Source organism: Peromyscus californicus, unplaced genomic scaffold (genome assembly GCF_007827085.1).
Source record: "Peromyscus californicus insignis strain IS unplaced genomic scaffold, ASM782708v3 Scaffold_4__1_contigs__length_199733344, whole genome shotgun sequence".
In the NCBI taxonomy this organism is placed as follows: Eukaryota; Metazoa; Chordata; class Mammalia; order Rodentia; family Cricetidae; genus Peromyscus; species Peromyscus californicus.
Genome location: NW_026294562.1, coordinates 154693829 through 154836288, shown reverse-complemented (window position 1 = coordinate 154836288; position 142460 = coordinate 154693829). Strand labels below are relative to the sequence as shown.

Below are 142460 nucleotides of genomic sequence, written 5' to 3'. Positions count from 1 at the left end.
TGGGCCTGGCAGGTAGTGGTCTGCGGACACTTTTTTATTTTGCGAGGCTGTTGAAGTTTTTTGGCACCTGTGAAACAGCAATCCTAGTGTAGGAAAATCCACGGATATGAAAACCACCAACACACAAGAATACGTGTACAATATTTATTGCAGACTTATGTGTTTTGGCAAAAGCCTGGAAATAACGTGGGTATTTTCAGGAGGAGGACAGGAGTGCTCATAAGGATGCACTCAACCTGTGGTATTATAACAGGGGAGTTTAATGGGAAAGAATTATGGAGTATGGGCTTTGAGTAATGAGGGACTGGTTAGCAAGAAGTAAAGTGAATTTCTTAAAATTCACTTTTGCGTGTGTATGGGTGTGCCCCTTAGGTGTCCTTCCTGAAGTGCTACCAGCTTGGGTTTTGAGGCAGGGTCTCATTGGAACCTGCGGCTCCTTGGTTAGGGTAGGCTGTTTGGTTAGAAAGCCCCATAGATATCCCCATCTACTGGCCCAACGCTTGAATTGAAGGCATTCTCCAACATGTCCACCTTTTTACCCGAAGGCTGGGGACGACTCTGGGGAACTTGTGCTGGCACAGTAAGCAGCTTAGGGCTGAACTACTGCCCCCAGGTGAAGTAAGGAGAGTCCTCTAAGGGCTACAAAATGTCATCAACCATCTGAAACACCATCTGAGAAAGAATTCCCTGTCCCCACAACTGAGATCCAGACCTTGTTGGAGGTGATGGGACTATGGGTTGCTGCTGAGTAACCGAGGAATTGATGGAACTCGCTGGAAATCTGCCTGGTGGAATTTGACATCTGTCTGCTTAGGGTGCTGGGGTAGTCGCTCTGTGGTCCCTGCTGCAGAGCTGCCTGAGGATGCAGGAGGAGGCTGCGGAGGGTGCTGCTGGTTCTGCTGACTGCCCCACGCTGCGGGCGCCAGGGCCCCAGAGGCCGTGCTGACAGTGGAGTTTATAAGCCGGCGGGGGCCACGCAGGATCTAGGACGTCAAATACGGGTTCGTTCCAGTTTTTCTGGCGCCCTCTAATGACAGAACTTCATTACTGCAAAGGATAATATTTAAAAGGCTCAGACTGTTTTCCATTGAGCAGTCAAAAGGGGTAAATTTGGAACTGAGGAAATCGATAACGGAACCGGTAAGGTTCTACTTACAAGGAAACACCACAGAATTAATTGTAATGGCTAAGAAGTAGAAATGATCTGGATGGTCTTAAAATGATAATGACCAATCAAGACCACGGAGCACTCATTCCATGAGACGCATTGGCAGATACTTTGTTGTTGTTGTTGATTGATGTTTTGTTGGGGGTGTTGTTGGGTTTTCTTGTTCAGAGTCTCGTACTGTAACCCAGGCTGGCCTGAACCAGGCTTTTTTCAGAGTCTCACACTGTAACCCAGGCTGGCCTGAACCAGGCTAGCCTCAACTCATAGAGATCCCCCTGCCTCGTAGTGCTGGGATTACAGGTGTGAGCTGCTGATTGATCAACAACAACAAAGTGGCCGATCTATATCCGTTGTTCTGGAGGGAGTTTTAGGGTGGTTGACTCCCCCCCCCCCCACCCCCCACCCCCGCCTCGAGACAGAGTTTCTCAGTGTAGCTTTTGGAGCCTGTCCTGGAACTCACTTTGTAGTCCAGGCTGGCCTCGAATTTACAGAGGTTCATCTGCCTCTGCTTCCCGAGTGCTGGGATTAAAGGCGTGCGCCACCATCGCCCGAATTTTTTTTTTTTTTTTTTTTTTTTTTTCCGAGACAGGGTTTCTCTGTGTAGCGCCTTTCCTGGAACTCACTTGGTAGCCCAGGCTGGCCTCGAACTCACAGAGATACGCCGGCCTCTTTTTTTTAAGATAGTGTCTTATGTAGACCACTCTGGCCTTTGACTCACTGTGTAACAAAGGTCGACTTGCATAATCTTGAACTCCTGATCCTCCTGCTTCCACCTCCCTAGTTCTGGCTTACAGGCATGTACCATCCACACCTGGCTTGTGAAGCTTTTTAGAGAAAAGCTCATGACTGTTTTTGTGAAGTGGAAAAGGACAGAAGAAAAGAAAAGAAAGGGTGGGGTTAAAAAATGCCTCCAAGTGGGGCTGGAGAGACAGTTTAGTGATTGCCGCACTTGCTGCTCTTGATGAAGACCCGGGCTCAGGTTCCAGGTCCCACATGGAAGCTTATAACCATCTGTAACTACAGTTCCAGGGATCTGGTGCCCTCTTCTGGCCTCTGAGGGCACCAGGCATACACAGCACACTTACATGCAGGCAAAAGACTCAGACACCTAAAATAAAAATAAAGTCTTTAAAACAGTATCTCCAACAGAGGCTGGGAAAAGAGCTCCAAGGTCTAGCACTTGCCCAGCATTCACCAGGCCCTAGGTTTAACAAATGTACTGCACAAGCCACCACTGACAAAAATACAGGGGGAATGGAAAAGTAAGACAAAAAAATTTAAATTTATTTGTTCCTTCTTCTCCTACTCTCTTTCCCAGAAGGAGTCTTGCAGGCCTTGAATTTTTTTTTTTTTTTTTGGTTTTTCGAGACAGGGTTTTTCTGTAGTTTTGCACCTTTCCTGGAACTCTCTCTGTAGACCAGGCTGGCCTCGAACTCACAGAGATCCACCTGGCTCTGCCTCCCGAGTGCTGGGATTAAAGGCGTGCGCCACCACCGCCCGGCGAATTTTTTTTTTTTAATCTCTGTGCCTCAATCCCCCTGAGGTTGAGATTACCTGGGTGAGCCACCATGCCCACCTGCCTTGTGTTTTTTGTTTGCTTATTTATTTTGTGGTGATGTGGATTGAACCCAGGGTCTTCCACATGCTAGGCAAGTGCTCTACGACTGAGCTACACTCCCAGTCCACTGGTACCTGTTTTTTTTTTCAGAGCTGAGGACCGAACCCAAGGCCTTGCACTTGCTAGGCAAGTGCTCTACCACTGAGCTAAATCCCCAACCCCTCACTGGTACTTTTTATACTGGCAAAAATGGAGCGATAACTTACATGTTTAGTTGTTGCAAGCTGATTCGATTAATTAAGGTATGCATATGTAATGGACATGCTTAGAACACTAAAATAAAAATGTACACTGGTAGGTGGGGAAAGGTGAAAAAAAAAAGGACATGAGTTCATTGTTTAAATGTTCATGTATGTGTAGAAGTTTACCCAGATGGATCTACCTCAAAATGATAATGGTAGCTGTTTTTGTGATAGATTTTTATTTTTTTATACGCATGGATGTTTTGCATTCGTATACATCTGTGTACCACTGCGTGCCTGGTGCCTGTGGAGGCCAGAACAGATCATCAGATCCCCTAGAATTGGAGTTACAGATGGTTGTGAGCCACCATGTGGGTGCTGGAGATTGAACCCAGGGCTTCATGAATGCTAAGCAACTGAGTTATACCCCCAACCTCATGGCAGCTATTTCTTGTGGTAAGATTATGGATGATAATCCTTTCTATTTTTGACATTTAAGCAATTAAAAATTATTTTTATTTTGAAGCAGGATCTCACTCTGTAAGTCCTGGCTGACCTGGAACTGATTATGTAGAACACGATGGCCTTGAACTCACAGAGATCTGCCTGCCTCTGCCTCCCAAGTGCTGGACCTACAGGTGTGCATCACCATGCCCACATATTTTCATTATTTTTAGTAGGTGTGTGCATCTCTGTATAGGTATGTGCATGTGAGTGCAGGTGTTCTTAGAACCTAGAGGATGCTGGATCCTCTGGAGCTTAATTCAAGCAGATACCAGCTGCCCAGCTGTTTTGGGAATCTTTCTGGAATAAGCACTCTGATACCGGTGAGAGTAGAAGAGAGATGTTACGGTAGACTGAAGCCAGGACAGCTCCTGAAAGCCTTCCATCTGGGTCCAGTTCTCATTCTCATTTTATACTCTAAAACCACAAGGTATGACAGGCAAGCAAGCAAGATCTTACAGAAGCGTAAGTGGCAGTCAGCAGGTTGTTAAGGGCAACCACCCATTGTTTCAACTATTCCTCCAGCTCATTCTGTTCCAGGTAGTAAGTGAAGTCATGCTTGGGAAATGGCAGTACAAGAAGTGCTTTAAGTAAATTACTAAATAAATCAATCTCTAATAATTGGCCTTTTCTACCTTATTCTACTTCACAACATGGGTGCTAGGAAGTGAACTCAGGTCCTCTGCAAGAACAGTAAGCACTCTGAACCACGGAGCCTCTCTCCAGCCCTTACATATTTTTTTTTTATTGTAATCATCACAAACAAAGCACAAAGACAATATACCCCAGTAGGTGAATCAAGCCAGGACCTTGAGGGTGCCCTGGAACCTTTGATCAGCTCATGACCCATCTCTGAGGGACAGCACTATCTAACAGTGCAGAACAGCTCGGCTTACTCTGGAATTTCATGTAAACAGGCCCACATAGCACTTAGTTTTGTTGCTCTGTTCACTCAGTGTCATGTTTGTGAGGTTTGTTTATATTTCTGTGGGTAATAGTTTATTCTCACTGTTGTGTAGTGATTGAATGGATACATTATACTTTACTCCCTGCCTGACGTGTGGGTTGTTTGAAAGAACATGGGCTTACCTCTAACAGTGATCACTTTTACACAGTCGTATCCTGCGGCCTTCCTGCAGCTCTTTCTGGCATAGAGAGTTACTGCATCCTTCAAGGCTTCAAGGCTTGGGTCCTGAAACCCTGACTAGGGGTGGTGAGGGAATGAAGTAAGGACAGACACACATACACTTGCAGAAAGGCTGGGGTCAGATGGGAGTGTGCTCACCCTGATAAAGTGGTACCTGTTGCTCTGCACCCCAGAACCTCAGCGTGTTTCTGCTTTAGGGCACAGTAGGAAGGGCTTAGCTAGTCTCAGTAGGAGGTATCTGCAGGTGAGCAGTCCCAGGCTGCGAACATCAGGGAGGAGAAAGCTGCAATTGGTAGTTTTTGTACACATTGGTCACCCCCTCCCACTAGGACCACAGAGGAAGGTTTTGCCATCCTCCTGAGCCTTACCTGGGGAAGGCTTTGGCGCTCCCATGAGGCTGAGGCTCTGGAGTCCTGACAGTGCTCATGCCAGCAATACACATTCACTCAGGACTTCATTCGCTCAGGGCTTCCTCTGCTCTCTACGGAGGATTAAGAAGCTGTCTGTGCTAGGCCTTACAGCTGCAGCCCCTGATGAATGGTCCTAATGACTAACTGCTCCTCAGTGCTCTTCCTCAGACACGCTGTGTTGAACTAAGTCATGTGATATAAACTTTCTGCCACTTCTAAAGGTTATCAAAAGTCAGATTTCTCCTTTGTTCTGGGATTGGTTTGGAGACTCCTCAAGTGAGTTTTGCTCAGGTACTTGCTTAGAAGGGTGTGCTCTGAAGAGGCTACTCCCTCTGTACCTCTCTTAGTCTCTCTGTCTTCTTATGGCTCTTATTCTCATTCTGAATGAAATTCCTCTCCAGGTTTTAAAGGCATGTCACCTCTTCTCTCTAAAGCCTGGTCATGTTTAGATAGATCTACATATTGTTTCTGTATAATGCTCTCCCTCCCGCCATCATGGCCTGGGGGTCCTTTCTCCTAATAAATTGCATTCTTCTGGAGGAAATCACATGTCATATTCCTTTCTGGACCAACTACTGCTGTTCCCCCTCTTATTTTAAATAAATAAATAAATAAATAAATAAATAAAGAATGAATATATATATATATATATATATATATATATATATATATAAATAAAATAGAACAGTATCTAGTATGGACTCGATATGAACTGTGTTGCAATGAAGTTTCTAAAAGAGGTGGTTTGGGGCAGGGAGAGGTCTGATGACTGGAGCTTGACGCCCAGATCCCACATGAAAAGCTGGATGCGGTGCATGTATCTGTAATCCCAGGACTCTGCTGTGCAGGACGGGAACTGAGGAAGAGACAGATGATTGGATGGAAGCTTACGTGTCAGATCGGCAGGAGAAGCAGCCTAGAGAAGCCCACCCCATCATCACCTGGCCCCTGTGCCCAGACTCCTCCCAGGACGAAGGATGTTCTTCTCTGGCTAGTGATGGAACCCCAGGTGTATGTAAGAGCTCTACCACGAGCGGCGCCCCAGCCCCCCATCTTGTGTTAAAACAACTTCCCATGGGGCTGGGAAGATGGCTCAATTAGTGAAGGGTTTGCTACACCTGAGAATCTGAGTTTGAACCCTAGAACCCCCCTAAAATGTTAGGCACCTGCTGGGGAGGCTAAACCAGTCGGCAAGAACCCTGGGGCTCACTGGCGCACTAGGTTAGTGTAATCAACCGTTTCCTGGTTAGTGAGAGAACCAACAAACAACAATAACGAACTAACCCAAGTATGCTCTTTTTCTTGCTCCTAGAGCAGTGCTCTGAGCCCCCAGCTCTGCTGCCGTAATTACAGACACCTGGCACCTTCCTGTCCCACAGCCACTGTCCCATGTGAAACACTCACGGTCCCCTGACTTCCCCTCCTCCAAGTGCTGAGTCATGAGAGTTCCCCCTTGAAACTGAGGACACAAAGGACAGCTGTTGTTTTGATTCAGGAGATGTTGGGGGTCTCTCTTTGGGGTTCTCAGTCTCATTAACAAAATAGTTTGAGAATGGGCCCTGAAGAGATGATAGCTCAGTGATTAAGAGTACTGCTGCTCTTCTAGAGGACCTTGGTTCAATTCCCAGCACCCACATGGTGGCTCACAACCATCTGTAACTACAGTCCCAGGGGACCTGCCACTCTCTTCTGGCCTTTTTTTTTTTTTTTTTTCCTGAGATAGGGTTTCTCTGTGTAGCTCTGGCTGTCCTGGAATTCGCTTTGTAGACCAGGCTGGCCTCACAGAACTCAGAGATCTGCCTGCCTCTGCCTCCTAAGTGCTGGGATTAAAGGCGTGTGCAACCACTGCCCAGCTTCTTCTGGCCTCTTAGGGCACAGGCATACATGTGACGCACAGACGTACACGCAGGCAAAACACCCATACCAAAAAAAAAATCTTAAAAAAAAATAACTTAAGCCAGGTGGCGGTGGCACACACCTTAATCCCAGCACTCGGGAGGAAGGGGCAGGTGTGAATTTGAGGCGAGCCTGGTCTACAGAGTGAGTTCCAGTATAGCCAGGGTTACAAAGAGAAAATCTGTTTTGGAAAAAAAAAATTAAAAAAAGGTTTTAGGAGTAGACTCAAATAAAAACTCAAGGACAATTTTATTAGAGTTTAAAATAGCCACAAGACACGCAAGCTACAAACTTCAGCAGTCCTCTGGAGGAGGGGACAGAGGAGAGGATGGAGACAGACATGTCATTTAACTTGGCACAGAGGTCAGACAGACACATGGTAGAGAGACACCCAGCTACAGGGCAGGCAGGGAGGCATTAGAGAAAGAATAAGGGAGCTCAAAATGTTGGGGTGGGGGGAGCCCAAAGTGTTGAGGAAAGCATGCTTAGGAAAGAGAAGAAAGAAAAGGAAACATTATACTTCTCTGAGTAATTCAGAAAACAAGGCCGATGTATGCCCTCACACAGCTGCACTAGGGCAGCTGTTCTCAACCTGTGGGTCAGAACAGGGGTTGCATGTCAACTATCCTGCATACCAGATATTTACATCATGGTTCATAACAGTAGCAAAGTTACAGTTATGAAGCAGCAATGAAATAGTTTTATGGTTGGGGGTCACCACAACATGAACTGTATTAAAGGGTCGAAGCATTAGGAAGGTTGAGAACCACAGCATTAAAAGACTAGTTACTCCACCTATCTCTTTGGCATGGTGTAAGGTGAATCCCCTTCCTAGTCCTTTAGTCAAAATTCTCTTGACCAGGAGGAGTCTGTTTCAGATTTTTGCCTGGCTGCAATCACTCATTCCGGAGGCGATGTTGAGTGACCATGACCCAGTCACAGATACTGCTTGCTCCAAGTAACATGTTCCATTGTGGAAATGGCTTCATGGAGTCTTTTCAGTTGTGGAATGTAAGAAAGGCACAAACTGCCAGGCATGGTGACACACACTTTTTATCCGAGCACTTGGGAGCCAGAGGCAGGAGGATTTCTGTGAGTTTAAGGCCAGCCTGGTCTGAGAGTCCCATAGGTTTCAGATGCTGGCTGGTGACATGCCTAGCTTTTGGATTAGTGTAAGAGCATGGTCTGCTAAATTGGTATATGATAAAAGTTTCACCCTATAGTGGAAAAGATGTTATGCCAGGCACAGAAATGGCCAATAAATGGTTACTAAGGGGACTAGAGACAGCCCAAGATGATGTTGGCTCCAGATTTGCAGCATCCAAACTCTCCAGTCAGGATGATAGAATCTGTCAGTCAACTTTGTAGAATCTTTAACACAGGTGTAGCTGTTTTTCTGGAAACTTCAGTTCTCAGAGCCCCTGAAATAGAACTCTCAGATAAATTACAAGCTACCTCATTAAATCTGGATTTCAGGTAAGTGAACTACTTTTTTTTTTTTATAAAAAAACCATAAGTCAAGTAAAAAGTTATTTGTTGTTCATCCCAAATTTAAATTTACGAGTGTCCTATATTTGGATTTGCCGGTATCAGCAATCCTACTTAGAAATCAAGGGCATGATTCCATCAGGAAATGAGAGCTTCAGAGAGGGCCTGTGGTAACTTCTCGCCTTACCACTGGGTGGCGGTAGAGCACTGAACAGCACAGGGGCTCCTCCATATCCCATGTAGACTCTCAGATCATCTTGGGCTGTGGGATGGCTCACTGGGTAATGATGCTTGCTGCCACCGGGTGGTGGTGGCGCACACCTTTAATCCCAGCACTTGGGAGGCAGAGCTGGGCAGATCTCTGTGAGTTCGAAAAAAAAAAAAAAAAAGATGCTTGCTGCCAAGCTCAATAGCCTAAGTTTGATTCCTGGAAGGAGAGAATTGTTTCCCACAAGTTATTTTGTGACCCCACACTTGTGTATGTGTACGTGAACACACACACACACACACACACACACACACACACACACACACACACACACACACTCCAAAGCCAGAAATACATATAGCCTTTAATTAGGGAAATTAGTGAAACCTGAAGTTTTACCCAGCAGATTTCCTTTTTATACTCAGAGGCATGTACATAGATGGATATTCATTGTACTTTGTACCAGACAAAAGCAAAGCGCACAGCCTAATCATCCACCCAAGGGCTACTGGTTGAATAAATGATGACATACTCTATGGTAGAATTATAATTATAGAATCCTGCAGTGCTTTAAAGAATGATGCAGACTTGGTAAGGAATGCAATAGTCAAAATGGGGCAGTGCTGGCTCAGGGCCCTTAACAAGGAGTCAGGAGGTCATAGTTAATAAGCACTCAGACATTTCCATAGTTAAACCTTTGAACTGAGCTTGGCCTCCTACCCACGGTCAAGCTGACCTGTGAGCTGAGCAAAGCAGCCTTTTCCAGAAGCAGTCTTGATTCCTTAATGATCTTCCCTATATATAGCAGACCCCTTACTCTGAACTACCCAGAAACTGAGACCTCGTTTAACTCCTTCTTACAAGATGCTCTCACTTCCCCAGAACTGGTCTCAGTTCCTTGATATCCAAAGCCATAAACACAGCTGCCATTCTGTAAGACCTCGGAGCACACTTTCAAGGTTGCTTGAATTAGTGATTTCCAGGATTCAAATAGTCCCGCATAAATACAATTTTTTTGGTTCTTGACAATGTTAGTTTTATTCTAAGTTGGTAGATCTATATGTTAATGAAAAGAATTCTAAGATATTTTGGTAATTGAAAAAGCAAGGTACAAGCTGTAGACCACTACACAGTTGTGTGTGTGTGTGTGTGTGTGTGTGTGTGTGTGTGTGTGTGTGTGTGACAGAGAGAGAGAGAGAGAGGAGAGACATATAAATTCATTGAACATTTCCCAAAGGGTATTTAAGGTATTTTTCATCTGTGGAGGGAAGCTTTTATGTGCTAATTTTGAAAAATATTTATTTTTATTTTATTTATGAGTGCTGTGCCTGCACATAAGTGAGTACACTGCATGTGTGCCTGGTGTTTTTAGAGGCCAGATGAGAACAGTGGATCCCTGGAGTTGGAGTTACTGGTTAGTAAGGTACTATGTGAGTGCTGGGAACTGAACTCAGGTCCTCTGCAAGGGACTAACCCCCATCTATACTCTTTTATTGGGGGCCTCTGAAGATTAGCATTAGCAGGAAAAGAAAGACTGAGGGGATTAGTCATCGGGCAGGTGTTAAAATTGGGGAACAGAAAGACGTTTTTAGAATTTGGTGTGAGAACAGCAGTTCCCAAAGTATGGACCCCAGTCAAGGCCCTAACTACTAAACCAGATGCACTTTCGACTATATACGTAGCTGAAATAAAGGTACAGAGTGAAGCTTTTACTCAAGTTACTTGCATAGCTCCAAGTGTCCTGAGAAATAAAGTTTAGTGGCAGTGCATACCTGTCACCTCAGCACTTGGGAGTTCAAGGTCATTCTTGGTACAGCGAGTTTGAAGCTAATCTGAAATTCATGAGACCCTGTCTCAAAACCCCTAAAACTCCAAACCAAAAAAAGCAATGCCCTACAACAAACACAAATACAAACAAAACAAACAAAACAAGCCTTAAAAAAAGGATTTATACCGGGCAGTGGTGGCACATGCCTTTAGTCCCAACTCTTGGGAGGGAAGCAGAGGCAGGCAGATCTCTGCCTGGTCTACAGAGCAAGTTCCAGGGATACACAGAGAAATCCTGTCATGAAAAACTAGAAAAAACGAACAAACAAACAACAATAACAACAAAAAGAACCCAACTAACCAACCAAAACAAAACGACAACAAAAGATTTATTTGTTTATGTATGTGGGCATTATGTCTGCATACCTGAAGGGGGCATCGGATCCCATGGGACTACAGTTACAGATTGTGAGCCGCCATGTAGGTGCTGGGAATCAAGACCTCTGGAAGAGTAGCCAATGTTTTTAGCAGCTGAGCCATCTCTCGAACCCAAACAGAGACTATTTTACGCTGACTGAAGACCATCTGGGCATAGTGGTGCACACCCTTAATCCCAGCACTCAGGAAGCTGGCAGAGGCAGTAGATCTCTGAGTTTGAGGCCAACCTGGTCTACATAGTGAGTTCCAGGCCAGCCAAGGCTACATAGTGAGACTGTGTCTCAAAAAGCAACCAGCTAGCCAGCCAGCCAGCCAGCTAACCAGACAACTAACCAACCAGTCAACCAACCAGCCAGCCAGCCAGCCAACCAATCAACAAAAACAAGACTAGCAGGTTTGGGTGGAGCACACCGCTAATATCAACAATCAGGAAGTAGAGGCAGGTGGATCTCTGTGAGTTCCAGGCCAACTTGTCAGGGTCACGGTCATGTAGTGAGACTCTATCTCAAACAAACAACCCTTAAACAATCCCAAACACCACCACCACCACCACCACCACCACCACCACCACCACCACCACCACCACCACCACCACATAAGTATGGAAAACTGAATTTTCGAGGGTAATGATTTCAATATTTAAAAAAAAAAAACACCTATTTTCCTAAGTTTTTTGTTTCCTTGATTTGCTGGCCCTCTGAACTCTCCCTTTAGTCATCTGTTGAATAATTCACCGGTCTGTTTTGGTGGCTACTGTAGTACTTCCAAATGAGAAGCCCTCGGGTTGGGGCCAGAAACCCCAACTCAAACGAGAATTACAGTAAGCAGTGTAGTAAGTAGCCTCCAAGATGGCCTCCAAATGGTTCCTGCTTCTGGAGCGGAAGCCCTTGTATAGCTTTGTACCACACTGTACAGAAGCGGTCTGTGTGATGACCTATCACTTCTGAGACGAGGTGATAAATGACCATGGCTTTGGTCCTTTTGATTTCTTTGCTCTGGGAAACTCACTTCACTGTGCTTTGTGGAGACTGTGGGAAGCTGCCTTGAAGAACAGATGTTTCTGCCCTGTTAGCAGCTAACGCTTGCCCATCCCCACCTGAGTGAGCTTGGAAACCAAGTCTTCACCCAGTTCAGCTCTGGTATAACCGCAGACTCAAGTCCCCGACTGACTGATGGACCACAACAGCCTCATGGGACCTGAGCCAGAGCCACTTCAGAAACAAGGTAATAAATGCCTATCTTTAAGTGGCTAAATTTAAGAGTAATAATAAACACAGAGATAATGAATAAAGCACCATGGGTTGGAAGCTTTCTAAACAACCACACTCTGTCAAATGTTCAATACATGTTACCGCATGCGGATTTCACAATATATTTTTACATGAAAGAAATGAAATGATGCCATTCTACTTATAAGTCATAGAAGAGAATGTCCAACGTACAGGTAAGCATACTATAAACCGTTTTTCTTTTTTAATGTAACCCAGGCTGGTCTCAGATTTGCTACGTAGTTGTGGACGACCTACATCCACTTTCCAAATGCTGGAATTACAGTCATGTATCACTCCACCCAGCTGAAAGAACCGTCTTATGTCTTTTTGAAAAAATGCACTCCCAAATGTACTGAGTAATTGGACTACTTGGCCATTGGCCACAGCACTTGCCGCTTAAATTTTGGAAACTTCCTGTCAAAAATGACATTTAAAATTTAGCCATAATTAGGCCCAGGCAGCCTTTCTGACAGCTGGTGCTGTGGCAGGCTCCTTTTTTATTTTATTTTTTAATGTGTTGTTTACTAGTCCGTGGTGATAAAATCATGCCTCCGGCACAAATGAGAAAAAAGGAAGAAGAAAGGTTACATGAGTTTAAAAGCTCTGGATGTTCCCACAGTGGTTAGTCAACTTGCTGAGCCAGGATCCTTGCTTGGGCCTCCAGACTTAGAGTCTTCTGGGTCTCTAGACCACTTGAGTCTGGGTTCCTGGCTTCTAGGCCTCTAAACTCCTGATCCTCTGGATTTCTAGGCTTCTGGGCCTCTGGAGTTCTGGGCCAGGGCCACCGCTTCAGCTTGCGGCTTTCTCCACTTTGTGAGGTCATACATGGCAGCCATGTTGGTGTGTGGTGGAGCTGCTTGCTACTTCTGAAGCTTCCAGAGATAGCAGTGTTGATTTGACACACTGTCACTTGACTGTGGGGGAGGGGGCAGAAGCTCGAGCTCATGGAGCTGGATGTACACACCTCACTGTCACAGCAAATAGTTACAGGTTCCTGGAGAAGGAAGCTGAGGCCCCTTCAGAGAGGAGCTTTGCTGTAAGAAAGATCTTCCGGGCCACGGTGTGTGTGAGGCATGGTGGGAAGTGGGAGAACGTTAGGAGGAGACAGTGCATATCAGAGGAAGCGTGATGGAGCCTCAAAGGGAGAGTCTTCCCCTCAAGAATCTGGAGAGGAGCTCTTCAGGAGAGAAGGCTCCCATGTACAGTGATGAGGGTCCTGAAGATTAGAGTCTGCAGAGAAATCCCTGAAAAAAGGGACTTCCATAGCTTTTCAGGGAGTGGTGGGAAATTTCACACCATGCGGTTTAGGGTGGCTTCACCTATATGACCAGGACTATAAACTTACCTTGTAGTTGCCAGCGAGAGGGGCTGGGTTTGACCCTCCTACATCCGAATGCTCTCACTTTTATGGTGAGGGTCTGTCAGCTGCAGGCAGGAGTGGCCTAATCTCTGGGAAAGAGAGAAAGGCAGTTAGAGCAATGGTTCTCAGCCAGTGGGTCACGACCCCTTCAGAGGGTAGAATGACCCTTTCACAGGGGTCTCATATCAGATACCCTGCATATCAGACATTTACATTATGATTCAGAACAGTAGAAATTTACAGTTATGAAGTAGCAACAAAAATCATTTTATGGTTGGGGGTCACCACAACATGAGGAACTGTATTAAAGGGTCGAAGCCTTAGGAAAGTTGAGAACCACTGAGTTAGAGGGTCTGATCTAAAGCCCCCTCTTCCAGCAGTGCTTGTTGCCTGGGCTGCTCTGGGAAGAGCATCTGATTCTTCCAGCCTTCTAGCATATCTTGGTTCTTCCAGTCATGTGCTGAATGACTTTGGTCTCGTAACTTTGCTCTCCGTACTTCAGCTCTTCATTTTAATTAATTAATTAATTAATTAATTTTTGAGACAGGGTTTCTCTTTGTAGCTTTGGTGCCTGTCCTGGATCTCGCTCTGAAGACCAGACTGGCCTTGAACTCACAGAGATCCACCTGGCTTTGCCTCCCGAGTGCTGGGATTAAAGGTGTGCGCCACCATAGCCCAGCTCAGCTCTTTATTTTAATTAATTCAATTATGTATGTACTAAAACATTACTGACCCCCACCCCAGTGATTTTTGGAGTGAGGCTTGAGACAGTCTCAGTGTGTAGGATCGGGCTGGACTAAAAATGGGGAATCTGTAGCATTAGCTTCAGGAATGCTGTGCTTATAGGTGTGTGCCATCATGCCTGGCCCAGGGCATGAGAATTCTGTGTTGAACAAGACAAAGTTCCTTATCTTTGAGAGATTTTGGGTGTGGAGGGTTATTCTGGAAAAAAAAAACGTAATAAATATGAAATAATGTCAATATGTATACAGTGTTCTGCCTGCACGCATCCCTGCAGGCCAAAAGAGGGCACCAGATCTCATTACAGATGGTTGTGAACCACCATGTGGTTGCTGGGAATTGAACTCAGGACCTCTGGAAGAGCAGCCAGTGCTCTTAACCTCTGAGCCATCTCCCCAACCCCATCAGCAGCAAGTGCTCTTAACTGCTGAGCTACCCTCCTAGCCCCTTCACCTTGCTTTTTGAGAAAGAGTCTGTCATTGAGCCCTGGAGCACAATGGCTAAGGTAGGTTGGTTGGTCAGTGAGACCCAGGGATCCACCTGTCTCTGCATGCCCAGTGCTGAGATTATAAGTGCAAGGCAGCATGCCTGGCATTTTATGTGGGTTCTGGGATGACACCCAGCTCCTACGCTTGTGCAGCAAGCACTTTACCGACTGAGTGCGAACCACCCCAGCCCCAAACACTTTAATAAAAGTAATTTCCTATGAAAATATTTATGGAATATTGAGCAGAGCTATTTAAGAGGTGGAGGCAGTAGAATCCCAAGTGTGAGGTCTGTTTGGGTTAACATAGGGAGTTCAAGGCAACTTGATGGGGGTACTGTCTCAAAGCAAAAATAGCAAAGGACTAGAGCTATAGCTGAGTGATATTGAACACTTAGATAGCAATATACAGGTCCTGGATTCAAACCTCAGAATTATACACATAAAATTATAACCCAAGACTGTCAGGATTCAATAACATCAGAAACTGTTAAAGTCAAGTTGAATTATTACAGGGAAGTCCTTTGCCATTATTACTGAAAATCTTAGACACTGTCTTAGCTGCTGTAACAAATTTTAGACTGTTGGAAACTGCTATTTTCTCCCAGCTTTGGAGGTTGGAAGCCTAGCTGGCATGGTCAGGTTCTGGTGAGGGTCTCCATCCTGGCCTGCATTTTCTCATGGTGAAGAAGACAAACTTTGATCTTTTCTTTTAAAGTACTGAGCTAATCTTGGGGATCCAACCATATCATGACTTGATTAAAACCCAATTATCTCCCAAGGGCACCATCTCTGAGTACTATCACAATGGGGGTTAAAGCTTTTACATGGGATTTTGGGAGAGACATAAATATTCAGTCCATAACAGAAACTCAACATTATGACAGCTTACAGTGTACACACACACACACACACACACACACACACACACACACACACACAGTGTGTGAGCTTTCAGGTAGGTGCATGTAAGTGTAGTACTTGCAGAGGCCAGAAGAAAGTATCTAGTTCTGTGGAGCAGAAGTTACTGATAATGTGAGCTATCCAACATACATTCTTAATTCTTCTCATTATTTGTCCAGGGTGCACTGCCAGCTGGCACCTTGTCTACTGTTTTCTTTTTCACAGTTCCTCATTAAAGGAGGAACTTTCTGAAAAAGGCTGATTACAGAATTATTTGGCATCTTTGACACTCTGTTTCTTCCTTTGTGACCATGGGCAAATCTCTTAGCTGGCTTCTCGTAAGGCTTCAGTTCCTCATCTGTAAAATGAAAGTAATAATAGACCCTATATCATAAAAGTATTGTGAAAATTCAAAGGGAAAATGTAAGCAAATCAAACGGAATGCTGTCTGGCATATAGCACACACGAGGAAATATTTGCTGTTATTGATATAGGAAGTAAAGCTTGCAGAAAATTAATTGAAAAGGGAATGTGATATTTAAATGTTTAATGGGGCTGGAGAGCTTGATTGGCAGTTAAGAGCATGTCCTGCTCTTGCAGAGGACCTGAGTTTGGTTCCCAGAACCTAAGCTGGTGACTCACAACTACCAGTAGCTACCTCCAGCTCCAGGGGATCTGATGCCCTCTTCTGGCCTCCAATGGCCTCTTCTGGTACATGCATGAAAGTATGTATACTCATACATGCACACACATAAATTTAAAAATAATATGTTTAAATAAAGCTTTCAGTCATTAATCAGATGAATTAAGGTTCTTCAAAGCTGTCACAAAAGCATAAAAACTATTTTTAGAGAGTAATTTGGCAGTTTATCTAGAGAGTAATTTATGATTCACAAATACAACAATTCTGTATTCATCTTACTTCCAAAGATCTGTACTAAGAACAAAACAAAACAAAACAAAAAAACCAGGCATAGTGGCACATGCCTGTAATTCCAGCATGGAGGAAAATGAGGCAGGAGGATGACAAATTTGAGGTCAGCCGGGGGTGGGTGGGTGTGGTGGTGGTGGTGGCGTAAAATGCAAAGGAGGGAAGAAAACAATAAAGACAAGGACTGATGTATGGGGTGTTTATTGTTGCCTTTTTATAATAGGAAAACAACTTGCATATCAACAGATATGGCTATATTAAATAAGCTATCATAAATTTGCATTTTAAAGCCTGATATTCATGTGTAAAACCATTGGAAGAAATATGCTAACTCATTCCAATGTGATTATCGCTGGACTGTGGCATTAGAGGGCGTCCTTAATATATTATTTAGGCTTTTCTCTATTTTTCAAAGTTTTCATGGTAAATGTGTTATATTTACAAGCAGAGTTAATTAACAGCAGAGAGAAAACTGTTTCCAGTAAGCTGTTGAAAGGGTCTCACAGAGATACCACTGGTGTAGTGGATCTGCATCCCTTCTAATCTTCTCAGTTTCTTTATAAAAATTTATTAACATGTACTAATTATACAGGATAGTGGATTTCATTATGGCGTTTCCATACATGTCTACAATGCATTTGCATCATATTTTCCCCATATCACTGTTTCTTGTCTCCCTCCCACTACCTAGCTAATCCTCCTTCTGTTTCCATGCCTTTTTTTTTTTTTGTTTGGTGAACCAATGTGTTTAATTAGGGTATCAATTCAGCAGTGGCTACACCATTGAACACAACGTCTTTCCCTCCTCCAGTAATCATTGACTGCCTATAGATCCACAGGGAGGGGTGGAGCCTTGTGAGACCCTCACTGCTCAGTGATGGAAAGTTGATGATCCCTGTCTTACCCAGGTTATCACAGTTGCTTAGAGTCCAAGAGCACAAAGGCCATGCCATCCCTGAAAGACAGACAGAGATAGTATTCTACATTAGGCTCCTTCTTCTGGCCCTAACATCTTTCTTACCCTCTTTCTAATGTTTACAGCGCCTTAGAGAGGGTGAAAGAGATGTTCCATTTAAGGATGAATGTCCAATGTTACTTATTCTCAGCACTTTGGCCAGTTAATCTCTGCAGTACCCAGACTAAAGCTGACAACAGCACTAATTGTGGGAACAAGCACAGATATTTAGAAGATAGTTTGACACTCATATCATGTCCATTTGGCAAAAAGTAGCAATAGCTTCCTCGGATTGCCTGACTCACCAGCCACGGGCTTTCAGCTGGGTCACATCCCTAGGTGTGACTGTCCTCCTGTGGACGGGGCTTCAAATCCAATCAGAGAGCACTTGGTTACCCCCATAATAGTCATGCCACTATTGCACCAGTGGGAGTGTCTTCCCTGGCTGTCCAGTATTTTTGCAGACATAACTCACTGCTAAGAAGGACTGTCGACAAGTCTCCCTTAGCAGCCTGTACAACACCTTCCAGCACTATGAATGTTAGTCACAGGGGAGGAAGCTTCTAGCTCAGTTCTAACTTGATGTGTCTGTCCTGCAGTATGGTGTCTTCAGCAAAAAGGCCTTACCAGCCTGTAGATGAAATTCTAAACAGTCTTAGTAAATAAGAAACACAGAGCCAAATACAGAGGTAAACAGCCAAAGAGATCAGAGAGCCACGACCACCTTATCTTACCACCTCACTGCCGTCACTTCCCCAGAGAGAGAGTTTCTTCCTGCCTGACTTGTGTTTTTATTGCCTTTCTGTTCTGCCTTCTCATTGGCTCTAAACCCAACCACATGACTTCCTCGTCACTGCCTGTCTATACAGACCTCCAGGTCTCTATGGTTGGTACTGGGATTAAAAGTTCGTGTCACCACGCTTGGCTGTGTCCTTGACCACACAGAGACTCTGCCTGCCATGTGATCAGATTAAGGGCGCGGACTACCACCGCCGAACTTCTGCTTAATGGCTGGCTTTTACCTCTGATCTCCGGGCAACTTTATTTATTAACATACAAATAAAATCACATTTCAGCACAAATAAAATATCATCATGCCAGCCAGTTTCGGTGGGCAATCAACCGCGGTGGCAGTAGCCCATGTTGTTTGAGGGACTGGTCCTCAGAGGCTTCCCTGGCCAACAACTTGCAGCGAGGTAGCCCACTTTTGGAACTGGGATTTTCATTTAATAACCTTACGGCTGCTTGGAAGTAATGCTGTTCACTTATGCTTGGCACCTCAATTCAAACCCTCTGTTTAAAAAATGTAAATAATTTTGTTATTTATTTGTACAAGTGCGTGTATGCCACAGGCATGTGTGGAGGTCAGAGGACAATTTGGGAAGAGTTGGTTCTCTCTACCACGTGGGTTCTGAGGGATCAAATGCAGGTCATTAGGCTTGGTGACAAGTATTTTATGCTTGGAGCCATCTATCCAGCCCTTAATTTTAATTTTTAAAGGTTTTTGAATTCCTTAGTTATTTTTTTCTTATTCAGGTTTTAGTCTTATGTTTATTTTTTATTTTGAATCTCATAGCTAAAATTTTAGCTTTCTTTTCTTTTCTTTCTTTCTTTCTTTTTTTTTTTTTTTTTTGACAGGGTTTCTCTGTATAACAGCTCTGGCTGTCCTGGAACTTACTCTGTAGATCAGGCTGGCCTCAGACTCACAGAGATTCATCCACCTGCCTCTGGCTCCTGAGTCCTGGAATTAAAGGTGTGTGCTATCACTACCCAGCTTTAGCTCCTTAGTTCTTATGTGGGTCTTTTGGTTGAATCTAGGAACCCAATAAATACAAGAACTGATTTTATTTGTTTTCTTTTTGAGACAGGGTCTTACTATGTAGTCCTACCTGTCCTAGAACTCACTATGTAGACCAGGCTGGCCTAGAATTCAGAGATCCTCTTGCCTCTGCCTCCTGAGTGCTGGATTTTTTCCTAAAGACAGAGCCTCACTATGTAGCCCTGGCTGGCCTGGCACCACCACATCTGACTTGATTTTATTTTTTTGAGACAGGGTTTTAAGCTCAGGCTGGTTTAGAACTTGCTATGTATTTGATGGTGACTTTGAGCCCTTAGGCCCCCTCCTCCACTTCAAGTGGATAACAGATAAGAGCCATCTTTCTTGATATCAGAACTGGTTAGCAAGAGAGATCTCCCCAAATCAACAGAAGGCTTTTATTATCCTGAAACACATCCCTGGTTGTTCATCTAATCCAGGGTCTTGTTTCCGGGGATGAGTAACTCAGATCTTACTCACTAGATTGTTACTCTCTTCCTTTTTTAGAAACACAGATGCCAAAACTTTCTGATGTCCTTCTGACTTGTTGGATCAAATCCCTTGAATTTGAAACAAGTTCAATATCATTTTTAAGGATTAATTCCTTTGTGAGAGACAGAACAAGCAATACCTGTCCTCATCTGAACCCTGTGGATGTATTTTCACCCCCGCCCCCAATTTCAGATTTCAATCGAGACAATTTAGAGACCCATTTTTCTGACTAACTAACAATGTTGATGGGAAAGGGAGCATGTGTCAACCTGGTACCTTGTCTTTTTCCCTCCAGGGAGACTCAGCTCTCCATCAATGGATGGAAGTTCCTCTGAGGCCCGTCATAACTGTGTGTCCTTTCAGAGAAGTGCTGACATTTTCTGAAAAGTCAACAGTCTGATTGCTCAGAATGATCTTCATTCCCAAAGTAGATGCAGCAAAGAGCTTTTTTTTTAAAAAAAAAAAAAAACATTAATGCTATGTATGTATGTATGTATGTATGTATGTATGTATATATGTGCATGTGTGTGTGTGGGGGGGGATGGTGAGAGCCTGGGTAGAAGGCCAGAAGAGGCTTTAGAGTTACAGGTGGTTTGGTTATGAGCCACCTGGCTGGGAACTAAACTCAGGCCCTCTAGAAGATCAGCAAGTGCTCTTAAGCACTGATCTCTCCAGTGATTTATTTTATTTTATTTTTCCTAAAGACAGGGTCTTACTATGTAGACCTGGCTGGTCTGGAACTCTCTATGTAGACCAGTTTGGCCCTGAACTCAGTTATCTACCTCTGAGTGCTGGGATTGAATGTGTACACCAACAAATCCAGACAGAAAAAAAAAGTTTTTAAAAATTAATTTTACAAGTATTTAGAGATCTTCACCACAGTGGAACCCGAGGAAATGGTCAAGGATGATGCCCTTATACCTTTAAAAGAAAGAGTTATGTCAGGTGGTGGTGGCACATGCTTTTAATCCCAGCACTTGGGAGGCAGAGGCAGGTGGATCTCTATGAGTTCGAGGCCATCCTGGTCTACAGAATGAGTTCCAGGACAGCCAAGACTACACACAGAGAAACACTGTCTTGAAAAACCCAAAACCAAAACAAACAAATAAACAACAGCAACAAAAAAACCCCCAAAGAATTATAAATTTGTGAAGAAATAACAAAACAAACGGATATCTGGACTTGGGTAGTAAATTCTGGGGGTGTTTCCAGTAAATAAATACATAGGACAAGAGGGGGTTAAAGGTAGTGGAAAATAAGGGTAATTTAAAGCATTTGTTTATTCAGTTTCCCTGAGGCCCCAGTTACCAGACTCTGATGACCAAAGGCATTTTCCATCTTGGAATGAGAGGGACTTCCCTTTCAAAAGAATCTTCCTGGCTTACCGCATGTAAGAAAAGACAGCGCAAATGGCCCTGTAGCTATAGTTTCTAATTGATTTCAGTGGAAGACAGTCAAGATATCCATTTGACATTTTTGGAGCTCCATGTCCTGGACAGTTTTATATCAACTTGACCCAAGCTAGAGTCTGAAAGGAGGAAACCTAAATTGAGAAAATGCTTTCATAAGATCTGGCTGTGGAGCATTTTCTTAAGAAGTGATTGATGTGAAAGGGTCCAGTCCATTGTGATGGTGCCATCCCTGGGCTAGTGGTCCTGGGTTCTATAAGAAAGCAGGCTGAGCAAGCTAAGGGAAGCAAGTCAGTAAGCAGCACTCCTCCATGGCCTCTGAATCATCTCCTGCCTCCAGGTTTCTGTCCTGATTTGAGTTCCTGTCCTGACTTCCTTTGGTGATGAACAGCAACGTGGAAGTGTAAGCCAAACAAACCCTTTCCTCCCCAAGTTACTTTTGAACATGGTGTTTCCTCACAGCAATGATAATCCTAACTCCATCAGGGGAAGGAGCTACTTAACAATCTTTGGAACTGATCCCTCCACAACCTACTGACATTACTCCAAATGGATCTTCTCCAGTAACAGCTTCTTAATGGTTCTCTTTGCCTGCTGTTATGGCCCGTGTTACCCGATGGACTTCATTCCAGCTCTGTGTCTGAATAAACCTGTTGCAATCCAATTCTCAAACCCACAGCCCTCTTCCAGCTGCGCTTCCCACCACATTCCCTGGTACCCTAAGATGCAGACGTACCTTGTCACTCTGCCACACCCCTAACTGTCAGCACACATCTACAACTGAGGCTGGTAAACGTTATCCTTTAAACCGCCAGACATTCTTTCCCTTAGGAAGCTTTGTCTCATATCTTCCCTTGGCAAGCATTTTTTTTTAAAAGAATGTTTATTAGTTACTTGAAAATTTTATGCCATGTATTTTGACGATATTCACCCCCACTCCTTTCCCTGACTCCTCCCAGATCCATCCCCCACCTTTCTACCTCCTCAAGTTCACTGTCTCTTTTTAATAAGCCATTGACTCCAGTTTGTGCTGCCTGAGTGTGGGACCATCCATTGGAACCACACTTTTTTTTTTTAAATTTCTCTTAGAATTTTATTTTATTTTATTTAAAGACTTTTTAAATTCATTTTTACATACCAACCACAGATCCCCCTCTCATCCCTCCTCCTGCTCCCCCCCTAAAGTCCCCCCATCAACCCATCCCCCATCTCCTCCTCTGAAAGGGTAAGGCTTCCCATGGGGAGACAGCAAAGCCTGTAACATTCAGTTGAGGCAGGACCAAGGCCCTCCCCAATGCATCAAGGCTGAGCAAGGCATCCCACCAAAGGTAATGGGCTCCAGAAAGCCAGCTCACACACCAGGAATAAATCTTGATCCCATTGCCTGGGGCACCTCAAACAGACCAAGCTATATAACTGTCTCCTGTATGCAGAGGGCCTAGTCCAGTCCCATGCAGATTCCACAGTTGTTGGTCTAATGTTTGTAAGTTCCTACGAGCTTGGTTCAGTTGTCTCTGTAGATTTCCCCATCATGATCTTGACCCCGCAACCCCCCCCCCCCCCCATATAATCCCTCTTCCCTCTCTTCGACAGGATTCCTGGAGCTCGGCCTGGTGCTTGGCTGTGGATCTCTGCATCTGCTTCCATCAGTAATTACTGGATGAAGGTGGAGCCACACTCTTCCCGCTCCAAGCCATCAACTGTCCACAGTTCCCCAATCAGGGGTAGGGGCTCATGAACCCCTTCCTTACCCATGCTAGAATGTTTACTGGCTTGTTCTTGTGCAGGTCTTGTGTAGGTAATCACAGCTCCTTTGAGCTGACCCTTTCTTTTTGCTAGCAATTTATCTATAGATTTATGTCTGTTGTCCCTAAATGATACATCTTCTTGAAGGCTCTTTTTTTGGGGGGGGGCAGCCATTTAATCAGGGCTCACGATATGTCAGACCCTGCATGAGGCAAGAGTTTCTTCCAGAGTTCATTGCTTTTGGCCAGTCCCTGGCACATGCTTGCTGGATGACCAGGGCAGTGCGTTATCTGACACAATGCACCTCAAGCTGCATGTGCACACGAATAACTCCAGGGAACTTGTTAAAACGCAGAGGTTAGAGCTCCACCCTGAAGCCTTTGAATCAGAAGCTTGTGGGCAAAGTGTGGGCACCCATGTGTTAAAGAGCTTCCTAATGCTTCTGATGTGTCCTGGATTGTGACTACTGAGAAGTTCCACCTGCTCTTCAGAAAGGATCATCCTCACATCATTCCAGGCAGACAGAAGCCCGCCCTGAATTTCAGCCCCCTTAAAAGAAGAAAAGCAACATTATAAAATACTAAGTTTGAGGAATTTCCTATTTCAATGCTGTATGCACTGCTTTCATGTGGTTCCTATAAGAACTGTGCACGGAAACTATTTGCCTCCCCATATCAAAGGAAACTGAGGCCAGCGTTAGGCACTTGTCCAGGAGGAATGGCTGGTGCTGGAAATCCAGCCAGGAACTTCTGTCCTTTGACGCCGTCCCTATGACACTGGTCTGCCTTCCCACACCTGCCGTAACTGATGTCTCTTATTTGTGTCTAGTTTCCCACTGTCCTCAAGTACCCACAGCATACTGATGCTGGCCTTGGTAGGGTTTTGACAGGCCTAGGAAAAGTGTGAAAAGATAAGATAGATGCTATTTTTCTCATCATCATACCTCAGAAAATTGAGGATGTCAAGGACTCTCTGATGATGGCCAGGAGAAAGGATGCCAAGTCAGACAAGACCAAGAACAAGGGGAGTGTGAGGTTCAAAGTTCAATGCACCTGAAACCTTTATGTTCTGGTTACCACAGACAAGGAGAAGGCAGAGACACTGTAGTGGTCCCTTTGGCAGTGCAGGAGCAGAAATGAACCAGTCCTCTTTATTTGAAATGTATTAAAAAACCTGGAAAGTCACAAGAAAGAAAAGGAGGGGAGAATTAAACACAGCCTTCCAAAATAAACTTCACTGTAAAGCTTAAAAAAGAAAAAAAAAAGGGTTAAATTTTCAGTTCTGGAAGATAGAGGGATGGGGAGACAGGCCTGAAGCCCCCACCTTAATTAACTGCTGCCCTCTTCTTCCCAGTTAGAGCAAAGAGGGGCTTATGGGCAGAACTCCAGCACTTCCTCCTTTGGAATTTCAACCCTATTGTAACACACGAGTCTGACATGCTTCCAAGGCCTGTACTCCTCCGGATGGGAGACAGGAAGCTGGGCTGGAATAGGAAAGGGTTTTGGGAGAGCTGGGGTAATATAAATAACTCCCTGACCCCTGCACAGCGTTGCCCCACCCCCAGCCTCACTGTCCCAGTCCACTTTTCTAGTCAGATCTTAGGAGAAGGAAGTTACTGCGTCAGCCTTCCCAGCTGGCCTGGGGGCTCCATGATGGCAGAGGAGCTCTGCTGTGTTCATGTCTGTATTTCAGATGCAGCCTGCTGTGGTGTAAGTGACCAGTGAGTGCCATTTGTACGCCTGACTGAAAAGGACTAGCCATACCGGAATGAGGATACCTAGAGCAGTGGTCTGTGCCTGGGAGAGACTTTGGGCACTCTGTTCTTCCCTGTTATCCTAAGACTGGCCCTCAGACGCTGGCATTGGGGAGACAATTACTAATTTAGAGTCCCAGGGCATCATGAGTGGCATTTCGTGTTTCCCTGCTAAGGCCACCTTCTCATTCTGCTCTTGAGACACTGCTTTCTTCGTCCTCCTCGGGGAGGGACCAACCCCAAAGCCAGCCTTAAACACTGTAGGATCTAACAGGGTGTGTGAGATTGAGGGGGCTGGGAGGACTAAAATACCTGGGGGCTGCTGAGGTGGCTCAGGGGATAAAGTTGCTTGCTGCCAAGTCTGAAGACCTGCGTTCAAAGTCCAGGGTTCACATGACGGAAGCAGAGACGAAGGGAGGAAAGAATTGACTTCTTGAACTTGTCCTCTAACTTTTATATGTGTGTTATGGCACACACACACACACACACACACACACACACACACACACACACACACTAAAATAAATATAACAAAAAACATTTCAGAGAACCTGGAATTCTGGAAGCTTCAGTGCTGGTGGTCATCTAATCCCACATATTCCTCTGGAAGGGAGGGAGTCCCTCCTGGGGCATTCCTGTACTGAACATTCCCAGAAGACCCTTCGGTTGACAAATTTTAGTTATGAAAATCCACTTGGATCTTAAGGCCCAATGATGCCCTTGTCAATGAACAAGAGAGAGCATACACCTTCTGGCAGCTGGATATGGAACATACACTAACAAACTTCTGTTCACAATACCTCTGCCAGGTTGGCATTATTTAGAAAAAGAAACTGAGAGAGGCCAAATGATTTGACAAGGGCACACAGAATATGAAGAGCCTGGACTTAAACCAGGCCCAAACCCAGAGTCAAATCACAGAGCCCAGGACATCTTTACTGAGATCACCCCTGATCTCACATATTATCTCCAACAGTATCAAAATTTGGCCCTCAAAGAGGGTTCAGAAAGGCGTTCTGCTAGGTTCTTTGATCCTGAACCATGGATTACATTGTCAACTCTAGGGCTCACCTCCCTGCCTCCATGACACAGGCATTCTGAAATGGATGTCCTCAGATGATTTGGCATTCCTAGGTCAGCTCCTGAAAATAGAGAGGGAAGCAGTATGTGTGTGTGTGTGTGTGTGTGTGTGTGTGTGTACGTGTACACTCACTTGTGCAGGCAGTCTCACATAGACTTGGGGCATGGAACATAGTCAGGAATGGGGATGGGTTGTGGTTCACATCTTTGGAGCTTCTGCCACACCACAAAGGAGAAGTAGAGTCACCACACATCACCTTTTCTGGATGGAGTTAACTAAATCACAAAGCCACATTATCTCGGGGTAGGGGGCAGATCCTCTGAGTGTGCCTGTCTCTTTCCTTGTGAGTGCATTTGTAGCTGAGTATATCAGAGCTTATCAGCCACATCTTCGGTATATGTCTACCTGTGTTTGAATCTTTACAGATTTTCCTTTGTATGCCACTCCTCTCAATGTCATTGTCCCTCAGAGCTTGGCTTGGCACTTCTTTTCTACTCTATCAAGACCCTTCACTGGTTAGTCACATCCATATAGCTGTCAGTATGGCTATTACTTATGCACTTGATCTTAGACAAAAGCTCAAGAAACAATTCGCTGTGATTTGCAAGTCCATACTCAGTCTTTACTTCTGGTTAGAGCTCTAGATCTGTATCTAGTGCTTTCCAAACACTCCCCTTTGGCTGATATATATTCATCTCTTTAAAAAACTTATCACTTGGGCCAGGCATGATGATATAAACCTTGAATCCCAGTACTAGGGCAGTAGGGACAGGTGGATCTTTGGAAGCCAGTGTAGTCTAGATAGTGAGTTCCTGGCCAGCCTAAGCTACAGAGTAAGGCCTTGTCTCAAAAACAAACAAAGCAAACAAACAACCAACCCCCCCAACAGCCTTATCAACCTACTCTCACATACGTTCATCACAATTTTATGTAGTCCCCTTGTGACATTTCTAACATTTCTTCTCCAGACCTGCAGGTTAAATGGAAGTTCTATTTTTTGTTTCTTTGTTTGTTTGTTTTTTGTTTTTTCTGAGACAGAGTTTCTCTGTAGCCTGCCTAGGCTGTTCTGGAACTCGCTCTGTAGACCAGGCAGGCCTGGAACTCATAGAGATCTGCCTGTCTCTGTCCCGAGTGCTGGGATTAAAGGTGAGCGCCACCATCACTGGGCTGGAGTGAAGATTCTTAAAGCTGGTTAGGTGTACTCTGGGGAGTCTGGGCCAGACCTAGAGAGCCGGAACTAACCAGAGAAGTTAAGGACAGAAAACAATTGGCATCTACTGGGCCAAGTCCAAGCTTATTAGAACCTTTACAATCCGTCCTGACTTGGCTTCTCTTATTTCTTCTCCAGTTTCTCTAGATCACAGGCATCAGCCTCCCACTCCCAGCTCCAGGGCTACAGGTTTGTCTGTAATTCAGCATGTCTCTTGTGCTGTTCCGTACACATCTGACTCCATCTTCCTAGAGAGTTGTACTCATTGGTGTTTGCTCAGTGAAGGCTAACTTACTCTTCTAGATTAAACCCTGCCTTCCTTTACTGTGACAGGTACAATGAATCATTCTGATGTCTTCTGTATGTCACTTGTGACATACATTCATTTTTTTCTTGAGGCTATGTTGACCATACTGGTCTTGACTTTGTGAGCTCAAGGCACACTTCCACATCAGCCTCCTGAGCATCTGGGACTACAGGTATGTGACACCACACCCAGCTTCATATCTCAATTACTTTAGTTGCTACACTACCTGTTTGTTTACTTGCCTGCTTGCAGTCAACTGTGAACTCCATGAGCTCAGAGGCTGTTTTTGACTCAATATTTATAACTCCGGCACCTAACATGATGGCCAGCACATATGCAGGTACACTTTATATATTTGTTGGTGGAGTGAATCAAAGAATGGAATGAATAAAATTAGAATAAGTTGTTTCTTTGAGAGAAAGCAAAATTTTTAGTGTCCCTGTCCATGAAGACTCAACATCTATAGTACTGAATGGAAGATAATCAATTACTACTTGTAGAGACTTGGGCAGATAAGCCAAACTGTTGCTAATATCTGGTTCCTTTGTCCCTCTTGGAGTTATAGAATCCACAATAAAATGCTCACTGAACAGTGAAGGAAATTTTTAATTTTGGTGATGAATAGGAATGGAAGATAAATTTGCAAAGTGGCTACTCCAACGGCTCGGGCCAGGAGGTGATAGCCATCAGGTGAAAGAAACAAGGGCAGGATAAGCTAATGAAGGACAGGAGGAACCCTGTCTTTCTGGGGGGTGGATAGAGATTTTCCAGGAATCCAGATGCCCTTATTTTTGTTCCTTCTATGGTTCTTTCTGGATGGTGCTGAGAGGTGTCATTCAGCACGTAGTCAGGATCTTAAGGAAGTTAGAAGTCATGGGGCGGTCACTCTAGAATACATCTTAGATCGGACTGGTTCTAGTTAGCCACCTGAAGAGGGACTTCTGGCCACCAAGCATCCTGTCTTCAAAGATAAGATTAGGGCAGGGCAGAAATTTCGTTAGTTCAAGTAGGCAGAGTGAGACAAGGATTAGGTAACAAAACCAGTCATTGGTCCAGAGGCACACTGCCAAAGGTCTGAGGTTTGAGGAAGAGAGTCTGAGTTAGGCAGGGAGGAGCACAGCTTCTAGAAATGCCGGACTCTCAGCCCGGTCAAGTGGACCTTGTCGATGCTTTCCTCCCACTCGGACAGGCCTCTGACTCCCAACTGCAAGTGGTATTCCTGGTGAGCACTGTACTTAAGTCTAAGGCTTGGGCTCCCAGGGCAGAGAGGAGGACCAAGAATGGATCTGGGTAGCAGGTCTCTGTGAGTTCAAGTCCAGCCTGGTCTACACAGAGTTCCAGGTCAGCCAGAGCTATACAGTGAAACCTCTGTCTCAAAACAAAACAAAACAAAACAAAACAAAACAAAACAAAACAAACAGCTCTGACTGGTAGGAGGGCAGACTGAGAAGCAGCATGGAGGAGAGATGCCATGGTTCTGTGAGCCAACTATTTATGACATTACTTTGCTCACTGGTAGTTGTATGCTGTGGATGACATTTCTAGACCTTATGTGTGTGTGTGTGTGTTGTATATTTAGGTATTTGTATATGAAGCTTATGAAAATTGGTGAATTAGTAGGGATAAGGTAGGAAAATGATATGTTTTTAAAAGACTTCCAAGTAATTCTGGTTGGCCCCAGTTTTTGAGACCCACTCATAAAGTTTACATTCTTGAGGGCTGGAGAGACGGCTCAGTAGGTAGAATCCTTTTAAAAGCTCACACTTTCATCTTTATAGTTTGGCAAACTGGGGTCCAGAGAAACAAAAATGCCCTGACTTGACAACTCCCTTAGGTGACAGGGGGAGGAGGGTTTGGCTTGAAGCCGGAATGTATTTTGTAACTTGTTGATGGGGAGTTGAGGCTCCAAAGACAGAGTGGCAGATGACCAATTACAACACCAGTGAGTCCCGGGAAAGGAGGGACCACAGCCATGCTGCTTCCAGTTTGGTGTTCTTTCCCAGGAACACATTCGGTAATGGCGCTCATGACAAAGCCTTGGGGACAGCTGTTCTCATTTCTCACTCTGATAAGGTAGGTGGTCTCCTCGAAGCTCCTGACTGGGGAAAAAAAAACAAAAAACCAGACCCTGAATTTGCCTAGAGAGGAGGTGATCGACTCCCCTTTCCCAAACCTTGCCTTCTTAGACCCTATTTGGAATTTCAGGTTGTCAATACTGTCACTAGAAGAGGGCTGCTCTTCTCTGAGAGGTGTCAGATCAGTCCTTTAGGGCTTAGGGATACCTGGGGAAGGGCTGGAGGACAAAGGAAGAGAGTCGCCGTGGGAAGGGCTCACTGCAGAGTTCAGCTTGTGTCTCTTCCTGGCCAGCACCAGGCTGGGGTCCAGCATAGGGCCTGGTATGCCCATCTCAGGAGGAGGTCAGCGTTCCTCCCCTTTCCAACAGCTGACACCACAGCTAAAGCTCTGTGTATGCATCACAGACCACATACCTATCCTGTGTCATTCGGAAACCCCCATTTCCATGAAGTCTGCTGCATAGACTTGCATTTCCTGAAGCCAGCGACCTTTCCCCTTCCTTATCCTATGCAACAGGTCTGGATTGGGTAGAACCTTAGAGGTCACTGCACAGTTACAGATAAGGAAATCTAGGCTAGAGAGGGCAAAGGCCACGGGAGCTCTAGCACACAGTCCATTCGACTCCCTGCCAGTCCATCCAGTTTTGAATACATACTTCTAAACACGCTCCAGCCCACCAGTATTATAACCATTTACATTGGACTTCTGGCAGTCAGTTAACATTCCTTTGGTTCCTTAATCATGCTTGGGTTTGCTTACCATTCCTGTTTTGCTCTGGTCTGTGTGTCACTGTTTCGGATGTGAGGGCTGTGTGACTAAGGCAATCTAGTACCTGTAATTTGTTTACCTGTGGCGGTCATGGGGTCCACACACAGGTTTGCTGCTTGCTTTCATCCACGGCTTTCAGTAGTACGGTGAAGGATGGTGGTCAAGCCCTAGTTCCCATCCATAGCTATATTTGTTCAGTGCACAAGTGTCCACGCGCACTTAATGCAACTATGATTCTGTATAGTTTATGTACACTGTGTGGATACATATCTCTTCTCATGCTGAAGGTTGAGCGTCTGCTGACCCTCCCATGTCTACTGGGACGTGTGACTACACTGTTAAAGCCCTGTCTTATTGGTCTTGCATTCGCCTAGATTGCATGTTTAAAGGCTGACGAGAATCTGTCTTTGCTTTTTTTTTTATGTTCAAGAATAAAGAAAAGATGCGTCTCGCGGTGCAGCGATGTGCTTGTCTCCTAGCCAGGCTGGCTCCTCAGCCGTGGGGGTCCCGGTCACGTTCCGGGATGCCCTGGCACGCCTCCCGAAAGGGCGTGGCCTTGAGGCCCCGCCCGCGCCCGGGGTGGGAGGACCTCCTTTTCAGCGCAGAAACAGTAAGAGCCTGGCGGGCGCCGCCAGCCGGACTCCGCCCATCCGAGGCTCCGGCCCGCTCATTGGCTGGATCCGTGGTGACGTCGTGAGGTTCACAGACAGTACTCCGAGCGCCAGGCGCGCGGGAGGTATTGTACTTCTCCCCGGCTTTGTTCCATCGTCTGCTCACCTGGCCCTAGGTGCGTCCTGGCCGTGCAACCCGGAGCGGGTGCCAGCAGCCGCCGCCGCCGCCATGGTGTCCCCGGTCACTGTGGTGAGTGCGCGAGCGCGCGAGCCGCGGCCGGAGCTCCCCCGGGCCTGGGACGAGGCAGCGGCAAGCCGGGCCGCCGTGGGAGCCGTGGAAGCTGGTACCCCTCCGGGGGTAGCGGCGGCTGTCACGGTTCCTTGCTCCTCACTCACGCAGCACCCCTCCTCCGCGCGCCCCCAGTCTGCCCGCAGGAGGGAGGAAAACATTGTGCACGTGACTCGGAAGCGTGACTTTGTTGATCCATGTGTGTCTGGAGCGGGTCTGCGGGTCTTGGCCTGGGAGTGGACGCAGCAGGCCTCAGGGTTCTGCGTGGTGGGACCTCAGAGAAGCGTTCGGGAGGGTGGGGGGTGGGTGGGTGGGGGCCAGACCTCTTGGGAATCCTGCCCCAAGTTGGTGTCCTCGTCATCTTGTCGGCGGCGCAGGAGGCGATGTCTCAGTCTAAGGAGCGCTGTTAAGGCGCTAGGTGACAGTGGACCGCTCTCTATTGGCTTGACCTCCTTTTCAGACTTTCAACTCTAACCTTTGGCTTGTCTCTCCACCCTTATCAGGCTGACTTCTCTGTCATGATTTCACCACCTACTGCCAGTTTCTTCTAGAAAATATGGGCCTGGGGGATGAGGGGAGAGCAAAGTTGATGTTTCAGAGGGCTGGCAGGAGGAGCTGGTCATCCCCTCGGATCTCCTCCCTTGACCATGCCCTCACCCTGATAAGGGAGTTTCCATGGGAAGGGAGTGTCAACTCTGCTCTCATCTCTCACCTCTGGCAGAGCAAGAGCAGGCTTATCTCTGGACCCACTATATGCCTCTTCTCTACCCTTCCCCAGTGGCATCAGGGACCTGGTAGCCTGGGGTTCTGAGTGTGTCCTCAGAGTCCTCTGTGGAACAGCTTGCTCACCCAGCCAGAGCACTTTAGGTGGGGTTTGGGGTCTATAGGGAACCCTGAGTGCTCCAGTTCACCCCCAGAAACTGTGAACTAGCAACCCAAGAGAAGGAGCTTCAGGAGACCGAAGAACATCTGCGGACTCTCCTCCCCCATCTCGGACTGTGCCTCCAGTGGCCTTGAGTAAAACCTTTCTTTAGCTGCCCTCCCCCTAATCCAGCTGAGACCCAGTCAGCTGCGCCAACTTCCCCCTCTCAGTTCCCCATCGCCTCCCAGCCTGTCTGCTGGCTCCAGATCAGAAGCTGGGACAAGAAGCCCTCCCCACCCCCCTTCCTGTCTCTGGTGCCTCAAGTTGCTCTTGTTCTCTGGGAAAAGAAATGGCCAACACCCCCTTTCCCCAGCCCTGGAAATCTTTGGTGTTTCAAGCACTGTTTATTGCTCCCAACACAAATCTGTTTCTCTTCCCAGCATCCCTAGCATCTCTCTTTGTCCTTGATGCTACCTTTAGTCTAACACAGGTAGAGTGGGAGCTGAGGGTCAGGCTGGGCAGAACCGAAAGCCTGTGGGGTGGAGGTACCACCACTTTCTACATTCCTGGCACTCACCTGGTATTGCTGGGGCTCTAAGCCCGAGTCCTGGCTCTCAAGCTGGGATCATGAGTTGGTCAGTCAGTGTGTTTCTGTGGTTTTCCTCTGACATTACTCCAGTTCCAGACAGCTGGGAGCTGACACTGACAGGGAGAGGTGCTACGGGATCCCTCGAGGAGGGGGAAGGGAGGAAGCCAGAGGGACCAGCACTAGGTTGCAGAAGGGAATATCCTAATATTTACTGTTGGTCCAGTGATTGACTGTTCTGGCCTAGTCCCAGGGCCAAGAGTGGACGAGAGTGACAGGACAGTGGGACCCTTGCCTGTCCTGGTAAATTGAGCCTCAGGGTGATAATGGCTTTGTTCACATCATGCTGGCTGGTTGGAGCCGGACAGGCTAGGTTTCTCTGTCAGTCCTCCTTGTACTGAGTGGTAGAGGGCTAGTGTATGCACTGTAGCCTTGGGGAAAGGTACTGGGTTTTCCATACCACCATGGGCTTCTGTGCCCCCCAACCTCTGAGTGCTGCCCTTATTCTCTCTCTTCCAGGTGAAGAGTGAGGGACCCAAACTGGTGCCCTTCTTTAAGGCCACCTGCGTGTATTTTGTGCTCTGGCTGCCCTCGTCCAGCCCATCGTGGGTCAGTGCTCTTATCAAGTGCCTGCCCATCTTCTGCCTCTGGCTTTTCCTTCTGGCCCATGGCTTCAGGTTCCTGCTGGCCCACCCCAGTGCCTCCCTCATCTTTGTGGGACTCGTCTTCTCTGCTGTGGGTGATGCCTTCCTCATCTGGCAGGACCACGGCTACTTTGAGCATGGTCAGTAGTTATAGGAGATGCCTGGGAGGGTGCCTGGGGCTGGAGGAAAGAGGGCCCTGGGGTTGGGATAGGGGAAGGCTTTGGAAGAAGGGACAGGGAGTTGGAGGGTTTCTGAGGCTGGGGACTTTGGTCTTCTGTTGGAGGAGGACCAGTTCTCTAAGGGAGAGTGTGAGAGGATGAGTTTAAAACTGTAGATCTTCCCACCCCTCCTAGTCCCAGAGCAAAAGCTGCTGGGTTATCCCCAGTCCCGTTCTCTTGCACACAAGTACTCATTAGTCACCAAGCCCGCCTTTAGCATTCTTTGTCCCCTCTCACTTCCAGGTCTCCTGATGTTTGCTGTGACACACATACTGTATGCCTCGGCCTTTGGCATGCGGCCACTGGCTCTCCGGACAGGTCTGGTGATTGGAGTGCTGTCAGGCCTGTGCTATGCTCTTCTCTACCCAGGGCTGTCAGGTGCCTTCACCTACTTGGTCGGGGTCTATGTGGCCCTTATAAGCTTCATGGGCTGGCGAGCTATGGCAGGGTTGCGGCTGGTTGGGGCAGCCTGGCGATGGACGGAGCTGGCGGCCGGCAGTGGTGCACTGCTTTTCATCATCTCAGACCTGACCATCGCTGTCAACAAGTTCTGCTTTCCTGTGCCCTACTCTCGGGCGCTCATCATGTCCACGTACTATGCTGCTCAGATGCTCATTGCCCTGTCGGCTGTTGAGAGCCGAGAGCCGGTGGAAGACTATAGACTGAGCAAGGCCAACTGAAGGGACTGGGGTCTGCTCACCTTTCTCCTGGGGCTGGGGCCCAGACTTTGGGAGTGTGCAGGAGCTGGATCACCAGGCACCTCCTGGGAAAGTGGCAGGCTTGAAGGGGTCAGCGGGAGGAGCTCCCAGGAAAGCTGAGAGCTCAAAGAGGCAGCCTCACATCCCTCGCCTAAGTCAGAGTAGACCTGTCCGCGTCCCAGCAGGACTGTCAAAACCCTCCTGGAAGACGATGGTGCTTTTTGACGCCTCTTTTTTTTTTTTTTTTTTTTTTTGGCTAGATGGAAGAGTGTGACTATCTCTTATGCCCAGGACCAATGGCAATGCCAGGCTCATCTTTTCCCACCTTTTCTCTCCCAAGATGACCCAGGACCAGGGCTTGAAGCTCCTTCCCCAGGCTCCCCATTGGGAAGATTGGTTGAAGGTAGTCTTGTTTTCCTTTGTCTAGCCTTGTTACTTCCACAATCTCAGTCTTCAAGTGGTGAATGTCCGTCTGTCTATGAGAAGTAATAGAGGGAACTTCCTTGGTTTGGAAGCTTCAGGGGGCCAAGGTTTCAGGTTGGTCCTGTTTCACAGGCCAGCCCAGAGCTCAGGCCTCATACTGTCACCTTCAGACTATCCCCAGGGCTAGGGTGAACCATGCCAAAGGAAGAGGCTGGTCTCCAGCTATATGTCTTTGTCTTGCTGTCTGTAAAGGACTTAAAGGGGTGGGCCTCAGAGAGCTCTTGAGGGGTGCTTAACCTGGCTCAGAGCTGGGGGCCCTCCCCTGGCACACCAACAACAGTACTTTCTTCCTGCCCTGGGAGTGGGTTCTGAACGACACTTTGGGGTCTTAAGACCTGAGGCACAGTCAATGCAAGGGGAGTAAGGATGGGGTAACTCCACCCTCTACTACCCATGTGAAAAAATAAAATAGAATAAAAACCCAAGGGTCATTGGCTTCCTAACTTGTCTGCCTGTGTGGCACGTGCCTGTCCTGGACCCGGAGTGGAGGCATGGTGCCAGGAGCCCTGGTTGTCCTCACAGCCTGGGTCACAGTTGTCTTGGCTCAGGCCTCTTGGCACCTAGCTGGCTCCCTGGCTGTGCTGACACTTCAGTGGGTCTCACTTCCCTGGTCACTCGGGGTGTGTGTGTGTGTGTGTGTGTGTGTGTGTGTGTGTTTATAATTCAGGAGGGTGGGCGTGGGTGGGTAGTGACTTGCCATTGTCTGCATTTGTCCTGGGCATAGTCCCCTGTGTATAGGTGCTTAGCAGTCTTGGTAACCCTTTATGCAGTTGCTGCATTACCCTCCCCTGTCCCCAGCCCAGACCTGCTGCTTCTCTAAATGATGCAGACTTCTATGCCAGCCTTTCCTCCTTGGACTCTGGGTTTAGTTGAGCAGCCTGGAGGAATGGAATTAGATTAGCTGATTCTTACTTTAGACCTGAAGCCTCAGCAGACTATTGTCTGCCTTACCCCAGAGGCATTTGGATTTCAACAGGCAGTGCCTAGTCCTGGAGTAGAAAGGGTCAGTGGTGAATATGCCATTGATATTTCTGCTGTACCTTTTTGGGGAATGTAATATAGGAGATTCAAGCCTCATGGGTGTTGAATGAATCGATGACTTTCCAAACTTTCTTTTTGGTGCTGGGGATCAAACCCAAGGCATTGCACATGCTAAAATCATGTTCTACCGTTGAGTTGTGTAATACTATGAGCTGTTAAGCTAGACCCAAACTAAAGTTTTTACAGACACCTCTCATGGGGATAGAGAGCAAAGAAATATGGGGGTGGGGGGACACGGAGAGCAGGACGCAGGGCTCCATCATTTCAAGCCTCTAGTTTAAAATCCTTCAAGGAAGTATTCTACTGTAAAACATGTTTAAAACTAGTAAACTACATGAGCAGTTCTGTCCTGCTTTGGCTGGATACTAAGGGAGTAGGGTCCTGACCCATTTAAACTCTAGAATGTTGAACACAGACCTCTATGATGTGAAGAAATGGAAGGGAGCAGGATGGGAAGGAGAAAGTTAGCAGAATTTGTCTTTCTTGCTGAGGGGAGGGTGAGAGTGAGTGTGGGGATGAAGAAGGAAGGGAAGCCCCAAGGTGACTTCATGTGCTTGGGTCGGCTGTGTCCATCCCCAGAGTTCCTATTGCACTCCACTCTCAGGAGCAGGGAGGGTGAGCTCCGTGAGTTTCTTGTTCCACACCTTCACCACACACTTACAGTGACGCACATCCTGGAAGGCAGACTGGCCAAAAAGCCCCACATCACCGCAGCTGATGCTGATGCCTCCAGCTTGCATGAGGCCCTCCACCTTCCGAAGATTCTCAGTGATAGATGCTAGGCTTGACCTGCCATCTTTGAAAGGTCAAAGCAAATATTTATTAGTGCTCAAGAAAGATCAGAAATTGCTGGATTTAGAGTCACTACATAGGAACTGAGAACTGGTCCTTGTGTCTCCCAAGCTGGATTAGCCATGTGTGGGATCAAAAGCTGCCATCTAGTGATACTTGCTATTTCCCAGGAATTGTGTTAGGTGCTTCCTCATCACCTGGTAGGTGAGCAAACAAGAGAGGTGGCTAGACAGTGGTGGCACCAGGGCTCCAATCCATGTTCCTAAAACCAATGAGAGTGACTGTGGATCTCTGGCTGTGGAGTGGAAGCTGGATCCCCCACCTCCATCACCGTGCCCTCCTGGCTTAGTCCTGACACAGTTCAACAGCTGTTCTGGAAGCATTATCTTCTTAGGGCCAGACACTTAGTTGAGCACTTGGGAGATAGAGCAACGGGACACCTTCTTTTCCCCTAAGGAAAGACATCTCTAACTGGCCGAATAAAGATCTGTAGCTATTGGAGACCACAACCATGGAGGGGCCTCACCCCAGAGAATTTGAGGGAGTGATAGAGCGTGAAGCTGGGGAGATAGGAAATGGGGTGCCTGGCCTGCTAGGATATTAACACGAGGATTGGGAGAAGCTGAGAAGAACTTGAACAACAAAGCATGGCAGGTTGGCTTCTCACTGGAGGGGCCACACTGCTAGCCCTGTAGCCATGAAGACAGTAGATTGGGTGACAAGGAGTAAAGTATTGCCTCAGACATGTTCATCACAAGCAAAAGCAAGCAGGCATATGTGAGAGGAGCGGTCTGCTTCACAGTTCCCAGTCTTTGGGCCTCTCTTCTGCCCTTACCCTAGACCAGTGATTTTCAACATCAGTGCATATCAAAGCCACTCGAGAAAATTTGCAAACATATAGATTTCTTCCAGAACCCTGCTGGATAAATTGTGGTGGGCCAGTCTGGTTTAAACCTGATGACCAGTATCTTTTTAAAAGGTGGGTCTCAGTCCAGCAGTATATGCTGTCACAGTTTAGCAAGGGATTATGAACTCTCCATATCTGTAGAGGCCAGGAACATTATATAAGACATTGATAAGATGGGAGAATATTTGTACCACTTGAAAGCAGATCAAATGAAAAACAGCCCTAGCCAATTGAAGAGAGTGATGAATGGATTGAGCCCCTGCCCTTCGACAAGATGCATGTGTCCTCCCTGCAGGCCATGCCTGGTGGTGTTCTCACCATAGACAGTGACCACGCAGCTGCTATGGTCCTTGCCTAGCTCATTCTTCAGTGCAGTATTCACGACTGTCCTTCAGTGTGCAGGTGGGGATGACCAGGGTACACACAGTGCTGCTGGAGTTGTGCCAGGACTTGGAATTGACAATGATGTTGACATCACCCTTGTAGATAGTCACCATGAGCCATGGGTTCCCAAGGAGGTGCCAGTGATGGTGTAATCCTGGCCACAGATCACAGTGGATCAGAAAGTGGGGTACATAGTGTCAGTCCTGCTGATACAATTTCAGCATGGTGCTCAGGTCCTCCCTCCTCCCTCCCTCCCTTCCTTCCTTCCTTGAGAGAGTCTCACTATTACAGCCTGACCTGGAGCTTTTGTAGACCAGGCTCTTCCTCAAACTCACAGAAATCCACCTGCCTCTGCCTCCCAAGTGCTGGGACTAAAGGTGTGTGCTATCGCATATACACAGTTCTTAAGGACTTTTGTACGCTCTCAGTGCCCCTCCCCACTCCAGGGTTTGACTAGCTGAAGCAGTCTCACAGGTTTTTATGCTTTCCTAGACTGGGGGAATCTAGATGCCTTCTCCATACCTACTTCTTGGATCCTGGTATTCTCAGCTCTTTCCCTGGCATGGAAATCTTCCTCCAGATTTCCCCTATGTCCAGTCAGCGTTTAGGTTGTCCTCTTTGCCCCATTGAACCCTCATTTCCAGCTTCCTGATGTTATCTCTATCTCTTCAGACTTAGCCACTGTTTTCCAGAGTCCCAGCCCTTGCCCTTAACCGTCCCTCTCTCTATAGCAGGCTTCAAATTGGCTCTGTAATCTTCCTCTCCCTCACTATTATCTGGGCCCCTAAGGGCACCTTCCCATCTCCGTATCAGTCGCATCACTGAAAGCACCCACCAGATAACATCTCTGCTGAGTTTCTCAAAGGCCTCTAAGTGATAACCGATCTCGTGTCTCTCTGACCTTAACACTACCCTTTAGTGACCCTATGCTCTCTTCACATCAGGGCTTCCTGAGCAGGCCTCCAGTCCTGTGTTCACTCTGGTCCTTATTGACAAGCCATGTATCCTTGGAGTGCAGTGGGTCGCTGTCACCCATTTCATTTTGAACCACCAGTCTGAAGTAGCATTTCCTGCCTGGTCACCATGCACTTGTTGCTGAAGACACGCTTGGCTAAAGTGAACCAGCAGGTGACATAGTGGTCATCACCGCCTTCCTGGACATCAGGATTGTGGTTCCAGGTCAGAGTCACTCATGTGTGGGCAAACGGCCACAGGTTTGCAGGAGGTCTGGAGAAATCCGAAAGAATTGGAAGTTTGTTAGCTACCCTGGGGATAGAAGTTGTGCCTTCACCCTAGCCTCCCCACCCACCTGCCCAGCCTGTTGGAAGATGGAACCACACACTTTCCTTCTGTGAGTGGTAGGCAGCAGATGTCCTGGAGTCAGAAAAACCTGTTTGTGAAGTATCATCTTGCCATTTAATAGCTTGTGACCTTTGGCAAGTTACATGTCTTTTATGATACCCATTGCCTCATTGTTAGAGACTAACAATGGCTGCTTATTTTACAGGATTAAGGGGTAAGGTGGCCACCATGTAGTTAGTTAATAGTCAATAAAGGTTCATCTTTTTCTGTTTCTGGGCTGTTCAGACCTCAGAGGTCACTCCCAGTATTTAGTAGATTCGTCTTCGTTGGTAGCTCCTGCCCTTCACCCCTTCTCCACTTCTTTCCTTGCAGATTGTACTCTGTTTATGCTTCATATCTCATCAGATATGACCAGCCACAGAATCTGAAATAAGGGCTGTACCCTAGGTCAATGTCTCCTGGGCTCCAGGACGCTGAGATAAAAGGGTAAAACCAAACCAAACCAAAACCAAAAAACCTCTCTACCAGTCAAAGGCTGATAAAGTCTTGGTTTGTGGTGTCAAAGTAGGCCTCCCTGCCCACTCGCCGGCAAAGGTTGTGTCTTAGGTTGGTAAGTAGCAGTGGGGAGTTACATTTGGTGGAGTGTGCAAGGATAGCTGCAGAAGGCCTCTGCCACCGCCTGTACCTGCCCCAAGCACACGGGAAGTATGCGATGATACCTCCCAGAGGCCGCTGCCCACTGCCTGCACGTACCACATGCATGTGATGATATGTAAGGACGGCAGCCCCCCAGGCCTCTTACTGTACCTACCACTAGCATGTAGACACCATAGTGTGCGCCTCCAAACTCATTCTGGAGCAAGGTCCGACACACTCCTTAGTCGGAACACTTGGTGCTGCTAACGAGGAACTGGGGACAGTTTTTGACCTTGGTGGTGGTTTTCCAGCCCTTGATAGTAATGCTGTCTTTCTGCCAGGTCACAGCAGGTAGTGGTGAGCCCTGGGTGGTAACAGGAGACAGCATAGTCAGTCACCGGGAGAGTATTCGGAAGAAGGCTCTTCTTGTTATCAAATAGTCTCCTAGGCTCCAGGGACCTGGTGAGTGGCAGAACTAGTCACAGACAATAGTGCCTACAACATCTAGCTTGTTGCAGGGGGCAGTATGGGGAGCAGAATCAGGGATAACCCAGAGAAGGCTGCATAGATGCAGAGGGCCGTGCCAGCACCCACCACTGTCTGGCTCTAGCTAGGTGCTGAGGTCTGAGCTTGGGGACAGCTGGGGTGGAAGGGCATGGATTGCTCTTCAGCTTTAAGCCTCCCCTCCAGAGCCTTTCCCAACCCCTTTAGTGGCTGTGGTACAGGCCATGCAAAGACGTCTGACTGTCCTGGAATACTGGGAAACATTTACATTTTCATCTGTGTCTCCCAACATGTAAGATCATGGAAGTCAGGTCCTGCATCTTAATTTGTTTCTATATTCCTTACACCTCCAATGACACACAGAGATACTAATTCGGCACAGTGTTTGTTTCATATTTTTTCAAGGAGGGGGATCCCAGAGATTACCTTTGGCTTTGTCCAAGGCATAAGAAGTATGGATGAGTTTTTCTTGATCAGAACATCGCCACATCTTTCTCTGTGGAATGAAGCCTTGGGGGAAAGGTTTGGAACTGGGATGTTGGTCTACTGTTTGCTGCCTTCAGTTCTCATCGTAAGGATGTAGCTGGATGGTGGGTCCCTTCTACAGGCTCACACCAGCCAAGGGAGATGCTTGAGTTACAGGAATCAGACATACTTGGGCCCTGTACCAGGCTTGTAGTTTCTAAGGTAGCACAGATATTCAGTTGTTCTCCAAACTCATCCATACCAACCCCATGGGGGTTCCCACATCCAGTATGCCTGAATCCTAGTGTTCACCACTTCTACAGTGGCTCCCACAGTGAACACTCTTAATATATAACTTGATTACTCAACAATGTGCCAGTTTACTTTAAAAAAATTTTTTTTTCAAGACAGGGTTTCTCTGTGTAGTTTTGGTGCCCATCCTGGATCTTGCTCTATAGCCCAGGCTGGCCTCGAACTCACAGAGATCCACCTGCCTCTGCCTCCTGAGTGCTGGGATTAAAGGCGTACACTACCACTGCCTGGCATGCCAATTTATTTTACCAACTCAGTTTCAGTATTCTCAAAATTCAATACACCCCATACATTCAACTCTCCTACATTCAAAATCCATCTTTAATTTAGCCATTTCCACCACATCCACTTACAAGCAGCATTCCCACCTCACATCCTCAACTCAAGGCCTCCTAAGCATCCATCCAGTATCCTCACTCAATCCCAACACACTTACTCCCCCAACAAGAGACAGCAAAGCTTGATAAAAACTGTGCCCACCCCGCCTTCTCACTGTCCCAGATGCTCAGTTTATATTTGCTGGCTTTCTCTTGAGTGTGAATCCTGCTCCTCTATGAGGCTGGCAATTGCCAGAGAGTGAGACTGTAGCCCTTCCTGTTAGACTTTTCCCAGTGAGGACATCCTCTCTTAAAGGGGCTTGTTCCACTAATGTGTTGGACTTGGCCTCATACCAACAGGATCCTTGGCTACCACTGAACTGATTGGCATGCTGAGATGTCCTAGGGTGGCCTTATACACAGCTATAACTGGGAATTTACATTCTGTGTCCTCCATCCAGAATATACTCTGTACCTGAGGTGGGAAGATGAGGGGTCATGAGGCTAGGGGCATCTATGAGGTAAGAGACCACAGAGTGGGACGCTACAGAAGAGGAGATAATGGGATGTTGAAACTCCTCAAGGAGCTTGAGGAGGAAGTATACTTACTCGTGAGACTTTCTTTGTCCCACCCCCTCCTGTCTTAGAACCTCTGTTCCAAGCACCTCACCCTGGATGGGGTTCTTGTTGACTTTCTCAGTCTCAGTTGGGTTATTGACACCCTCTGAACAGAATACAGAGTGTGTAAGTTTTCTCCTCTTTTGCTTGGGTGGTGAAGTTGGCCACTTGGTCATCCATCTCTCTTGTCTTAATCCAGTACTTCTACTATGAACTGTTTTACAGGTGGGCCTTCCATTTCCTGTGCACAGTTAACCAAGAGCTCCAGGAACTGCACTTGTCCTTGGCGAGGCTTCGGACAGTCTAGAGACAGACAACAGCTTCACAAATGGGGTTTTGGAACAAAGGGACAGAAGGGCATCTCACTGACCAGAGGTCTGGCTAGCCTGGGGCATAATTCAACTCTGAATTTTCTGGATTCTCCCTTATCCTGTGTCCAGCACTCCTAAGATATGCCTAGGGAGTTTGATCCTTGTCTCTCTGAACCTCCTGCCTACCTAGAAATCAGTGCTCTGCAGCCCCTGGCAACCCCTGTTTAGCTGCCATTCACACCACAACCCTCTCCCAGACAAGTTCTCTCCCTTTCCTGAGGCTCCAGAATACCCCCGCTTTCTAGTGTTACTGTTGTCTTGGGTTACAGTTACTTATCTGTCTACTAGTTTTACTTGTTTGGGTATACTGCATCCATGTGTCCCCAACACCAAGAACACAGGGGTGGTAAACTGAATGAAAATGCAAACCTTCCCATGCCCCAGTTTTGTGGCATGATGGTGTGTGTGTGATGGATATTGAAGGTCACAAGGCCAGCTCCTCATCATGTTCAGACCAATCTAAAATCCCCTTCCTACCCCAACTCCAGCTTTCTATTCTCATTTTATCCCAACCCTCTGCCCTCCCATCTCATTGTTTTACTTCCCACCCCAGTGCTCTTTGCAACCAGCCTAACCTCTGCTCCTCAGTCCCATCTCCCTTTCACCTCATCTCCTTACCTCCAACCGCATCATTGTTTAGTCCACAGCAACACTCAAGTGACCACTGGAAGATGTGTTATGTGCTGTGCACTTGGCTGTGCATTTGAGAAGCATTAGAAATAGATGCCTGGGTAAAGCTCTGCCCTGCTCCTGGTGGGAAACTGGGCTTAGAGAGGTCTACTTGACCAAGGCCGCTTAAGAAATTAGGCAGGCCGGGTAGTGTTGGCACACACCTTTAACCCCAGCACTTGGGAGGCAAAGGCAGGCAGATCTCTGTGAGTTCGAGGCCAGCCTGGTCTACAGAGCGAGATCCAGGACGGGCACCAAAACTACACAGAGAAACCCTGTCTCAAAAAAACAAACAAACAAACAACAACCAAACAAACAGCAACAACAAAAAAAGAAATTAGGCAGTCAGCTTCTGGTCACAAAGCCAATATTCCAATCCCATTCCTAGTCAAAACTCAAACAATGTCTAGGGCCTCCTTCCTAGTCACCCACTCTGATTACTGGCCAGCTGGTGCTCTCAGACAACCTGGTGACTGTGCCCTCCCCTAGCACATTGAGGTGCACACCAGTAGCAGTTGCTGTGTGACTGTCATTCTTGAGCTTGAGCAGGACCAAGTTGATGTCTTTATGTACACAATTGGAGAAGGTGATCCTGGTCTTCTCTGTGCTCCATGGACACATGCTCCTTCTTGGTCACCTACATAACATCTTGTATCAGGTCACTTTGGGCAATAGCCTTGCTTGTAAGCCATATAGCCCACTTTCATGGTCACAGGGCAGCTAGTGTTTCCAGATGGATGAGTCAATAGAAGGAGATCTACAGGGCAAGGCATCAGGGGATGGGGAGGAACTGGTGGCAATGGGGTGGGGGCTATGAGCATATGGGCTGGCCCAGCATCTTTGAACCTTTCTATTTTCAGAGGGCCTTTTTGCATTGGATTCTTGAGCTTATCTGGGAGTGAACAGATGTGGATTCATATTTCCACAGAGAATGTCACACAGCTAAAAGCTAGCAATTTTTTGGACCATGATTACCCAGCTGATAATATGACCCCAGTGTGTGTTGACTTCAGGTTAGTAACTATTATAATTTCATTTTCACACTTGCCTCCCCTACTAGAAGATCCTTCTCTTTTCAGTACCCATCACAGAGCCTTGCCAAGAGCAGATGGATGGATGGATGGATGAACACATGGGGGCTGCCGTGACATGAATCCCACCCCTCCAGCTCTCACTGAACCACTCATAGTGATGTGAGTGATATGACATGTGATATGAGCCTCTGTATGAAGCTCCTGCTCGGGCAGAGAACTTGGCACTGTTGCCGAGTCTGGCATCTTTGATCTTTTTTTTTTTTTTAAATTTATTTTAATTTATTTTGCAATACAATTCAGTTCTACATATCAGCCACGGATTCCCTTGTTCTCCCCCCCCCCCGTCCCCCTCACCTTCCCCCCAACCCCCCCGGCATCTTTGATCTTAAGTGTCTAGGTCAGACCACCCTCATGGCCTGAGATCTCCTACTTGTCACCCCTCTTCAGCTCATTCCTGTTGAACTTCTGCACAAAATCAAGTGTCTTTCTGGGCGTGGCGGGTCTCCAACACCGCTGCCTGTCATTGTCACCATCTCTAGTTTCACTTCTTCCGTGAACTTGAGTGGCTCATCTGCAGCAGAGAGCAGGGAGGTGGACCGAGGAGGAGAATGCAGACACAGGGGTCACTGACCTCCTGTGGCCCACAGCTGGGGAAGCACCCTTCCTTGCATTCCGCTCGCCAACCTCCATCTGCTCCGGAGTCTCATCTTGTGATATTCACATGGTCTCTCCTCCAGGAATGTTAACAGCATTAAAAAACTTAGGTAGTATTAGAGGTCTGGTGGGCACTATTGTAGCTAATTTTCACATATTGATTAACTTAATTCTCATCTAGGTAGGTTCTATTATGATTCTTCCATTTCACACAGAGAGAAACTAGGGCAAAGAAATAAGACAACTTGCTGTAAATCACACATCCATTAAGTAGCAGAAGCTGGGACATGGACCCCAGTTGTCTAACTCCAGAGTCTGTCCTCTTAACCACTATGCCACACTGTCCCATGACACTATTTCATAATCTTTAAGGAATATCTATACCTTATAGTTCATGTTTCCTTTTTATACTAACACCCATCCCCATGTAGTCCTTTCATGCATAGACCACAGTCCTCTCTCCAATATGGCCATAGACCCTTCAAGGCCATTCCTCACCCTGACAGGTCTTTTGGGCCTAGATGCTTACTTTCATATGCCTACTTTCCAGCATGGTGAACTGTGCACTTAACTTAGTCACTTTTCTATGGCTTATGAAAGAAAGTACTTATTTGGGACTTACAGTTTCAGAGGGTTAGCTACCATAAGTATCATGGCAGGAAGCATGGCACTGGAGCAGTAGCTGAAACCTCACATCTTGAGACATAACTACAAGGCAGAGAGAGCTTACTGGAGATGACATGGGCTTCTGAAACTCCAGTCTGTCACCAGTGACACACCTCCTCCAATAAGACCACACCTCCTAAACCTTCCCAAACAGTTCTGCTAACTCGGGACCAAGTATTCAAATATATGGGCCTATGAGGGGCAGCATTCTCATTCTCAAGCTAGCACAGCACTCATCCAGTTGTCTCCCACAGTCAGGCTGTAGACACTGTCGTTGCTCATGTTTATGTTGGTAATAACCAGCATGTACTTGGTGCCCACCTTCCTCACATGCTCCTTTCCCAGGGAATACTGGATCCTGAAAAGCTCAGTGTCCTGCTTCATAGAACAGGTGGAGAAGGCAATGAAGGGGTTTAGGAAGAGACCTCTGAGCTCCTCATTCCCTGGAGTCAGCATGACTGACTCTGGAGAGCGCATGCTCATCTCTCTAAACATACCCAGACCCCATAAATCTCTCTGGCTTAATCATCCAGCTTGGTGAGACCCAAAGTCTTCCCATAAGGCCCACATTCTTTTTTAGAATTAATTTATTTATTTTACATCCGACCGCAGTTTCCCCTCCCTCCTCTCCTATTCCCTCCCCTCTGCCCTCCTCCCCCTCAATCTACTCCTCGTCTGTTTCTGTTCAGAAAGGGGCATGCCTCCCATGGGGTATCAGCAAACCAAGTTGCCATAAGTCTAAGCACTTTCCCTTGTATTTAGGCTGGGCAAGGCAATCCAATATGAGGAATAGGTTCCCAAGAGCCAACCAAAGTATTAGGGACAGCCCCTGCTCCCATTGTTAGGAGTCCCACAAATAGACCAAGCTACACAACTGTCACATATATGTAGAGGAAGGCCCACATTCTTAATTCTTAGATACTTTTTCCTAGGAGCAGGATTTTAGTGACCTTCAGGGTTATTTACTTCAGGCTAGATTCTGTTTGAAGGTGTGTAGACTAACATGGAAAGAGGAAAGTGACCATTTCACATCAAAATGGAAATGGTAGAATAACTAGAAACAAAGTCTAGGAACCAGCCTCTTTCAATGTTCTCAGAAGGTGTCTTCTTCATTGGCTAGAAGAGAGGACCTGGCTTATAGCTAATGAGAGGGTCTGAGAAGGCAGAAGGTGCAGCAGCCATGGTGGAGCCAGGGTGGTACCTGGCTAGGTGCTCCACACCTTGACCCATATCATTTCAGTGTTGGGGTCCTTCAGCTCCACAATGCAGTCAAAGACCGCGGTGGTGTCAACTTTGGTCTCTATGTCTTCTGATGCCTTTAGAATCCTAATGACCTGAGAGATTGTTTCAACAAAGTGCAAGGATCAGAGGCATTTGTCTAGGCTGTGCCCACTATCCTGGAGGCAACCCCTTAAGGTCCACGCTCATTCAGTAACACCCCATGCCTCACCAAGTTCACTGATCAACTGGAAGATAGAAGAGTAGGATTGTAGGAGATGAGGAAGGAACTGCCAATCACAGAATAGTCATTATGTGCCTGGACCAAGGACAGACTCTATAATTATATGGTCAGTGCTTAGCAAGAGTTTGCCAAATGAGCAAATAAATGACAACCGAAAAACAAATACAAGAGAAAAATATATTTTTTGCTGATGTAGAAACTGAAACTTGGAGAGATACCTAAGACAGTAGAAGTGAGATTCGAACCTAGGTCTGTCTGAATCCACATGCATGCAACTGGGGAGGTGAAGTGAGTAAAGGTAGGAGGGTGACAGGTTCTCTCTCTGCATTTGTGGTAGACAGCCTACCTTTGAGTGTGTGTGTGTGTGTGTGTGTGTGTGTGTGTGTGTGTGTGTGTGTGTGTGTATGTACACACACACACACACACACACACACATATTTGTGTGCAGGGTAGGGGAGAAGTCCAGGTCTGAGGCCCAAGCCCCTGCTCTCTGCTGGGTACTGACCTCTCTCACCCCCCAATTCCACTTTCCTTTATGCCTTTGAGCTTTTTGAGCAGCTCTCCCAAGTCAGGGAAAACTTACTTCAGTCTGACTCGGGTACCTCGGCCAAGCTCCCAGCATCCTTCTCTTCTGTTACCCTTTGCTTCTTTTTTTGGGGGGGGGGGTCAGGGAGCCCTAGATTGTTGGAGGGGGACGAAGATTGTTACTCACTGTCTCCCTCTGCACCAACCTTGAGATACCCCTCCACACTCTGTGGGTTCTTGAACTCAGGACTCTTACACAACCTTTGAGAGGCTTCAGCTGGATGGGGAGGAGACAGCATCCTGGGCAGGGAACCCCTTCCCCCTAACCTTCCATCTTCTTCCACAGCTTCTTGACCTAGTTTTTCTTGACCTGAGGACAGAAAGAGGGCACAGCCAGACAGTCAGATACCTGGTTCCTAGGAGAAAAAGCCAGGAGGAGGAGACAGGCTTGCCCTCTGTTACCAGCAGGGATGGTGTAATGGCATCTTTGTGCTCATTGCTTGCAACACACCTGTTCTTGTCTGAATCATCTGAGGTCAGCTGCTCCAGATGTATCAGAGTCAGACCTGTGTGTGTGTGTGTGTGTGTGTGTGTGTGTGTGTGTGTGTGTGTGTGTGTGTGTGTGTTGGGGGGGCAAGAGATTTTCTATGAGATGGGAAAAGAGAGTTTTTAGAGGAGAGGAAAGGGAGCTTGAGTGTTGAGGTTATGTGTGAAAAACTGGGCAAGCAGCATGGATATGGGCATCAACTGCCCAATTCTATTGCAACATTGTCAGCTTCTCCATCTGACCCTCCCTTGGCTATGAGCTCCTAAAGGGCATGGACCTCCTGAGTTGGAATTTATATTCCATTTTCCTGCAGTGGGAAATTTAATGCACTTTCATTTAATGCAATTTATTTGTTCACCTCAGGCACTAGCCTGGACTCTTGAGGGAATAGGAGTGAATAGAAACCATCCTGGTTCTTATTTGCATCGTGTTCACAGTGAGGCGGGCTTCCAGAGAGCTTGCTGAATGGCTGGCCATGTGCGAGGGGTACCCGGGAGGAGACTCGGGGACAGCTTGTGTGTGGGCAGAAGATCCAAAGACCAGGCCTTTGGGAAGAGAAACGAACTTCTTTTGAGGGAGGGAGGCAGAACTTTGCCTTTCACAGTGGGAAGTGGGGAAGGACCTTAGTCATTATAGGGTCTCCCTGTGACCCGTCTCTGCTTTATGTCAGCCTCTGGAAGCCAGAAATTGCAGCCGGGCAGCACTTTTCTGGAAGTGATCCAGAGTGATACTTTAAGGATGATTGGTCCCTGATAAGGCTCTTCTGGAGGGTCCAGGGCCTCCGGGCCTCACCCCTAACCCTATGTCCCCCAGCATGGTCTCACTGCATCCATTATGGTCCCTCTTTGCTGTCCTCACTATGTAGCTGTCTGCTTCCTGAGTCCCCAGTTTGATCAGCTACTCCTTCGGCCTTCCTCTGCTGGGGTAACCCTGCCTTCTGGCTTGGCCCTAGTTGTCGCCTTGCCCTGCAGATAATTTTGGGCCCCTGCTTGCTCTACAAACATCTCAGTACCCAAGGCCTTTTCCATCCTGTGGTGTCCCTTCTACCACCACGTTTTTGGGTTGCATGGTGGCTGAGGCCTGTAGTCTGCCCTGGCAGGGGGTCAGGAGGGGTGCGTGATTGGTGGGAGGTGTCTAGGCCTCTACCTCCTCGGTGTCCGGCCTCGTCTTTAGCATGTGTTCCTTGTAGATTTTGTCATAGAAGATCTTAGCTATTTTCCCTTCCCCTCTTCAGGACATGGTGAGTTTGAGGTTTCCCTGCACCAAGGCTCCCTGAACACTGCTTTATTCCCTGTGGTGGAAATGTGCCATGTTTTACTTCACCTCCTGTAGGTTGGAAGCACTGTCTAGTCCTTGCCTCCTCCTGGAGAGTTAGGGTCCAGTCTGGAGCGGGGAGGAATACAATACTCTGCTTGTGTATTGGGGGACACCATGGAAGAGGCTGGAGAGAAAAAAGGACTAGGGGAGACACAGGGAGAGGCATACTCTCAGGAGAGATGATGGGATGAGGTTTCTCATGAACTCAGGGACACTTCCCCAGGCAGGGTGCTGGAATTCCAGGTTCGGTGGAGAACGACACAGTGCTGGACGACTTCCTTGTCACTACTTCCTGTGGGCCAAGCGAGAGGTCTGGAAAGGCTCTAGGTGGGAGTTCATCCAGGGATTGAGGGTCACATTTGCATGCGTGGGTGGAGCCTGGAAAGCAAGGGCGGTGAGGGACAGAGAGAACAGGAAAACATATGTGGCTGGAGTTGATCGTTATCAAATTCTGACCAATTTCAGCCACTAGGGGGAGCTAACACTTCTCCACCACTCAGTAGTCAAGGACCTTTGTAGGGCCACCTTGAATCTTATACAGATGTATAAAAGGAGACTTCCCTTTTAGGATATATATATGTCTGCCTGCCTGCCTGCCTGCCTGCCTGCCTGTCTGTCTGTCTGTCTAACCTATCTATCTGTCTGTCTGACTGTCTATCTATCCATCTCTTATCTATCTATCTATCTATCTATCTTCTCTTGAGCTTCTCTCCTCTATTTTCTCTTGAGCTTCTCTCCTCTATCTATCTATCTATCTATCTATCTATCTATCTATCTATCTATCTATCTATCTATCTATCTATCTATCTATCTATCTATCTATCTCTAATCTATCTATCATCTATATCTATCTATCTATCTATCTATCTATCTATCTATCTATCTATCATCTATCTATCTATCATCTATATCTATCTATCTATCTATCTATCTATCTATCTATCTATCTATCTATCTATCTATCTATCTATCTATCTATCTATCTATCTTCTCTTGAGCTTCTCTCCTGGGAGTTCTGGTCCCCTACTATAAGGTACTTGGGCCTGCTTCTCCGTGGGAGGGCTGTAGCTTATCTGAACTCTGTCCTAGATTTTCTCAGCCAGTCTGTGGGTTCAGCATTAGTTTTCTTGGAAGTAGTGATTCCTGGGTGAGGGACAGGATACATTGCCAACCCAGAGGGGCTGTGTGTGGATTTCATTTGAACTGAAAGAGCCATCCCACTTCATCCCCTTCTTGTTTTGTTTTCTTGTGATGATGGGGAGTGAACCCAGGGCTTTGTATCTGCTAGACCAGTGCTCTATCCTATCACTGTGGTATAACTACAGAAGATCCTCATGGCTGATGCAATGAATAATAATTGCTCTGCTTTACGAAGCCCTTCCCCTGTGCCCTGGGTGGTGGGAGGCACATATCAGAGGTGATTGTGCTAATCCTCAGGGCAGCCAGTGAAGTAGGTGCTTTTGCTATCTGCACTCCGGCTGAGATGGAAAACATTTGGTTAAGAAACTCTCACGGCTTGATTTTAAATAGCAACTAGAGGTCTAAACAGGCAGTGTGGAGGCTGTACTTTGCCTGCAGATGTCTTTTTTTTTTTTTTTTTGACCTCCACGATGTGTAAACAAAGTAGCCATCCATGAAAAAGGAAAGATGTCACGTGTGAATTTTGATTGCTAGTTAGTGGGAGGTGAACCACAGCTGTCTCTTTAGAAGGGTGTCCTCTCAAGCGTCCCCCCACTTTACCCCCACATTCGTGTTTCCCCATTCCCTGCCTGAACTCTGCTGGTCAGTCCTGTCAACCCTGGCTGCACACCAGAATCCCCGAGGAGCTTAAAAGACATTCCCGATTTAATGGTCTGGGAGAGACTCGGGCATGGCTAGCTTTTCCAGCCCCACCCCTATGTCGAGATGACTCTAATTCACAGCTAGGGCTGAGAATCATGACTGTAAACCATTTTGCAATTTTTGGTCTAGACTGTAGACCTTGAGTCCTGGCTGCTTTACTTCAAGGCTCTGTCTCACTGGCCAGAGTGGTATGGTGTTTGTTTATCTCATGACCTTGTACACAGACGACTTAGAGACTCTGTCCTTCTGGGACCTTGAAGGTAGTTATAATGGCTGTGGGGAAAGATATTCAATACCTTGGCCTCCAGGCGTCTTTTAACAGCTTCCACCAGAGACTCAGCTGAAACAGTCTGTCCTGCTCTGAGACCTCTTCTCAGCTTTCCATCGCTATTGCTGTCTCCTTCACGTCCGGCCCCCAAGGATTCAGAGCCTGATTGCTCAGGGCATTTGTTTATGTGCTTGTCTTACCTCTGCCTGTGGCCAGGTCTCCCATTTCTTAAGTGGACCAGGATTAGCATTGCTCAATGTAGATAAAGTATCTACCTTCCTACAAGAGTGGCATTCATGCAACCTGTTTGCCCCTTGCTCTGAATGTCTTAATCAGTTCGTTTATCAACCTTTTACACACATCTGTGGGATTCATGTTTTTTCCTAATCTCTTTCCCCAGAGATCTGGCCATCCAGCTCAAGCCTTGGATTAGAAGCACAAGTTGGGAGGAGGTTGCTGCTGGTATTGGGGTCTCTTGAAGGGCCAACTCATGGCAAAGACTGAGGCCGCCCATGGGTGGGTACAGAAGAAGAAAGGCTTTCCTGACCTCCCTTCATACTCCCTCAGCCATTCCACTGCCTCCCACTATCTTGGTTGTCTGAGAGGTCTACACGTGGGGGGTGGAGCTGGAGAACACCACGGACACATGTTCCTGTGCCGTCTGCTGGTGGCAAGTGGTCGTGCGCACTCACCTGTGTAGACCACGGAGGGGGTGAGGCCACTGAAGATAAGGGGGTAGGAGGGATATTCAGAGGTGGTGCGTGTGCGTGGGCTGTGTCTATAGACACAAGAGGTGGCAATGCGCAGCCGAGGAGAGCAGTCGGGCAATGGACCTTTACTGTCTGGCCTCTCTTTTCTTTACACCCCATTTTCTTTTCCCTGAATGGTTATAAGGACTAGCAGGCCTGTTCCTTCACCCAGCAACACAAACAGTCCCAGGTTCCTGGAGAGGGAGGATCTGGGGCTTCAACTTACCCAGATAACCGAGTAGGGCTCACAGGGAGCTAGGATGCCTGTTGAGAGGTGCATGGGAGAGGAAGACAGTGCTGGGCGTTTCATCAGGAGGGAATGAAGTCGGGCCAAAGGAGGGGTTTCTGACTATGCTATTCTGAGGTAGGCCTTTCAAGGAAGCTGATTAGCATTTTTTTCTGGGTCCTAGGGACTTGCAGTATTTGGAATGGTGAGACAGGTGACTGTGTTTCCACAGCTCTGTTTTCATTTGTCACAGGACAAAGGCAGAGGCTTAGCTTTTATTTCTTATACTTTTTTTAAACCAGTAGTTTAAGATATTAACAACTTCAGATGCCATAAACATTTACTTCCCACCTCCCAGCTCTCCAGATGCAATCTGGGGTTCCCACTGAAGCCCTTCCATTCAGACACGGATAAGGGTACGTGGCCTTCGCATTGTACATGTCAGGCGGCCTGTCATACACAGTTCTGCCCCTGCTTTCTCTCTGTGCCTTGGAGATCTCCGTATACCAGTTTACAAGGCATTTTCTTGTTCTTGACGACGGCACCAGTGTTTCAGGTGAATGGACACACCTGCCTCTTAGTTAACCTGCGTGGTGGTTTTTTAAGAACCTATTTTGCATATGAGGAAACGTGTCTGATTCAAGTGACCTATCCAAATTGTCGCCGAGAACAGAATCTGAGCTTCTTGCTCCTCCAGCCCTGCCTAGTTCAGTGTTCTCCAGAGAATTCAAAGCCTTCTTCTGAGCAGGTGGTCTGAGACTAACTCCCAATTTCTACCTCGCACATCTTTGCTTCTATCTCTGGGTTCTGAGAGCATTCCATATTCTGCCCCTCTCCATCTCCCCCTCTGGCTCAGAAAGTACCAGTTTAATCTCTTTCCAGAGGAAATGGCAGGAAGCCTCCCCTTTACTAACCTGAGCCTTCTAATGCTTCAATGCTGTGCCTGCGGCTTGGAGGCTCAGCTGCTGCCCTGGCCAAGCACGGTGGGCAGTCTCCTTTTTTCCAACAGCAGGCATTGGCTGTCACTAGTCCTTCGATGCTGCACCCGTGATTGGGAGACCCCTTTCTTTTTTCTTTTTTTTTTGGGGGGGAGAACCCCTTTCTTAGGCTCTTATTTCAGCTTGGTGGCACACAGCTTAGCCGTGGGGGTTGGGGGAAGGAAGCAAGCTGGATGCAGGAATGGACGGAATGCTGGGGACTAGGCCTGAGGGAAGCTGAGGTGGCAGGTCAGGAGTCCATTTCTTGTGCCTGCTGCAGGGTGGGGCTTCTCTGAGCTGAGGGGGCCAGGGTTGCTGTCCTTGCTCGGGCACATGAGCACATGCAGCCCGACAGGGTTGGGGGGGAAGCCAAAGGCCTTTGTCTTCCCAGGACTGGACGAGGCACATTGGGTGAGTCCTGTGGATGTGCACCCTGCACAAATCCTGGGAACACCATTTGTCCTGCATTGTGTGGCCTTATAGGGTAGGGGAATGACATTAGCTCTTCTCCTTCCTATTCCTCAGTCCAGTCTCTGAAATCTGGGTGGAAGGGCCCATCCTCTGGGAGGGAGATCTCTGTGAGCTGACAGCCCTGCCTTGGACCTGTTGGACCAGTCCACTTACCTCCTGTTGTCCCTGTGGGGCCCAGTAGCAGTTGCAGCCCAGTAGTTTCCCTTGGAAGGCCTGGACTGAGAGTAGCCCCTCCCGAAGGGCCCCAGGGAACTAGATTCTAAGCCATCTGGGACACTTCTGCTCTGTTCTTCTCCCCTGGCCCTAAGATGAAGCTGTCAGCCACTGATGGTAAATGGAGGTCACCCCAGGGCGGGCTGCTGGCCAGCCAGCAGGGCCTTCAAAGATTCAACCATGGAGGCGATGGCACAGACAATAAGAAAAGATAAAGGTGTCTGAAGCTCAGATGGGGGTCCCAGAGAACAGAAGTATACTATCCAATCAGAGAGGGGAATGTCTCCTTGCCCCACCCTTGGCCTCCCTGGAGCAGCTCTCTACCTGGTGGCCTACTAGCTACTTTTCCTTCCACCTGTGAGGTTCCCTGTGGTGCAGTGGAGTTCTGTGGGCCAGGGCTGAAGGCTGAATTGGAATCCTCAGGTATTAATAGACTTTGGCTTTTCAAATCCGGCTTCACATATATTCCCAATCTCCACAAGGGGCGCCAGTGATCAAGAGGGCCAACTTAGTGCGCACGGGCAGAGGAGAGGCACAAAACCCTGGGTTGCAAGGAGGCTGGGGATGGAAGGAACTGGCAATGACAGACCCAGGAACTTAGTTTTGCTCCAAATGCTCTCTTTATTGCTCTAATCAATGACCACGAGCGAGTTATAAAAAGACACCAAATGTCTCTGTTTGCCGTGGAATAAATATTTAAAGTCAGCAATAAAAACACGTGGCTCCAAGATAACACATGTTGCCAAAGAGTCATGCACGCCCTGCTCATGGGCTCTCAACATGTACATGGACACAGGGAACACACACAGAGCAACACGCAGCAAGACTTTTGGGCTTTCCCGTAGTGACACAGAAAGATGTTTTACAGGTCTGGAGTTGAGTCCCCATCCTACTCTTGGAGGACCCCCCTCAGGGCCCGGCTCTTTGGGGTTCCCCACCTGCATCTGTCCTCTTCATCTCCAGTGCCTCACAGGCTGATCATTGCTTTCTGAGAGTATCAGACATTCAGAAGGCATCTAGAATAATGCCCACCCTTGCCCAAGAACCTTCTTCCTTAGCTGGGATCTCTCTGTTAACCATCACGTGCTCCACTGCCTGGTCTCTGGATCCTGTTCCTACCATCCACATCCTGGTGGCAAAATGCAGTCTGCCTTTTCAGAGGAGCTGGTGAGCCTAGAGGCAGGTACCTATGCCTTGGGGGCTGGGGGGCTGAGGGACTAGAGCTCAGTTCAGTGTTCCTATCCTGCCTGAGGGGACACAGTGTCTGGTACAGATAGCAGAGATGGATGGACAGACAGAGCACGTAGTGGCAGAACACTTGGGGTGTGGCATGGAAACATTTTGGACCAAGTAGCAGTGGAACCATGGTTAAAACTGAGGCCCCAGGTCTGTACGGTGTGGGTCAGGCCCAGGGGCCCCAGGCCTGGCCTGGTAATTCCTCCCCTGCCCTCCCCAACTCTGCAGTATGTACAGTAGAAGAGCTAGGCTGGGGGTAGGGACCAGGCCAGGACAACAGAGGGGGAGCAGACTGAAGAGAAGGAAGGGTGAGGGGAAGGGACAGGGAGCAGGCCCAGGGCCCAAGGCCAGATCTTGGGTTGTTGGGGGTGAAGGCCCAGACTCAGGCTGGGCAGTGCCCAGAGGAGCTCAGAGGAAGAGCGTGGTCACTCTGAGGACTGGTGGGACAGCTGCTTCTCATAGAGGCTCATGACGTGGTGCACGAACTGGTACTGTTCGCATGTCTGGATCATGCCACCCCTGGCCAGTAGAGATGCAGTGAGCTGCGGGAGGGGTCCTCAAACGCTAGGGGGCACCAGCTGTTCTGTAGCTCGGAGACAGCAACTCTTCCCAGCCATTGCCCTCTGTCCCTTCATTTCAGGGACGCACCCTTGTTCTCAGCCCCTGTCCTTTCCACCAGCTGCTTGTCTTCCGTCTTCCTCCGGAGAGCTGCCTGGATTCTGCTCTCTCCCATGTGTTTCTTTCTGCTCCCCATCTGCCTTACAGACTATGTCTGGTTTATCCACTGTCCCTCGATTCATGCACACATCACACTGCCACCCTCCCCCCTCCCCTGACCAGGGGCTGACCTGTCCTGACGGAGCTGGCATGTGGTCTTTAGGATGTCCACGATGCCCTCCCGTCGCAGCTGCTGGCAGCAGATGCTGGTGGCAATGAAGCAGCCAGTCCTCCCAATCCCTGCACTGAGGGCCGGTCGAGAGGATAGATGGGGTGAGGCGCACAGTAGCCCAGGGATGGGGGTGGCCCCACCCCAGCGGGTGGACAGGAAAACCCACCTGCAGTGAACGATGATTGGGGAACAGTGGGGTCCCTCTTGTTGGGCTGCCTCCTCCACCTCCCGTACCAGGTGCAGGAGTGGGGGTGCCCTGTCCGGGGTCTTCTGGTCAGGCCAGGATGTGAACCAGTAATGCTTCAAGCCTCGCTCTTCAGTCCCTCTCTGCCCAGGAGAGAGAGAGAGAGAGAAAGAAAGAGAGAGAGAGAGAGAGAGAGAGAGAGAGAGAGAGAGAGAGAGAGAGAGAGAGTCCTCCTACCCCCCCAGATACATGTGAATGTTCCTAGACCTAATTCATCCAAAGATGGAGATGGCAAGGGAGGAAAGGGAGGGGCGCAGAGTGTAGGGATTCTTAGTTCCCATCTACCATATTGCCTAATGGCACAAGACAGATCAGAGTTAGCTTGGTGTGCGTGCACGCATGCGTGCGTGAGAGTGAGTGAGAGAGAGACATTGGCCTCTGAACTCTAAAATCATCCAAGAAAGGCAAAGAGCCTTTTCTCCAATTCATTACTATCCGGAAATTCCTTATTCGGACAGATGTTCCAGGCACCCCTTAGTCACACAGCCCAGAGCACAGGCTCTGCCTGCCCATCCTGCTGTCCTCAGTATGTACTGCCAGTCTCCTATCTGCTCTACTGTCCCATTTTGGGATGACCCTACCCTATTCCTCCCCAACTATCAAAGACCCATAGCATCAAAATGGTCTCTCCCTAGCACAAATCTGGATACACTGCACTGTGTTTAAGACCTTTTGCTGGCTGGGCCTAATGGTGCAGGCCTGTAATCCTAGCTACCTGGAAGCCTGAAGCAGGAAGATCAAGGCCTGCATGATCTACAGAGTAGGTCCAGGTCAGTCTGGGAAACTTAGTGAGGCTGTCTCAAAACAAACAAAACAATAAAAAGGGCTGGGGATGTAGCTCAGTGAGAGAGTTCTGGCCTACTGTGAGAACCTGGGTTAAATCTCTAGTACTGGAAACCTAACCCTACACCAAACCAAGAAACCCTTCACTACGGACTGAAAGTGTGGTTTCCTGACCCACAACTTCATATGTTGAAAGCTCAATTCCACGGGGTGGGAATCTGAAGGTGCGGGCTGTGGGTCAGGAGTGCACACCTTCAAACGTGATCCATGCCCTTAGATTAGAGACCCTGGAGAGATTCCTCACTCCATCATCTTTTCTGCTGTGGGAGGACATGATATAGGAAGTGGGCACACACGTGTGCTTGCACACACAGCTGCTCCTTCTGCACACTAGGAAAGCCTAGTTTGCTGCTGCTCACCCCTTACCAATCCTCCAAGATCCCATACAGCCCTTCCGGTAAGCATTCCCAGAGCATTCCATATGGCAGGGTGCCCTTCTGTATCCTTGCCTGTCACTAGTTGGTATTTACCATCTTATGGGTGCTCCTTGAAGAAAGAGTCCAGAACACAGCTCTGTCCCCCATACCCAGGCCAGAACCACACCCACAGCAGGTGCTTGTGAACACCCTCAAACCCCAAGACACCCTCGCTCTTCCCTAGCTGCTCCCATAGCACTGAGATGAGCAGCCCCACACCCCAGCCTCTTTCTACTTGGAAGCTGGTTCCTCGTGTTCTTGGTTACATGGCTGTGACAGTGACCGCAGCACCTGCCCCTTACTTCCTGGCCTTCAGGGTTTCCAGTAAGTCTTGGTGTTAGATGCTCATATGGACACTGGCCTCTGGGGGCTCAGGCACCCTGGTATCTTGCCCAGTTCTGCATCTAGTAGGAAACAGGGCAGCTCAGAGGGACAAATGTTAGGCCCGGAGCTCCTCTCTGTGGCTGAACCCCGTGGCTGTCAGCATCAGTGACTTTTCTAGGCTGTTTCTGAACAGGGCATCAGCTTTCTGGGGCCCCACTTAACTTCTCCACCTTTCTGGTGATCCCCTTCCAACACACACACACACACACACACACACACACACACACACACACACACACACACACACACCCCTTATCACTTCTCCAAACCAGAACCTTCTAATGCCCCCAAAGGAGCAGTCTCTCTTCTTCTGCTTATCCTGGGAGAAGTGCAACTTTTGGGTGGGTGGGCATCTTCCCCCTCTCTTCTGGGCTGCTCTGTGTTGCTCATATTTTGTGTGTTTTCCCTTTTTTTGCCATTCCTTGTAAGCATAATTATGTGCCCTAAAGCAGCAAGGAGTGCCTGCCCTCTGGTGGTGGACAGACAGGGTGCATCAGACCAGAAGACAGAACCCTAATGGAAGGGACATTACTGGCACTCAAAGTCATAAAGAACCTTCCGTTATGATAAGGACAATGCTAGAAGCACTTGAGGCCTCCTCACCAGGACAGTCCTGGCCTTGAGGGGTTGTGGAGAATGAGCTAGAACTGTTATAAGCAGCAGTGCACAAAAGAGCTTGATGGTATATGGAAATAAGGTTTGGAAAATGCAGCCGGGGCTCTGTCTTGACCCTAGTGTCCAAGTCTATTCACCCTGCTTACCAGTGAATCCTGGGTGTGACATAGGCCTAGGCATCACCTATAGTAGGCCTTTGAGTACTTTTTTCGGTTGGTGGTCCCAGTTAAGCTTCACAGCCAGCCCTGCCCTGTCTAGCCCCAGGCCTCACCCTGAGGGAGATGAGTCGCAGTCGATAGTCCTCAGTGTGGATGACTTTCTGTATGGTGATCTCCACGCCATCGTGGACTACCTGCTCTTCTGGCCAGTATTCCGTGCACTTCTGCAAGGACCAAGATCAGGCTGTGTTACACTGCTATTCTCCTCCCACGTTCCCTCTTGCTCTGCTGGGGCCAACAGACAGTCACACAAGGACAACAGGCTTTGTTATTAGAGGATTGTATTGAAATCTTGACTTTATAACCCATGACCTCCTCCTCATTCCTGAGCTTCAGTTTCCCCATTTGAAAAATGAAAATGGTACCCTTTATAGGAAGGACTGTGTGTGTGTGTGTGTGTGTGTGGAGGCCAGAGTTTAACCTCAAGTGATGTTTCTCATGTGCAGTCCACTTCGGTTTTTCGGGACAGGATCTCTTGTTGGCCTGGAACTCACCAAGTAAGGAGACTGGCTGGCCAGGGAGCCCTAGATCTGCCTGTCTCTGCTTCCCTAGCACGGGGGTGGGGTACAGATGCATACACCATGCCTGTTATCTACGTGGGTCCTGGGGTTAAAACTCAGCTCTTCAACTGAGCTGTCTCTGCAGCCTCCCTCAGAAGGATTTTTTAATGGAGATTCAATTAAATGAGCTGTTCATCATGAACTTCCACACCAGTGTCATACTGGGAAGCAGCAAACTATCATGGTTGACAGCATGGCCATTGGATGGGGAGGGAGAAGCCAGCTCCAGGCTCTGCTCTGCTCCATGTGGCCCTGAGTGCATGCGTACCTTACCTCTCGACACCTCCCATTTCCTTGTGTTGACAGTTGAGTGCACACCAGGCTCACATTTATTAATTATCATATTAATAAAAATTAATATGCAAGTGAGATGCTTCATGTAGGACAGGAAGCAGGGAGCACTGAGCAATGGCACAGGGTCCCTACCTCGTTCATCTCCTCGATGTTGGTGATCATGACAATGATGGGTGTGTGCTCCTGCCACACCATGCGCCAGAAGTCCGCCACAGTGCTGACGATGGGTCCCTGTGTGGCAATGTACACTTTCTCCTTCCCACTGTAGCCCTGCAGCCAGCCAAGTCCAGCCTGTCAGGTCGGGGTCAGAGGCGGCACTCCCAGCGCCCCATCCCACACTTAGGCTCGTTTTGGGGCTTGTAGGAGCCACACCGGCTTGGGGACAAGTCTGGAGGATAGATCCCACCAGCTCAGGCCTCTCCTTTAGTGGAAGGCTCTTGGGACGGAGCTACATACCCGAATGTAGTTGGCATTGATGTAGGAACTCAGAGGATCTTCAGGGTCTGGTGAAGTCAGGCACACTCTGCTGTGAGGATCTGAGGTGGGAGACAGGTGAGGCTGTGAGCTGGGCCTTCTGGTATAGGGCGAACTTCTCTGTCCTACTCCACAGTACCCACATTTCCTCTGGGGTCATAGCCAGTATATGCCCTCACAGGCAATGCAGGGGTGTTACTAAGAGTCATTGCCTGACGACCTCCTTTATCTTATAAAGACCTAAAGAGTTGACAGGGGGCGGTAAGATGGCTCAGAGGGTAAAGACACTTGCTGCCAAGGCTGACAGCAAATTGGATTCCTGGGACCCATACGCTGGAGGGGAGAACTGAATCTCACACATTGTCCTCAGACTTCCATGGTGTGCCCCATACATACTTATATGCATGTGTATACACAATAAATAAATACTATTAAAAAAGTTAACAGGAAGAAGCAGAGCCCCTGGCCAGGAAGCAGCACACAATAGCTTATGACAAATGCTATATAACAAGCAGTTGTTGTTGTCATGAGTTCCAGCAGACAGTGGGAATGGAGAAAAACCTAGGGGTGACAGGCATATGCCTCTCATCTCCATGCCTCCTCTGCTAGCTCCCGTCTCTGCCTGGGTCATGGTAGGTGATATGGGGGTGGATGGTGCTTGTAGAGAGGGTATAGAAGTAGTGCAGGGGTAGGGATGGCTAAGAGTAGGTAGGAGGGGCTTCGGCAACATCAGCAGAAGAGAGTGCTTAAGCAGGCATCTCTGCCTGGACCTCTTGGTTTTGCCTATCCAGGTTAGGTGCTGGAAGGACAATTGTGGGCACTGCCCTCTCTGGCCAGATGGTAGAGCTTTGCGATCACGGAGTCACTGTGGTGATGGTAATGACTGCATTCTACAGCCCCAGGTCCATGCTGGCTCTGTGCTATGCTTGTGAGAAGAGCCTTCTAGATCAACAAGACACGCATGGTCCCTGCCACAAAGAGGACGTAGTGTTGGGCAGGGAGACAAGTGGTGCATGGCCTGAGAGCTCTGGGGCTGGAGGGACAGAGGGGGCTGTGATTGGGCTAGGGTGGCTGCGCTTCCCGGAAGATGTGGCACTTTTCAGGGGTGAAAGGACTAGGAGGAGAAACAGGGAACACTGTCTGACCAGGTGCACAGGCCAAGGCTGAGACTGGCGAGAGATGGGAGCTGGAGAGGAGCCACGGTCTCACATACCACGCTTAGAGAGGGTGACGTTCACTGTGTTTAAGGAGGAAGGTGACATGATTATGTTTCTGTTGCTCCCACTGTGAGAGAGGGGCAGGAAGGAGAAAAAGCAGTCAGGGTATGACTGCCACAGTCCAGTAACAAGTGTCAAGGTCACAGGCTGCCCTCCCTGGCACCTCGCCCAGGGACATTTATGCCAGTGTACCATATGTCAGTGATGCTCATTAGAACTGGGCAACATGGAAGACTGAACCCCCACAAAGTCATTTGGTAGTAAGGCTGGAAGGGAGGGGGTCAGATCTGAGAGATTCATTCACTCATTCATCCAAGAAGGTCCAGACGGTCTCCCAGTTGCTCCACATTCTTTAGGAGGTGGAGGTACTGTGTGAATGGGACAGCCACTGTGCCCTTGAATTTAGTGCTCCTGCTAAGTCAGTGCTCACCCTGGGACTGTCCACAGAGCTGTTTCTTTTGCTTGACAGCTCTGTGTGCAGAATCCAAATTTTTAGTCCCTGGGATGGGGCTCAGGAAACATGTTCGATCAATGATAGAACAAATCTCAGGGAGTCTCCAGCCCCATCCTGATCCCAGAGGCTGCCTCTGCTGAGCCTTCCATGACCTTTGTCCCCCTAGTCCAGTCTCTTAAGGTTCAGGGTCAGCTCTGCCTCGCTGTACAACGTTCTGTGTTGGGTTTGGGGGCTTGGAGGTTTGGGGCATGGTTGGAGGAGATGCGAGCCTGTCAACAGTTCAGCAGGACCACATGGATTATGGCTGAATCCAGTGGCCATTCTAAGGAGCCAGCAAAACCCTAGGTTCTGGCGTAGCCAGGCCCCTGCCTGCAGGAAGAACAGGGGCAGGGAGGATAAGTTGAGAGAAGAGGTGAGCAGCCCAACTAAGGCATTCTGGCCTTAAATGGTGCTTTGTTTAAACGTAACTACCTAGAGACTGTGTAACCATAGCAACCACAAGTCGATATTTTAAAAGTTAAAAATAAGTCATGACATCTTCCATGCTGGTAGAGATGCTGATGGCAAACTGCTTTTTAAGGGCTCGCTACTCCACGAACTGGTTGGAGTAGGTTTTCGGGGATTCACTTTCAACACGTCACCCCCTCCTTCTGAGCTAGCCCCCAGAGGGCCTTGATCAAAACGACCTGACCATGACACCATGGGATGGAATGGGAATAGTAGGTCACCTGGTATAACGGTCTCCAAGACAAGCCCTGCTCAGGCCTTAGCCTCATTTGGACACACCCCATGGTAGACAGATCACTACAGGATGGAGGTACCTCATTCCCTCTGGAGGTGGCTCTGCCTGCTAGAGGACTGATAGTCAGGTCACACAGAACACAGGTAGACGGAAGAGCCTGATGCCGGGGTCACAGAGGCCCAGGTTTAGGGCAGATCTTTGTTTACTAGCCGTGTGGCTGTGGATAAGTCACTTGCCTTCTGTAAGCCTTTACTGTTTTCTTCTTAAAATATACCCACTCAGAAGAGAAAGGCCATGCCAGTAACTTCAGCCACTTTTCACCACCTCAGAGGCACCTTTTCTCCCAATGCTTCTCCAGAGCTCAGTGCCACTAGCCAGGAAGGGTCCAGGGTTAGAAAGGGAGCCAGTCTCTGCTCCCGTTCCCTTCTCCTTGATTGGCCCGGTCTCCATACCATCTACTGTGATGACTGTCCATCAGCTCTGGAGGTCCATCTCCAGACTTGAGGCCTTCCCAGATGACAGGACCCGCTCCCCTCCCCACCCTGGGGCAGCAGGTACTCACTGGGAAGGATGGTTCTGTACCGATTCTTCCGAACCAGCCCTGGGATGTCATATTCTTTTGGATCCACAAAGTTCATGGGGATTTCCTACATGAGGAAGACACGGGGCTGTGAGCAGCTTCAGGCTGGTCTTCCCAGAAGTCCAAATTCAGGCACTGCTTGCCTCCAACTGTCAGTGCAGGGGCTGTCTTGAGTTCATGCATTCATTCGACAAGCATTTACTACTGAGTGAGTTAGCACACATACACATTTAGAATAGTTACTGGCATATGCCAAGTGCATAAAATAAATAGCACAGCAATTGTCCGTTGAGGGCCAGCTGATTTGAGATAGACATTCAATAAAACGCCAAACAAAAATGAACAAGACCTTGCCAGTCACCCCCTCCTTCCCTGTTCTCTGTGCAGCAGCCAGCCAGGAAGCTCTGGGGATGTGTGTTCCTGCTGTGGTCATCCCCACCTTGGACTTTTGTTTGTGGTGTTCTCTTTTTGGTAAGACTTGAACGAACCTCATCTTTTCTACACATCCTGTCTATCTGAGGTCACTTCCTCTAAGGACCTTCCCTGATTGCCCAGTAAAAAGGGAACCGGCTTTTCATCCCGTAAGGCTGTTTGTCCCTTAGAAGCAGCTCCACGTCTGATGGGTTCCCTGGCGTGTGAGGTCTCTTTGGGCCCGGCTTCCCTTTATCTGCAGTTGGGTTTGCTTCTCTTGCCCCTTTCCCCATGCCCCCCTTATATTGGAGGTTGGGCCTAGAGCCTGTGCATGCTGGGCAAGGACCCAACCACTGAGCTAAAATGCCAGCTCCTCCCTTAAATTCTAAGACAGTCTCGGTAAGTTGCTCACCAACCTTGAACTCACTATGTGGCCCAGGCGGGCCTTGAACTTTTGTTCTTCCTGACTTGGCTTTCTTTGTTTTGCCATTCTCAGGCCTCAGTTGTGCCTCCCTCCTCTGCCCAGGCCCATGGGGCTCTGCGTTCACGGCGCTGTGCTGGCTGAGAGTGCTACTAATTTCAGCCCTGCACCTCCAAATTGGCTCTAACTCTTAGGTTCCCCTCAGCTCCATTCCCCCACCCATGGCCTCCGGGATGCCTCCCTATGCACTCTGTCTAATATGTCTGCATACTTTAGCCCCTGGACACACTGCTCACTGTGTCTGGATATACTAGATGGTCTTTGCCCAATGCAGATGGTGACACCTTCTAGGGTTCTTATGAGAATCAAAAGAAATAATAATTAAAAAAAACCCCACCACACACATGTGCAGAACTGCCCATGGAGTGGGTTAGCAAGCTGTGTTGCTTCCTGCCTGGCCAAATCTATGGTATCTACTGAGCAGGAAGGGATGGGGGGGTCTGTTTTCATGGGGAGAGGATGATGGTGGGAGCTGAGAGTGGGAGCTGGGGTGGTGGAGGAAGGCTTTCTAGAGACACTGAGGTGGGAATGATGTGAGGAAGGTGCCAGTCACCTGGCCCGCAAGTGGACAGTTCCTGCAGGTATGGGGGTGGAGCACACGGCTGGAGAAGAAGATCGGGGCCCACCACTTTGGGTTCTCTGCAGGTGGAGACAAGTTCTGGAGATCTGAGTGTCCCCACAAGAGCAGTAAGCCTATGGAGCACTGTGCCCAAGCAGCACAGTGGGTGAGCTACCCAGCTGGTGAGTTTGAGGGAGAGTGGGCTGTTGGGCTTAAGTTCCTGCCTTCCCCCTTTTGGGGTTCTTTTCTTAACTATGGGTGCAGACTCATGGGGAAAGGCCAAGACCCCCGTGGTAGTGGAGTTTGCCATTTCTGAGGACCGGTATCAAAAGTCTCATACTGCCGAGTCTCACATCATATTGGTGACGATAAGGGCCACACGTTCTTATGGCTGAGCTTTTATCTGGCTAAGCACTCTTGGCAGGAGATCAGGACTGTTACTTATTGGGCCCTTCCAAATCCAGCACATGTCAGTCAGAGGTTGGGAAAGGACTTAGGGCCTAAGCTTGAAACCCAGAGGAGAAAAGGGGGGAACCCAGGAGCATGGGCTAAACATCCTTGATGATACCAGGCAGAGGAGGGCGGGAAGACAGGAGAATGAGTAGATGAGGCTTTCTTTTTCTGACGGGGGTTGACCCAGCTTTGTGTATTCTACCAGGCACCTGTTCCACCACTGAACTACACCACCAGGGGGATGCTTTCTACGGCTTCCAGAGCACAGTTCTCCCAATAGATCCAGAAGTACCTCTGTCTGCCTGTCCCCAAAAGACCCTGTCATTTGTCTGACTTTCCAGATGAGGACGTCAGGTCTCAGAGGGTAAGAGCTTGCCCAGGATGCTGGGAGATATGACAAGGGGTTGCTAGTCTGTCCCATGGATGGGTCTGTATGCTCTGGAGTACCGACTGGCCGAGTGTGGCCTTTTATGAGTGCAAGGGTGGGTGGTCACTTCAAGGGACTCACAAAGAATTCTGCCTGCAGCAGGAAAGGATCCAGGGCCTTTTCGTGCAGCTCTTCTGCCCGGAGGACACGGGAGGCACTGAGCAGGTACTCATGGGCTGACTCCTCTCGTGGGGACACCAGGTAGCCAAAGCCCTCCTCATTGCAGCCAGGGGTACACATGTCCAGGGTCAAGGAGACATTGGAGCCCCTCCTGCAAGAGTCATAGAAGAAGATAAGAACCTTAGGCATGAAAGAAAGGAGGAAGGTGGTTGGACGAGAGCAGGATGGCTCCAGGAAGAGGGATGTGACAAGAGCTTGTCCTAAGGAGCACATGGTTCTGTCTACACCCTGGTCGGCTCCTTCCCATAGTGGGGTGGAAGCTCCAGTTCTGAAAGCTCAACCCCAAGCAATCCCTAATGGCCCCCTGAAAGGAGGCCCACAGGGAAGATGCATGCTAAGGTGATCCTCCAGCCCAAGAGCACAGCTTCAGACCCTAGCATCACAGTCCTAGAATGAGGCTGTCATGGCGTTAAGTGCGTTGCAGCTGGAAGAGGCCAGGGCCCTCTGCATTCAGGGAAGTAGGGAGTGCAAAGGCAGCCAGTAGCAGCAAAGTATCTATACTGGGCCAACTCCACCATGCCCAGTGTCTAAAGCCTCAGCAAAGGAGGGCATCCTCATTATATAGAAAGGGACACTGAGTTTCAAGAGGGCACTAGCACTGTCCAGGCTTTGACTATGAGGAAGTGGCAGAGCCAAAAAAATATTGTCTAGGTTTTCTGAGCCCTCCTCCAGCACTTTCCATGACATCCTGTGGGTAATTCAAGCCGTGTGTGAGCTGGCTTACCCAGCCCTAAACTCAGGGTGTCACTACCTCCCAAAATTTGCTCATTGCATCCCATGGGGAACTCTAGGGAAGTAGAGGTTTTGGGAAATGCTACCTATTGTCCCTTTGTCAAGTTACAAGGAACACAGTTAAGCTAAAGGCCCCAACAAGCCCTGTGTGAGGAAACCAACCCTGACTTCCTCAAGCCAAGGATAGTATGGCTGTGCACGTGTGCACTCCTGCACATGCCTGCGTGTGCATGGGAAGGAACTGTACTCTTGGGCATTCATCTTGAAGTACCCCAATCAACATGTACTACTGGAAAAGCACTTGTCTGCACGTGCTAAGCCATGGGGCTCACCCTGCACTCTAAACCAGGAGCTAGGCATCTACCCTTCTAACGGGACTTGGGAATTTGTGACCCCCAGCCTCCCCTCCTCTACCCCTCCCACCTCTCCTGCAGACCCATGGACTTGACAGTCAACGAGGTGGGATCAGTCTCAGGCTTGATGTCCATGACACAGTCAAACACAGGTGTCTCAGGCACCGCGTCCAGGTCCAGGAAGTCATCTTCTATCTTCTCCTCCATCCACTCCGAGTAGGTGAAGGACGGTTGGCGGCTCACTGATTGGCGCCTGTCCTCTGGGGGCAGTGGGGTGGGTGGCTCTGTGGGTGCCTTGAGGAGGTGCCACACCTGGTCGGGAGCACACAGCATCATGGACCTGGGATTATGTTTGCTGCCTGCTGGGTTCATGGGGTACCCTGTGGGACTGAGTTGTCTGATGCTATAAGGTCTAGAGTAACCACATTCTCCTGGCTCTTAGATGTCAGGTTCCACCCCGACTCTCCCTTCTCTGTCCTTAGTTTCTAGTGGATTTAATCCTTCTGGGTGGGGCCTGGGGGTTCTTTCTGCCTCAGCCCTTTCTCTCAGCCCCGATCACTTTTAGAAAGGAGACTCTTGCTTTAAGTAGGCATGCAGCTGAAGGAGACAAGTCTATCTTTGCCCTATTCAGAACCCAGGTCAGGGATCAGACGGACCTAGTAGGAAGTGGGGCTTTTTAGAGAGGGAAGGACTACCCTGAGGCTGAGGACAAGGAGGCACCTTACCAGGGTGGTGATGATGACCAGGCCCACAGTTAGAGAGACTAGCAGCAGACTCGGGATCCCCCAGGTCCCAGAACCCAGCCAGGCCTAGGGAACATCAGACAAACTGGTCAGTATTCTGAGGAGTGGGAAAGGGCAATGGTCTTATCTGCTTCAAAAGTAACAAGAAAACCCATCCTGGGTCTGGGTGGGATGCACACAGATGGCCTTTGGGTTCTTGGAAACATCTCTTGAACTCAGAGATGCCCCAGCCAGGTGTTGTGAGGGGGAGAGGGATGGGAAGCCCCAGTTTATCCCACTCCATCCCACCGTCCTGGGGGTCCCCCAGAGTTTACTCACCACAGGTCCCAGATGGTTCAACAGTGTGAACGAGGAGGAGATGAGGTCTGTGGTATTCTGCAGCCAGGAGTGGCCATGGCCACTGAGCCAGAGCACCCCACAGGCGAGCTGGGGCAGTCAGGGGAGCAGACTGAGCGTATAGCTGCAGCCCTTTGCCCCTATATTGCCCTGCAGAGCTCACTTTCAGCCCCAACCTGGGCCCCCAGGAAGCTCCTGAGTCTCTCAGACTGGGCATCGGAGGGAAGGGCCATGTACCTAGAGGAGGCCCCAGCACTCTTCGGGAGAAAAGCTAATCACAGGTGGCTGAGACAGAACCCTTCCCACGGGAGACCCCACAGGAGACCCCACAAGCACACACAGAAGAGAAGTCTTCCAGAAAGGCCTCCTTAGACAGGAAGTCCTCAGAGGGAACTCTGTAGGACCAGGGGCTCAGGGACTGGGGATCCAGTCTTCTTAGCTAGGGAATAAGGGTTAGCAGGATATGAGGAGCTTCATTCCTGAGACTGTAGCTCAGAACTTCTGCCTTCCCTTCACTCCGGTCTGGAGACTTGGAGTAACTGAGGGCCACCAGAAAGACCCTCATCCCTCAGCCTCCCCAGGCAGCCATCTTGGGAAGAAGTAGAAGGCTGTCCCTCAACCCACCCTCTCTTCAGGCCCTAGTGAGGCCTGTGATATCCTTACCAGGAACTGAGAGGCAACGAACAGGCACAGGCTGCTTCTGACCGTGAGGGAGTGGCTCCCAGAGCCTTGAGGTGGCAGCTTCTGAGCTGGCTCAGAGGGCGGTGAGGGTGGCAGGGGTGGTGGCATCTCCCTCTGCTTGCTGGGGAGCCCTTCAGCCTCGTCCAGTGCTTCCATCTCTACCGGCTGGGGGAGACCTGCGGAAGATGGGACGGGAGGGGTTGGGAACTCTGTGCTCTGCCTGAGCACAGGACTCTGCCAACCTCTGGAGGTCTGGTCCCTTTCAGGGTTGCTGTGGCTTCCTCTCAATCCTGGCTCAGTCAGCGAGGCTCCACTTCCAGCAGTCACCCTCGATTAGCAAAGCAATATTCACCTACCTTCGTCAGAAAGAGCTACGTGTGGGTGGACAAATTATTTCTCTTTTATTTCTGCAGTAAGGGAGTTAAAATGGCAGGGGGTTTTCAGAGTTAATACCGTTGTATTTACGCAGCTTCATTCTTTTCCGTTTCTTAAGGAAACAAAAACAACTACCTCAAACTCAATTAAAAAAGCAAGGGAGAAAAAAAAATAAAGAATATGGCATAAGCAGGCCATGACCCTGAACAACCCACCCACGCCTGCTCTCCAGATTTTCGTCTTTTGTGATGTGTGCTCCAAGTGGGGCTGGAAGACTGAAATGCCGGGGGTGATTATGGCTATGCATCTTCCCCATGTTGAGACCCCCACACCAACTGGGAAAGAGAAATCAGGACAGTATGGAAGGAAATTTTGGTAAGAAGAATAGATAATGACTACCTGGGGTCTGGTTCTAGTAAGACTGCCATTGTCGTGACCTAGGGCACTTGTTCTTTGCACATCAGTTTCCCCATCTGAGAAATGGGGGTTGGGTTCAACATATTTCTTTCCCTTGTAAGAAAATGACTATTCTTAATTATGCATAGTTGTATGTGTCTAAATGTGGGTATATGCGTGTGAGTGCAGGTGCCCAAGGAAGCCAGAGGCATTGGATCCCCTGGAGCTAGAGTTACAGATGGTTGTTGAAGAACCAAAGCACCACCGTTTCAAGCAAGCCCCTCACCCCAGCTTGAAACAGGTCTGAGTTTCAAAATTCTCAGAGCTGCTGACATAGGTCCCAGGACAAAGTCAGGATGTTTGAAGAGCCACCTGGTAACAACTGATTAACCATAGAATGCCCCAATGCTGGAGATGGTCAACAAAGTCAGGATGTTTGAAGAGCCATCTGGTAGCAACTGATTAACCATAGAATACCCCAATGCTGGAGATGGTCAAAAGTACTAAGTCAGGATGTTTGAAGGACTCTCTGGTAGCAATTGATTAACCACAGAATGCCCCAATGCCGGAGGTAGTCTGTAAAGTTTGACAAACAGCCAGTTAAAACTACAAAGTAAGATAACACAGAAATTCTGAAAAGCCCCTGAAACTTGAGTCAATCAGAATTGTACCTGTACTAGCAGCGCCCCTAAATGATGTAATCTTGTGGTTTTTGCCTTTAAAACCTGAGCTTGCAGAGGGGTGGGTACCTCCTCCAGCCTCTACTGCGTCAGATGACTTGATGAGGGCCCTGCCACACAGCTTGACCTGCTCCAATAAACCTTGCTTTTGCATTTCGGTGAGTTCGTGTCTCTGGTGGTCTCTTCGGGGGTCTCGCAACCAGGGCACAACAGTTGTGAGCTGCTTGACCTGGGTGCTGGGAACCAAACCTGAGTCCTCTGCGAGAGCAGCAAGTAATCTTAACCACAGAGCCATTGCCCCCCCCCCCCCCCCCCAGTCTTTCTCTTCTTTAAAAGAAATGTTATTTGTTGAGAGTGTGCGTGCGTGCGAGTGCCCTGGCCAAAGGCTGACTTCCCAGGCAGAGTCTCTCTTGTTTCCGTTGCTGTGCTGCAGCTGTTACCAGCTGGTTCTTTTTCCTGTCTCTTTCTCGCACCTCCCCTTAGAAATGCCGGGATTACGTATGCAAGACACCACATTCAGTTTTTCTATGTGGGTTCTGGGATTTGAACTCTTGGGCTGTCAGGCTTGCACTCACCCTTTTGGCTCCATTTTTTTTCTTTCTTTCCTTCTGTGCACCACCCCCAATCTGGAGTGCTGTGATTACAGGTGAGCACCGCCATACTTAGTTTGTGTGGTGCTGGGGATCAAGCCCCGTGCAAGCAAGACGACCGCTTTACCAGTCGAGCTACATCTTCAGCCCACCCCTGGTTTCTTGACTGAGCCCCTACATCCTGTCAGGTGCAGCACAGGCTGTCACCGAGTGCTCCGAGTGCCTCTGCCTGTGCCTCCAGTGTCCCTGTCCTGATTCCCTTGAGACTATTTAGAAGCAGTTCCACCTCTAACATGCTGGCTTAGCTCTGAGCCTCTTGATATAGTGTGGGGAACCAGGAACAGCTGATTCCAGGTGTTAGAGATTTCCACCCAAAATCAGCTCAGTATACCACCAAAAAGAAAGAGCCTGACCAAATGGATGTGTATTGCTGGACAGGACAGTTGGGAAGGGGCTGTCCACGCATCACTCTGCATGTGGGGCTGTGGATTTGCTTTCTGGTTGGGTGATAACAGAAGCAGGTGAGGCCAACACAGCTGTACACATGTTCAGTCACTCACTCAACATTTACTGAGCCTCACACCAGACTTAGATTGGCACGGTTATGCAAGAACCCTGGGTCTTGGAGAAGCCTTGTTAAAAACCACAGCCCCCTTGCTGACTGCTGCAGTGTGTGTGTGTGGGGGGGCAGATAGTTCCCTGATGATGTGTTTTAGCCACATCCCTGTAGCTCCCCAGGTGAGCCGATGCTGTCCTTTGCCTATTATTCCCTCTACCTCGAACATCCCTCCAACACCCTGCCCCACCCACCTCTGTATATATCACCGAGGAAACCCCTATTCATCTTGCCGTTGTCAGTTTCACGTCACTGGAACTAGGTTCTGCCCCATTCCTCATGTCACTCCTTCATGCTACCATCCACAGCAAGATACCCCGACATGGCTCTGTTCTGAATGCTGGCATACGCTAATTCACTTATTGTTCACAGTATCCCCAGAAAGCTGGCACTACCATCACTCCCCGCATTTTACAAAGGGGAGGTGAGGGGCAGAAGGCTAAGAAGTTGTGTTTTTTTTTTCCCCCAAGGTGGCCTACTTGGTAAGTGGAAGAGGTGGGTTCAGTCTGAGGCAGTCTCATGGGCCTCTGGATATACTACACTCACTGTGGTTTGTAGAATGTCACTGTCTCAATTCACCCATTAGTCCCTGAAGGCGGATTGGTATCAGTGCGATTTCTGTGATTGTCTATAGCGTGCAGCACATGTTTGTTGGTATGTAGGTTTTGACACATATTGACTGGGCGAGTGCCTGATGAACAAATGATACTATTTTGCCCTGTTCCTTTGGTTTATTTGTATGTTTGAGACAAGTGTAGCTCTGGCTGACCTGGAACTCAGAGATCTGCCTGCCTCTGTCTCTCAAGTGCTGGGATTAAAGGCGTGCGCCACCCTGCCTGGCTCCTCCTCCTCTTCTTCTTTTATTCAACGGTGATGGGGAAGATATGTACTTTCAAAGATGCTACGAAGACTTTAGATACTGCAGATAAAACCCTGTATGATTCCTGACACTTCGCAGGTGCCTGATTCAACTCTTGCTTGCACAGGTGAGGTACTAAGAAGGGAGGAGGAGGGCGGGTCACCATGGCAGGCACACAGCTAGTGAGCACTAAGTTCAGCTTGATGCTGGGTGAGAGGAAAAGCTGCCGCTAGAAGCTGGACTGTGTAGGAAGCCGGTTTACACCTGTGTAGGGGTGTGGATTTCTCAGGGGTAAGGCCCCCCTGCACACATTGACAAGTGACATCAGGTAGGGATGGGTGGAAGGGTGCAGGCCAGGGCCACTGGCTCCTCTGCCTCAGCGTCAGCTGCAGGTCTCCAGCTACTTCTTCTCTTCCCTGGGTATCTCCTTATGTATACACACAGGGACTCAAACTGGAATTTTGTTCTTGTCTGCTTCTAGCCTCAGAAGGTAAACTCAGTAGGTAATCCGTTGAGCTCACGTAGATTGGGATTTTGTTGCTTTCTTTTGAAAATTATAGGTTGTGTCTAACCTACACTGTGGCTTATCTGTACTCATTTTGATACTGAATATTTTTCCCCTCCCAAAGTTTTGAATCAAATTTGTGCTTCAGGAAGATGGGTGACATTTATCCTGTGGCTTTGCCCTCAGGGTTACATGTGCTCCAGTCGGAGAAGGATGAAGCTTGCCTGCAACAAAGTATCATGCAACCATTGTATTGTGATTCTGTGGATGAATATCTAATAACATGGAAAGAAAGTTTAGAAATTTGGAGTGTGAAAGGCAAGGTTATGGCACAGTAGGAGCTTACTGGCTTTAGCATTTAAGAAAGATAGAAATGTGCTGAGGAGAAGATGGAGCACGGTAAAGATAAAGATGACGTGGTAGTATAAGCAAGCCGGTAGCGTGGTGATCTGACACACAGTAAGTGTTTAATAAATGTGTGTGCTAAACGGAAAGGAAACAAGTCAGGTGTTAACAACAGCTTTTATTTATTTATTGAGAAAGGGTATCACTGTACAACCCTGCTGGCCTAGAACTCTCTAAGTAGACTAGGCTGGCCTTGAACTCACAGAGATTCATTTGCCTCTGTCTCCCAAGTGCTTAGATTAAAGCCATGTGCCACCATGTCAGTCATGGCGGGGAGGGATGGTGAGAGGAGAGGTGATTTTATTTATATATCTTAATCCCTGTAATATATATATACATATATTCACTATATATATATATATATATATATATATACTTGTTATATATATAAAGATATTCTTAAAATGAGATAAAAGCTCTGAGTTCATGTGTTATGAATCCTGGTTGGTACTCTCAAGTTTCTGGCCCTGACTCCACCTGTCACACTTAGGGGCCTAAGATATAGAGGTTGACAGTGCACGTAGCTCTGTGAGAACGGCCCAGCATAACAGCCACTCAGAAGGCAAGCCAGCCCCTCCGAGACCCTGTGCTTGCATATGAGAGATGACAAATGAGCTGCACGTATATGATGGGGGTGAGAGGGGAGCACAGGCGGACAGGGCCCTGAATCAAGGTCTCCGAGACAAAGGTGGGTGCTTTACACACATTTTTTTTTTTTTGAGATGGGGTCTCCTGTATTACAGACTGCCTGCAAACTTACCATGTAGCTGAGGATAAACTTGAACTTCTGAGTGCTGGGATGATAGATGTGCACCCCTGCACCTGATTTTATATGGTGACAGGGACCAAGCCCAGGTCTTTGTGCACACTCTAGGCAGGCCTTCTGACAACTGAGCTATATAGCTCTAGCCCAAGGCACTGCATTTAAAGAAAAAATCTCTGAGGTTCTGATGAACCAAATGATGGAATTTATCAGATGCCAGGCAGATATACACCTTTCAGAGGTGAGTTAATTTAAAATCATTTTTCTGAAGCCAGCTAGATGATTCAGTGGGTCAAGGTCCTTGCCACATAATTCTGGTGACCCGAGTTTGATTCCCGGAACCCACATAAAGGTGGAAGAAGAGAATCAATTTGATAAAGTTGTCCTCCGATCTCCACATGTGCCATGGCATGTGTGACCCTCCCAATTTCACACACACACACACACACACACACACACACGATAATAATGATAATATGAAAATTTAGAAAATTGGGGACCAGAAATGTAGTGGGCAGCTGTTTCAGCTTTGGCCTTGAAACACTGCCCCTAGGTGACTGCCACACCTACCTATGACCTGCCCCTGGGGCGTGGCTGAGAGGGAGCCCCTTAAAGACTCGAGGTGTGTACATGCTTGCCCCTTCTGGATACCTTGTAGTCCTGGAAGCTGGATGGTACCTCATCTCTCCTGGATCCTGTAACCAACCCCTATTGGCTGTAAGTTATCCCAGAAATAAACTTCTCTTGATTACCCGATAAATTATGTGGAATTGCCTCAAGAATTACAGTTATACAGAAAGATGTCTCAGTGACTAAGAGCACTTGCTACTCTTTCAAGAGGACCAGAGTTCAGTTCCCAGCACCTGCATTAGGAGGCTTACAACTACCTGTAATTCTAGCTGCAGGGGATCTGATACCTACTTCTGGCCTCTGCAGGCACCATATGAATGAATGTTAATACACACACACACACGCACGCACGCACGCACGCACGCGCACACACACACACACACGCACGCACTCGTGCATAAAATAAAAAATAAAATCCAGGCAATGGTGGCACACATCTTTAATCCCAGCACTTAGGAGGCAGACGCAGGTGGATCTCTGTGAGTTCGAGGCTAGTCTGGTGGTCTACAAAGCAAGTTCTAGGACAGCCAGACCTGTTATACAGAGAAACCCTTTCTTGAAAAACCAAAACCAAAACCAAAACCAAAACCCAGAAACTTTTTATAATTAAAAACTAGTTTTATGGGAGCTGGAGAGATGGCTCAGCAGTTAAGAACACTGGCTGCTTCTCTAGAGGACCTGGGTTCAGCTCCCAGCACCCACATAGTACTCACAACTGTCCAGATGGATCCAGTTCCAAGGATCCATTGTACCAGGCATACATGTGGTGCAGATATCTGTGCACGCAGGCAAAATACCCATATACATAAAATGAAATATAAATCTTAAAAAAATTGTTTTCTAGACAGAAATTAGGGATTTTTAAAAATCAGATTAGAGACACTGTCAAACACACACCATATTATTCATATAATCTGGAGGGGCTTCCGTGGACCTCCAATTAAGAAGCCCTGATCTCCAGGGATGGGCAGTGGGGATCTCCGATAGGAAGTGGCAGGAATCACATATAGGGAGAACTGTGCTGGGATCACATGCCTGACGTTAGCCTCTGCTCACTTGTGTGTGTGTGTGTGTGTGTGTGTGTGTGTGTGTGTGTGTGTGTGTGTGTATGTGTGTGACTCTAGTGCACGTTTATTTACCACCAAGTACACGACAAGCACTGGGATTACAAGGATTTGCTTCCCTGCCATTCAGTAAGGATTTGTGTGTGCCTCCTTTGCCAAGCACTCGGCCAGGCTCTGGGAATTGAGCAGTGAATAAGCAATCCAGCCTGTGAAGGTGCCAGAGTCCTGAACCATTAGTCCTCTTACCTTTGGACCTTCTTCTAGAGATGATACCACTTCTTTTTATTTATTTATTTTTTTTCCTGAGACAGGTTTCTCTGTGTAGTCCTGGCTGTCCTGATACTCACTTTGTAGATCAGACAGGCCTTGAAATCACAGAGATCCGCCTGCCTCTGCCTCCAAAGTGCTGGGATCAAAGGTGTGCGCCACCACCCGGCTAATGATGCCTCTTATTTTTGCCTTAACCTGCCTTTCACTCACTCTCATGTTCTCACTGGGCTGCTGGTTGTAAAATTCCCAAAGTAGTTGCATTGGCCTCCCTACGGCAGCGTCATTATTAGACCCATTTGTTGGTGAGAGGCAGATACTTGTATCGAGGGTTAGCTCTTCAGTAGTTCACAGTAAGGTAGCTGCTTTGCCACGCATGAACACCCCCTGCCACCCCCCTTCTCCGCACAGAGGCTGCTTGCTTACAATCGATTTCATTGGAGGCTCTTGCTAGGTTTGCCTCTTGAGTGAGGTATAAGGGATTTTTTCCAGGTGAGGAAATGTAGGCTTCAAGAAGCCAAACACATCTTTTCCCAAGTAAAGGCAGACCTGAGATTTGAATCCTGGGCTTCCTGACACCAAGGGATGGTTTCTTTTTTTGCTGTATGATTTCTTAGGAAAGGGTTGCTATAGCACAGGCAGGAAGGCTAGGGAGAGCCTGGAGACTGAAGAGGGAGTGATGTGTATGTGGGAACCTTGAGCCCTAAACAGCTGTCCTGGCTATTGGTGCAGTTTTTGCACCTGACATCTGGCAGATGGAGCCTGGGATGTTGAGTGGTGTTGAGGGAGAGGAAGAGTGACTGAGAGCCGAGATCAGTAACCCAGGCCAAAACTCCTGAGATTCTGGGTAAAGCGTGGCGGCAAACATCTTCAGAAGTCATCTGGAGCATGTGAGGACACGCTGATCCCTCTCTTGTACCCCAGCTCTCAAATCATACCATTCAGCCTTGCAGTTCCTCTGCCCGGGGGCTGGTTGGAGCTCCAGAACCACAGAGGCTCCCCAGTGACTCATCCGCCTGCTCTCAGCATCAGCCCACCATAACTGGAGCTGAAGCCTGGCTCAGCCTGTTCCTGTTTATGTGAGGAGGGAGACTGTCCCATTCAGCTTTTTTCTTCTTTCTCAAGAGTGGCCAAGAGTGACCTCCCAGCTAAGTCTACCAGTCACAGGAGACCATGCCCGCTTGAGCATGGCACTTAGTCCTGTTCAGGCTTCCAAAGCCATTGACTGTCAGAGACTGAGAATTTGAGGTAAGGATATCGGCTCAGCCTGATGATTTCTTTAAAAAGACTGAGGGACAACATGGGAACAAGGCTTGCCCAAGGTCAACAGGTAGCCAGTGTCAGAGCATGGGGGTTGGCTGCTATCCCAAGCATTACGAGCAAACAGATCCCCCTCCCCTCCCCCCCCAAGATAGCATCTCTTATAGTCAGTCCATGCTGGCCTTGAACTCTTCATGTAGCCAAGGAAGATCTTCAACTCCTGACCTTCCTGCCCACCACTTCCTGAATGCTGGGACTGCAGGTGGAAGCCACCATGCTGAACTTCTGGAAACAGACTGTTTACCACACACTGGTGCAGCTCCCAGAGCTTTATGAGTATCGATTCTCAACCCTCCTAACAACCCAGGAAATGGAGTCACTAGCATGTGCGTGAGTGCATGTGTGCGTGTGTGTGTGTGTGTGTGTGTGTGTGTGTGTGTGTGTGTGTGTGTATGTAAGCACTCACATGTGGTGGTATTGTATTCCCCGAAATATTGTGCACCCTAATAAACTTATCTGGGGTCAGAGACAGAACAGCCACAATATTAAACATAGAGGATAGGCAGTGCTAGCACACGCCTTTAATCCCAGCACTTGGTAGGCAGAGCTAGGTAGATCTCTGTGTGTTCAAGGATACAGCCAGCATTGGAGACACATGCCTTTAATCTCAATATCAACCATAGAAGACCTGGAGGTCTATACAGACAGGCAGTGACTAGGAGGTCATGTGGTTGGGTTTACAACCAATGAGAAGGCAGAACAGAAACTATAAAAAAAGACAGACACAGGAAGTAGGTCTCTTTCGGAGAGGTACATTGACAGTGAAGGGTAAGGTTTTTTAGCTCTTAGCTATTGCTCTGACCTCTTGGCTTTCATCTTTGCATTGGTTCTGTGTTTCTTATTGAATAAGACGGTTGGTTACATCTACACTCACATATGCCAGTAGGCCAGCAGGGTTCTAGGAACACCAGGAATCCTGGTGAAAAAAAAAAAAATTCTGGCTCTTCTCTGCAAAGGCAATGGGCAGTAGATGTAGCTTTCTGGGAATGTGAACTGGCTCCCCACCACACCTCTACCCCATCAGTCCTGCTAGCCAGTGAACACCAGGATGGAGAGATCCACAGAAGGTTCAGCAGAATGACGAGAGCCTGGGGAAGGAACAAGTCAATCCCGGACAGTAAGCTGGCTGATGATGTGACCTGTATCTTGTGTGTGTGTGCATTGCTCACAGAGGCCAGAGGTCGACCTGGGGTGTCCCTCGGGTACTTACTGTCTACTTTGTTTTTTGAGGCATGGTCTCACAGATTAGTCTAGACTGGCTGGCCAGTGTGCTCTGTGAATCCTCCTGTCTCCGTCTCCTAGGAGAGGGTGGTGGTGGATTACAAGTGCGTGATGCCATACTTCTTAAATTTGTTTTTGTGGATGCTCGGGATCCCAACTCAGGTCTCTGTCCTTACATGACAAACACTTCCCTGAGTGAGCCATCTTCTCAGCCCCAACACCCACAGCTTATTCATCTTCCTACTTCTTCAGGATGATGCAGTAGCATAAGAATGCTGGTTTGGGCACGAGAAGGTTCTGGACTAGGATGCAGGTGCTCACCATTCTCAGCCCCAGTGACTTGGGTAAGGTGTGAAACCTCTCTGTGGTTGTTTGAACTAGAGTAAATCCCTCAACAGTCCTTTTGTCAATAGGTGGAGTCTGTGCCCCCATCCCAGGCAGAAGGGAGGTCACATACAGGATTGCCAGGCTGGGAAAGGGATGCCCACGTAATGTTTGCTGGCTTCTTGTGTGAGATTTGGCTTCCTGGTGGAGAGAGACTTCAGTGACCTCTTTACAAGCACTGACTCAGTCCGTCCTTGAATGACTGCATGATGGAGGTGACGGGACCGTTCTTTTACAGTTTGGAAAACAGAAAGACGTTTGAGAGAAAAATGACTTGTCCAAAGCTATCACCATGGGTTGAAGGGTCAGGACACAGCCTCAGGAGGCCTGGTGCCAACATCTGTCCTCTCATCCTGTCTCTGTTACCTACCCTAGACTGCTGCTGCTGCTTTTGCCTCCCCTCCATGACACAGAGGGCAGGGTGGGGCCAGGCCCCTGCAGCTAAGCACAATCGACCACACTCAGTGGGTGGGTTTTTCTGGTTAGGGAGACTCTGAAAGTAGGACTAAAGCCAAGGCAGTGGGAGGGCTTTGGAAGTCAAGGGCGCCCACTGCTTAGTCTGTAGTGGGCATGTGAGCTGACTACTGCTCACAGACACTAGAGAGTCTACTCTCTGGAAGGGGACTGATTGGAGACTGCATGGAAACTCAAGGTAGGCAGACCTCCAGAGAACTTGAAGTAGTACTAAGGACCAGTCTGTCTTCTGGCCTGGCAGCTTTTTGTAGAGGCCAGAAGTCCAAAGAGTCCTACAGATTGAGGTTTGAGGTCTAGCTTTGCCATTTACTACATGTGACCCTGGCTAAACACTGTGGCTAAGTGACAATCTGAATGAACCTAGTTCTCTTCTAGAAAACGGATGAATAAATACTGTCTCATAGGACTTTTAGAATACATGAACTAAAAACACATAAATGCTTAGCCCGGTGCCTAGTAGATCATGAATGCTCAATAAACGGTAGCCAGAGGTAAGAGATGAGGTGGGCGAGAGGTGGGGTGGGGAGGCAGGCAGCAGTAAGAACCTCCTTTTCATGTGCCAGCTAAGCTTCCAGGAGGACAATGAGCACCCCACCTGGATGTGGGCTGGGGCTTCGAGACTGCTGGCTGAGAACTGGGGTCAGTGGGTAGGTAGAATGGGCATGGACTGAGGGTGAGGAAACAGTGAGGCTTTGTTCTGCCAGTTAATTAAATCCAGAATGCTAACAGGCTTTCAAAACAAAATGCAACTCAAGTACGCTCTGGACGGGATATAATGGAACGGCTCTGTGAGAAACGCAGACAGCCTTGCAGCTGCTCACAAAGGCTGAGCACGCTGTGCTTCTCTGCAGCGGAGGCTCCAAAGTGCGAGGGTGAAGAGCGTCCATGAGACTCCATGGGCGCATCCTCTGGCCCAGCCACCACACTGAGAACCAAAGGAACAGACATCAGAGACCCTCAGGAGCCCTCAGTGCCTCAGACCTAAGCACAAAGACACATAGAGAATGAGAGTTTCTCCGACAAGGAAATGGAGATCCAGACAATAAGAGTCTTTTTGTTTTATTTTTGAGACAGGGTCCCTGATAGCCTAAGGTTGGCCTTGAACTCAATATACTGCTGAGAATGACCTTGATCTCCTGATCCTCCAGTCTTTATCTCCTGGGTGCTGGGATTACAGGTGTGCACCATGACACCCTGGTTTAGAGGTTCCTCCCTAAATTCTCTCATTAGCTCCCTCTCGTGAATGAGCCAGCAAAGAGGCTTCGCAAGCATTGTATGGGGGGTATCCTGAAGGACTGGGGCCTAAGCCCAAGGCAGTGGCAAGCCAAGCCCTAGCTTGAAGTTCTTTAGCAGTTTCTGCTAAATGACCTCAGAAGTCGAAGACAGCCCAGATGGCAGGAGAGGAATAAGAGCAATCCAAGCTGCACCCCTCCCCCACCCCAGACAGCTGGGTTGACAAATCCCCAGGAACCGCCACCATCAGATGGCAGACTCATTTTCCACATTCTCCAGGTGGTAGGTCCTGAGGGCTCTGTGTCAGGCTTGTGACCCTGGGTGTTCCATTGCTTCTCTAGACCTTCCACGAATTTAAAGAGCAGGTCTTTAAGGGCCTGTCTAGCTTTTAAGACCCTTCCGCTTGAAAAGGAATCCTGAGCCCGCTGCTTAGCTTAATTCAATGGCTTCTCTTTGATCTTAGGATAAAGAACAAAAGTCCTGGCCAAGGCCAGTAGGAAAGATCCAGCAGGCTCTGGCTCCTGGGTATCTCCTTAGGCTCCACCCTCGACTCCTGCGCCCAGGTTCTCTGCTGGAACTGCTTTGAAACCAGAGGGTGTGCTCCGAGGGGCAAAGCTCAAGGAAATTTTGACACAGTCCATGAGTATTCCAGTTTGCTTTCTATCGCTGCGATAAACACCACACCCAAAAGCAACCCGAGGAGGAAAGGGCTTATTTCATCTCACAGCTTGCAGTCCTTTATGGAGGGAAGCCAAGGCAGGAACCTGGAGGCAGAAGCTGAGGCAGGTTTTTCAGGCATAGTATGGGGTCATTCTGACCGACAGACACTGGCTTATTGCTTCTTATTGGCTTGCTCCCCGTGGCTTGCTCTCTTTGCATTTTTATGCAGCTAGGACCACCTGCCTTGGGGTGGCACCACCGCTGGTGGGCTGGGCCCTCCCACAATAACCATTGATCAAACTGCCCTACAGACTTGCCTACGGGCAATCTGATGGAGGCGATCTTTCAGTTGAGGTTTCCTCTTCTCAGATGACCCTGAGCTTGTGTCAAGTCAACAAAAAAAAACAAAAAACAAAAAAAAAACAACAAAAACAAAAAAAACTTACCATCTTACTGAGGGAGGAGTAAGCCCATATTTCTCTCCTGTTTTATTGATGGGAGGAGGTACAACTGCATGCCCATTGCCAGGGGAGGAGAAAGGCCAAATGTTCAGGGACATAAAGAGAGCATTTGCATCCATTAGGAGCAAAATATCAAGATACATATGGCATCATGGTGGCGGAGCTTAGACTCACTTAGAATACTGAGTACCAAAACCAAGATCCAACACAAAGCATGAGTACTTGACTTAGGATGGAGTTACTGCCCAAGAAACTCACTGCGAGTTGAAAATACCCTAAGTAGACGTGCATTTACTCCCCCTAATCTACTGAACAGCAGGCTTAGCAGTAAGGCAAACTCAGTTATTTACCCTTGATGATCTGACTGACTTGGTTCGCTGTTGGAGTAGCATACTCTATGTTGCTAGCATGAGAGAAGATCAAAATTTGAAGTTCTGTTTCTACTGCCTCACCTTCACCTTCAAGTAAAAAACAAAAACAAACCTTTAATTCCAATTATTGTAAGTCAGGGACCACCTATAAAATATACACTATTAAAATATAGAATATGAAATATTGACATTATTCAGTAAGGGCAGGGACAAGAATGAGCATTAAATACACAAATTATGTATAGAGGGGCACAGCAGAGAGAACAGGAAGCAAGTTCAAGAAGCCAGCCTGGGGCGTCATGTGGGCCACTGAAGATGCGCTCACGGCAGACACCGAGAAGTGTGGCCGACAGTGACAATACCCTCTCGGCCTCTAAGGAAACCAGAAACCAAGCCACCGAACTAGAAATTTGTCCAGTGTCTGAAGAGAAAGGCAGAACAGAAGCCTAGGGCCCTTTGTTCTTGCTCCTGAAAGAGCTGGAGAGTCACTCTGCTTGGGAATCAGCACCTCCCAGGAGGAAAGACTTATGGCTTCGGTTGTAGCATAGCTGATTGTCAAGGAGCCTTTGAACCTCCCCTTCCCTGAGTGGGCTCACCAATGTGACCTCTGAGTCATTTTGTTGGTTTTCTACAAGGAAACAGAATTCCATGTTTTGTGGTCATCTGTCTCTACAGAGGTCCCCATAGGACTAATCAGCTCTCATTAGGATTCGTGGGTTTGGGTCAATCCCATGTTTGGGGTCTGCCAACAGAGCAAGCAGGGGGAAGAGTGTCCCCACTACCTACAGTTACTGTTTAATTAGCGTTTTGGAATGCGCCATCCTTTTGTGTAAAAATGACTTTAGAAAGTGCAGAGAGTCCGATTTCCGTAAGAGAATAAAGAAAAACCAAGTCTTTCACAGCCCACCGCCCGAGGAAGGCACTGGTTTCATGTTGATGTCCTTCTTGTTATTTTTCTCTTTTAGTAAATGGGCTTTCCCCCCTACAGTTCCTTAGCACATCTTAAGACTATGTCTCTTTGGATTATGAGGATTTAACTATGTTAAAAGACAGACATTTTATATTAAAATTTTAAGACCGATGATATACCAGCCCGTATTTCCAACTACATAGAACTTAACTTGCAAGTTGAACATTGAAAGATGCTAAGAGGGAAGCACACTGAAATAGTCTAGTGTGTTGAAAAGAAAGCTGGACGGAGGGTGATAGCTATGCTAAGCTTTATTAAAAGCTTTTCAAATTTAATTATTCAACTTTTAAGCAATACAGTAGACATCCCCCAAGGTGGCCCTCAATGATCCTGCCTCCTGGTACTCACAACCTTTTGCAGTCTCTCCCACATGGCAGCCATGATAGGCTCTGTGGCCAAAAGCACACAACAGAAGTGAAGGCATATCACTTCTAAGATTAGGTTAGAAGAGACTGTAACTTCATCTGGGGAGCCCCCTCCTCTCTGGAGTCACTCACACTGGGGGAACCAGCTTCCTGACTGGGTAGCTGTGGAGAGGTCTGCTTGGAGAGGAACTGAGACCAACAGGCTGCAGGGATATGGGGCATGTTAACAACCTGTGGGTGAACTTCGATAAAGTAGATGTTCAGCCTTAGGCAAGTTTTGAGATTTTTGTACAACGGCCAACATTTTGAGATGTTCTGAGAGGCTGGGCCAGAACTGTAAGCCCTGGGCTCCTGAATTAAAAACACAGTACGATAACAAATGTCTGAAGCTATAAAGCTTTTGGTAACTAACTGTGCAACAGAACTTGTCTAACACGAGCAGCTTTATTCCTTTCTCAGACAACAGACCCCACAACAGGCTGGACTCACATTTATTATGGTAGGCTTGAGAGGCTGGGCATGGCTACGGTGGGCCTTCCTGCTGGGTTTGGGCTGCGCATGTTGGCAGAAGGTGGACCTGCATAGGGTGGACATAAGGAGCACGTTCCAAATGGCCTTGTTTGTGGTGGAGAAGTCGTCTTTTAAAAATTATTTTTTTAATTAATTTTTTTGAGTGTATGTTTGTCATGGCATGTGTGTAGAAGTCAGAGGACACCACCTTGCAGAGTGGGTCTCTCTTTCTACCATGTAGTTCCCAGAGATTGTACTTAGGTCATGAGATTTGGCAACAGGCACCTTTATCTGACAATCTACCTTGCTGGCCCAAAAATGGTCTGTATTAAGCAAGGTGATAGTTGACTGGAATTTGGCAAAAAGACCATCTTTCTTAACAGTCACAGGCAGCAACAGCCTGAGCGGGGCTGACAGACACTTAGAGTTGTGCAATGATTATTCAGGATCCCAGACTTTAAAAGGAAGAGCTCAGATTCATATCCAGGCCTGAATCCAACAATTAGAAAATAAATAGACAAATGAGTAGACTCTAGTTTACAAGCTCCATGCACATACCAGCTTTCTGTGGCCTCACAACTGCTATGTGAAGACTAATTCCCTGTCTCCCAGTGCAGGAGAGTGACCTGAGGGCTGGAATAGTGTGGGGGCTTGTCCTAGTCTCGCCACGAGAGTGATGCTCACCACCAGGGCATACGTGCTCAGCACTGTCATTACACCAGGAAAATGGCTCTTGGTCTGGACTCGTATTTGAAGGGCTCTTATCTACTCTTTTACTAGGCATCCTTCCCAGAGGTGAGGAATAGATTGAGCCATGAAGACAATTCTCAGTTTATACACAAATCCAAAGGTTCTCTGTGCAGACTGGCCTGAGCCTGGTTGTTCAGAATGATGTTCTCTTTTCTTGTTTTCTGATGCCCAACACAGTGCTGTGTGCATTTCTAGTCTGCAGAAGAGATCAGATGTGAGGGTCAGAGTGCCCCTGCACATAAGTGCATGTGAATATCCTTGCAGTGGATGGAGCCTGATAGACTAGTACTGACTTTCTCCAAACCTTGTATCTTGATGCAGAATGCCAAGGAGTCACAATTCTAGCCTGGCTTAACTAATAAGTATGAACCTGGTTTTCATACTCCTTATAGATGAATATTTGTCCATGTAGAAGGACAGAACATGCTTAATTTCAAAATTCATTGGCTCTATTTCCAACTTTAAATTCTTTTGATGTAGCTTCAGTGGCCTTGCAAATGTTGGGGAGGAGCCTGTACACAGCCATGCTCTTTGCAAGTAGGGAGAAGAGCCAAAGACTTAAGATATGTACAGGTGAGTAGCTGAAATAAAGAAAGGCTTGAAAAAACAGTGGGACATCAAATGGGAGAAAGGAATAGATATTTGGGAAAGGAATGCATATAAGAGAAGCAGAGAAGCTGATAAAGGATGTTATGGTAGATGAACGTGGTGTAGATTCCTAGTGTCCCATGAAGAGGTGCCATGTTTCTTCCTCTACTTGAATCTGGGCTGAGACTGTGGCTAGCTTTGATCAATAAATCAAAATAATACTATAGTTCCTTTTCTGAGGCTTAGGAAATCTGAAGCTTCTGTTTCCACCTCTTAGAAGGTCAGGAGTCAGTTGCTACATGAGAAGTCTAACGTACTTATGACTACCATGCTGTGAGGTAGCCCAGGCTAACTAAAGAGAGGCAAAGCCACATGGCAGGGACTGAGGCACCAGATGCATAAGAAAAGCTTTCATGGCCATTGTTTCCCAGACCTTTAAACAGGTGAACACAGCATGGTGGATGATCTCAGCTGACACAGAACAGAAGAACACCCTGCCTGATCCTGTAGTTCATGAGCAGGTAAGATGGTCCCTGTTTGAAGCCACTGAGTTTTGAGACAGTTTTTAAGGAAGTAACAGCTAACTAAAACAGACACTGAGATCTGAGAAGAATGAATGAGCTGGAGTAAAGGAGGATGTTAAAGGGACACATTTTAAGAAGGTCATAAAGAACATATTGAGAGCTAGGGTGGCTTGACACTGGACAGAACAAAGGAAAAGGGGATCATCTGTCCCCACATATCTTGGGGATGTGATGAGTTCTCATCTATCTCAATGGGCTTTGGCATCAACCTTTGTAGAGGCAGCAGCTGCAGAGACTCTCTCTTTAGTGTCCCTGCACATCCAGACACCTCCCTACACTGTCACAGCTGTGTCCACCTCAGTGAAGGAAAATGGACAGAGATTCTCTTCCCACCAGCTGGCCCCTTTCCTACCTGACTTTGCAAGCAGACAATACTCCTGTCTGAGGCTGGGTTAGCTCTGTGAGATCTTGGACCTGTGGTGGAGAGTCATGGAAGAGATAAAGCTACATTGCTGAAGAACTGGCCAGAGCTTGACACCTGAGCCCTGGAGCAGGCTCATAAAAATGCAAGAAATTTTCTGTTCAAGCTCCATACTCTGGAATGACCACCATCATTATCAGCTACCACTGACTGAGTACTAAAGTGCAATAAACACTTTCAATCTATTAGCTCATTATCATGGCCTCTGTGAAGATCTTACATCACCATCTATAGTTTAGAGAACAGAATTTTGAGGTCAAAACAGATGATTTACCTGAGGCCATGGTGCCAGTTAGTGACAGAGCTGAAACATGAACCCAGGTCTGTCTACCTCCCCAAAGTGCTTCTAGGCCCAGCTACATGGGGTTCCTGATCTCATTTCTGTCATGGTGTCAGAGACTAGTTAAATTCTACCATTGCTGACTAGTGGATACCTGACTAAGGCCTCTTCCCAAAATGTTACTCTATTAGTGTTTTGTTACTCTATAATGGTCTAAAGACTCACATCATTAGTCAGTGTAAACATCTCTAAATGCATTAGTAGTCCTAAATGAAAACAGAAGCATCAATCTAGTAAAGAAATAAAACCCAGTAGAATGGGGGCTACAGCTCAGTGCTTGCCTAGTGTGCACATACACTGTGAGTTCTAGTCCTACCACCAGGAAAAGAGAAAGTCATTCAGACTGTGTGCTGTGCTTGTGAATAGACATAATAGCACCTCAGCCATATGACACATCTAGTCTGCCTCCTCTCTGCTTGTCCACTTGGGCTCCTGTACCTGCTCCCAGGCCAGTTAGAACCAGTACTAGGCACCAGACTTGGATGCTCAGCGAGGACAGGGTTTAGCAGATAGAAGCTAAGTTTCCTTTTGAGGTTACCTCTCTCCTTACAACACTTGATAGAGACCCTGAAGACATGAGTGGGGACCTACTCATCCTCTAGGACGCTTGCAGGAGCCTTTCCTGATTCTTGAAGTTAGGGCTGTGTACAGGCCTTCCCTAGTGTCCTGTGTTCTTTGAGAGCAGAGGGAGTACATCTGCTTTGCTTAGCACTATATCACTAATCTGGGACATGTTGGGATGGAGTGGATGCTCTATAAATTTGAGTTGATCAAAGGGCATTTTCAACAGTCCATTGGCTTCTAACACAAAGCCTCTTAAGTGGCATGATGGAGATGTAGTGAAAGCTATGACCCCTTCTGCTGATCACAGGGGGGGTCAATGCAGGGTTAGGATAACCAAGCCTTCATTAGTACAGGCCTGCATCTATCTCCTTTATTCCATAAAGCAGCACCCAGGATAAGCAATTGCTTCTTGGTGAGACTGAGACCTCATGCCTGGCTCAGGAGAATCCACTGAACACTGGTGAGCCTACATACAGAGCACTGTATCTAGCGCTGGGCTGGGACCTGCCTTCAACATATCAAGATTGAAGATGGAAGTAGGGTTCAGAGCCTTCAGCCCAAGAAGTCATCTCTGTTCTTACCAAAAGGACAAGTTCTAGGCCTTTAGTGTACACTTGAAACCTTGTATGAACAAAGTTGAACATCACACACTTAACCCTCAGGGTTGCCAGGACTGTCATGACTCTAGTCAGCTATAAAGGGCCTCTGGAGTACCCCGGTCTCCAGAGCATTGGCATTCCTAGACATGGACTTGCATTTCCTCTCATTTGGCCCTACCATTCTTATAGGACAATAATTCACAAGGCCCAGGAGAGGTGCCCATGCACCCACCTGGTGTCCATGCCCTCTTCTCACGCAGTACTCTAATAATGAGGACTTCAGAATTCCCTTTTACCACAACATGATGCCTGCAAGGTTTTTCCCTCAGGAGCATCTTTCTGAGGTTACATACTGATTGGGGTGAACTGTGGACCATGACTGATTGATTATACAGAGTGATGTGCCCACATGCACACATGCAAAGGTCCTTGCAGTACAAGACTGAACAGGAGGTGGTATTCCATTAGAGTCCTCACTGATGATCTGGCCCCAGTTCCTGCAGATCTCAGGAGGCAGCCTGCCCATGAGTCTGTCTATGGGAGACACTGAAAGCAAGACTTAATGATGTCACTCTATTGCACGGCCTGGCCATCACTGGCACCAGTGTTCTCTACCTTTCATGTACTCTAAGGAAGCTCTTGGATTTGAGGCGAGGCCCATACCACTGCTAGCTGGGGGAAGGAACAGAGGCCCTAGCAGTGTTCTTTGCTTTCATGCAAATGTGAACACCTACGCTCCAAAGAGCAGGGAGTGTGGATTTGAATGTACCGATGTGTTTGGATGATTGCAAAGCAAGTAAAGTGAGCATGCAAGGGGAGTGGAAGAAAAGAGAGTGACCACGTGAAAAGGAATGTGTGAATGAGGGGAAAGAAAAGAAGTCTGCATATGCATGGAGCCGAGAAGGCATCCAGGTCTACACCAAGTGCCTACCATTGGTTCCTGAAACCAAGAGTGGCTAAGTGCCAGCGAAAGGACAGGGAATGTAGAAGGAAGGAGGGTGCTTTCTAATGTTTGTGCATGTGTATGAGATCAGGGTGCAGTCCAAGGAAAGACCTAAAGAGAGTAAGAGAGCTGGTGTGTCTTTTAGTTGCCAGGGAGCTTGTATGGTGGATGAAGGCTGATGGAGCTGCAGAGCCGAGCGAGCTGAGCATGCAAGAGGAAGAAGACATGCAGGTGTGTGTCCTCTGGCGGTGCGTGTCCACCCCCACAGGGCCCTGTGAGTCTGAGGCAGGCCACGTGCTTGGGTGACTGTGTGGGCATGTGCATGTGTGTACGTGAGCATGCGGCTGTGTCAAATGAGAACAAACACAAGTGTGTGAGCAAACGTGGGAGTACCCTGGAGGGTGTGAGCAGCCTACCCGCTTTGAAGGCAGCTGCGGGCTTCCTGGGTTGCTGGTGATGTCTAAAGACATCTTCACTCCAGGAAGCATTATCTAAGAGGGCTATATGACCTGCCTGATGCTGCCTCAGGTCCGGGTGACCGAGTGTCTGAGTGTTGGCCATGTCACTCTACTCTGAAGTTTGTGTGGGAATGGATGAGTCATCCTGACATGGCTGGCCCTCGCTCTGCCTGTGTCTTGCCCAGCAGGGAAGACAGTAGGGAGGGAGAGAAACTACTTAGGGCTGTATTCTTATACCATTATTATCATTATGCAATTGCTCACAGTGTCTATGGGCTCTTCTAGAGGCCCAGCACCCCAGTGCTCTTGGCCTCTATACATCCATTTGTTTTATGTCCAAGTTTCCATTTAGGTCAGCAGATCTGGATGACCAGTCTAGGTGGCAATCTGCTGCACACCAGGCTCAGGCCCACACAGTCACAATACGAAATACCCTCCAGTCCTTCCCTGCCTCCCGCTGCTTTGCTTTCATCTTTTTCTATGGTCTTTCCCACAGTTTGCCAAATGACGCCCCCTCCTCATTTGTTGCCTCTCTTCCCTTCACAGTGAATGCTTATGTGGCACTACTGTGTGCTAAGCTCTGCTCTCAGCTCTCTATTATGTATGGCGCTGAAGACTAATCTTGACACTTTATAGATAGCAGATCCAGGGAGGTGAAATCAGCATCTCACTGATTAGTGACTGAGTCAGGCTAAGCCCCGAGGCCCCACTTTTTTTCTCTTTAAATTAATTTAATGTGTATGGGTGTTTGTTTGCATATAGGTCTATGCACCACATGCATGCAATATTCATGGAGCAGCTGGAGTTACAGACGATTTATGGGTGCTGAGAATTGAACCTGGACCCTCTGGAAGAACAGCCCATGCTCTTACAAGGTGAGCCATCTCTCCAGGCTTGAAAACCCACTCTTTTTTTTTTGGTTTTTCGAGACAGGGTTTCTCTGTGTAGCTTTGCGCCTTTCCTGGAACTCACTTGGTAGCCCAGGCTGGCCTCGAACTCACAGAGATCCGCCTGGCTCTGCCTCCCAAGTGCTGGGATTAAAGGCGTGCGCCACCACCGCCCGGCTGAAAACCCACTCTTAATACATAATATAGTGCTGTGGGGTAGGCACTCTCTCAGTTTGGTTTTCTATTGGATCTCCTGAACCTACAACAGTGTCAGTCACATGTAGGTGCTCAGTTAATGGTGAATAATGAAGACATGGCCTAATAAATGGTGGGCATGGAGGACACAGGAGTGAGACAGAGAGGGGCTTGCCTTAAAGAGCTCATGGTCACAAAATAAATAATTATTGCAATACCATATCTGCCTGGCATCATGGGTGTCTAGGGGGCATATATCCTCTTGGCCCTTGGCAGACAGGGCTTTCCAGAAGAAGCAGGACACAGAGGGAGACAGGCACAGTGACATTGCCCGGCTCTCTTTCTCCCTCTACAGACAACACTGACTCTATGGAGACAATGGAGGTAAGAACAGGGTGGTGGTGAGGACACTGGCTCAGGAGTGCCTGGACTGGGCCTTCCCTTGCCTAACATCATCCAGCTAAGGGAATTTGGGAAGGAAGTCCAACTTCCCTGGGCCTTCGTCCTGTCATCTGTAAGATGGGGGCAGTAAATGATACCAACTTCCTGAGTATTGCATAAGGCAGGCAATGTGCCAAGCTTCAATGGAGATGACTAATCTCCTCTTCCATTCGACATTGTTTGCTGGCTCTGGGGGAGGAGAGTTAGAATTAAACATATTGTGCTTCTTACTGTAACCTCTCTGCTGTGGCTTTGTCCCATTTTCCAGAAGTGGCTCAGCTCAGAGCTTGTCTGTGAACCTTCACTAAGGTAGGGACTATGTTCCATCTACCACTATATCCCCAGCACCCAGTACAGTATCTGAGACATGGTTGGTACTCAATAAATGGACTTGCTGAACAAATGATTGGTTACATTTATTTACTTCCCCAGGACCTTTGTGAAGATGAATATTCATGTTGCTGTTATTTCCCTTTTCAGATGATGGACTAGAGACAGGTCCAGCAAGGGTAAATGACTCGCCCATAAACACACAGCCTGGAAATAGCACAGTCAGACTCAAATGCCAAGCCCCGTGCTCTTTCCTCCACACCATGCTCCTCCCTGGGTTCCTATACATTATGTCCTACTTTCTGTGGATATTTTCTAGCCGGTGGGGCCATCTCTGATTGTAGAATCATCTCCAAATTCTATGACTCATATCTGAATCACAGAAGCGTTTAATAGTTGAAAGAGACTTTGATGTCACTGAGACCCTCCCACCCACTGTGGAAATTTCCTCTCCATTGCTTCTCTTCCAATACTTGAATGCCTCCAGTGATGGAACACTCATTTCCCTCCTCTGGAATCATCAGTTCTATGACTGGACCACTGTGAGAGTCAGAAAGTAAGTTCTTCATCCCGTGGGCCCAGATCTTTATGTCTATGTGTTGGGCTTATGTCATACTCCTGAAATATGCAGGATAGAATATGCAGGATAGATCTGCTGTGCCCCAGCATACAGGGGTCCTTCAGATACTCAGCTTTCATAACCTTCGGAGAATTCCTTCTTTCCAACTAGCTGCTTGTGGTCCCTGCCAGGCTGCCTCCCATGAGTTGCATTCATCCCCCCACCAGCAAAACCAGGGGATCACGGTGTGCAAGGGTGCCCCTAGTGGATGAGGGAGAACCGCACCAAGGGCTCAGGCTGCTAGAGGAGCCAGGGAGCTGGGGAAGGGTGGGCAGTGGATGCTGTAATTGCTTATTTTGAAGTCACTGCTTCAGAGCCACATCTATTTGTTTTCAATGCCAATCTTGAATGTCACATGGAGACGGCACTTTTAAAGCTTCTTATCTAGCATGATCGCAAGGTTTCTCAGACACTACAGGTTTGAGGCTTCGAAGTTAGAATTCAAAAGGCTATTTTTAAAACAAACATTCGGGTGGGGGATATGAAAACGTAGGCTATGCTACAAAGGTATGGTGAATTTTCAAATGTTTCACCCGCCTTTATTTTGTAATATTGCTGCCATGGACACTTGCTATAAGAAAAATAATTAAAACATATAAAAAGAAGATAAAACCCCTCTCACTGTCTTCTCCACTCTATTCCTTTTAGTGCAGTTTATTTTGACCAGGATCATGGTCTCCAACTGGTGGGCCATGCTACCACTCTGTGGGCACAGTGCCCTGGCCGTCTCCATGGTGACAGCCATGGCAGGGGTTCAGGCAGGCAGACTCCCACATCTGTGGTCACCTGGACTCCAGCTGCATGCTCTGACTCTCAGCCAGGCTTCTCTGCAGGACTGACAGGCCGCTCTGCATGCTGCTTGGCCACCCTCAGCTCAGACCATATCACCTGGTTTAGATTTCCTCTGTTGCTTCCGAGGCTTGCACTGACACATTACCGGTCAGCTGCTCTCTCTCCATGCTAAGCTCCCTTGTCTGCTTTCTTCCTCTCTACCTCCAAGCACACCTTCAGATGTCTGCTCTTCCTCCCAGAGCAGACAGAACTGCCCTAAATGACCCTGGGACAGAAAGACAGCGAGGGTTTGAGAAACCAATCCCCAACTAGACAGAGAGGCAGACCTCAGAACAGCGAGTTCACAGGCAACTAGACTTCGAGTTCTGTGTCAACGGGTACCCTCTTTCTCCAATCTGAGTTCTTGGGTCTTAGGAGTGCTGAGGACACTTACCCAACAGCCTCTCACTGCAGCACATGTCCAGGGCCCCTCCCTCGGAGTCATCAGCAGCCTGGTTCTCTCTCTCACTCCTGCAGTGGGAGAGAAATTTTTGTCAGGGGATGCTGGTGATCCAGGATCAAGAGTCCCAGCAAAGACGAAAAGCTGTCTCCCTCAGTATTCCTTGAATTAGCTCCACCTCATCAAGGGACCCAAGGGAAAGAGCAGCCTCTTATGGCATCAAGCTGCAGAGGAGAGGCAGGGTTTTGTAGGTGTTTTCCATATATCATCACCACCATCACCACAACCACCACCACCACCACCACCACCACCACCACCACCACCACCACCACCACCTCCACCACGACGAAAGACTGGCTCACCTTCTTGAGACTCTGAAACAGAGTCCTCACCATGACCCCATGAAATGGGGCTTGTTAAACAAGGCTTAGGAGGTTTATGTGACTTGTCCAAGGTCTCATCAGAGTGAAGCTGGGTTTGAAATTACACTGGAGAACTCCAAGCTAATGTTCTTATTGCTATGCCATTCTGTTTTCTAGTTCCTTTGTTAGTGATGAGAATGATAATGATGATGTATATATGTGCGAGTTTGTGCTATAGAGAGGAACTGGAGATCCGGGTGGTTGTGAGTCACTATGTGGGTGCTGAGAATTGAAACCTGGTTCTCTGCAAGAACAACAAGTGCTCTTAACTACCAAGCTACCTACCCAACCCCCAGAAAACCCTCTTTCTAGCCCATCAGGGTACATAATAGACTGCCCTAGGGTCTAGTTTTCTTTCTTCACACAGTGAATTGGAAAAAGCTTGCTGGAAATCAATTAGATCCCAGAAAGTATCTTCAGACTCAACAAACCTGGAGGGCAGAACACCATGATGCTCACAGGATCTCCTGCTCTGCCAATGGCCTGCAATGCAGCTGTGAGGCCCAATGGTCCTGGCTCTCCTTCATGCCTGACTCTTGGCAGTTGTGGGCTGGATCAGGGCTGAACACGCAAGCCAGGCTGTGCCTATCAGAGATCATCCCTTCATGTCTACCGTGCATTCTAGGACTCTGGGATCTGTGCTTCCGTGGTTGATTCATGGCTGTGGCCATTCCCTGAGAGAAGGATTGCAGAGGACTGGAGCCTCGGAGCTCCTTAGCCCTTTGTGTGCTGAGTCTCTTGATGGAGAGCGCATCCATTGAGACTGTGAGATGGCCAAGGTTTTCTCACTAGGTCCCCACATCTTAGTTTAGCCAGTAGAACTGGCAGCTGAACAACCTTTAACGCAGGCTCACTAGCACAAACTCGAAGTCCAGAAGGTCAGTAGCCTCTGCCCACCAATCCTGCAACGTGGACCCTCATCCATCCTACAGTCTGTTTTAGGACCATTACAGATTTCAATAATAAGGGCAGATAGGCCAGGATAAGGCTGACTCTTCCCATTCTGGTGTTTTCCACTCTCAACTTGCATTGTCTTGTTTTATTTTTCCCCCTTACTCTAACTGGCAGCATTTCTGAGAATCCCAGTTCTAGGGACCAGATGTCTCAGAGACAGAGGGACACTACCTTCAAGGTATCCCTGCCTGTAAGTGTGCTCTTTACCTAATGGTCTTGGGCATCCATTCAGGCCGACTTGAATGGATGCCCAAGACCATCAAAAACACTCCCCAACACAGTGCCCAAGTCTATCACTTACATAGGTTGTGAAGTTCCCAAACTGCACACAGTATGGGGCAGCCTTGAGCTAGAACCAGCTCTTCAAAATTCAAATTCACCACATAACTTGCTGTGGAAAAATACTCCCACAGCATCCCGATTCACTAAGAACAGAGACAAACATCCCTTAATGCAGTTAACTAGATTATTTCTCCTTCAGCATTACCTTCTGTCCCTCCTGCCCTGACCGCTACTCGGGTTGCTTTGGACAGGCTCCTTCCTTTAAATGCCTCTGCACTCACACTTCTTCGCCTGGATAGGACATTCATCTCTACTTGCTGCGACTTTTTATTCAGCACTCAACACAGTTAGGAAGCCCATTTTAATTGAGGCCGTTGCTGGACCAACATCATTGTCAGCCGTTAGGGTGTAGGCTGCAAAAGGTCAATGACCACTCTTTTAATTCTATAATTTTAACTTGCATCTTCAAGGTTGGCCCAGTGCCTGGCCCATAGAAGGAGACTCAAGCCAGGCGGTGGTGGCGCACACCTTTAATCCCAGCACTCAGGAGGCAGAGGCACGCGGATCTTTGTGAGTTCGAGGCCAGCCTAGTCTACAGAGTGAGATCCAGGAAAGGCACAAAGCTACACAGAGAAACCCTGTCTCAAAAAACCAAAAAAAAAAAAAAAGGAGGTTCAATAGATAAAGAACTGTAGAATAAGTGAGTGCCATTGCAATGTGCTTCAGAAAACATCAGCTACCTCAAGCAGCCACCATCGGAGCTACTTTATGGGTGGGTCTTTTTGAGCCACCTGGAACCGTCCTCAACAGCAGCCAGGGAATCATGGGTCTCTAAGACCTTTCATTTTGCAGAGGAGGGCACTGAAGCAGGTTGAATTAAAAATGGGAGCCATAGAGATTGGGTTTGAGAACAGTCTCTCAATCTGAACTTGCTTTACTATAAGAGCACCCCTAGATGGAGGATATCCCAAGACAGTGGCCCGTGATGTAGGGCAGAAAGGTAATCAAGGTATCTGGAAGGAGACCCACATGTGACTCACACCTGCTTTTCACACCCCAGCCACATTCAGAATAGCTCAGCGCTGCATGTGTGCAGTGGACTCTATAAATAAGCTTCCTAGAAAATGACTAATTTCATAATCAGAAGAGCAGAAAGAGTAGCACCCCAGCACTGTGGAGGAAAATGGAGCAAGATGTGGTTCTGCCCTGTGGTGGACTCCAGCCCCCACTCCTTCTCATAGTTGTGTGTCTAGGCTGTGTCAGGAGTTTGACCAGATTTCAGAGAGAGAGAGAGAGAGAGAGAGAGAGAGAGAGAGAGAGAGAGAGAGAGAGAGAGAGAGAGAGAGAAAGAGAAAGATGGTCCATTCACACAGCACAGAGAAGCCCTGATTCTGGGTATTGCCCTTCTTTTTGGCCACCAGGAACAGAAAGAGCAGCTTGGAATGGAATGCTGTGGGCAACCCTCTCCTCCTCCACCTCTATCGCCTGGACAACATTTGCTAAAACTCTCCTGTGTCAACAGGCAGCAACTGCTGCTCTTAGAAGCAGAGAGCCTCAGAAATGATGGGTGCCTTCAGCCTGCATTTGCCAAGCACCTCCTGTGAGCAAGATCTATGGCAGTCCTGATAATACAATGCTGATCAAGCCAGGACCCTTCTCATCTGACCAAAAAGCTGGAGGTGCTAACATGATTGTGCCGTGGCATCTCCTTTGACTGATGTCTGTATATGGGGGAGAGTTCCACTCAAGTCTGTGGGAGGAGGAAGTGTCCTCCAAAAGGAAGGCAGGAGCTACTTCTCAAAGGATGTTTCTAGTAGATGATGGGTTGCCAGAGTAAGGACTTGGGCAGTACAAGTGTTACACTTGGGGCACCACCTGGAAGTAGACTGGACAGAGGAATGGGAAAGCAGGTGAGACTTAAGCTTTAGCAGAGGCACTAGAGCAAAACATCTCCCAGAAGTCATGAGCCCTGACTTTTGGGTGGGGTGGCCTTTTTGTACTTGGTTGTGTGGCTTCCCTGTACTGAGGGGTGGCACGAGCCTCCCAGTGCCAACATGGGCTTGGGAGGTCTGCAGCAGGAGGGAGGTAGAGGTTAGCAGCACAGACGTAAGGAAGGGACATTGGATTCAGCAGGGGGCATCTGGTCATAAAGTCTGCATAGCATAAAATCTACTTTTTATTTATTTACTTATTTATTGAGACAGTGTCGTAGTGCAGGCCAGGTTGGTTTTGAACTCCTAATCTTCCTACCTCTGCTTCCTTAATGCTGGGACTATCATGCCTGGATGAAGCCTATCACTGTGCACTGAATACACTTATGATATCCAGTACTACCATTATCTAGTTACAACATGTTTTTACCTCCCCAAAGGAAACCCCATATACACCTATTAAGGAGCCATACTCCATCTTCCATCCTCCAAGCCCCTGGCAATCTCTGATTTTATACCTGTTTCTATGGCCAGTTCTGGATATTTCATGGAAGTAGAATCATACATGAAAACTTCTATGTCTGGTTTCTTTCATTTAGCGCAATGTCTTCAGGGTTTATTAAGCTGGTAACCATTACCAGCCAGTACATTATTTTTTATGGGTGAGTAATTTCCCACTGTATGGACAGACCACATTGCATTTGTCCACTCGTCAGCTGGTGAACTTGCAGATTCGCTCTGCCTTTTGGTTTTTGTGAATGGTGTTGCCAACTGCTATTATAATTCCCATAAGCTTATGATTTGGGGCCATCCCTTCCCTGCCGTGGGCCCGAGTCCTCATCTGTAAATAAAGTAGTCACATCCCAAGCTCCTTGCAGCATGGATATCATTGCCATTATGTTTAACTGTCCCTTTTTGTCTGTGGACATAATATTACTCTATAGTTACTGACTCAGCCTGGACCACCCACCCAACTTCTAGGAGCTCATGGATGGTGGTGCTACTACAAATAGATGCCATGAGTTGGGGGAATTCCAGCAGGGGCTTGTTCAAGGACAATGGGGGGGGGGTACGTGGTGGGTACCACTTCTTTGCCTAGGAGTAGGTGAGTGGGTGCTATTGGGGGCATCGGGAACAGATGCTAGCTTTGTGCAGTGTTGATGAAGAGAAAGGTGACAGACTTGGTGTGGTAGGCAGAGGAGCCTGAGCTGGTGCTCATCCTAGGAGGTATGGGGGAGATGGGAGGAGGAAGCTTAGCTGGGAGGGACTGTGATTCCTGGGTATGAAGCTGGGGCAATCCAGATAGACTCGCCCCCTACCATGGACTTTCTGCCTGCAATCAGCCCTCCCAGCATGCCTCTCTGTCACCACAAAGCTCTCCTCAAGATCACTTTCTCTCCAAGATCCTATCCCCTATCTCTATTTGCCAAACGGAACCTCTCTCACTTTCATGCCTTGGTTCTCTCTGTTCCTCAACCTGCAATGTTCTTTCCAACTTCTTCCACATCCTACTCCTCCGTATCTCTTCTCAGCCATCACCTCTTTCATGAATCATTTCCTAATTTCAAGGGAAGAATCAGTACCCCTCCCCCCCCAAGGCTCTCCAACACCTGGCTCACGTTTCTCCTGTTGCTTACTTTGTTCCAATGCTTCTTAACTGTTGATGCACCTGCCTCTCCCACCCACTTCAGTGATGTGGGAGCATCCTTCCCCCCCTATCCCTGATGCATCCCAGGCATCCAGTCCAACTCCTGAGCCTTTGATGGACATGTTAAAGGTCAAACAAAGGGTAGTGTCAAGTTCTCAGGGTTGGTGGCTTTGGGGTCTCTGAGAGGACAGACTGGATTCAGCTAGAAGCTTCTCAGCATAGAGAAGATGGCCAGGTAGAACCCTATCCAGGCTTGTTATCAGCAAGTTTAGCATGCAGAGGCATGTGCTGGCTTGATGGAAAAGAAATGATCAGGGTGATCACATCACGCAAATGAGTCACTAGTCACAGAATATGCAGGTGGAAGGTTCAGTGCCCTCCAGGGACCACACACAAGTGATCACTCACCTAGCTCCCTCAAACTTCATTCTCAAGGTATCCGGGTAGGAAAAAAGTGCCATCTGGGGCCAGGGCCAGGAATTTTCCTCAGCTAAAAAGCAAACTGTCTATGTAAAGAGAAAGAGGCCAGCTTCAGAACATCCAGATAGAGAAATTGAGGCACAGAGAAGTAACTCAGGTCACATGGTGTAAACAATTGTTTTCAGGTAGTTTACCAAATCCTGAATTCTTGTCAGGAGTTACCTACCCTCTCACCCAGTGCCCTGTGTGCCCCTTGAAACAGGAAGGATCCTTGAAGCAGAGCTCAGTTGCCCATCACGTCTGTGTCATGTTCCAAGGCTTCTAATAAGTATCTTTGCCGTCTGGGTTACTAAGTGTTTCTGTTGTTGCCAGCCAAAGAGCCCAGAATGATGCGTGCAGCAATCTCAGGGAACAGACCGGCTCTGCGCCCAGGACTCCCAATGCCTAGTTCATGCTATTTCCATCCCAGCAAGCTGCCTACCCTCCTGGCCCATCTGTCCACTGTCCAGCCATCTGCGCCCTCGTCTGAGCAGACCACAGACTTAGGAGTGCTCTGGATCCCAAAGAAGGGGCCTGAGTGTTCTCTGACTGAGGTGTACTTAAATGAATGACTTCCCTTTCATCCCCACTCTGTGGGTGGCATTATGAAGCATGGGACTTCCTGAGACCCAAGGAAGGGAGGATGGAACGGCCTGGACAGGCCCACCTAAGGGGCTTGGCAACTTGGCTTTCTGTCTTTTGGGTGAGTCTAACACAGGGACTGGCCCATCCATTTCCTCAGTGTGTGCTTACTACAAACAACTACTGTGTGCAAACCATACAAACACAATGAACACAAGCAACGTAGGAAAAAAGCCAGGCCCATGTCAATGCCTGATAGGAAATGTTTAGGGCTCCCTGTGGTACCACCGAGGCCCCAAACAAGGCAGAGGAGTCATCAGATTGATGGAGGAGTGGGCCTGGCTGTGGGATGGGAGTGGTCCAAGCAGAGGAGGTCATGGGGGGTTGAGAGAAAGCAGGGCATATTCTCGAAGGAAAGAACATCAGCCTGACAAGGCAAGTGTGGGAAGGGAGGGTGGCGTGGGACGGGATGATTTGCGGAGATACCTATTGGTGCTGTTCTTCTCCTCATTTTCCTTCTCCTTACTCTCGCTTCCAGAGAGGCAAGACAGACCCGTCCTAGCTACTTTGAGGCAGGTTTGGTTGTAGATTCCCAAAGTCATGTTCCCGAGAAGCTGTCCTTTATGGTTTTGTGTCTTGAGGAAGGTGGAATCTTCTGGACAAGGAGGTGGGTGCTGAGGATGTGGAGAGCTGTCTTCACGCCAAGAAAGGTGACATAGCCACCCTCAACCCTGTGCATGCATGTGCACACGTGCACTGTGGGAATCTGTTATTTCCTTCTAACATGTGGGTTCCATGTATCAAACTCAGGCCATTGGGCTTGGCAGCAAGTGTCCTTGTTTGTTAGGCATCATTGGCTCCTAAGTTCTAGCTTCTTCTTTAGTTCCCCAGGGGCTATCATACAGCCTGGTAAAACAGCGGGTGCCCAGAAACCCTGCAGGTGACTAACAAAGACACAACAGAGGGAGGAAGCACTGGTGGTGGTGAAGGCAATTGTGTAGACAATGCTACTTCATGGCAAGGGCCAGGGCATGCTTCTTAAAGGGCCCAAGGCCCTGAATGTTGCCCAGCTGCCTGGGGTAGCGTCAGGACAAATGAGATATCCAAGGACTGTACCCACCCTTGGAGACAATGGGAGAGTATTGTTAAGCCTGTTGGTGTCTGTGGTTTGGTCCAATGGCTCAGCCTGAACTCTATCTTCTTACTTCCACAGTGATCTGAGGCTCAGGGCCTGCAAAGAGACACCCAAACCCCTACTTTGTTAGTCAGGAACAGCAGACATACAGAGGTTCTCTGTTGGCCTTGGATATTACACAGGGACTGAGAAGCAGGGGCCAACGGTGCAAGGAACATGAAGAGACATCAGAGCCTCAGGCATGCGGCTAAGGCATCTGGTCCCGACTCCATCTTTAGGGTGAGGGTCCATAAGCATCACTGTGACCCAGCTCAGGCTCTGTGGACACTGTCCATTCCTTCCCTGGGCCACTCCTGATCTCCCAAATCTCTATCGTCTGTTTCTCATGGTAGGTTGATGACGATGGAAATCAGGAGGAGGAGGAGGAGTTGCCCAGAGGAGTAAGGGAAGCAGGCAGAATCAGGCTTGTTTTTCCACTCTCCATGCCTGAAGAGGGAATGGACAATGGCAGCATTGACGAAGGCCCTTTCCTGAGCACTGTGTGAAGCATTTGGCCCTCACAACAGCCTAGAAGGAATACACTGTTACTTTTCTAGAGAAGAAAATAGAGATTCTGCCAAGTGAAGTGACCTGCCCAAGGCCACTCACAGTTACAGATCTAGCCCTATTATCCACATTCTGGACCTTTCTCTTCCATGTTCTAGCCCTGGGATAAACTATATCAGAGATAGGAAGATGGCACATTCTAGCAGGTGCTGGATGTTCTTTAAGAAAGCCCTTCCCCAGGTGTGTGTGTGGGAGGATGGAGGGAGAGAGTACTGGGAAAGATAACTGGAATTGGGGGGACATCTCTGGGATGAGCTAGAAACCTAGAGCAATGGAAACTCCCATGAATCTATAAGGGTGACCCTAGACTTCTAGCAATAGGGGATACAGAGCCTGAACCAGTCAAATCCTGTAACCAGGCAGGACTCCCAGGAGAGAGATTGGGATGCCAATCCAGCCACAAATTCTTCAACCTACAATTTGTCCTACCTATAAGATGTTCTGGGGTAAAGATGGTGCTGAAATTGGGGGGAGTGACCAACTGATGACTGGCACAGCTGGAGAGGGAGCTCCCATACCCTGAGAGGGAGCTCACCCCTGAATGCCAGGACCCAGAAGTGGGCACCTCAGAGACCTAGGATAGAACCGAACACAAATTAAAAAAAAAAGAAAAAGCCAATGAAATGCTTCCTAATAATATTCTGCTATACTCTTAGATGGATGCCTAGCCCAACCGTCATCAGAGAGGCTTTACTCAGCAACTGATGGAAACATATGCAGGGACCCACAGTCAAACATTAGGTGGAACTCAGGGAATCCTGCTGAAGAGCGGGAGGAAGGATTGTAGGAGCCAGTGGTGTCAAGGGCACCACAGGAAAACCCATAGAACCAACTAACCTGGGCTCACAGGGGCTCGCAGAGACTGAACCAACAACCAGGGAGCCTTCCTGGGACTGACCTAGGCTCTCTGTGTATATGTTACAGTTGTGTAACTTGGTCTTCATGTGAGATGCCTAACAGTGAAAGCAGGGGCTGTCTCTGACCCTGTTGTCTGCTTTGGTGACCATTTCCTCCTACTGGATTGCCTCATCCAGCCTTAATAGAAGAGGAGGTGGCTAGTCTCGACGCAACGTGTATGCCATGGCTGGTTGATATTCATGGCAGGCCTGCCTGTATCCAAACAGAAACAGTGGAGGAGGAGTGGACAGGGTGGGTGGGGGGAGCAGGGAAGCGGGGAGGAACTGGGAAGAAGGCAGAGGGGAAACTTTGATTGGGATGTAAAAACAAAACAAAATATCCCCCCCCAAAAAAAAAGAAAAAAAGAAGAAGAAAAAAAGCAAGCCCTTCCCACAGACAGATGGGGAAGCATATGATGCTTCCCATTTTACAGAAGAAGCTACTAAGGCTTGGGGGTACAGTGGTTCTTCTGGGTTCATAGTGTGAGTCAATGAAGGAGCTAGAGAGAGACTCCTGCACCCAGGTCCTGGTGGGGGGAGCTCCCTGATGTCCTCTGTGGGAGCAGAAGGACTGCTGGATGAGCACCAGTTTTCTAGGAAGCATAAGCCTGCCTTGGGAGGCAGTATGAGGAGAGTGGATAATGGCAACCATGTTCCACCGAAGCATAGACAGATGCACTTACAGGTCCAGAATCTACTCATTCTTGGTTATAGACACAGGTGTGATATGATCTGAATCTTAATAGCCTGTAATAAAAATGAAGATGTAAAACAACAACACACCCTACCCCCCAAAAGAGATGTTTAGTGAATGGGCCTGTCCCCCAGGTTTCAACTTTGTGGTTGTCAAGGTTAAAAGGGGCAGTGGCAGAGTGGCAATGGCTCAGCAGAGGACACTCTCAACACCAGGGAAGTCAGGCCATGGTCCAGGGAGACTGGATAAAGGCTGCTGACCAAGCGTGGAGGGTGGCCCAAGCTGAGCCAGCTGTTGGTGGAATCTGAGTCCCGATGTGATTATTGGACAGTGTGATTATCCACACAGCTGGATGGGCCTATGTTGATTATGAACAGTGTGTCAGGCAGGGACTCACAGACAACTGAAGGTCTTGAGGGTTCAAAGGCCATCTGGTCTACCTGTGTTTTCTACGACTCTGAAAACATTCCATTCTGCTCCCCCCTCTCCAGGTACACAGTTTAATTTGCGAGGAGAAAACAGGCAATCACAAATGGGAAGGTGTGATCACACCTCCTGTGGGGTGCTGATGCTGATCACACCTTCTGTGGGGGTGCCGATGCTTTCTCTACTTAGACTCTCACCCCATCTCTAATGCCTTGGAAATGTACCTTCCTCTCCACTGGAAAAATCCCTTTAACTGTCAGCCTGGAAAACACTAATTTTCCCTTTAAGAGAAGTGGGGACTATTTAGAGGGAAGAAAGAGGCCTACAGGGTGAGTGTGTGGGGGGAGATAGGGGAGGGTAGTGGGGAATAAGGATAAAATAAATGATATCTGTTTATAAAAATACCATAATGAAACCCACTACTCTGTGCTAATAAAAATTAAAGACCTGAAGCCAGGCGGTGGTGGCACACACCTTTAATCCGGAGGCAAAGTCAGGCAGATCTCTGTGAGTTCGAGGCCAGCCTGGTCTACAGAGCGAGATCCAGGACAGGCACCAAAATCTACACAGAGAAACCCTGTCTTGAAAAAACAAAACAAAACAAAACAAAAAAAATTAAAGACCCTATTCAAATGTCACCTCCTTAAGAATTCCTGCTGACTCCTTCAGGAAGCCTGGTATCCACTTTCCTGTTCTTGTCCCTCTGTTCTGTGATCAAAGCCCAGGGTCCTGATTCACTGGGAAGATTTGCACCCAGGACTATGGTATGATCATCATGGCCTCCCTTTGACTGGGGTTTACTGTGTGCTGGATCCCACCCCAAGCACATCACCTCCTTTCTCCTTTCTTGCTCTAACCCCAGGTAGGAAACAACATGCTCCTTGTACACATGTGTATGTAGGACTGTGGGAGAGAGATAGAGATAGAGATAGATAGATAGATAGATAGAGAGAGAGAGAGAGAGAGAGAGAGAGAGAGAGAGAGAGAGAGAGAGGGAGTGAGGATTATTTGTTCAAAAGCACACTTGGCAAACAGCAGACGCAGGCTTTAAACTGTTCCAGCCCCAGCCAGGTTCTATTTGAACTGCTTGCTTTATAGTCTCAGATATGAGTGTTCCTTTTCTTACACTTAATCTTTATCCAGGCAATCATTCAAAAAGTAGTTCTAAAAAAGTAAATAAGTCAAAGTGGGCTAGAGTTTGAGTGTTGATGAATGATTTTTAATCATCACAAAAGAAGCAAACGTGAGCCCCTGATATTGCTCTACAAATTAGGGCTCCCAACTACCTACCTGATTTTTGCCAAGATACCAGATTCCTAGGTCACCATTTCCTCATCCAGTACACACTTTAGATTCAGAGGGCTGTTAGGAAGATAAAGTGAATTTTGGGTCCTATACAAGGTTTTTGTACGAGACATACATAAAATGTTCAGGATGTGATCCCATAAGCTCCTAAAGACTCCAGCTGTTGAACAAGGCCTTTTCAAAGGCAATTGTATAAATGACCAACAAACAATGTAAAATAATGTCTACATCCTTGGCCAACAGGGAAATGCAAATTAAACTAGAGGTTCCACTTCACTCTAATCAGAATGGCTATCCTCAGGAAACCAAACAGCATACTCCGGAGAGGATGCTGGGAAAAGGAACTCTTAGATACTGTTGTTGGGAATGTAAAGTTGGTGTGGCTGCTTCAGAGGTCAGTATGGAGGTTCTTCAAAAAGCTGAAAACAGAGGTTCCATAGGATTTAGCTATAGCACTTCTAGGTATTTACCCAAAGGAATCTAAGCCAACAGAGGATGGAAACAACTTCACACTCAAGTTATGGTGGCACTGTTCACAATGCCCAGGTATGGAATCAACCTAAATGTCCACCAGCAGCTGAATGGATAAAGAAAATATGGTGTATGCACACCATGGAGTTTTATTTGGCTGTAATGAATGAATTTATGTCATTTGCTAGAAAAAGGATAGAACCAGAGAACATCATATTAAACAAAATAAGCCAGACTTAGAAAGACAATATCACATTTTCTCTAATAGGTAGAATATAGATTAAAAAAAAAGAAGGCAGCTGGGAGCTGGTGGCACACACCTTTAATTGCAGCACTTGGGAGGCAGAGGCAGCTGATCTCTGAGTTTGAGGCCAGCCTGGTCTACAGAGGGAGCCTGGTCTACAGAGAGAGTTCCAGAACAGCCAGGACTATACAAAGAAGCCCTGTCTGGATAAACAACACAAAACAAAACAAAACAAAACATAAGCAAACAAACAAAGAGAGTTATGAAAATAGAAGTTAGATTAAGTGGGAAGAGGAGGAACATCAGGAGGGCGGAGGGGGGCAAGAGTATGGAAAGGGGTTGAACAGGATTGAAATATATTGTGCACACATATGATGGAAATGTCATAATCACATCCATTGATCTGTACAGATATATGCTGATTTTTAAAGGGGGGAAATGCCCATTGTTATTCTTTTGTGTGAGGCTCTGGGGTGTTCTCTAATGACTACAGCCCCTTTCCTCCCATACCAGTGCTGAGGAGATTCAAGGTGAGTCCTGAATCATGTACACCGAAAGGTTTCAATGACAAAGCTCTGCTTTGTTGTAACATTTGCCAATTTCCATGGTGTAAATGCTGCTACTATGCCATGATGGCTATTCTTGGTTGTCAACTCGACTATGTCTGTAATTAACTACAACCCACACCTGTGAGAGATTTTCTGCATGGTTTGAAGTGGGTGAATCCACTTCTACTCTGGACCTTTGAGGTAAGAAGACACACATCTTTGATCTGGGTCTTGAGGTGGGAAGACAAACATAAGCCTTTGATTCAGATCTTAAGGCTAGAAGACACAGGCCTTTAATTCAGGCCATATCTTCTGCTGAAGTCTATATAAGGACATATAAGAAGGAAGCTTTTGCTCTTTGCCTGTTTGTCCTTGTCTTGCTAGCACAAACATTTCTTCACTGGTTTTGGAGCCTACTTCTTTGGGATTCCAGTATATACGGAAGACAAGTTGAGACACCCAGCCTTGTGGGACTGAGCAACTACTAGATTCTTGGACTTTCCATTAATAGCTAGCCGTTGTTGGATTAGCTGGACTATAGCCTTTAAGTCATTCCAATAAATCACACACACACACACACACACACACACACACACACACACACACACACACACACACAAACACACGCCATAAATTCTGTGACTCTAGAGAACCCTGCCTAATACAATGGTTGATTTCAAGCTGTGACTATGAAGGGTTTTGCTGTCAGTCTTGGAAGAAGTCCAGAGCTTTGTTCAATTTCTCTGTGCCTCAGTTTCCTTATCTGGTGAGAAAACTGGACCTGGCAAATCTGGTAAACTGGACCAACAGAGATACCTGTGCTAAGTAAACCTAAAAAGATCTTAGAAGAGCACACAGTACCCTAAGTGTTAGCCATCAGTTCTGTTAAAGGGGAACCCACGTTTAGCATAGTTTCTCTGGCTTTAACAGAGACCGCGGCCCCACACTTGGCCTTCTGTCTTGTGCCCTGCAGCAGAGTTCCTGTCTTCTAGACCTGAGGCCTTGCCTCTTTTGCTGCTTATTGCTGTCCTCCGGGATTTAGACGTCACTTTACCACACTGTTTTGTGCTTTTGGTCTCTACCTGCCTCTGGCTTGACCCAGACTTTCCTGATGCCGCTGCTCACTGTCTATCAGTGTTCTTGTGACTTGCTATGGAGAAGCTGTGATGATTGCTCCTGGAATCTTCTGGGTTCCTTCTCACGAGGCTTGGATGCACTTAGACAGGGGAAAGCTGAGGCCCACCTTGAAGTCTGCCTCCACCTGTAGCTAGGGAGTCCTAGCTACCGCCACTTCCACATTGGCTCTAGTTCCCATTATGGTCCCACTCCAGACTCTGAGTAGCCCTTCTGGGGTCAGGCTTGGCTAGGCTTCATCAGTACATGTGAGGAAGATGGGGGCACTTCAGGGTTTGATGGAGGAGTCAGGTACAAAGAGTCAAAGGCAAGGCCTAGGAGAGCCCAGGCGCAGGCGAAGCAGAGACAGCTTCTGGATTGAGGTTCTTTTGCACCAACAGGGCGTGAACCAGGAAAAAGATCTAGAAAGGACTGGGAATGAAGGTTGAAAGGGTCCTACTTCCTGAAACAAATTTAACAAAGACAGGCCAGGTGCTTTCATGTGCCACATGCATCCCATTCTCTGATTTCCTTAGACAAGCCTGGGAGGGTGTCCTAGCCACTCTTCTATTGCTGTGAAGAGACACGATGACCAAAGCAACTCATAAGAGAAAACATTTAATTGGGGGCTTGCTTACAGTTTCATAGGGTGAGTTCATTATCATGACAGGAAGCAGACAGGTATGGCGCTGTCACGGTATCTGAGAGCTTAATATACTGATCTACAGGCAGCAGGCATGCGCGGGGTGGGGGGTGGGGTGGGGGTGAGATTGGGGATGTGGAGACTGGGCCTGCTGGGGGCTTTTGAAACCTCAAAGTCCACCCCCAGCTGCAAACCTCCTCCAACAAGGGCACACCTCCTAATCCTTCCAAACAGTTCCTGAACTGGGGGTTAAGCATGCAAATATATGAGCCTATGGGGTAGTGGGTAGGGGGGACATTCTCATTCAAACCACCACAGAGGGAGACACTACCATCCATTTGTAGAAGTTAAAAGAAATTAGGGAGATTTAGGATCTGACATGGTGGTCATTCTGGCCAATAGAGAAGACAGGATGAAGCCTGGCCCTGTGCTCTGGACAGTGGATTCTTTTATTGCTGTGTTTTGGAAACGGCTGCATTCCTGGGGCCCTGGGTGGCCTTCAACAGACATCTCAATCATGAGTTGACTCTCTCAAAACATGACACACTGGCAATCCTGCGGTCACCCATCTTAAGTCAATCACAGTTCTTTGGGAAAAGGATGGATTTAGACGCTGAAATACTGTGTCCTACCTTTCCCCTATAGAGCCCTGGGCTGGTGTCTTAATTTCTCTGAGGCTCAGCAGATGTGATGGGCGCTGCAGGGCTGTGGTGAAGACTAGTAAGCGAGTCACATGTAACAGAAAATGCTAGGTAATCCTGAGGTAGACATCCTCACTGTTGTTCCCATTGACACAGCTCAAAGCTTCCTCTCCAGGCTCCCTCCCAGCCAGGGGAGACCTCTTGCTTTTTGCGGTTACCATCAGCTACAAAAGTCAGCCTCCCATTGCCTCAGGCCCTGCCAGGTGTCCCTGCAGCTGAAGAGATTTGCAGGGTGAGAAGGGTTGCCAGCCAAACTCCTCCTCTCCCCTCTGGAGAGCGCTGGCTGTTTCCAGATCATCAATCAGACCCAGAGCCCCGGGGAGGAGCAGGTAAAATAATTGGATTCTCCAAGTCCTCTTCCATGACGAAACAGGTCCCTCCCCAGCCATGTTCTCTCCTGCTTCTCAGCCTCTGTCTCCTACGCTTCCTGTTTGGATAGGCTCTCCAAGCTGTGGCCTCCTGCCCTCTCTTCCAAGGCTCACCTTATTGTGTGCCTCCTCCAGGAGGTCTCTTCAGGGAGGCTGCTGCATGCAACCTGAGCTCTAACTGAATTCTTTCTCCAGTGCTTTGGTGGTCTAGGACCTGGTAATGAACCACACCCTCTGCTAGAGCTGTTCCCTGGTTCTTCTGTCTGTGACTATGGCTTCTAGGAGCTGTCCAGGCAAAGAAGGAGTAAGGGGTGGGTTTCATCCAGTGTAGGGAGACAACACAGAGAAGAGACGAAAGGCAATACAACGAGCCTTCAGTCCTTCCCTGTACATCACATTCAGAAGGAGACTGGAAGGAAAGACGTGAGAGAAGATGAAGGAGAGAAAGAGGAGGGAAGGATGGCTTTTTGAGACTCAGCATTCGGCACCATTGGACAGATCATGCTTTCAGGTTTTCTGTGGATTATTCTCTGATTATATAACCCTGGGCTCCACCTTTGAAGTTTACCTCCTCCAGGCAGCTTTGCCTGACTGGTCTCTGCTTCCCTGTGGCTCCCTGAGCTGCACAGCTCTTCTTTGGCCATAAGTCCTAGGCTACGATTCTCGTCTGTGCTCAGAAATTACAGACTTCTTTTCACCACTTTTTTAAAATTAGCTTCAGAGAATGGCCTGAGATATTTGCAGTTATTTTATTAAAAAAATTTACACATATCTGTCTATCTATCTATCTATCTATCTATCTATCTATCTATCTATCTATTTATTGTGTGTGCATGTGTGCATGCGCATGCACGTGCATACATACCATGGTATGCTTGCAGAGGTCAGAGGAAAACTTTTGGAGTCATATGGATTCCAGGTACAGAACTCAGGTCAAAGCTTGTCTGCAAGCACTTTTACTCACTGAGTCACCTCAGTGTCTCCCTCCCATTGTTATTCTTAAACTTGTGTTTTTATGTTTATTTATTTTTGTGGTCCTGAAGATTGAATCCAGGGCCTCTTAGATGCTATTCAAGTACCCACCACTTAGATAATCCCCAGCTCAGTGCGCGCGCGCGCGCACACACACACACGTATATACATACAATGCTTATTTTTATTTTATGTGTAGGAATGTTTTGTATTAATGTGCACTGCATGCATGTATGGTGCCCATGGAAGCTAGAAGGTGGGGCTGGAACCCCTGAAGATGTTATAAGTTGCCATGTGGGTGCTGGGAATCAAACCTGGGTTCTCTGCAAGAGCAGCCAGTGCTCTTAACCACTGAGCCATCTCTTCAGCTGCTGCATACTTTTTTGTTGTTGTTTTCTTTTTTGAGACACAGTTTCTCTGTGTAACAGCCTTGGCTATCCTGGAACTCACTTTGTAGACCAGGCTGGCCTTGAACTCATTGAGATCTACTTGCCTCTGCCTCCAAGTGCTGGGATTAAAGGCGTGGCCACCACACTTGGCTTGCATACTTGTCATTTTTTTCTCCTTTCTTTCATTCTTCTCTCATATATTGCATCCTGACTGCAGTTTCCCCTCCCTCCCCTCTTCCTAACCTGCCCTCTCCCCATTCCACTCTGGCACCGCCCATGTCCCCCAGATCCACTCCTCCTGTTTCCCTTAAAAAAAAAAAAAAAAAAAGAGCAGCCTTCCTAAGGATATCAACCGAACATGGCATAACAAGTTACAATAAGACTAGACACAAACCCTCATTTCAAGGCTGGATGAGGCAACCCAGTGGAGGAAGAGTCCTAAGAGCTGACGAAAGAGTCCGTGACACCCCATACTCCTGCTGTTAGTCCCACAAGAACACCCAGCTACACAACCATAACATATGTGCAGAGGACCAAGTTCAGACCTATACAGGGCCTGTGGTTGTCACTTCAGTCTCTGTGAGCCCTTATAAGCCCTTCTTAGTTGATCTGTGGGCTGTGCTCCTGTGGTGACCTCAACCTCTCTGGCTCCTGCAATCCCTCCACCCCCCACTTCTGCAAGATTCCCCTGGCTAAGCTTGGTGTTTGGCTATGGGTCTCTGCATCGGCTCCCATCTTAAATTCTGTTTGTATTTGAACTAATTGATGAAACACAGTATAATAATATCCACATCTATATAGCTCATTCCAGAGACACAGAGCTGGTCTCTGCCCTCCACTAGCCTGCAATCTAGTGAGTGGTGCCAGATATGTGCAAAGTGAAAGCTGAGGATGGCTTATGGGTGTGTGTAACTGGAGTCTGGGAGGTTGCACAGACCAGAGCTGAAAGACAAGGAGTCCCTAGAGAGCAGGGAAGATGTTTGGGGTGGGAGGAAGCAGGACACAAAGGCTTGGTGAGATAAGTGGGCAAGGAGGGACCACTCAGTGTGGCTGGAGGCTGGGCAGAAGGACAAGACACTGATTTGAGCCCAAAGGCCACTCCCCTCGCTCCCCGGGGGGTGTAAGGCAGATGTTACTATTCTAGTTGGCATTTAGAAATGAAAACCCAAATCAATGTCACTGGATCCATTTGTGTGGGTCCAATTACATGGATGGCCCTCAAAAACTGCTTCCTAATATAAAATACCACCCATGACATGATTCTACTTACATGAAGATCCAAAAGAGATAAAACCCTCCCATAATGATAGAAATGGGAATAGCTATTGTCTCTGAAAGCTGGAGGTTAATGAAGCATTTCACATTTATACCTTTTTATTTTTTAGACATGTGAAGAAATTTACTTTTCTGATTCCATAAAAATAAAACCATAAAAGCAGCTATACATTATGCATGTAATACATGAATAGCATCCTTAAAGCGTACAAGCTCACAGGATTGTAAAGACTCAGTCGACCATTGTGCATCTGAATATAAAATATACTTTAAGATTATATGTGAGCAATCTTTAATAAAGATAGGGTAAATATAGGGTCTCATGTATCTCAGGCTGGCTTTGAACTTACTATGTTGCTAAAGGATGACCTAGAACTTTAGCTCCCCTTCCCTATATTTCCCAAGTGTTGGGATTACTGGTATGTACTACACACCCAGCTTATGCACTGCTGAGAACTGAACCCAGGGCTTCATATACACCAGACAAGCACTCTACTGACTGAACTACATCTCTATCTCCACTACTCTTTTTTTTTTTTTTTTTTTTTTTTTTTTTAATTCTGAATAGAGTCTCACTAGGTTACTCAGACTAGCACTGAACTCACGATTCTCCTGCCTTAGCTTCCTGAGTAGTGAGGCTTGCAAACTGGTCTTTTTCAGATAAACCACCAGGTCTGTCTGAAAGTTCTCATGTCTTATTCACAAGACACACATTGATATGGATCACTGTTGCTAGATTGCTTTTCTGGCCCCTACTAGAGCAGAGTGATTCAAGGGCAAGGCCCTCCAGGTCATGCTGATTGCCGAGGCTCCCATGTCCACCTTGAAGCCCAATGCAGTAAATACCTGCATGCTTGAATGAATTCCACCCACTACGATCTCTCTTGAGAACATTCTTTTTCTACCCACAGTGCCTTTAGATCACAATAATTCTTCAGAAATGGAGGTTGCACTCATTTGTAATCTGTTCCCCTTTCTTCCTCTCTATTACCACCAAGATCATGCAGCGCTCACACAAAATTTACTTGTTTTAAATTAATGGCTCCTTCCTCCACTCTTCGTTCCTAAGATGTCCATGGGAGGTCTTCTTCATGCTAGGCAAACAAAATCTCTCTCTCTCTCTCTCTCTCTCTCTCTCTCTCTCTCTCTCTCTCTCTCTCTCTTTAAAAAAAAATAAAAGAACCCCATTGCTTCTCAAAAAGTTAAACATAGAATTACCATATAAGCCAGCAATTTCACCTGTAGGTACATAGCCCAAAGAACTAAAAGCAGGGCTTAAGCATACCCTCTCCTAGAACTCCTTGATCATGTGTCTCTCTCTATTTTCTCCAGGATCCAGCTCTTGTGTCCCATGTTTCTTCCTATTCTAGGATATGGAGCCAAAGCATCTGCTAGATTCAGATGGGGTTTGGACCAGGAGGTTCAGACAGTCTTTGATTCTAAGACCAAGACCACCTGTCAACTTGTTCCCCACAAGGTGCCACCTTACAGCTTGTCTCCTGTGCCCGGTAACAGCTCATGTTGGCAGCAGGCCAACATATTACCTATCTGCCTCACACTCAAAACTCATCTGAGGGCCACAGCAGCAATGTCAACTACACAGACTAGAAGGGCTTAGTGTTACAGTATCCTGGAAATCCAAATCCCACCCCACTAGAAATAGGAAACTAAGTTTGGGAGACAGAAAGAACCTTACCCAGGTCACTCAGCTATGGGTAAGTTTAGGGTAAGAACACAGACACACACCTACAGTTGTGCCAGTCTATATGAGTGCTTGGGTAATTTCTGGTGACCTTTTGTTTTTGGCATAAAGCCCTATATAATTTAAATTATCCATACACGCCTTGTTTAGTTTAATGCACAAGAGCTATATATGGCTGGCTACCTTCTAGAGTGTTACCCTTGACACTTGTAGATTCATTTAAATAACTAATTAGGTACCTAAAGTATTCATACTTGTCTAAATAATTTCTATGTCCTATTGCTCTCTCTGCCTTTTTGGGATCTGTCATTTTACTGGTGATGATAATGCCCTGTCCTGAAAATCTGTGCCTTTGTGCAAGAAATTAGTGTCTTCAGAATGTCTGTTAAAAAAAAATGATGGAGGGTGCCGGAGTTAAACAGGAGTAAATGGGAAATGAACAGAAGAATGTTCCTTTGTGATAGAAGTAAGAACAAAGACCTTGAATGTTACCTTTTTAATTGTTTTTTTTGCAGTCATTTTAGGTATGTTTTTTCTACTTGGTTTCAGTCATGAGCAGTGTTTACAACATCCAGGCAGACTGAAAAAGATACAAGATTTTAAAAGATGTTTGTGTGTGGGTGCATGAGTACCATGGTCTATATATAGAGATCAGAGGACAACTTTGTGGAGTCATTTCTCTCCATCTTTACCATGGGTTCCAGGGATCAAACCAAGGATGTTAGGCTTGCAATGGCAAGTAATTTATCTCTTGAGCCATCTTGCTGCCCCAAATACCAGTGTTTAACTCAAGTTACAACACAGGCATTCAAGTCCTCTAAGTTTTATGAATGTGACCATACTACAAGTTCACTGTATCCTTACTTCAACACAACATATTTATTGATTCATCTAAGTCTAAGATATGAAATCTGGTGCATGAATGGCCAGGTCCAACATTTATCCCTTCAATGACTATATTTAGTGAGCCACTGTGTATAGCACTAGGGTTGTTTTGCTGGACACTAAGAATACACAAATAGGACTCAGGTCCTCTTGGACTCATTAACACCAATGTGTTATAGGTCTCATTCCTCAGACCTATAAGCAGCCTCATGATGGGCCCTGCCTTTTTTGCACATGTTTCTTTGCCAGAATTCTCCCTTGCCTATCTCTTATAGCAACATGGAGCTCCTTGGAAATACCCATTTATCCTTATCCCAGGGTTCTTGCACATGCAACCTCTTCTAGAGATTACTGCTCTCTCAAGTCTCTTCCTCACTTCCTTCAAGGCTCTGTTTGCATATCAACTCCCCAAAGGCAGTTTTGTTTAAGGAGCATCTCTTCCTCCACCTCACCTCCACTTACCCCTCATCCTGCTTTATCCTTTTCCAGAGCACTGCTAGCCACCTCAAGTATTTTATCTTTGCTTAGGTTTTTATTTTCTGTCTCTCCTAGGTTGATGTAGGAAGTTTGTCTTTTGCAGCAACACATTCCTGGAACCTGCAATAAGCCAGCACATCACAGATGTTTCTGTGCATCAGAGGATGAATGGATGAGCTAGTTCTTGACAGTATCAGGGGGTTGACAAGACAAGTTTTGCATCAGGAGTCATCAAAGCTCCCATCAGTCACTCCTGCCATTCCCAAGTCTCCTTCTTCCTCCATTCAACCTCAAAGCCTTGCTGTGGCTTACTCTTTCTCTGAAATGCCCACATCTGGTCACTTGTAGGTTTGGGTGACAATTTGGCCCCTTGCTGATGCCAGATCCCTTTTCTATCCATTCTTGCAACCACCACCAATCCAGATCCTTGTTATCGCTCACCTAGGCCACTGCCATCTTTTCCTACTTGAGCTCCCTGTCAACAGGCTGTCCCCATCCAGCTTGTCCTCCATGTAGCGAGATTGATTATGTCTCTCCTCGACTCAACAGTGAAAGTCCAATTTCTTGGCTTGCCACTCAGGCCCCAGTACCTGTCTTCACCAAGCCTTCCTTGTCATGAATTGGTTTTAACTCTTGGCTTCAGTGGGGGATGGATTGCTTTCCGGTTTCTGACCATGTTCTAAGTCCTTGAATCTGTCTGCCCTCTGCTCAGGCTGTTTCCATCTCTTGGAAACACCCCATTTGTCTTCTAATACAGGTCATTCAGACCTAGCTCAGGTGCTGCCTAGCTTCATGAAACTACCTTGATTCTCAAGAAGAAGAAGAAACCTGCCTTCTTCTAAACTCTTCCAGTGGGTTATTTGTCTTGTTTGTCCCCTGGAGTCTTTGCATTCTTCAGCCTTAACTTCCCCACCTGCTTAATGGAGTTGACGATGCTGTCAGCATCACTGTTGTGCTGTGTAGAGTAAACCCAAGTGACCGGGGTAAGAAAAGTCTGACATCGTGTAAACATTAATTGTTAAAATCACTCAAGCTAAATAACTGCAATCTAACTGGTGAACTAAAGAACTGCTCCACCGGGGTGTTGACACGGGTGTCTTACACGGCTGAGCACTGAACCAAGGCATAGGTCAGCAGGAAGAGGACTAGCTTTATAGGGAGGAAGACTGTGGCGACCTAGAATTCCTCCAATGACCTCAAGGTGGGAACAGGTAGGGGGCATATCTGTAAAGCGAAGGTACTAATGTTGTGAGTATCAGTCAATTCTTGAATTCTCCCTCTGTCCTGGGAACTCTGCTCAGTAGCCTATATGCATTATCTCTTTAAGTCAGGAAACATTCCCTCACACAGTAAAAGGAGAGGAAACCAGGCCCAGAGTAGTTACATAAAAAAAAGTGTTTTCCCCTCCCCCCACAGTTCTCCCCCACAAATAGTTCAGACCTGAAAGCTGTCCTGAGCACCAGAGGATTCTCCTCAAGGAGAAAGCACAGCAGAGAGGGTATAAGGAGCTTTGGAACCGCACGGTTGTGAGGAGCTGGACGTGGGACAGCGATCTCCCAGTCTCGGGTGGGAGCTCCTGCATACCCCAAACCTATGGGCCGTAGCTCTTTATAAGTTCGTACAAATGGTGCCTGTTAGGAGCAGGATGTCACCTACACAGACTACAATGGCTCCTGGAGCTGCTTCGTAGCCAGCCACCTTTGCCCTGCTTACCTCACTCAAGGAAGCTTGAACCTGAGATAACCTCATGCCCCTAGAGACTGAGCTTGGTTCTCTTATCCCATTCGAACTCTCCAAGGTGACCGATCTCATCCTTTCTCCCTCCAGTTGTGCTTGTACCCACCTCTTAAGGGCATCCTCTGTCACCAGACAGCCCACTCTGGGTGAGGACAACCAGCTGCCCTTGAGGGAGCTCAGTGTAGCTGTAACTCAGGCTTCCCCAGAAGTTTTCTCAGCAACATCAAGAGGTCACACTTAATGAGCAGCAAGAAAAAAGGCGTGGGGGCCTGGGGACCGCCACAAAGGCCTGGTTGAATGAGAAAAGGTGGGTGCTTAAGGAGGAGGGCAGAGTGACTGAGTGGGAGGGCATGCAGTCAGCCTGAAGTTGGGTAAGAGGATGAAGCCTGGAATGCCACATCACTTAGTTCAATTGAGGACCCTCAGGCTTAGTGACTTCTGGAAGGGCTGGGACTAACACCCTGGAATCTAATTTCTGCTTCATTCTCCTAAATTACATTCCAAACCATGGAGTGCTTACAAAACAGAGCCCTCTTTGAGGTGTAATGAGACCAATTAAAGCACCCCCTCCCATTTTTTAAAAAACAGTAAGGATAGCAGGAAATGAATGGAATCTTTAGCTTCAGTTGGGGGAAGGGCCAGCATTGCCAAGATTCACCTGGCATACTCACGTGGATGTCTGGGCTCTGGGGCTTCATAGGGATAGGGTCTGATTGTGTAGGGGAGGAAATTGAATATAAAAACCAAGCACCCCAGATTCTGATGCAGGCTTTGCTACTAACTCTCTGGTGACCTTGGCCACGCCACCCATCGGACCTCAGTTTCCCCGTCTGTAAAAAGAAGCTGTCAAATGAATTCCTTGGGCCCTAAGATCCTACCCCTCTCTCTAAATTGATCTGAGTTGAGAATTGTGACCTGAGCTTTTCAGGAGCCCGGGCCTCCTCCGGGGGGGAAAAAAAAGCAATATGTCGGGGGAGGGGAATGCACCGGGATTCTATTTTGGAAACGGGTGGCGGATGGCTAAAGAGTCGGGGGGGGGGGGAGGCACAGTTTGGAGATCAGTAGGCTAGCTCCCATCTCCATATCCCCTCTGGGGGTTCAGACTCTGGAAAGGCGCTACAGTCTAGAGCTGCACACCAGGTTGGGCCGCAGAGGCTCGGACCTGGACCACTATCTGGATTCCTCCCTGGAACCACGCAAGAGCGCGGGGAGTGGCGGCCGCTCCCTCCGTGGTCCCCAGCGCCAAGCTCCCTCCCTAGCGTGGGGACCCCACTTCCAGTCTCCAGGGCGCCCCACGGGGGGCGTGGCGGGGGCGGGAGCGGGCTCCTGGGTCCCGAGGTTGGAGGAGGTGTTAGTTTTGCTGCCGCCCCAGAGGGGACCCCATACCAGTGCCTCTGGGCTCTCACACAAAGGCGCCCACCAAGGCGCCGCACTTACCGGCCAGAACGGGCTCCAGGCGCCGGCGAGCGGACAGGCAGGCTGGCGGGAGGATGCGCGCGCGCGAGTGTGCGTGTCTGCGTGTGTCCCTGTCTGTATGTGACAGGGGCCGTGCGGAGCTCGGTGCGTCTGCGTGTGCGGGGGCGTCCGTCTGTCGGTCTGTCCGCGGAGCCCTCAGTCCCGCGCTCCTTGCGCTCTCCCTGCCCAATCGCCCCACCACATGCGCCTGGGCTGCGGAGTCGCGGGCGCAGCTGCCGGGTCTGCTTGGCACCCCCAGACCCAGCTCCGCCCCGCCCCCGGACGGGCTTGCGCCGCTCCCCGGGAATTGCGCAGGGCTCGCCCGCTTGGCGGGGTGGGGGCGGGGAGCTCTGGCATCGCCTAAGGCTCTAGGGGGGCGCACCACAGACCCTTAACCTCGGATCCCATCTCCGGCGCCCCCTCACCCGCAGCAACTGTGCGCGGAGTCCCCACAGGCGCCGCCCCCATGCCAAGGTTGTCTGGACTGAGAGGGCGGGGGAGTGGGAGCGCCGCATCCATTTCATTCATGATTTTCTTCTCCTGGGAGCCCCGGGTCGGGGCTGCGTGACTACGGCAACCGCCAGAGGGACCCCACTAGGGTTGTGCACATTGAATCTGGAGCAGGATGGACAGACAGATAGATGAGGATAGAGACAAGCTAGACAAAGGGGGTCAGAACTGGGGTGGGGGTGTGCGTGCACAGAGGGGGTGCTGTAGCGCTTCCTGCAGGATGCTGGCACCTGCACCGGTGGAGACACCGCATACCCGGGCGCTCAGGACCTGTTCCAGGACTCAGAGGAGGCGCCTGACTTCCCACTCCTTCCTTTTCTGTCTTTGTAGAGCAAGAGCAGGTGGATACCTCTTTCTCCACCAGGGTTAGAGCTCCTGACTTAGGCAACGGGGCAGGCACCATCTGTTTTGCTTTCATGTGGGTCCCAGGGTTCTGAGGGCTGCTCTGGTGCAGCATATTCCCAGTCTTACCTTCTCCGGGGCTGGTTCCTGACATCTCACCCCACTGGAGGCTCTGTGAGGCAGTGGACTGCACGCGCAGCAGTTTTACATGGCGAAAATGAGAAGCGGCATGCGGCTACTGAGGAGAACGGTTCCAGTCACCGTTTTCTGTAGCTGGAATTTTCGCTGTAGCCTCCTTACTAGTCTTCCATCCTTGGCCACCTGCAGCCGGTTCTTCACAGGGCAGTCAGAGCGATCCTTTTGAAACGTTCACCAGGCTGCATCTGTCCTTTGTCGGAACTCTCACAGTGGCTGCCCATTGCATCCAAGGGAAAGCTAAAGCGCATACTACAGCCGGGGGCGGGGGGGTCTTCATGAGCAGGCGTCCTTTTCATGGTCTAACTTCACTTCCTGCCCTTCGCTCCTTCCTCCTAATCAGTGGCCATAACCAAGATGGCAGCCAGGCAGGCCCCAGGACCTTTGAATTGTTAGTCTTTCTCCTCCAGAAAACCACATGTGTTTCTTTCTCCTTTACCTGTTTAATGTGCTACTTCAATGAGGTCTTTGTGATTATCCTACTTAGGATTGCAGGCCTACTCCTCGTATTTTACTATAGAAGTTAAAAACCTTTTGTGTACCCGGAGGCACTCCAGTTTCTTATGCCACTCTACTGCAGCCCTGCAGTTCGCCACTGTCACCCAACTGCTGTTTTCCCATCTCTAGGCCATTGACCATGCTGTGCTTTGGCCTGTAATACCCGCCCCCCCTCCCCGCACCCCTTCCCCGCGCGCACCCCCTCCACCCCATCCCCCCACCCCCGTGCCGTGCTTTGCTCAATTTTCAACATTGCGTATCACCTCCTCCTTGGAACTTGGAACTTCTCTGGCCACCTTCAGATCATTCTTCAGATGGCAATCTGAGTAAAATGCTGCATTGGTCCTTTATCCGAATGCCTACAGTGGCTCTCCATTTCATCCAAGGGATAACTAAAGTGGTGTTTCCAGGGACACTCAGCTCCCATTACTTTCTGTCTGGGGTGATGGAGTCGTCGCATCTTTCCCCCTAGATGTACTCTAGACTTCCAGACTTTGCTCTCCTGATTCCCACACAGAAAGGCCCCTCACACACCCGTGTCTGAAGGTCAAGAATATTGATCAGGAGGCCATACTGCTGGGCCTTGATTGACCTTTTTTTCTTTTGCCTATGAGGGACAGAGAGACAAGCTAGGCCTCCTGTGCACTCTCTCAGAATTTCCTTTCCAGGAAGTGGGGGTGGGAAGAAGGAATCAGTGTCAGGCAATACTCCAGGTCATACTCCCCAGCTGCCTAGATATGTGGGTGGGGTGCATAAGGACCTGCTGCCCTACCCTGAGTGTATCAGCACCATGGTGGACTGTCAGATCGAGCTCCCCCAGACATCATCAATGTGACTATCAGCTGTCGAGTGCCTGTGTGTATGGGGCAGTGCTTTGTATATTCCCAGTGTATTGCTTTGTTTAATCTTTGTGGCTACTTAGGTGAGTGGTGGACATTTTTTGGTAAGCCAATAATTCGAAGGAACTAGAAAGTATAAGTAACTTAGTATCACTCAAGAGGTGTGGCCTTCAAATGAAGCTCTAGCCACTTCCAAAGCCACCTGTAACTCCAGCCTCAGGAGATCCAACTCCATCTTCTGGCTTCCACAGGCATCTACACTCACATGACATACGTTCACACAGACATACATATAATTAAAAATAAAATAAAGATAAAAAAGTAATCGGGGCTCAAATGATTTTTCTCCTTTGTTTTTTGCTGGGGTCTTTATCAAGTAGCTTATTCACCTTGTGCCTGCCATATCCATCCCGATGAAGACTTCGGATTTCCATGGCTCTCTAAGGGTTACTTTGGTACAGTCAACATTCATGGAAGACTTTGAAAATAATGTGTTGCTGTCCTGAATTCTATGCTTTCATCTACACAAGCACCTTGGGAGGTGCTGTTACTGTCAATCAGGAATTAGAGGCACTGAGGGGTTCAGGGACTTTCACGTCACCACAGAGCTCAGTCACTCAGGACAGGAAAGAGTCTAGCCTATGTCTGACAGTTCACAGAGCTGGCATTCCCCCCGTAACTTCATCAACATGGAAAGTGACCTCATCTGTTTCCCCTCTCTTTCCTGATGGGGAGGAAGGGCAGTTCTCTGAGGCCCACGACACTGAAGCTGCCAGGAGGCTGCAGGATCTAGGGGGTTATTGAGTCATTTTGTGTGACTCACTTACCCTCTCTTGAGGGAGGAAGAATTGTTTGGGAAAAAGAGAGAAGAGAGGAAGGAGGGGGGAGAGAAGGGGGAAAGATAGTTGGAGAGAAACCAGGATGTCTTTTGGTGGCTTTTGATGGGCTCTTAGGAATCAGAATCAATATTTTTTGCTTTTGGCCTCACTTGCAGTTCAGTCTGTTGGTAATGAAATGTTTTGCTTCTTTGTAAATGTTCTCCTGTCCAGATTTTTATTTGTTTACTTATTTATAAACTACCCCAATCCACAAAGGATCTGAGGTGGTTTACCACAGGAGCAGAAACCATAAACAATGTTAAAATATCGATAAAGATAAAGAACCAGGACCAAGGAAAATGTAAATAAATGTTGAGAGACCAGATCGAGGCTCAATTATTATAGCTGATTTTATTGAGTTCTTCCTGTGTGCAAAGGAATTCACCTGTGTTATCTCACTAAATCCTGAAAAGAGCCCAGTGACGTAGGTACTATTAATATCTTCAGTTTGAAGCAGGGAACTGAGGCTAAGAGGAACGGAACACCACCCACAAAACCACGTACCCTGAAAGTGGTAGAGTCAGTGTTTGAAGACAGTTTGGTACTGGGATTCTTGCCCTTAGCCACTGTGCTTCCCAAGGGACAAAGGACCTTGAGTTCATCCTCAGGGACTTCTAAGGTGCTGTCATGAGGGTCAGATTTGTGTCCGAGCACGTTGGAAGTTAAAAAGAAAGTAGAACAGTCTCTGTGTAGGTACAGCTCGCCTTCTTAGAGCTGCTGAAGTATCAGTCTCTCAGTGAGGTGACCCTCCATGGCTGCTCTCTCTAGTGAGCCCTTCCTGCTCCCTTTGGCTGTTTTGATCTGCCTTTAATTTTTCTTTTATGTTGGTTTATTTTACCTTCTAACACACTGTGGAACTTGTTCATAAACTATATTGTAATTGTGTACATCTTATATGTATTTCTTATGAGATTCTATATGAAAAAATTTATGAATTACAAATTAGATAATTTATTTAATAGCCACTATTAAATTTTGTAATTTTAACTATGTGTACTTGTGTGTCTGTGTGTGCGTGTCTGTGTGTGGGTATGTGGACCTGTGCCCTAGTACCTGAAGAGGCCAGAGGTGTTGGATCCCACTAGGGTTGCCTTGTGAGCTGCCTGAAAGGGGTGCTTGAAACTGAACTCAAGTTCTCTGTAAGAGCAGCACACACCCTTAACCGCTGAGATATCTCTCCAGTTCCCAATAAAGTCACTATTTAATCTTTGTCTTCTCTCACTGATTCCAGTGATTCACATGGGCAGACCTCTCTATCTGTTCGTATCATTGATATACTCTAGGTGTCTGGCTGTCTGACATACACAAAGTACTCTGAATTTTTGTTGAGTGGCATTAGAGAATAGACTAATATACCTGGTTGCCAATGTAGGGTACTGCTTTTGTAGCTCACACTTCCTTTCTGTTCCTTGTTACTTACTCACTTCTGTAAAGAATTTGAGGTAGTTCCAGCTCTCAGGCCTGAGAACAGGGTTTCAGGAGCTTTCTGAAGGCGGAGTCTTGAGGGTTTGTGTATCCAGTGACCTTAGCATCATTATCAAGTAGGTCACTGTTTAAGGCTCCTACAAAGCAAATGGGTGAATGAAATTCATGAACCTCATTTTGATGGGCTCTCTCAATAAAAGTTTAGGTGTTATCTGGACATTAAACCCAACAAAGGTGACTCTTTGAGGGGGCTAAAAATGCCCTGCTGCTATAATCTTCAGGACTTGGGGTTAGACCTGACACCGTGACAGCAGAGACAGGAAAATAAAAAGCACAGCTTTTACGTGAATCAATTGGTCTCCAGGGACAGGAGATCATTCCCGGAGTTATATTTCTTGGCTGCGAGCCTGAAGGGTAAAAAGATGACCAAGGTCATTCTCAAGCTTGCTCAGAGGAGAACCTTAGCTGAGGATAGATCATCGTAGTGTATATAATTGGAGTGTGTGATGTGATCTCCCTGCCCCTGGTCACTACAGATTAGGCCAAGCCTTTGGGAATGGCAGGCACCAGCCCGTTAGCTCAAAGTGAGGGTTAAGGTGACTTGGCTCCTGATCTCAGAATGTAATACCAGAAATACTTACTCACATCTAGGTGTGGTAATCCTAGCACCCTGGCAGTAGAGGTAGGGACACAGGGAATTCAAGGTCAGCCTTGGTTACATGGCACACTCTAGGCTAACATGGGCTATGTGAGACCCCGTTGAAAAGCAAGAAAGTTTTAAAAAAGTAAAATAAAAGCAAAAACTTGCTCGGGTAAGTGAGAATTGAAGCTCTGTTTGTCTTATGTTTATTGTTTGGGGTTTCTTGCGAACTATAGGAATTACTAGATGCTTTAATGTGGGTCTGCTCTGAGCACCCACAGGCCTGGTATGCATTAAAGAACAGCCAGGTTACCTGCCTTCATACAACTTACCTTCCAGTGGAGAGGACACACTGGCAATGAACCAGGTTAAAATAAAACAACGAATAAGGCTAATTCAGACTACGGCAAGCACAAGGTAGAGAAAGAAAAGAGGCTGGCCATGAGATGGTGGAGGCTGGAGGTGGAGAGGCACAGCTCTCAACTAGATTTCCAGAGAAGAGTCTCTGAGGAGGAGAGCTCATCTGAGCTGCAGGAGGAAGCAGCCATTCCAAGTGCAAAGGACAGACCTTTTTCGACCAGGAATAAAGATGAGACACAAGGGAGGAGAGGAATGCATGAGCTAGAATGTGTAGGGATATTGGAAAATATTTGAATTTTATTCTAATATGTGGAAGCTACTAGAAGGTAGTGGTTTGAATAAAAAAAAAAAAAAAGTCCTGCATAGGCCCAGGTGTTTGAATGCTTGGTCCCCAGTTGGTAGCACTGTTTGGGGGAGGTTAAGGAGTTATGGCCTTGCTGGAGAAAGTATGTCACTGAGAATAGGCTTTGAGATTTCCAGATTGCTCTGCTTGGTGCTTGTGGCTGAGGTATGATCTCTTAGCTTCCTGCTCCTGCTGCCATGTCTTCCCACCATGACGGACTCTTATCCCTCTGGAACTGTAAGCCAGAATAGCTCTTGTCTGTAAGTTGCCTTGGCCATTGTGTTCTACCACAGTGACAGGAAAATAATTGACACACGGAGTTTTCCCCTAGATGTGGAGAATAATGGGATGTGAACCCAAACTGGGTTTCTATAGGGCAGTAGCATCATGTACACTCTGGATCCCAGGCCTTCTTGATTTGAAAGGTTCCTCAGAGGCCATGCAGGCCAGAGCTTCCCAAATGACAGTGTCTCCAGGTCTTCTGGGGCAACTGTGAAGCATATAGTTATTCTGAGGGACCCCTACCCCATGGACAGCTTGAGACTGAGTGAGGCTTGATGATAAAGAAGGGTTCTAGAGGTTCTGCTGATTATCCAGGGTTGGGGACAAGCACTCTACTCAGAGTCCTCCACTTTGAAGGGGGAAACTGAGGCACAGGGAAGAGAAATACCTTGTGTGACATCTCACAATGATTATGGTTTGACTGGCTTTGGGGTCTGGAAAAGGGCAGAGTCCCTGGCAGTGGGTCAAAGAAATGGCCAGTGCCCAGGAGGGTTTCGAGGAAGCTCACAGGTGGAGGGAGGCTGAAGAACCTAGCTTGGAAAGGTGGAAGCTGGGCCACTCCAGAGGTTGGTAGGGTTAATAAAACCCCCTAGAATGCATGAACATCGAACCATTTACCCTTCTTTCTGCTTCTCTGGACTCAAAGTTCCAGGAGCGTAAGTGCCTAGTTGACGGAACTCTGCTGTAGGCTTCCACTGACTAGGGAAGGGCTTGCCCCAAATAACAATCCTATCAAGACCTCATCCAAAATGAGCAGACGTTCACCACACCCAGCATCCCAGAGGGCTGCAAAGCTCAGTCATTGTTGTTACTCCACACTCATCTGATAATACTTGCAATGTGTAAAGTATCATTTAAAGCACATTGCATATGCTAAACTCACTTAACTCATACTTTAAGGCTATGGAGTAGGAACCAGGCCAGGAAACTGAAGCACAGAGAAGGTGTGTAGCAGCCGATGTCGAGATTCAGATTTTATAGGTCCTAAAACACATTTACACCTCTTGTTTAACTTCTCCTCACAACCACCTGTAAGGGCAGGTGCAGGAAGCTAGAGCAGGCTCACTGGAGACACATAGCTGGAAAGTGGCTGGCAGAGTCCTTGGGTGATTCTTAACATTCATTCATCCATCCAGTTACTCATTCATTCATCAAACAGTGCACTGGCTGTTAGGGACCAGGCAATGCAAGGTGACAGGGGCTCACTGGTGAACAAGCTGACTTCTTATCTTCAGGGTGGACTATGAGAACGCCACAGCAGGATTTAAGGCTAGACAGACCAAAGGCCCCGATACCTCTCTTGTAGAGGAGGTCTTGTGTAAAGTCCCGATGGGACTATTAAAGTGGACTTGTCACAAGCCAGTGGGGGCAAGCCCACAACTAAACTTCAGATTTCAGTCAGCTGCACACTTAACTCTTCTGGGACACTGAGTCCTGAGCAGCAGAAAGAAGGGCCAATGGTTCCGTGCCCACGCATGCTGGGTCTTGGGTTAAAGAGTGTTATGGTTTGAGTGCTCCCCACTGGCTCATGGTATAAACATTTACTTCCCTTTAGGAAGTGAGACCTAGATGGCTGAGGCAGGTCACCAGGGACACGCCCTGGAAAGATATAGCCCAACTCCTGGCTCAGTGTCGCTCTCACAGCTTTCTGGTGCACCATGGAGTGTGGCACCTCCATCACACACTCCCATCCATCAGTATGAACACCATCATGCCTTGCCCATTGTCAGAGACAAAGTCTTCTGAAGCTGTGAGCCAAAATGTTCTGTCAGGCTCTCTGTCACAGAGAAGCCAAGGCAAATAATACAGGGGGTCTGGATGTTTACCATGAGGGCAAACGCACTAAGATTTTGACAGGTTTCTATCTGAATACATTCCACAGTGATCACATTCTCCCCTATCACCACCACTCTCCCCCTCCCATGCCTGTTGACTCCCTTCTTCTTAGCCTGTTCCTACTTTCCTATCTCTTCTTTGTGCGTGTCTTTTGCAGGTGTCACAGCTTCCGAGTGTTCACAATCACACAACAGCCGTGTCGTGTTCGGAGGACAGCATTTTATAATGCTCCTCTCCATTCTCCGCTCTTCCGGTCCTTCCACTCCTCCTCTGAGAGCTTTCCAGGGCTTTGGAGTGAGCGATGTAGATGTCTCTTTTACAGTGGAGAACTCTGCAATCCCTTAGTCTCAGTTTTTTTGGTGAGTTAGCAGTCTCTGATTTGACCTATGCCCTCGGCTGACAGAGGCTCCTCCAACCAAGGCGGAGAGCTACACCAGTCTGTGGGAATCAACCCAAGCAGCCAGAGGCGGTTTAAATGTGATTCCATCATCAAAACATGCTTGGCATCAATAGAGGATTCTCCCATAAGCCCAAGACCTCTTCGCTCATAGCCTTTGGCCAGGTTGTGTTCCTTCCTGTGGACCAGGCCTCTGATACCCCCAGGGTTTTAAGCTTGTGTTTTGTGAAGGAAACTCTGGCCAGGCTTATGAAGGATGGGCTGAAGAGAGCTGAGAACAAAGAGAGGGGGAAAGGAGGCAGATGTCATGTGGGTGAAGGTCATGGCTGTCTAGACTAGGAGGAAGGTGCCGTCGACGGAAAGAGTGAACAGAGCTAAGAGATGAAAAAAAATAAATAGACAGGGTTTGTGGTTGGATGAGGGGTGAGGGGGAGGGAGGAGTTTAGGATGAGGGCTAGAGTTTTGAAAACGTGGGCAGTTGGGTTAGAGGTGGTGCCATCTGCTGGGGAGAAGGCTGGCAGGGAGGGCCGACAGTTTGTGCTCAGTGGGGACAAGTTTGACAGTCCAGGGGGACAGGAGTCAGGGGAGGAGATACAGGAGTTTGCTGGACACTTGGCCTCCAGAGATCACCATTGTCCCATGATGCCTTGCTAATTTCCTTCTGTACAGACACAGAAACCCAGAGACTGTAATGAGATTTTGTAGGTTCCTTCCTTTCCTCTTCCTCCTCCTCCTCCTCCTCCTCCCCCTCCTCCTCCCATTATAGATGAGAAACAAAGTGGAGAAAAGTGTCTTTTGTGAGAACATAAAGTAAGGGGACATCTGGGTGAAAATTAGAGCTCATGGGTTTCCAGGAGAACTCTTCCTCACTAAGTATGGTGCCCTGGACCAGAGGGTAAAAAAAAACAAGGGGTTGGATCCAGACTCCAGAAGGGTTTGTATTTAATTAGTTGCCATCATAAAAAAAAAAAAATTGGGCATTTTAATTCTCTCAATTCTCTCTTCCCCATGCAGTCTCTCTCTCTGTCTCTGTCTCCCTGTCTCTGTCTCTCTGTCTCTCTCTGTCTCTGTCTCTCTGTCTTTGTCTCTGTCTCTCTCTGTCTCTCTGTCTCTGTCTCTCTGTCTCTCTGTCTCTCTGTCTCTGTCTCTCTCTCTCTCGTGTGAAGTATCTATCTATCTATTTATCTATCTATCTATCTATCTATCTATCTATCTATCTATCTATCTATCTATCTGGGTCCTTTGCATTCCAGGTTGGCCTTGAGCTTGCTATATAGCCAAGGCTGACCTTGAACTCCCGATTCTCCTGTCTCCACCCCTGGGTTCTGGGATTATAGGCATGCACCACCATTCCTGTTTATGCGGTACTGAGGATGAACTGAGGGCTTTGTGCATAGTAGGCACATACTGAGATATGTCCTCAGTCCCCAGTCCATATTAAAAACCCCAGAAAATTTGGCAACAGTCATGTTGCATCCATCTATGGCAGTGACCAAATGGAACTGGGTAGCAAATGGTGTTTAGAGGTAGGATGCATCCAGTTTTACCAAAGCCCTTATTTTTATTCTCATTATTGAGGACAAATGTTACTTATCACTCATCAATCCATTTCCTCTGTTTCTATTCTTAAGAGAGAAAGTTCCTGTGTCTTACCCACCTCAGCTTGCTCCATTTCCCCGGCATCTGCAAGCATTCTATTCGTGACTTCTTTTTTCCTCTCAGGACTAAATCTTCATCGGCAAAGTGAAATGCTTGACTGTGCCAGTTCCCAGGGCCTGCCTGGTCTCCTGAAGCTGAGGTTCTGCAAGCCTGCCCTGCAGAAGGGAGCGGTGCTATTGACGATGCTTAATTGTTCTGCAGATGGGTTTTGAGGGATTGCTCACCCTTGACTCTCCTGTCCTTGAATTCTGATTTATCTGAGCCCTGTGAGGAAAATGCCTTTTGTCTTGGGAGTCCATCCTTCATCTTTGATTTGGAACAAAAAGAACACTTCAAACACCGCAGCATAGCTTCAGTTGCTAGGAAAGTGAACAGCCACAGAGGCTGCCTGGAGACAGGCCATGGGAATCTTCATTCAAAAATCCCCAGTCCTCTCTCCATCTCTTTCTTCCTTCCCCTCCCCCTCCCTTCCTCCCTCCCTTTCTTCTTTCTTCTACAGACCTCTGCCTCCACTCTTCCTCCTCCCCTTCTCTCAGGTTTTGAGCAAAAGTATCACAATGACCCTTTCATAAAGGCTAGTTTTAGACACCAAGAGTTTAGATTGTCCTATGATAATTATGATTATTATTTTTAGGACAGGGTTTCATGTAGGTAAGTCTGCCTTTTAACTTCTGATCTTCTTGTTTCCACCTTCTAAGAGCTGGAATTTGAAACCATATCCTGCCCCAATAAATTGTTTTTTAAAGACCACCTCCCACATCCAGTCAAAGGCTTATTGAAATAACCTCCTGGATTTAAGTCAGACCCTGTGAATTAGTTACTTTTCTGTTGTTGTGATGAAAAACAAGGACGTAGGCAACTCATAGAAGAGAGAGCTTATTTGGACTTATGGTCCCTGAGGTTTAGAGCCCATGATGGTGGAGCAGAAGCAGCAGGCAGCAGACATGTTGGCTGGAGCAGAAGCTGAGGGTTCACACCTTGAACTACAAGCAGGAAGTAGAGAGAGTGAATTAGAAATGGCATGAGTCTTTAAACTCTCAAAGCATATCCCCAGTGCCATGCCTTCTCCAGTAAGGCCACACCTTGTAAGCCTCCTCCAGTAGCATCAACTGGGGATCAAGTATTCAAACTCCTGAGACAATGTGGGACATCCCACCCAAACCACCACCTTCTTCAACCAAGAGGGACGATGTCAATTATTTCAGAGGCAGTGGAGCCATATTGCCTGATGTCTCTGCAGTGTTTTCCAGCCTTACCATTTACAAGAATGCCAGAGGGTTAGATTGTGTGCTGGAGAGTTTCATGTCAACATGACATAAAGTAGAGTCATCTGAAAGGAGGGAATCCCAATTGAGAAAAGGCCTCCGTAAGTTAACCACTGTAGAGCATTTTCTTAATTAGTGATTGATGGGGGAAGGCCCATTGTGGCTGGGGCCATCCCTGGGCTGATGGTCCTGGGTCCTACAAGAAAGCAGGCCGAGCAAGCCAGAAAGTAGCACTTCTCCATGGTTTCTGCATCAGCTCCTGCCTCTAGGATCATGCCCTGCCTGAGTCCCTGTCCTGACTTCCTTCACTGATGACAGTGATGTGGAAGAGTAAGTCAAATAAACCCTTTCCTCCCAGATTTCTTTGGTTATGGTGTTTCATTACAGCATTAGTAATCCTAATGAAGACAGAGTGTAAAGTATTCATCAATAGGTAACTTTCGAAGGGCTCTAGTTCAGGGTGAACAGAGCTTACCCTTTGGGTTTACAGTAGCAATTCTTACTTAGGTCTTAGGCTTGCCTCTGGGACTCTTCTAACAGTGGTAAAGGAAGGATTTAGACACACTGTTCTCACTACATACCATTTGCTGCCAAGTCCCTTTCTTACTTGGGGATATACATTATAGAACAGTCTCTATGTTGTCAAAAGAGACAGTGACAGAGCTTTAATATGTCTCAGTGTTTATTCAAGTGCAGAATCAGCCTCAGTTTCTGCAAGATGTGCTGATTAAGCAGCATGTACGCCCCCTGCTGGCTTCTGTGCTGAAAACCTTAGACATTAAACACTGAATTCAGAAAATCTTGTCCTTGCCTACTCTTCAAGTCAGGATTTAAAAATAGTCATAAATATCTGGACAAGTGAAACACAGCTTACATTTTAGAAGGTGGTTGTCATTGGAGCTTGTGTTTCCTGTCTCAGAGCTGATGTTTATTTTCTTGACTGTCCATCTTTCTGCCTCTCAGTCGCTGTGTTAACAGTTTGAATAGAATTCAACACCATCGTTCTCCAGGTATGCCCGTCTCTGGGTGAAACAGTGGACTGGAGTATCTCATTAGGTAATAATATCTCTGTTGCTAGAGAAGCAGATGGTGAGTTCCTAAGCATGCTCTAAAACGGGGGTGGAGGTGAGGTTAGACTCACTTACTGAAATGGAAAATACTGAGTCTGTAACTACATTCCAGGAGCTGTCCTAAGTAACAGGGTGTACAGTTGTAAGCAAAAAAGCCTGGGGGCTGAGGCAATGGTTAAGCATTTAAGAGCACTTGCTGAGTTCAATTCCCAGCACCCACACGGAGGTTCACAACCATCTGTAATTCCAGAATCTAGAGTATCTGATACCCTCTTCTGACCTCTGTGGGCACCAAACATGTACACACACACACACACACACACACACACACACACACACACACACACTCACACACACACCACACAAATTGCACATATACACACAAGTAAAACACACATAATGTTAAATGAATAAATATAATAAAAATAAAAAAATCCTAAAACTTTTGGAATATACCAGGGGAGGTAAATTCCAGTGTTGTTTTCTAACCAAAGTCAGAATTCCAAGCACTCTGTGCTTTTGGCCAGGGCCTTAGGGCTGCAATGGTGCTTGTACATCATGGTGGAAGCAGTTACGGATGGCACTGTCAGGATGCCTGAGCACTGCAAGCTGCTCTGGGCCCTGGAAGCAGACTTAGGGAGGCTGGCTCAAAGTCTGTTCTGCCAGGTATGAACGGTCCTGGGTGCAGTTGTGGAGGAAAAAGTAGGAAGAGAATAGATATCATAGGGTGGTGCACTTGCACATCCTCAGCTGAAGGGCATCTTAGAGGCAGTTTCTTCAAGCATCTTTAATTTAGAGATGGAATAACGGAGACCCAGAGAGAAATGGCTTGCCTGAAGCTAGAACCAAAATTATTAGTGATCAAATGAAATCTCATTGATAAACAGAATAAACACATGAAATAAATGCAAACAGTGATTCCAACTTTGATTAAGAATACACATGGTTTCCTTTCAGATGTGAGATTGAGAGTTTTTGTATTGCCATAAGGATGCAAACTAAATGTAAAATAATTTAAATTATTCAGAATAACTTGTATCCTCAATGATTTAAAGAAACAAGCAAAACCCAGTGTATGCAAATATATGCACACACGTACATGGAATTTTATTTTCTTTCCAAGCTTCCCATATCCTATACATTTTATTTAACTATGGTAGCCACTGCTGGTCTCCCTAACGTGCAGTTAGGGCCCCATTCTGAACATACAGCAGGATTGACCTTCAGTGACTTCTTCTTCCTCTGTGGCATAATACAACTGATTCTAGAGAGTGTCCTGCAGTAGTGAAGTCTAGGCTGAGTGTTGAGTTGGAGGGGTCTCAGGAGGAAACTTCTGCTCTGCTGAGTTGGAGGACCTGTCTGGAGAGATGACTTTGTAACTGACTCTTGTTGTGTTGAGTCACAGATTTTGGTGTCTGTTGTCACAGCCTCATCGTGTCTATTCTGACTACTATAGTAACATACACACAGTAGAAGGAGCCCTCAGCATCTCATGAAGCATAGTCAATAAAGCATGTGTCATACTCAGAAAAATGTGTCACTTTCAGAAATGGGTACAGTAAATTCCCCTGGCAATGAATAGTCATTCTATGATTTTAAAAAAATGGCTACTAGTTTGTAATGAGTAATTAGCAGGATGTTAGACTTGTGATACTGGGAGAGATCTTGAAATTTCATTTTGAGATCACACAAAGCTCATACAGATATATGTCTAAACCACTCACTACAAGAGAGTGGTCTAAACCAGTGTTTTCCAAGCTCATGGTGACCAGAGACACCAGGGGACCCTTTAAATCAGGCTCCCAAGGTGCAGTTCCGGAGTTTGGGTTATGGAGTGTCCTAGTTAGCTTTAGTTGTCAACTTGGCGCAGCCTAGAGTCCTCTGAAATGACTTGACTCCGCCTCGTCACAGGTTTGCCAGGATTTCAGATGGCCCCAGCGGGCTCACAGCTCCCACTCTCGCAGCTAGCTGGTGCTGAGATCATCAGCTCACCACCGCATTTCTCTAAGTAGCTCACTGTGGACTCTTTGCATTTTATCCAGGGTCTTGGCTGGTCTGGCAGAATGAGGAAACACTCATTCCTGAGAGTCTTAATTCCGTTTTGTTGTCTCCTTGGCAGGCCATCGTGGCTATATTTTACCCTTTACAGTTAAAGCTGGGATGAACATGAGAAGAGAAGCGGGTTGTGGACTCACCTCACATCGTCCCGCTCTGTAGCAGCCATCCTTCACATGGTGACGAGCGTCTGCCACTCCTATGCCTTTCTCTGATGGTCTCTTAGCATGGGAACAGGGGAATGGGGGCAACCATCTTGTTCAGGGCCGGAGAAACTCTTATTTTGTACCCCAGCGTAAGCATCATGTGATAGCTGTGGTCTAGATTTGCAGGTGTGGGAAGCCAAAATGTTCCTGGTGCTTCAGAGAGTGATGTTGAATGGGGCCAAGCCTGATTCTATCTTGTAGTTCTTGAGCAAGTATTTCACTCATCGAGGACTTTCCACTCGAGTCGTCCTTGGCTTGAGGATGCCTGGATCCTCAGCTGGTATAGGTGACTTCATTGCTGCTATCAGTATCACATGGTGTGGCACATGATTTGATCAGTGGAGTCCACAATGTGCCTGGTGTTTTCTTCTTTAGTTCCTCAAAGGCTCCGTGGTCCAACATGATGCCATATGTGGTTTCGTGGAAGTGAATCATATTTATCAAGCAGGGGTGGGACTAGGGTGAGGAGAGAGGTGCCTTGGATGTCAATGCTAAGAAAACTTAATATTTACACCCCACATGTCTTATTTGTCTCATCTTATTTTTGACCCTGACTTTGGACCCTTGGCCCATGGTGCTAGCGAAGGCATTCTGGGCAGGAGCGACAAGTACTTATATCAAGGGTCTGTCAGTTTTAGTCAGGATGAACTGATGCTGTTTTCTGGACACAAGGTTCTGGTTATTACCCAGGGTTATTGGTATCTTTGAGGGATGGTGCCCATAACAGGGGACCTCAATGTTGGTCTTCAATGTTTACAATTTGTATGTTGATTAGTTAGTTTTGCATTAATACAATGAAATACCGGGTAGACTACTAACTTTATGAAGAACAATTAAACAGTTTTGAAGGTTTAAGTGTGTGAACAGATGATGTCATTTGTTTGGCATCTAGTAAAGTGTGTGTAGGAGCAAAATACTGACATACTGAACACACACACACACACACACACACACACACACACACACACAGAAATTTTTTTCAAGGTCACACCTTTAAAGACCAATGATCTCCTACTAGACCTCACCTCTCATAGTTCCCACACCTTCCAATTAAATATCCCTGAGACAAACCTCTTAGGATATGGACCTTTTTGGGGGGATATTAGGGATATTCAGACACAGGACAGCAGTCCAGAAGCCAGACTGAGCTTGGTTGGGGTGAGACTGCTGTAGGTCTGTGCATAACTTTAATCTCTGCCATCACGGCTGTTTCTGCATGATCTCACCATACCTGTATTAAAGTTGTCACATATACAGGCTGGGAAACTTAACTTGGATTGGGTCCTAGTCACATTTCAAGCCTTCTTTAATTTGCAGTGTCCGCCCCCTAGTGGACATCGATGTGTAATACATACGAACAGAGAAGATTTGTACTATCATCAGAGTTGGGCAAACATCTTAACAATCTAATTAAATTAATTATTTAATTTCTAATTTTTTGTTTGGCACATGTATATGTTCATATGTGTGTATGCACGTGTGTGTGTGCGCACACACACGCATGCACAGAGACCTAATCAACCTTGGATGTCTTACTTGATCACTCTTCATGTTATTTTTTTGAGACTGGGTCTCTTACTAAATCCAGAGTTCTCCAATTTGTCTGAGCTGTCTGGCCAGTGAGCTTTAGGAATCTGTTTGTCAGCACCTCCCCAGTGCTGGAGTTACCTATGTGTGCCGCCGAGACAGGATTTTGTTTAGTGAGTAGGGCAAGCACTTTGCCAACTGAGCCATTTCCCTAGCCCATAATCTAATTTTGGAACATTTTTATTAAATCTGAAAGAAACCACGTATGATGGATAGCTTTAACTGTCAATTTGATACAACCCAGAATCACCTGGGAAGAGAGTCTCAATGATGGATTGTTCACATCGGGTTGGCCTGTGGACATGTCTGTTGGAGAGTGTCTTAATTAATTAATTGACCCAGCCCACTGTGGGCAGCACCATTTACAAAGTTAGGGGTCCTGAACTACGTGTGAGTGGAAAAATTTATCTGAGCACATGGAGGGAGGTGAGCAGGTGAGTGAGCAGGCAGGCAGGCAGGCAGGTGAGTGGGCCGGCAGAAAGGCATTCATTTCTCTCTGCTCTGGACTGTGGATGTGATACACCTGCCACAGGCTCCTGTTGCTGTGACTGTTGCGCAGTGATGGTCTCTGACCTAGAGTTTTAAGTTGAATAGACCCTTTCTCTCCTAAGTTGCTTTTTGTCAGAATATTTTATGTTAGCAAGAAAAACGAAACCAGAACATCATGTGTCATCTTTTTTAAAAAAAGCAGCCAAGAAGTTCATTCAGTGCTTACACAGACCATAAGAGTACACCAGATTATAAGAAATGAAAGATAAATAGCTGGTTGGAAGGAAGGAAGTAATTTACATTTTCAATGAAGAAAATTCATTGTTACAAATATGTCCTAAAACTCACAAAATAAGATCTAGCCAAATTTAATATTTAGTAATTTTTCCCCTATGGATTAAAAGCGAAATCTAATGTTTAGATTACTGGTCACAACTAATATAACCACTTGAAAATGATATTTAGAAGCATAAATACAGTATAAAAGAAAAGATTTTTAAATCATAAGAAATTAAAAACTTTTGGAGATTTTATTTATTTTTATTTTATGTGTATAAGTGTTTGAATGTGTGTTTGTGCACCGAGTGTGTGTAATGCCTGTGGAGGCCAGAAAATGTCAGATCCCATGAGACCAGAGTTACAGAGGTTGTAAGCCAATATGTGCGTGTTGGGCACTAAACCAGGGTCCTCTGGAAGAGCAGCTGATGCTCTTAATTGCTGAGTCATCTCTGCAGCCCTGTACGATGACAATATTAACTAGAGTAAATGGAAAACATGTAACCAGACCAGTTGTTTGTTACATTGTTTCAAAACAGACCCTGGTAATCAGATCAGTGAATACCCTGTCGTCATAGAGCCTTCATCCAGTAACTGATGGAAGCAGATGCAGAGATCCACAGCCAAGCACCAGGCCAAGCTCCAGGAGTCCAGTCAAAGAGAGAGAAGAGGGATTATATGAACAAGGCGGTCAAGATCATGATGAGAAAATCTACAGAGACAACTGAACCAAGCTCATAGGAACAGCTGTGGAACCTTCCTGGAACCGGACTAGATCTCTGCATACAGGAGACAGTTATATAGCTTGGTCTGTTTGAGGGGCCCCTGGCAGTGTGATTAGGATCTATCTCTGGATCCCATTATCTATGGTCAGACACCTTGCTCAGCCTTAACGCAGTGGGGAGGGGCTTGGTCCTGCCTCAATCAAATATATCAGGCTTTTCTGTCCCGCCATGGGAGTAGGGCATGGGGAATGGGTCTGGGGAGAAAGGCAGGGATAGGGAGGGTGAGAGGAGGGATGAGAGGGGGATCTGTGGATGGTATGTAAAATGAATAAATTTCTTTAAATAAAAAAACCCAAACAAAACAAGCAAACAAACAAAAAACCAGACTCAAACTGATAAAAGTAGGAAGGGTGTATGACAGACACAACCCCCCCCCCCCCAAATGCCAACAGTGACAGTGAGGTCCCCTCTGCTACTCAGTGGCATGTCAGGAGTGACTGCTTAGCAGCCTCAGCTTTCTCAAGGACCTGTAGTACTCCATTAGGGGTGTCTGGTGAGAGCTGTGGAGCCCTCAAAAAGCTTCTCACCTTCACAAGCAAGTTTTCGTATTTGAGTTCCTGGAATCAGTTTAAAGTCTCCACAGTATTCAGGGTCACAGCTGTCCACATGTTCCTTTTCTTGTATGTTACAATGCAAAAGGGAACTGATTGCAAGGTGATCAGGTGACTACTGTGTCGTCACTTTGGTACCAAGGGTTGACTCATAGAAATCCTTCCTTGTTTCTGGATGAGGCACACTCTTACGGTCTTGTCCAACAGTGTTAAAATTTGGTTCCTTCCACTCACCTTACTCTGAATACCACTGGAATTCCATTGGCCCAACATATATCATGGGAGAAGAAAAGATGGCCGCTACTGTCATTTCAAGGTTCAGGATTCCTTCCTACAGTAATGCATTTTCTGTGTCACACGCCACATTACCCTTTATTTAGCCTCCAATAAAAGAGAACAGGATGGCAGCCCCCATCTAGAAGTTGCTTATGGGTTTCCTGCATTATAGGAGGGCGTCTTTGTGTTCTGGGTTGCACAATTGAAAAGCAAAGAGAACATGGCATTCATATCTTAAACCTTCTGCTTGAGTCCAGTAGAAGCAAGTCATTATTATCTAAGACAATAATTTCCATAAATTTGGTTCAAAACATGAAGTTCTTCTCCAAAAAGCTTTTGTTCCATAGTTATCTTAATGTAGGTGTGTTTTCCGTCATTGTTATCCAGTATCTCCTCTTTATGGAGCTGAAAAAACTCTGGATTGTGAAGAATAACCACATTGCAGCCTTCAAAAATCATAGTGAACACTGTGGAGCTGTTTGGCTTCTCTTGGTCTTCTTGGTGACTGTCACAACTCTTGGCACTGACAAATTAATGACACTGTATCCAGATGACAACCAATTGAGGATGCTGTAAATCCTTCTTGTCAGTCTAGTTTGAGATCTTTGTCCCTGGGAGACATGGTTGGAATGAATGGCCCTACCTCTGTGAAATGACTGTGTTGATGAGAATCAACAATGAGGAATGAGTCTGTCATAGAGACAACCTGACAGAGACTCAAACAATGGGAAGAGGCATCCTGCATGTGGCTGTGGTCCTCATCCAACCATGGAACAACTATTGTCATTTTCACAGATCATCTTCTGTGATGAGAACCTCAGATTATCTAGAAATGGGAGCTAGCAATGTGAGTGGTAATAAAATTAACACTGAGTTTTCATGTTTAATTGTTGGGCATATGGAAACAGGTTGCATAGTCTGGGATATCACAAATGAGTGGGAGTGGTTCCTTTATGCACCCCTGTCAACTAGAGCACCCAAAGTCTAACCAGTGTTGTAGGCCCTGACATCTAACAGCATGGCTTCTACTCACCTTCCCACCCTTTTGTATTATTTCTACCTTTCTCCTGCTTCATGGCACCATCCTCCAAAACCCTAACTATGATAGACATGGTTAATGGATCCCAGAACCTCATCACACTTAGGCTGGCTAGTGCTTGAGAACTCGTCTGGAGATAACTCTCCATAGACTCCACTCAGGAACTGTTGCTAGTGTGAGAGGAAACCTCTGCACTGTTGAGTGTTCCTGTGGAGACTAGAATATGCTCCCCAAAGATGATTGAGTTAGGAAGTAAGAAAAACCACATATAAGAAAGCTCCTGTCCACTTGCATTAACTACACCATGGGACCCACACCTTCATTTAACCCTAATGACTTTTAAAAGTGCCCACATCCAGATACCATCACAGTGAAGGTAGGGCTTCAGCCTATGAATGGGGGTGTGGGGAGGATATGCTTTCAGTCCACTGACCTACCTAAAGGTGCAAATATTGTCATTCAGAAAATTCCAATTTTCCCTTTCACATGTTCTTCTCATGTCAATGTTTGTGTGTCGTGTGGGATATGGATCAAGATCCTTCTTCTCAACATCAGGATTATGCTGTTTCATCTTTTCCCCCTGTTTTTATAAACATAGTTCTTACTTGAATTACTTTGACACCTTGTTACCAATCAAAGCAATGTATAGGCTTGTTCTAGGCTATGTCTTGTTCCATAGGTCTATTCTTATAACTGATTCTGCAGTTTGAACTTATTCTTAAATAAGTTTCCTTTCCCCTCTAAGTTTCCATGTAATTTTTAGACTCCCTATAGTTTCTACAAAAACATACGTTGGGCTGGGTGGTGGTGGTGTAGACCAGGCTGGTCTCGAACTCATAGAGATTCTCCTGCCTCTGCCTCCCAAGTTCTGGGATTAAAGGCATGTGCCACCACCACCCAGCCCAACGTATGTTTTTGTAGAAACTATAGGGAGTCTAAAAATTACATGGAAACTTAGAGGGGAAAGGAAACTTATTTAAGAATAAGTTCAAACTGCAGAATCAGTTATAAGAATAGACCTATGGAACAAGACATAGCCTAGAACAAGCCTATACATTGCTTTGATTGGTAACAAGGTGTCAAAGTAATTCAGGTAAGAACTATGTTTATAAAAACAGGGGGAAAAGATGAAACAGCATAATCCTGATGTTGAGAAGAAGGATCTTCCAGGACAGCCAGGGCTGCACAGAGAAACCTTGCCTAAAACAAAACAAAACAAAACAAAACAAAACAAAACAAAACAAAATATGAATTGGGGTTTGATTTTCTTGTTTTATTGAGTCTTTAGATATAGTTGGGGACCACAGACTCTCTAGAGATAATGAGTCTCTGAATCCCACAAGTATATCTCCCAAGCTATGGAGGTTTTCTTTATTTCATTAATGCCTTACAGATATTAGCCATACTTTGCTAAATTTATCATGATTTCAGGATTTTGAAACAACTGTGCATGGTACCAAAAATCCTTTTAGTGCTATGTAATTGTAGGTTCATAGGAAGCTGCCAGACATTTAAAAATGATCCATGCACTCATCATCCAGTTGTTTACCACAATGATGTTTTACACACATGCAGTACAGCATGCAAAGCAGGAATTGGAATTAACAGTGTTCTTCAGTGTTCCCCAGTTTTACAAATCTCTATGCAGTTGGAACTCATGCATAGATTTGTGTGGCCCCCACCTAACCCAGATATAGTTCCAGCTCGTCCCTGTGGACCCTTCACAAATCTCCTTTACTTGCAGAGGTAATCTGTGGGCAGTGAACTGTAACAGATTGTGCTTGGTTGCAATTAATCATCTTCTTTGAATTATATTCTCAGACTGTAGAGCTGAGTTGGCCTTTTTCTCTCTTCTCTTTAAAATATACCCCGCTGCCATTATCTCCATAGCTTTTTTTGCTTTTGTTTCTCTGCACAATCATTGTGGATTCTCTGGCTGCCTTAAGGCTTTCTCTCTGATTTTTCAGTACATAATATGCAGAGGAGTGACTCTTATGTTTCCCAAATGTACACGTGGAAACTTTAATCCTCAATGGGAATGTTTTTGGAAATAAAGCTTTTAGGTCGCTCTTCAGGCTGAATGGTGTCCTAAGGGTGGGATTGGTGTCATCACGGGGGAATATAAAGGAGCCAGATCTTTTTCTGACTTGTGTACAAAGAAAGGCCTTGCTGTCCACAAGCTGGGACATTGACAGTGGACTTCCCGGCCCCCAGAAGTATGAGAAGGAAATCTCTCTTGTCAAAGCTGCTTAATCTGTGATATTTTGTTTTTGCAGACTTTTTGACTAAGACTGGAAGAAATCATAGATGTTTTAAAATACATTTATCCTAATTTGAGTGTTGGGAGGTTTGGATGTTCTTAGATGTTTTCTTTGATACCTCTAACTATTTTTGGAACATTCTCAAGCATTATTTATTTTAATTATTCTCCATCACTTTCTATGGGACTCCAGGTACACCTAGATTATATCTCTCACCTCTTAGGTGGCCTGTCTTTCCCCCCCCCTACTCTTCAGTCCCTTAATGGTATTTTTGGGTAAATTCTATTGATCTCTTTTAAAATGGACTGCTTCATTCTTGCAGTGTGTCAAATCTACTGATGAGCCTGTCACAGGAATTCTTTACTTTTGATGTCTCTGTTTTGTTTCTGGCATTTTCATTTGCTTTTTCCTTTTATTTGTGTGTGTGTGTATGTGTTGTGAATATGTGTGTATGCATGTGGAGGCCAACCTTAGGTTTAAGACATTATACACAGGGGACACCTCACTGGGCCCTACTCCTAGATGAGAAGTACGTAATCAATGGTTGCTGAGAGAGGAAGAGTCAGTTTTCTCTGGGGATGAACTCCCGAAGTAATCAGTCCAAAATACCACTAAATGATCTCAGCAGGTTATTTTTTTAAATCTTATGTGTATGGATGTTTTTGCTTGGATGTATGTCTGTGTACCTCACAGGTACAGTGCCCCACGAGGCCAGACAAGGGCATCAGATCCCCTGGGACTGAAGTTAAAGATGGTTGTGAGCTGCCATATGGGTGCTAGGAATTGAGCCTTGGTCCTCTGCAGCCTTGGTCCTCTGCAGCCAATGCTCTTATCCGCTGAGCTGTCTCTCCAGCCCTCAGAAAAGTAGACTTTTATTTTAAGACTGGGAGATCAGAGTTATGCTGATCAAGATCTTTGAAGGAAGAAAAAGGAGAGAGTGTCTGCTCAGGACATCAAGGACTCCTTAGAAATTGCATCTTAAGCCGGGCGGTGGTGGCACACGCCTTTAATCCCAGCACTCGGGAGGCAGAGGCAGGCGGATCTCTGAGTTCGAGGCCAGCCTGGTCTCCAAAGCAAGTTCCAGGAAAGGTGTAAAGAAAAATATTCCAGGGCAGGCAAGCTGTACATCTGCAGAACCTCATGACTGCTAGGGTTTGTAGGGGCTACCAGACCACAGAGCTTGAAAAAAATTTTTTTTTGTTTTGCTGTTTTTTAAAAGTATTTATGTATTTATTTTATGTATTACATGTTCTGTCTGCATGTATGTCTGTGCATGCCTGGTGCGTGCCTGTGTAGAAGAACATTCCAGATCCTCTGGGATTGGAGTTATGATAGTTTTCAACCCAATTTCTTTTTATTGGTCTTGGTCTGCTCACCATATATTATTCCACTGTTGTTTGTGTTTCTGGGGTTGATCATTCCCATTGATCCACATTTCATTCTTACTGTGATAAGCTGGGTCTTCTTTCTACCATTCCTCCATTATTTAGTCACGTTTATCAGTTTTATTGACACTTAAAATTGTTTAGCTTGGTTTTCTGTGTATCTGTTCTTAGTCCATGGACTTGTGAAGTTGTCTGAATAATTTCTTTTATTTCTTTCCTTTCAGGTAGACTTGCTTTAAAGCGGTCTCAGTTTGCTCGCTACTACTGTTAACATTGTTTCATTGCTTACCCGCTTTACGACTTACTGTTAATATTGTTTCATTGCTTACCGGCTTTACCAAGCTTCACCACCTAGCCCAGGCTGGACTTGAACTCATGTTCTCCAGCCTCTGCCTTCTAAGTGCTAGGATACACAGCTGTACCTGCCTTACATTACTGCTTTTACGTCCTTTTGTGCTTCTTAATGATTTAAAGCTGTAGCTTTCCCTGCAAGGTTGTGTATATACCCTCTCCTGCGGTTCTGGGTTCCCTCTTCCTAATCCACAACCCTTCTGCTTTCATACACACACCACTGAATTTTATTCACTTGTAAAGAAGAACGAAATCATGACGTTTTCAGGAAAAGAGATGGAGCTGAAAGTCATTAGTTAAGCAAAATAAGCCAGACACAGAGAGACAAATATCACAGTGTTGACTGTTAAGGACATATCCAACGGGGAAGGGTAGAGGCTCTTCACTGCTCCAGTCTGCTTCTTGATGTTTCCTTGGTTCCCCAATGATGACTCTCTCCACGTTCATCCACCCCAGGAGTGTCCTGTTGAACCCTCTGGGGAACTGCCTGGAAGGTCAGCCTGTTGCTACTCCTAAAGGAAGCAACAAGGAAGTGAATTCTGGGCTTCGTGCAGCTGTTAATTGCACAGAATGTGATTGGATGGAGCTGCTGGCAAGACACTGAAGCTAGTACAGTGCTAACCAGCAAATGGCAAAAGCAAGCCACAGATGAGGGAGACCAGCATTGCAGGGAATGGAATCCACTGGGGGCCACAGAGGATCCTGACCAGCAGGCTAGGCTGGTCTGTTGCCAAAACCTTCCTGCAATAAGCACTCCACCACCAATGAGAGGGAAAGAGAGACATTACGGTGGCTGGAAGCCAGAACAGCTCCTGAAAGGCTTTGATGCTAGGTTCATTTTACACCCCCAAACCACAATATGGGCTGGGCAAGCAAGCGAGATTTTACCGCGGTGTGAGTGGTGGTCAGAAGGTTGTTATGGGCAACAACCCATTGTTTCAGCTATTTCTCCAGGTCGTTCTGTTCCAGGGAGCAAGAGAAGTCATGCTTGGCAAGTAGGCAGTACAAGGAGTGCATTAAGTAAAGAGCTAAATGAATCAATAAATCAATATTTAATAATTGGTCCACTTAGTTTACTTCACTCCCTCCTCTTCACCACCACCTCCTTCTTCCTTTTTTTTTTTTTTTTTTTTTTTTTTTTTCCAGAGAGGGTTTCACTGTGTAGCCCTGGCTGTCCTGGAACTCACTCTGTGGACCAGGTTGGCCTCAAACTCACAGAGATCTGCCTGCCTCTGTCCCTCGGTCCCCCTAGCGATGGGACTAAAGGCATGCACCACCACCACTCGTCACCTTCCTAACACCTCAGGAAACTGTCTTGAAATGGGCTGATGCTCCTGGTGTATCATCTGCATTGTACCCCACTGACTCTTGTTTGTACTTTAGCTTCAATCCTTTTAATCACTTCCTGGCATTTTCCTCATACTATTGTTGACTGATCAGCATGAAACCAGCATTTCTCATTTAAAACCATGGATGTGTCAGCCTTTCCTGCAGGAATCAAGTCTAACCCTCTAGGATTTCGGAGGACCATTGCTGTCAAGGAATCTTTTTCACCCGGAAAGTTGGCTATGTTTTCCCAAACAATAGTTAAGTTTTTCTTGGTCTGAGTAGAGAGTCAACTATGTTGAACTTGTTGGATGCCTATTGAAGGGGCATCCGTCGTGGACCCTGTCAGGGCCATTTCTAGAAGGACTGGTAAAAATGCAGGCATTCTCTCTCTCTCTCTCTTTTTTTTAATCCAAGGGATGTAAGTATTCCTGGACCTCACTTTCTGGGAGCACATCTAAGTCCAGGGACAAGAATGCAATTCTGCAGCTGTGTCCTGGGTAGCACGTGCAAATGAATACCCTTGGGGGATAGATGCATGTACTGTTAGGAGCTATTGTTGTTTTTTACCAGTAACTACTGCTAGTCTGGGATAGCCCTTTTCATCTCCCACACCTGATCAGGTGGTTCAGTA

At 47.4% G+C, this 142460-nt stretch overlaps 3 protein-coding genes and 1 long non-coding RNA gene across 11 annotated transcripts; 2 read left to right on the top strand and 2 right to left on the bottom strand.

Moving 5' to 3' along the window:
• The first annotated feature begins 30472 nt into the window (after positions 1–30472).
• On the top strand, positions 30473–34945 carry Tmem86a (transmembrane protein 86A). Its single transcript, XM_052712945.1, has 3 exons — positions 30473–30990; positions 32997–33261; positions 33583–34945. Exons 1-3 carry the CDS (start codon positions 30592–30594, stop codon positions 34017–34019), a joined length of 1101 nt encoding a protein of 366 aa, XP_052568905.1. The 5' UTR covers positions 30473–30591; the 3' UTR covers positions 34020–34945.
• Positions 34946–35239: 294 nt separating this feature from the next.
• Igsf22 (immunoglobulin superfamily member 22) lies at positions 35240–52914 on the bottom strand. Its single transcript, XM_052760242.1, is given in 22 exon segments — positions 35240–37634; positions 37636–37783; positions 37786–37815; positions 38623–38723; positions 38725–38833; positions 38954–39018; positions 39579–39946; positions 40082–40142; positions 40634–40685; positions 40688–40854; positions 41344–41409; positions 41510–41674; positions 41790–42039; positions 43267–43430; positions 43432–43514; positions 44227–44355; positions 45412–45567; positions 46413–46554; positions 47249–47330; positions 47458–47824; positions 51713–51840; positions 52893–52914. Coding segments are annotated over 22 exon segments (3024 nt in total). The 3' UTR covers positions 35240–37465.
• Positions 52915–54386: 1472 nt separating this feature from the next.
• Ptpn5 (protein tyrosine phosphatase non-receptor type 5) lies at positions 54387–118018 on the bottom strand. Of its 4 annotated transcripts, none has more exons than XM_052760667.1 (14): positions 98026–98060; positions 92375–92451; positions 68294–68487; positions 67613–67720; positions 67277–67360; positions 66622–66863; positions 65368–65557; positions 62938–63022; positions 59945–60024; positions 59621–59758; positions 58688–58798; positions 56081–56241; positions 55874–55987; positions 54387–55544 (listed from the first exon to the last, which is right to left on the bottom strand). In XM_052760667.1, exons 1-14 carry the CDS (start codon positions 98043–98045, stop codon positions 55451–55453), a joined length of 1698 nt encoding a protein of 565 aa, XP_052616627.1. In that variant the 5' UTR covers positions 98046–98060; the 3' UTR covers positions 54387–55450. The 4 variants fall into 4 exon arrangements, with proteins under 4 accessions (XP_052616627.1, XP_052616630.1, XP_052616629.1 ...); XM_052760670.1 differs by lacking the exons at positions 54387–55544; positions 98026–98060 and adding exons at positions 55551–55779; positions 117682–118018; XM_052760669.1 differs by lacking the exons at positions 54387–55544; positions 98026–98060 and adding exons at positions 55551–55779; positions 116683–117135.
• On the top strand, positions 83418–98012 carry LOC128124427 (uncharacterized). 5 transcript variants are annotated; one of them, XR_008222849.1, is made up of 5 exons: positions 83430–84753; positions 85200–85289; positions 88365–88450; positions 89440–91086; positions 95460–98012. It is a non-coding gene; the product is annotated as an uncharacterized LOC128124427 (long non-coding RNA). The 5 variants fall into 5 exon arrangements; XR_008222846.1 differs by having other exon boundaries at positions 83418–84753; positions 85200–88450; XR_008222847.1 differs by having other exon boundaries at positions 83431–85289.
• Positions 118019–142460: the final 24442 nt, after the last annotated feature.

What these genes read in the sequence shown, in the direction of transcription:
- Tmem86a (XM_052712945.1), top strand. Translation starts at nt 30,592, where the DNA reads ATGTGCTTGTCTCCTAGCCAGGCTGGCTCCTCAGCCGTGGGGGTCCCG. An exon ending in TGGTGTCCCCGGTCACTGTG is followed by an intron (nt 30,991 to 32,996) that starts GTGAGTGCGCGA and finishes TCTCTCTTCCAG; the next exon opens with GTGAAGAGTGAGGGACCCAA. An exon ending in CCACGGCTACTTTGAGCATG is followed by an intron (nt 33,262 to 33,582) that starts GTCAGTAGTTAT and finishes TCTCACTTCCAG; the next exon opens with GTCTCCTGATGTTTGCTGTG.
- Ptpn5 (XM_052760666.1), bottom strand. Translation starts at nt 98,045, where the DNA reads ATGAAGTTTGAGGGAGCTAG. An exon ending in TGAACCATCTGGGACCTGTG is followed by an intron (nt 67,361 to 67,612) that starts GTGAGTAAACTC and finishes GATGTTCCCTAG; the next exon opens with GCCTGGCTGGGTTCTGGGAC. An exon ending in CCAATCATCGTTCACTGCAG is followed by an intron (nt 55,988 to 56,080) that starts GTGGGTTTTCCT and finishes ACCGGCCCTCAG; the next exon opens with TGCAGGGATTGGGAGGACTG.